At 45.1% G+C, this 144179-nt stretch overlaps 3 protein-coding genes across 5 annotated transcripts in view; 2 read left to right on the forward strand and 1 right to left on the reverse strand.

Moving 5' to 3' along the window:
• Nucleotides 1–7227: 7227 nt before the first annotated feature.
• BAG4 (BAG cochaperone 4) lies at nt 7228–48502 on the reverse strand. 2 transcript variants are annotated; one of them, XM_088480381.1, is made up of 5 exons: nt 48295–48502; nt 11407–11499; nt 11015–11263; nt 9629–9796; nt 7228–8996 (listed from the first exon to the last, which is right to left on the reverse strand). In XM_088480381.1, exons 1-5 carry the CDS (start codon nt 48463–48465, stop codon nt 8544–8546), a joined length of 1134 nt encoding a protein of 377 aa, XP_088336507.1. In that variant the 5' UTR covers nt 48466–48502; the 3' UTR covers nt 7228–8543. The 2 variants fall into 2 exon arrangements, with proteins under 2 accessions (XP_088336507.1, XP_088336506.1); XM_088480380.1 differs by having other exon boundaries at nt 9629–9814; nt 48295–48501.
• Nucleotides 48503–48886: 384 nt separating this feature from the next.
• LSM1 (LSM1 homolog, mRNA degradation associated) lies at nt 48887–70516 on the forward strand. Its single transcript, XM_088480382.1, has 4 exons — nt 48887–49057; nt 53484–53552; nt 67769–67884; nt 70018–70516. The coding sequence occupies exons 1-4, from the start codon at nt 49012–49014 to the stop codon at nt 70186–70188; spliced, it is 402 nt and encodes a 133-aa protein (XP_088336508.1). The 5' UTR covers nt 48887–49011; the 3' UTR covers nt 70189–70516.
• Nucleotides 70517–89808: 19292 nt separating this feature from the next.
• Nucleotides 89809–144179, forward strand: part of LOC148515124 (G protein-coupled receptor kinase 5-like) — a 62763-nt gene continuing 8392 nt past the window's right edge. For both annotated transcript variants that reach the window (XM_088480383.1, XM_088480384.1), the window contains exons 1-10: nt 89809–90614; nt 124218–124313; nt 126739–126851; nt 127008–127085; nt 134878–134978; nt 137191–137283; nt 139505–139568; nt 139834–139974; nt 141578–141768; nt 143095–143132. In XM_088480383.1, coding sequence (XP_088336509.1) covers nt 90563–90614; nt 124218–124313; nt 126739–126851; nt 127008–127085; nt 134878–134978; nt 137191–137283; nt 139505–139568; nt 139834–139974; nt 141578–141768; nt 143095–143132 — 967 coding nt within the window. In that variant the 5' untranslated portion in view covers nt 89809–90562. The remainder of the gene's footprint in view (nt 90615–124217; nt 124314–126738; nt 126852–127007; nt 127086–134877; nt 134979–137190; nt 137284–139504; nt 139569–139833; nt 139975–141577; nt 141769–143094; nt 143133–144179) is intronic.

Here is a 144179-nt window from a genome sequence, read left to right on the forward strand (position 1 = left end):
GGGTAACTTTTGCGCCAATGTAAAATTTGCCCATTTGTTAGCAAGGACTTAGGTGCTTATGGGTCACTGTTTGCCTGTAGGTCAGGTGTATGAAATCCCCTACTCATACACTCGCATGCAAAAATGATATTTGTCTTGTGAGACAAGCAGGCCTCGAAGTGAGCCGGTATATAGCGGTATGTATGCCATACCGCTACTTCAGCCATGTCCCAACTCAGTTGGCGCTGGGAGCTAAAGAACAGCTGCAGCTTAATGTGGAGAGGTGTCCTGCTGGGGACACATCTCCAAGCAGCGATGGCCTGACCGAGCATGACGTGAGGGTCTCGGCACCATGACAGATGCGGCCACAGTACAAACTCTGTGCCGGTCGTGAACCAATCAGGGACCAGCGGCCAATTAACAACTCGAGTAATCTGTGGTGATCATTTTAATTTGGTGCCGGCCATAGCCAAGCACGGCTAGCGGACCGGCAGCCAATCAGAAGCAGCCACGTGGCTGCTAGTCCGTGCCACTATTGGTTCACAGCTGGAACCAAGTCTAAAGCCTGGAAGGAGGATGCTGATCTTCCCGCGGATCTCCACTGCCAGCCGGGGAACGGGAGGAGAAGCCAGACTCTGTCAGCGCTGACTCCGGACATGGAACAGGTACACGGGGTAAGAGAGGGAAGTATTTAGTGTGATGTGCTGGAGGTGGGTGGAGGGGATTTCAACTCAAACTTCCATACCCCCACTTCAATATTCGCACTTCGAGCACTGGCGACAAGCATATTTAAAGTAGAGATAAGAGTTTCGGTTCTTTTCGCTAAACTAGTGCAAGTTTGGATGTATCTTATTGGCTATCCAAAACACAGTATAGCCAATAAGATGCCATTTTTGAGAAACGAACATAACAGAGTAAAACCGAACCGCTTAGCTCTAATTTATAGTAGGAGGGGGTGTTAAAGACTAAAGCAATGTAATAAAACACTAAAAATGGACATGTGTAATAAAGAAAAGCCATAATGTTCCTGCACTTTCTAAACCAGCCTGTATTTTCCACTGTAAAAGTTCAACTAAATAGGAGATACACTGCGGTGCCCTTTGCACATTAGCAGGTGGGTGTACAGATTTCCCCTTTGAGGGGTCCGGCGAGTGAGTGTGTAGCTTGGAACGTGGCTGGTCATGTGACTCATATAGCAGACTAGCTGTGTGTGACTCATGCTGTGGGATCGGGTGTGTCCCTCCTACTTCTACTGTACTTGGCAGGTGTGTGGTATATTACACATTCATAATATAGACACCATAATGATAACAGGTACATTACATAGACCACCAAACTGGCAGTGATCAATATGTAGACAGGTTAAAATGTCAATGTGGACAAAATGTTGACAATGAAAGTATAGACATGGTCATTATGTTCACATGTAAAATCTAGACATGCCTATATTCTGAATGTCCACATTTTGATCATGTCTATATTTTATCACAAGGTAAAAATGTCGCCATTTCTATATGTTTACTGCAGGTTAAACCACTGTGTGCAGTATTTATATTTTGAATGTGAACATTTTGTCCATCTGTCATCCAATCAGAATCCCGACAGAATTAGGTAAGTACCCCCCTAACAGTGACCCACCTCTCCTGCAGCCTAACCATAACCCTCCCCTTCCACAGCCTAACCCTACGTGCCCAAAGCAGTACCTTAGATGGGTTTGGCTGCTTTGCGTGGCTAGACCCAGTGCTGTCGGGCGCGCACATGCAGCACGGACGCCCGAACGGAGCAACATTTGAATGACTCTGTTGGGCGCTGATTAGTGAAGGCGTCCAATAAAAGCATTGAACCGCCCCTTATGACTGTCTATATTGTGGGGGTTAACATTTCGAATATATCACCATGTTGACATTCAAAATCATCGTAAATGCACATACAATAGTTTAACAAGTACTGAAATTATACACCGGCCTGTATATTGTCCACATTTTGACCATGTCATCATTTTAAGTTTTGGTAACTGCACATAGTTTAACCTGCAGTCACATACAGGCAGGTGTACATGCTTTGCTAGTCATTTAATCACAATTATGTAGGGGATTAGCTCAATGGTCGAGGCAATTATTTTATGGTGCGGCACATATCGGTCGGGCGGTTATTTTCACCTTAGGATAAAATATAGACATGATCAAAATGTGGATATTCAGAAAATGTGCAAAGCCCTCTAGCAGGGGGTGACACCGATTCTTATTAGGTGACATTTAGGGAAATATGACTATGGCTGACATGATAGAATTAGTGTTTGTGCATGCTCTTCCCTCTGTAGGCAACCTGTGTCACTCTGACTGCTGAGGAACTACACATGCCAGCATGCCCTGCCACAGTTTTGCGTACCTGTTCTATACTGTGTCTTGCTATGACAATTAGGCACATCAGACACTGTAGCCGACATGACAGGATGAGTTTTTGCACATGTACCTCAGTAGGACACCATCTTGTATATTTGTCCATTAGGAGTGGTCAGCATTATATGTTATAACAGTCTACATTATGCTTGTCGACATTTTGACTTGATATTTATATAATGTCGACATTTTGATTGTACCTGCATTTTCACTGTCGACCTAATGACCATGTCGACCTTTTGTTGTGTAGATTTTATTCATATCAATATTATGTCCCTCAACATTTTGGTGTTGAACTTATAGATTTTCAGTGTCGATATTTTGACTACATCTCCTGGCAGAGACCAGTCTTTGTTAGAGCGTGCATTAGGTAAGAGAACATAGTAAAGCACTGGAGATGATCTCATCACCAACATCACATACAGGTTATTCCAGTTAAGGATATTATCATATTGCACTGTGCTTTGTTCATTAAAGGAGAATTCAGTATGGTGTTGAATATACAGAAAGATTGCCATCTCCGCCCACTAATGGCACATTTGTGCCCCCAAAAGGAGCCCAATGCTTAACAGTGATATGATCTCAATTGTTGGGATCACAATTGGGCATAGCAGATAATCTGTTACAATGACTACTCTATAGCTGGGTACACACGTAAAGATTTTCTGTCCAACCAACCAACTAGTTGATTGGTTGGAATGAAAATCTGGTAATGTATGGGAGTAAATGATGATCAGCAATTTGCTCCTAAATGCCAGAAAACAGATAAAAATGGTCGTCAGACAAGTTTTGATCTAAACAATTTGTTCAAACAACAGTTTTGGTCCATTTTCCGGCGTTTGGGAGCAAATTGCCGATTGTCATTTGCTTTCATCCCTTACCAGATTTTCGTTGCAACCAATCAACTAGTTGGATGGTTGGACAAAAAATCTTTACGTGTGTGTGCAGCTTTAGTTCTCAATGGGACGTGGCCGGTCAGCACAAGCAGCTAGATATTGGGTATATTGGACAGTGAAGCTGGGCATCCACTATACAATTTCTGTCAGATATCTGTCCAATCTGGCTGGTCGGAATGAAAACCTGGTAATGTATGAGCAAATGACCGTCGATCATATGGTTTTAAACACTGAAAAAAGGACACAATAATTGTTCAAATTGGTTACATTTGTCTGAACGGCCATTTTTGGCTATTTTCCAGTGTTTGTGAGCAAATGGACGATTGTCATTTGCTCCCATACATTACCAGGTTTTCATTCCAACCAGCCTGATTGGACAGATATCTGACAGATAATTGTATAGTGGATGCCCAGCTTGAGCCTATCGCTGTACGTTCTGTAACTTGGAGCCAGGATTTATATTCTTTTCCATGCTTAGCTGTGCTTAATCCTCCCCAGGACAGGGGTAACCAATACTCCCCACAGTGCCTTTAGGCGGACATTCATTGATCAGGTTTGTATGACAATATCATCCAGCTGCAACTACTGTCTTCTGACTATTCTGGATAAGTGTTAAGGTTTTACCCGTATTTTAAAAATAGTTCTCCATACATTCACAGGTTACTGTCTGCAGAGCCAATACCCCTCTTTCTTCACGATGTGACTTAAATGCTCTCCGTATAATAATGGATCTCACACAAGCGCGTTACAGCCCTCTGTGCTCTGTTCTCAGTAGCTGTTAATCACCATTGGATGAACAATAAGTATTCAAGTTCTCAACAATTCATAGTAAACAAAACTGCAATAATATTACATCTAATCATATAACAAGCTGTTCAACTATAACCTTATAGGCAACATATTGGGGTTTATGTCATAGAGTCCCAGTCCTGAGGTGATCTCAGCTGCAGATTTAATGCAGCAATAATTTAAAAGGCAAAACCAACCTGGTCGCTACGCTGGAGACAATGAAAGCTTGTACGGAACGTGACATTTTTTGTTAAATAAGAATGAATAATCAATATTGCCACGATTATTTTTAAAATACAAGTACATGGATCACTCTTCTTAATGGATGGATGCTTCTAGCATGAGCCTTTCTAGCCTTTGTGTATGGATCCATCAGTCCGCATAAGACATTTCTGTAGAGCAAGTCTGCTATGCTTTCTCCTGGCTCAGAGACGCCCGCCCTTCCGAACCAGCCAAAAGGACTGAACGATGAGGGAAATGGTGCAACAAAAGATAATCAGGTGCATAACCTTATAGCACTTACATAGTATTAAATACTGATTGTGTGTCCATTAAGGGCTAGGGGGTCTAATGTAGACATGTCTCTTATTTGCACTTCTGTCACAGGCTCACCAAGTAACATATACATCAGACTGTATGCAGGCTGTGGGGATGATTCAGTAGTGGACGGAATAGCATAGCTGCACATAAGTGGTGTCTGACACCCCCAGCTGTATTTGCAATCACAGCACTGTGACCAAAGTCGCAGACTGGGATCAGCATCGCGATCACCGTTGGCAATGGTGGACAATGCCGGCCAGTTGAGTAACCCTCAGCTTATGCAGACTTGTGAGGCCAAAAAATTGCATCCATGGACGCAGAACCTGGCCTTCCATTCCTGCTACACGGGGGGCGACGACCTTATTTCCAGGAATACTGGCCATCCCTGTCCCAAAAATGCGTCTGTCAATCAGGCAGAGGCATAGTTGGGGGCTGCGCGCGATCATGCAGAACGGGTCTTGCGCACGCGCGGATTACCAATAATCAGGAATCTGCGTTCAGCACTGCATGCTCAATCGGCTCGGCTGTCACATCTTACACTATGGCTCCTTGTATCTGGAGACGTGGAGTGCACTAAGGGTAAGTTCATGTAACGATAACCAAGATAGAACGGCTACACCTCTCGTGCTGGTGATGGTGGACTGATACCACGATACACAATGCTGACAATCAGCAGCACTAGCAAGAAGCTTCTCATTGGCTAATTGTGTATTGACCCTTGTAGCCAATCACTAGTGTGACTGCTATATTATATTACGTCACGGCCATCTACTTGCATTACCTAAATGATTTTTCCATTTGGACTATAAGAAAAAGTTTCTCCATGTGATTTTTAAGGCGGAAAACAGATTTTTGCATTTAATTTAATGTGGGAGATGTGAATTTCTCATTTCTTAATAACAGTGACAATACACTGTTCTGTGTACAACACTTCATTAGATTATTATATTGTGTACCATTATATACAAATTTACTGCTAACCCTTCCCTACACTGTTGTGGATTGCAAGTATACCCCACTGGCTACTCCAGACATACACCTGGAGTAAATGCTCGCGATGTCTAGCTGGATGTGTGTCCAATTGAACATACACATGTGTTTCATGTGTACATTTTTCTGCTAACAAGGGATGCGTTTTCTTTTCTACGTGAGCACTTCATGTGGGGTAACACAGTAATGCAAGGTTTGTGTTGATCAGGTTCTGAATAGGTGTACAAGAAATGTGCAGTGTATTTATATAGACCACCACTGTGCATACAGCCTGCACACACTGGAGGAAGCCCTGGCATACAGACTGCGGTACTAGGCAGGAGGTGCCCATCACTAGATTCCACAGTGACCACCAGAGGGGGGTTTGAGAAAGGGAAGAGTTCAATGCAGCATCACATTAGCTGTGACAGCTCGCAACGAAGTCCCTGCGTTCCACTTTCAGGCTTTGGTAGGAAGCTTTGTATTACCTCTTTAAGGGTTACTCCATGTAAAAATAATAAAACAGGATTTTGACCAATTAAAATCATGATGTCCAGTACTAAAACTTGATGGCCTAACTCCTGATCATTGAAGCAAGACTTCTGCCCAAAATCAGGTGTGGAAGACTTCAAATGGCTGTCCCGAATATTAATGCAGACATGTTGTGCTCATCCCACACTCACTAGCATCAGTTGTAACCATGGCAACAAGCTGCGGCCTGGAATGACTGGTGACAGAGCTTTAAGGTGCCCACACACATACCAACTTTCATCCAATTTGGCCGATTTTGACGAATCGTGACGACAGCTCATGTAAAAAATGGCCAAATCGTGAGTTTCTACTCTCACGATGCTCGTCGTACCTCGCATCTTCAGATCTGCTGTGCTATAGGGCAGATTAGCCAATCTGGGATACAATGCACTGGCTGCAAGACAGATCTTAAGTCAGATTGGACATTTTTAACTCCAAATCATGACCACGACTGCCTGGGGAGAGTTCAGGGGAAATCGTGTACATCGGTGGATTGGGAGCAAGTCGGTATATGTGTGTGGGCACCTTCAGACATTCACAGCCAGACAGCCAACTGCAGGAACAGCAGGCTCTGTTTTCCAAAAGCAGATGTTGGCTACAAGAGCTACCTCAAACATCAGGAAATATTCCAGTTTGTTGCAGTATTCATCATGAGTTTAATTAATCAAGATCAGTTTATAATGGCACAAGCCACTAAGACATGACATAATTAGAGAATTACAGTGGATGCATCATTTATTTCTGCTTATTAAAATGAACCTTGCAGATGTTCCGATTGCTACTGTAATACAAAAGTATACAGACTAAGCACCCATGTTATCTCTGTATGGCTTTATTTATGAAACTCAACAAGTGCTTTCATTAGATCTATATATATATATATATATATAAATAAATGTACACAGTAATCTGCAATCCTCAGTGCAAATATAAAACCTTTCGGTTAGACCCAATACAGCTGGATGTGTTGGGCTTCAAGTCCCTCCTGACGCCATGCGGGTACAGTGAGCATCCCCCCCCCCCCCCTACATCAGGGCTTTTTTGCAAACAACAACTTTCGGTTTCCCATTAATTTTTTTCATTTTTAATTCAAAAATCGTTCTACAGTCAGTTTCCTGAGATGAAATAACTCTCTTTTTTTTTTAATTTTAGCTATTATTATCCTGGCAGGATAATCACAACCCTTCTGTAATAATGTTTACGATTGTCTAATTTTCCCCCATGTTCAAACACTTTTAATTAAGAGGTTTCCATACACCGTGGCGTTACACAATCTTCATGAAGCAGTACGTACGTATAGGACCTCGGATTTGAAAAGAAAATACTGTGCATGTCAGGACCGCCAATAATAAAACACAAATTGGCTTATATACAACAGCACCAATGACATCCACCAATGTCTGTTTTTATTCCAGGAACTCCCCTGAAATATATTCAGTTCTGATAAAGCTGTGATTGCAGACGGGGATGTTTTACCAATACAGTAGTCTTACTGGCCATAATCCCATAGAAGGACACTGCAGTCAGCCTGTCCTCAGGCTACGGAACAAATGCACATATCTACAGGTAAGCCAATTTATGTTTTATGTTTAGTGGTTCAATAATCTCCTGCATTTACAATCCAGAGGGTTAAAAAAAAAATTGCAGAGACATCAGAAAGGTTTTCATGGCATGTCTAGTGCTCCCAAATGTCCCAGTTTCCACAGGGACAGTCCCCTCTTTTGCCACTGGGGGGTAGATTTATTAAGGCTTCTAAAAATTTAAAGTGGTGGTATTATCTATAGCAACCAATCAGATTCTGTCTATCATTTTCTGGGATGCAATATAGAAATGATAGCTAGAATCTGACTTGGCAACACATTTAATTTTTAGAAGCTTTAGTAAATCTACCCCATGATCTTTAACTGAAAAATCTTTAGTTTCCCATAGTCCAGAAGCAGCCAAAATAACAGGACAAGCGAGGATTTAGTTTTAGGGTGGAGCTTCTGGTACAAGCACACTTCAGGTCCCATATGGTGAACTGCTAAATAATCCAATGATGCAGTCAGTTGCTTTATCAGAGATCATCTTCAAATGGCTTTAAACAGTTAAAACCTCTTTATTTCCAACCGGTATTGTCTACTTAGAATCCTGGTTACCAGAAAAGTCTCATAGTTCTACATAAAATACACCTCTGATGGACAGGTCCCTGGTAACATTATCTTTCTATGTTCCCCGACGTGCCTGGAATAGTGGTAATCCATTTGTACTGAATGTCCTGCTGTCTTAGCCTCAGAAGACCATACACAGCTCTTTTGGAGATTGGTCTTCATTACTTTCTCTTGTCATCTTCTCTTTTACACCTTTAATCTTTTTTCCATGGCCAGAAACTTCATGGGATCTCGACATTATTTGTTAAATAATGCCCTGACTGGTCTCCCCAGAGCGACCCAGCGAGTAATCACAGTCCTTTCCTCTCCAGTGACTCCAGAATCATCTGCAGTCTCCTGACGGCTTCTTTCCGTGCCTGCCGAATGCCGTCCTGCCCATCGGTTTCTACCGAATCTATTTCTAATAATTCCTTGGTCAACAGCTCTTCTAAACACCGATAACTCATGTCAGTCTTTTTCCCTACAAACTCATCCACCTCTCTTTCTAGTTCCACCACCCTCTCCAGGACCTGGTTGATCTTCACAATGCTAGGGTGGGTGCCAGGGTGGACTTCTTTGGCCCTAGGATCAGGTTCTTGGCTTGGAGCCTCTTTCCTGTTGTACATTTGGGGAGAGGCGCTGTAATGAGGATTAGGCGGAATAGAATTAGGTTTGGCTTCAGGAAGTGGGCCTTGTTGAGAAACATCAGGATGATAGCCCGTGAAAGGCCTTTGATGGTTGTAGTTAGGTGCTTGAGGTGTATCCTAAACAAGAATTAAGAGACAAAAACCAATGAGTCCTTTATTTCACTAACTAGCTGGGGGGTTTTATGCTTAATTTGTCAAGAAACCTAGACTTTTAAAGCAGAATATGAACTACAGGTCTATGTAGTCTGCCCTTTTTGTGTGTTCTTTTAGTCTCTTTTTGGGTATTTAGTTTTTTGTTTTATACTCCAACTCCTATGTAATCATCAGTGTTCATTGTCATTAGCCCCGACAAGCTCCTTGTATCAGTCATACAATTCTTACCTATTCTATTCAGCAACATGCGAGTCTTTCTTCCTTTATGTCGTGTGCACATGTATATCAATACTGCTTTCAGCTAGTCAGGTATTACAGGGACGTGTCCCATTCAGCTCCTCTTACATGTTTTAAGCAAAGAGACAAGTTACTAAGCTCAAATAAATAATGGATGACAATGTGTTAACCTGGACTGGTAATGACTGGACACTATCCGATTCTAGTGTATAGAGTTCAATTACAAAGCAGAGAAAAGTCCTATAGTGTACGTATATCTCTATGCACAGACTGCAATGCTCAGTGTACATATCCCTCTTACACAAGATCACAGGGACAGATGGGATGATCCCTGACCAGACAATCAGACAGACTCGTACCTTTCCATCATAAACAGCAGGTTGCACATCTCCTCCTGGCCACGGTGCTCTGCCACTTGTCATGTAATGACTGCCGTTTGGGTTGTGTGGTGCAGGTGGAGGCGGAGCATTATGCCACTGGTAAGGGTTGGGGCCTCCGTACACATTCCAGCTGTCATCTCTTGGGCTCTGTTGAGGCATTGACTGCTGTGAGAAACCAGACATGGTGGATTGGTATAAATAAGAAGTTCTAGGCCAGAAACCTATAGTAATATGTGAGGCTATTCTTGTCACATTCACGGATAACCCGACCATGTAACCAAAAATTCAAACGTTACATCTATTTATATACAGCGCTAGAGAACCACCATTGTTTAACCTAGACGACCCGTGACTAGGAACTAAGGGGGTCATTCAGACCCGCTCGCGAGCCCCGGCGAGCGACGAGAAATACGTAGCTCGGGGTCTCGCAACAAAGGCGGCGTGCTGTCGATGGTGACTGACAGCACGCCCCCTTTGGTGGGCGTGGCGGCCAGACGGAGGCGTTCCTATGGGAATGCCTACCATCTGAGTACGGCCCCACTGACATCAGTAATGATGTCAGTGGGAGTGATTTTGGCTCTGATAGAGCCAAAATCACTCCTGGGCTTGCGGAAGCGAGACCCTACCGCAGGGTCTCGTCGCAAGCCCGATAGTCTTTGACCATCGTGACCATCATCATGGATGCTCGCATAAGCTGTGGGTGGTAACCCACAGCTATGCGAGCGTCCATGAGGACGCTCCATTTGCAGGTAGGAGGGCCCTGATTCAGAGCGAGCGCTCTGGTCAGAGCGTTCAGCTCTGAATCCAGGCCATAAGATTTGTTTGGCTCCTGTGACTGACAGAATTTGAAAACTTTCAAATACAAAAATTATTTTTTAATACACTATGTGGTGATGCAGGCTAAGCATCTGGACGTTTGTGCCCATGTAGAGTGATCCATATAGCCACACCTAATAATTAAATGTCAACCCATGTACGTTACGTACATGTTTGGTAACCCTATACTGGAGAGAAATAGTAGCCAATATTTCAGTGTAAACATCTGGGAACGTTCAGATGATATATAAAAAAAAGAAAGTGAATTTTATTTGTATTTCATATACTTTTTCCTATACAATGCCCATAAAAGATAATACTCCGACGTAATACTAGAAGAAAGCTCATTCTGGTTTTAATCTAACCCCTTCCAAAAAACTGTTTTATTGTTGGCTCAGCACATTATGTACGGATAAATAATACACAGGCCTGAACACAGAGGCTGAATCAGATGTCACACTTGTGCATCATGTGTGTTTCTCTCACATTAATAGTAATAACTGCAGAAAGTCCCTTGGGCTATACCCAGAAAGAGTATCCTCTACTCACCGGACTCTGGTACTGAGGAAACTGTGGACGCTGTGGAGACATGTTGTGGCCTTGCTGAGGGTATCCCCAATGGGAGGGGCCGTGTGGAGCCCCCGGCTGCATGGATGGCTTGTATGGATCCACTGGGTAAGCAGGTTGTGCAGCAGGAGGGTAGTAGGGATTTGCTGGGTGGAGGCAAGGATAAGCTGGACTCATGGAGGGCTGAGTATAGGGCGCCCCATATGAACCATTCGTATAGGGCTCTATCCCCTGTGAGGAAATGCATCAGGCATTAGTTGCCCCATAGATTTGCAGATATATTATATACACACAGCAATGATAATGCAGTGGGACATATGAGACATGAACCGGTGATGTGCGATTGTGCTATCAGAGAGGATGAATTCACATACCTGCCCACCAACTGAGTAATTGGGGGGATAAGGAGGGCGGGGGAGGCCTGCAGAGGACCAGCCGCTTGGATCATACCCAGGATATGGAGAACTCTAAAACAGATCAGAAAGAAATGGGTGTTTAATATACACATAGTTCCCATCTCTAGGTACAGCCAGCTGAAATTAAAGTGGAGAAAATATAAGACCATAACAATGACGAAGATAGAATGACATTAGTCCCTTTTCCTCCTCTCTCCTGTGTGTGTATTACCATGGGATTGTGGTCTATGGCCCGGATATACACTGATGTGACTGCAGACCATCACTGGAATACAGACTCATCCGCAGGGCAAGTAATTATGTCCCTGCTTCCTAAGGGCTCTATTCACATGAATGTCGATTCCTCATACAAAGATGACTGTGTCCAATGTGTGTCAATGAAAAAACACTTTAACAGTAAGTGAATTATAATTATGTTTCTCTAAACTGCATGCATCAACCATGTAACCAAATGTCAGTGACATTGTCAGAACTGTACAGATGGCTCGTAATTACAATATGGGATGTAGTTATATACAATCCTGGTGCCGGAACGCCGGCTAAGGAGTTATGACAGGCGTGAAAATGCCGGCGCCTGCCATAATCCCGACGCCGGAAAGTGGAACGACGCGGGCCCGATCAAGGTAAGTAGTGGCGCCGTGGGGGGAGGGAGGGGGGCAGGAGGGGGGGTGTTTTGGGGACCCCAGGGGGACTTACTGTTAGGCACCCCCCCTCCCCCCGGTAAGGTTAAGGTTAGGCACTAAGGGGGGGAGGTTAGGGTTAGGCACCACTAAAGGCGGGTTGGGAGGGGGGGCAGGTTAGACTGACTTACCCGCGCTGTCGGCATTCTGTCCTGCCGGGCTCTCCCTGTCGGGATTTGAACCGGCGGCTAAACAGCCGCCAGTAAAACAATCCCATCCCTACAATAGACATTGTCTACAGGTAAAATACAAATGTAAAGAGCTGGCATACATACACAGCAGGTAAAAGCACACCTCACTTATACTCATCTCATTAGGTGGCACTGAAGCTAGTCACTGTTGTGCCGACACAGGATAAGCACCTTGTTACTGGTGTCGGCCCTCACCAGCTCTGAACACATACATCTCTATATGCCTTCTGTACACATTAATTACCACCAGCCTGATATAAAGCAATTTCTAATTGAGACGGTGAGTTCCTTACATCCATCCCATAGCACAGATTGACAGCTATGTTAATTGACAATATAAAAGGAGCATGTTATTCATTCAGTGTAATAAGCCGGCCTCTATGGATCTGACCACCAGTGTGACTGTTCCTAAGGGCAAGCTCAGGGAGGAAAGGAAGGTGGGTCTCTAAGGATGGCAATAGTAGCCGAGACCAAGGAAAAGCTCCAAGTGCAGCGGAAGCCCACTCTAAGGGATGAAGTCAATTCTCTTTACAGAGATGCAGCAACCGGGTTAATTTGCCGGAGCCATTCAATTGACCGCATAGCACCCGGCTGGGAGATGCACCTTACCGCCACTAATGTCCTAGGCTTAGTCCGCTGTAAAATGCATCTCCCTGCTTAAGTGCCGGGCGTGATGCTGTAAGCTCACGCGGTAACACCGCAACTACCCCCGAGGCACTCGTCAGCACGGATTTCTGCTCACAAGATGTGGACAATCCACTCCTCAAACTCCTAGCGCTCAAGTGATGTTAAATATTATATATATATATATATATATATATATATATATTTTTTTTTAAATCAACCTGCAGCAAATTAAAAGAAACGTTGTGTTAGAACTTCTTAGATAGAGAATCCAAAGAAACAATACATCGCTCCTCTGGGTTAATGCAATGAAAATGATATAAAAGTCTGCTCCTTTATAGGAAAACATTGCGGTGCGGATGTGATAAAATATATAATTGTACTGGTGCATATTTTATATTATAGACATTCATAAAAAAAGAAATAAATCACATTGGTAAACTGTAGTTTCTATAGTGATTGATACACTGGCTAGGTACAAATATAGTAGTTTAAAAATATTAGTCTTTTATTCTACAATGTTGCTAATGTTCAAGTTGAGTGCAAGCAGGAATCTGGGTTTACCGCACGGGCTACTGAATAGCTCCAGGCACTTAACTCGGGAGCTACATCCCCTCAAAGAGAACTGAATGCCCCCTAATAATCCAGATTAAAAAAAGCAAACAAAATGGTGTGTATGGGGGGATATAGTATATGGTGTACAGAAAAAAAACGGACCACCCAGCAATAAGACTATAAAAAGGAGATGCTTCCCCAAGACAACACAGACCGAGAAACATCACCAGAAACACAAGAATGTAGAGAACTCATGTACATCAATGGGCAGCAGATATAGGGCGGAATTCAATTGTTTTGCCCCTCTACGCGCCCAACAGTAGCTATTCAATTGTTGATCTTGTCGGGCGCGATCAGCTGCCTGCGCACCATTTCAGCTCGCACCCCGCGGGGGTGGAATTAAACAGCGTAGAATGTTGTTTCAGTATAGTAACAATGTAGCTTTCAAATCATTTCGCTTCTCAAAGTATAGCCCACCAAGTTACTCGCACGCGAAGAATCCACGCTAATTGAATATGTCCGGCGCGGCAATTAGCTGCAGGGTTTGAATATGCCCCTATATGGAGAAAAGTATTTGGCCACACCTGTTAATTATTGAATTGAGGCGTTTCAAGTAGACCGGTTGCCAAAGGCAGTCTCCATTTACAAACACTTGTGATACAAGATTTGTAGTTCTGAAGAGCTCAGTGACTTCAAGTGTGGTACTGTGATAGGATGCGTGGTCCTGTGATAGGATGCGTGGTCCTGTGATAGGATGCGTGGTCCTGTGATAGGATGCGTGGTCCTGTGATAGGATTGAGCCTTTGCAATAAGACGTTCGTGAAATGTCATCCCTGCTGGATATTCCACGCTAAACTGTAAGTGATATTATTAGAAAGTGGAAGAGTTTAGGAACAACAGCCTCTCCGCCTCGAAGCACGTAAAATCACAGAGTGGGGTAATGACTGCTAAGGCGCATGGTGTGTAAAAGTAGCCAACGTTCTGCTGATTCCATAGCTGAAGAGTTCCAAACATCCACTGGCATTAATGTAAGCCCAAAAATTGTGTGGCGGGAGCTTAATGGAATGGGTTTCCATGGCCGAGCAGCTCCATACAAGCCTCACATCACCAAGTCCAATGCCAAGCGTCAGATGGAGTGGTGTAAAGCACAGAGACACTGGACTGTGGAGCAGTGGAAACGTGTTCTGTGGAGTGAATCACGCTTCTCTGTTTGGCAGTCAGATGGGTGAGTTTGGTTTTGGCGGATGCCGGAAGAACGTTACCTGCCTGACTGCATTGTGCCAACTGTGGAGGAACCTGCTTATCATCTTTCAAGCTTACACCCCTTGAGGAAACACTATAGTCGGAGGTTCCCTGAATCTGGTACCACTCAGTCTGAACTTTCCGGATCCCTGGTTTGGGTGAACTATCCTTGATAGATATGCTTTATGCAAAGTGACTTTTTTGTACGTGTTCTTAATACCTATTTTAAATCATAAAGTTGTGATATACCAGCCTAAGTCTTTTTTTGTTTTTGTGCTGGGCTATATTTCGAAATCTTATTAAGTTCATGTCCCGATTCATCTCACCATTGGTTGGAATTGAGACAAGCATAATTATCCTTTCACATGTACGCACATCATTTATTTGAAACTAAAGTGTTTCTCACTATTAGCGCCTATATATATTTTATCCACTAGACGATTTTTGCAAGCGATTGCACGATTACGACATCGTTAACATGCAATCGCTTGCATCGGGCATGTTTTGGTCGGAAGCAACCAGCGATGCGCGTGCACGCTGGTCGCTTCCGACATCTATCATCGCCCGTACATGCTGGTCAACCTGATGGTCCAGTCAGGTTCAGCATGTGCGGGGATGATGGATGTGCCTGGACTGAATGTTCAGTGTAGGCACATCACTAGATTGCAATGTCGTAATCGTGCTCTAGTTTGTATATCTAGTAGTAGTTGGGGGGGGGGGGGAAGAGAATATATATTATATATAAATATAAACACACACGTTTATCTCAGCTGGTGTGAACTCTGGGGACTCCATACCGTTCAGGTGCCGATACTAACATTTAAGCCATGCACTTTAGACTATAATCCATCAGGGGCAGAACTATGGGAGACAATGGAGGCGCCTGCCGCCGTGCTCCAGCTCTGAAGGGGCACCTCCTCCATTGTCCACAACATATTCACCCCACTTAGGGCTGTAACTATGCACCCGGAGTGTACTGTCACGGTCGCCCAACACATGGCACCCCTTCCCAGCACCTAAGAAGCCACCATACACTAGTGGGGAGCTCCATGTCAGACCATCAGCTACTGCCTTCGTCTATCTATAGCCTGTCTGCATGCGAATTGCTACATTACAGTGTCAGTGGTTGTGACGGGGGGGTTATTTATCAGAGGTTCCCATACTCGGTCCTCAAGGCACCCTGACAGTCCAGATTTTAAGGCTATCCGTGCCTGACCACAGGTGACTTACTTGGTACCTCAGTCAATTTAATTTAACCACCTGTGCTCAATCATGGATATCCATGTTTGGGAACCTCTGAGAGACAGACAAACAGGTAATATAATGAATACACTGATAAAGTTATACTGATAAATACACTGATAAAGTTACTTGCCTTGTGACTGCAACAAGGAAAGGTGCTCCCACACTAACAGACTTGTATCCTTACCATGGAGGAGTATTACAGGGAGGTGTCCTAGTCAGCTCCTCTTACATGAGGTAACTGAGGATGAGTAAGTGAATGGCTGGAGCAGTGTGAGCAGCATTACTGTAATAGGCGTGGCTGACGTCATCCTGCTAACAAAGGTTTGTTTTCAGAGCTGGGACAGTTACAGGTTATATGTGAAAAATATGAGATATGGTAAGAACTTACCCTTGTTATCTCTATTTCTACGAAGTCCATAGGGTTCCACAGGATACCTTGGGGTATAGGTGTGACGTCAGTCGCAGGGCACCAAAGAGTTAAGCTTTCAGCCTCCCAGGATGCACTAGGTCCCCCTCCTATACCCCGCCCCCGAGCCAAGGCACCTCAGTTAGTTACCAAGCCATAGGCCGGAGGAGGAGAAGGAAGAGAGAGAACAAAGATCTGGACACATACAAGAATCACATTCTCACCAGAGGGAGACGGAAAACCGGTGACCAGAGCAAAGCCCATCTGCAGCACAGGTGCGACAGGGCGGGAGTCCTGTGGAACCCTATGGACTTCGTAGAAATAGAGATAACAAGGGTAAGTTCTTACCATATCTCATATTTTCTACTTCAGGGTCCATAGGGTATCCACAGGATACCTTGGGGATGTCCCAAAGCAGTATCCTTTAAGGGTGGGGACGCTCCTGTGCAGAAAGGAGAATCCGCCGCCCGAAGGAAGCATCCTGAGAGGCGAAGGTGTCAAACCTGTAATACCTCACGAAGGTATGGACAGAAGACCACGTAGCAGCCTTGCAGATCTGAACTGCCGAGGCACCACGTCGAGCTGCCCACGAAGGACCCACAGACCTAGTGGAATGAGCCTTCAGAGAAGGAGGGACCGGTAGGCCTTCATGAAGATAAGCTTCAGAAATAGCCATACGGATCCAGGCTGCCAAAGTTTGCTTTGAAGCAGGCCAACCCTTTTTACGGAAGCCAAAGAGGACAAACAAAGCGTCCGACTTCCTAAACGAAGAAGTGCGGTCAACATAAGTCCTTAAGGCCCGCACAACATCCAAAGAGGCCTCACCCACGGAAAGACCCGGTGAGTTAAAGGCCGGAACAACTATTTCCTCGTTAATATGAAACTGGGAAACAACTTTGGGAAGAAACTCGGGCCGAGTGCGGAGCACTGCCCTGTTCCCATAAAAAACCAAGAAAGGGGGTCTACAAGAAAGAGCCCCTAACTCAGAAACACGTCTGGCCGAAGCAATGGCCAGAAGGAAAACAGTCTTAGCTGTTAGCCATTTAAGATCCACTGAGCCCAGTGGTTCAAACGGCGGTCCTTGGAGAGCCCTCAGGACCACAGCCAAATCCCAAGGCGCCACAGGTGGAACAAAGGGCGGCTGAATGCGGAGAACACCCTGCATAAAGGTGCGCACATCCGGGATTGTAGCAATCCTACGGTGAAACCAGACAGATAGGGCCGAAACCTGTACCTTCAAAGAAGCAAGGCGAAGCCCATGATCTAGTCCCGCTTGCAGGAAGGCGAGAATCCGAGACAGACGAAACTCCCGCGGTGCATAACCTCTCGGTCGACACCACTGGAAGAACGTATGCCACACGCGATGGTATATCCTCGCGGAAGACGGTTTCCGAGCTCGTAACATGGTCCGCACCACAGAGCTGGAAAACCCCCGGGACCTCAGCATGGCCGTCTCAACAGCCACGCCGTCAAAGACAGCCGAGTCAGGTCCGGGTGAAGGCAAGGACCCTGAGACAGAAGGTCCGGTCGTAGCGGCAACCGCAGAGGAATGTCCACGGACAGACCCTGAAGGTCTGAGAACCAGTGCCGTCTGGGCCACGCGGGAGCTATCAACAGGAGCGTCCCTCCTTCCTGTTTGAATTTCCGGATTACCCGTGGAAGAAGGGAGACCGGAGGGAACAGGTATGCGAACCGGAACGTCCACCGGACGGACAGAGCATCCACCAGAGACGCCCCTTCGTCTCTTGTGCGAGACCCGTACACCGGCAACTTGTTGTTGTGCCGGGACGCCATGAGGTCGATTTCTGGAAGACCCCACCTGTCCACCAGTAGTTGAAAAACGTCCGGGTGCAGGGACCATTCCCCCGGATGAACGTCCTGGCGACTTAGAAAGTCCGCCTCCCAATTGAGCACTCCCGGGATGAAGACCGCTGATATGGCCGGAAGATTGCGCTCCGCCCAAACCAGGATCCGAGAGACCTCTACGAGAGCCGCCCGACTGCGAGTTCCTCCTTGCCTGTTTATGTAGGCCACGGTGGTAGCGTTGTCCGACTGGACCTGCACCGGGCGACCCTGGAGAAACCGCTGTGCCTGCTGGAGAGCATTGAAGACCGCACGGAGTTCCAAGATATTTATTGGAAGCTCCGCTTCTGTCGGCGTCCACCTGCCCTGGAACAAGTGTGGACCCGAAACTGCTCCCCAGCCCCGAAGACTGGCGTCCGTTGTCAACAGGACCCAATTTGGAACCCAGAACGGACGTCCCTTGTTGAGGTGGGTCGTCTGTAACCACCACGTAAGGGACAGGCGAACCTCCTGGGTGAGCACAATCGTCTGGGACTTCAGAGACTGAGTCAGCCCGTTCCACTTGGACAGGATCAGGTGCTGCAGAGGTCTGGAGTGAAACTGGGCGTATTCCACCATGTCGAACACCGACACCATGGAGCCCAGTAACCTCATCGCCGAGTGTAAGGACACCCGGCGGCTGTGCAGACAACTGCGCACCCTTGACTGTAAAGCAGAGATCTTGTCCTCCGTCACGAAGATCCTTTGCTGTCCCGAGTCCAATAAGGCTCCAAGATGCAGAATCCTCCGAGACGGGATTAGAGTGGACTTCTGCCAGTTGATTAGCCAGCCGTGCCGTTGCAGCAGTGCAATGGTCAGGTCCAAGTGGCGTAACAGGAGCTCTGGAGATCCTGCCACCAATAACAGGTCGTCCAAATACGGCAACATGCGGACTCCCTGCAGCCGCAGAGAAGCCGCCATGACCGCCATCACCTTGGTGAAAACACGTGGTGCTGTTGCCAGGCCAAAAGGTAACGCCCGAAACTGGAAGTGGTCGCTGCTGATTGCAAACCTGAGGAACTGTTGATGGCGCCAAAGAATAGGGACATGCAGGTAAGCGTCCTGTATGTCCAATGACACCAAGTAGTCCCCAGGTTCCAGCGCCAGAATGATGGACCGTAGGGTCTCCATCCGAAACTTCGGGACCCGCAAAGACTTGTTGAGTGCTTTGAGGTTGAGAATCGGACGATATGACCCATTGGGTTTCTGTACCAAAAATAGATTTGAATAGAAACCCTGGCCCCTCTGGGAGAATGGAACCGCCACTATAACTCCAGCCTGGAGCATAGTGTGCAATACCTTCCGCAGCTCCGTAGCCTTGTTCCGGTCTGATGGGAGACCCGTGGTGAAGAAGCGAGCCGGGGGTCTGTGCCGGAAGGAGAGGGCGTATCCGTGGGAAACCACCTCCAGAACCCAAGTGTCTGTCGTAGTGGTCGACCAACACTGGGCGAACTGTAGCAGGCGGCCTCCCACCCTGGGATCCCCCAAAGGGAGGCCCGGACCGTCAGGCCGCAGGCTTGTCATCTGGCTTGGGGGCCGGACGTCTGGTACTCCATGCCTGCTTCCGGGGCTTGACCGATTTCTTAGGGCCAGCCTGTCGAGGAAACGACTGTGGTTTGGGCCTGCCCTGGGCCCTAGATGACCGAAAGGACGATGGTCCCGAACCAGAAGGAGCAGCGGCCGACGGGAGACAGGCAGATTTGGCTGCCGCCAGCGTGGCCACAATCTTATCCAGATCCGGACCGAAGAGAACTTCTCCGGTAAACGGCAACGCTTCCAGACCTTTCTTGGAATCTGCGTCCGCCTTCCAGGATCGCAGCCACAAGGTGCGACGAGCAGCTACCGCTGCTGAAGAAATTCTAGACACCAGAGTACTAATGTCTAGAGCCGCCTCGTTGATGTAGGTGGCCGAATCACGGAGATTGCCAATCAACTCCGCCTGATCGGCCGGACAGTCGGATTCAAAAGAAGCCTCTAATGAATCCGCCCAGCGCTCCATCGCTCTGGCAACCCAGCAAATGGCCATAGCCGGCCGTGCTGCCCCCCCTGCAAGGGAATAAGCGGACTTCAGGCAGATTTCTACCTTGCGGTCCGTAGCATCCTTAAGGGAGGACATGGATGGCATCGGCAATGTGGCACTACGGACAAGACGGGTCACGTGAGAATCCACCTGTGGAGGGGATTCCCACTTCGCAAAATAATTATCCGCGAACGGATAAGCCACCGCCAGGCGTCTCTGCGGCTGGTATCTTTTGCCAGGTTGTTTCCACGCCTCCTCTAAATGGTCCACCAACTGACCCGAAAGAGGAAAGACTGTGGCATCGCCCTTCACATCTTTGAAAAAGGCATACTTAGATTTAGCCGCTGGGGGAACTTCGTCCTCAATCACCAAGGCTGTGCGGACCGCCCGAATAAGTCCAGGAATATATACTTTGGACTTAGCATCAGCGTCCTTAGTATGGAGAGGTTCCTGATCGTAAGGATCTAGAATCTCCCCATCATCAGACGTCCCTTCGTCATCCTCATAAGGAGCGGACAGAGACGCCACCGGCCTTTTATGAGACCGCATCACAGACTCCCCTTGCAACACATCCGACAAGTGCTGTACAGAACTCGTCAGGGAGTTAACCCACGCTGGCTCCTGAGAACCCGGGAGCGGGGAAATAGGGAGACTGTGGGGTACCACCAATTGTCGTGGGAACCCCTGCATGGGTGACGACACCACAGACTGCTGGGACAAACCCATCGGAGTAAACGCGGGCTGCGGAGCTAACTGGCCCACTAAAGCTGTTAACGCCTGAGCGAAACAAGCCCAGGGCGGCTCCTGTACCGGTGCTGTAACCGTAATAGGCCGCGCCATGGACAAACACTGCCGGCAAAGGCCCTCCGTACTACCCTCCCCCTCCGCTAACGGTACTTTGCACGTGGTACACTGTAGCCGGAGGGGAAAATCACTTTCAGACATGATGGCACCACGTATGTGACCTCTCTCACCAATTAAGTATTAAATAGGCGAGAGACCACCCTGCAGCACCGCACCGCAAGGGCTTTAGCAGAAAGAACAGGGACAGTAATAAAGCTGACAGTTTAGAGAAGAAAAGATTACAGGCAGCAGCGCTAGCACAGTCACATACAATGCAGAAAAATAACAATTCCTGCACTAACAGCGCTGATCACTCAACTACACAGACACAGGGCCTGGTAGGACACAGCGCTGCATACACAGACCTGACCACAGCGGAGGAGAGGTATGCGGGGGGACCCAGACCACGATGCTTCCTTCCAGCGCTTCCAGCAGCGTTCACCATGCGTTCTGGAGAAGATGGCCGCCGAGGAGCAGAGAGGAGGCTGGCCTGGGGGAGGAGCGCTGCCACAGGACCAGTCGGCAGCATGCAGAGAGGGCTGTGTGCAGCGGGGGAGGCGCCGGCTGTGAGACAGGGAAGGCGCGCTCCCCTGGCATGCATTTAACCCCTGGGACGCCGCAGCGCTACCGCTCTGCTGCGGTCCGCTGTCCCAGGGGGTAGTGGAAGCGCAGGTTGGTCGCCTGGCTCCACGCTGCAGCCAGTCCCCAGGGAGCCCCCTGCCTGGGGACTTAGGACCATGTGATCAGCGGGGACCCACCGCGGGACCCCGCTGCTTACCTCTGTCCCCCTTGAATCCGGCCATGGTCCGGAGCATCTGGGGTCACCGCTAGCTGTGACCCCAGACGCCCACCAGCATCCCCGGATCAGTACCGGCGTTCTGGTACCGGCGGGGTGTAGGGAAGACAGCATGGACGTCAGGACTGACTGTCCATGCTGTTCATCCAGTTGTGCAGCCACAGCTGCATGAAGAATAAGCTTCAGGGGCTCTTCTAGCCCCCACTCCAACAGGTGCACCCGACTCCGGCCGGGCACCAAACTAAACTGAGGTGCCTTGGCTCGGGGGCGGGGTATAGGAGGGGGACCTAGTGCATCCTGGGAGGCTGAAAGCTTAACTCTTTGGTGCCCTGCGACTGACGTCACACCTATACCCCAAGGTATCCTGTGGATACCCTATGGACCCTGAAGTAGAAATAAACATAGCATGACTGTGTGCGACTGTATGCAATACACCAGCCGATATTCATTTTCCATCATCTGCCTCCAGTGTATATATCTCCTTTACACAATGATTTTTTCTCATCTGTATCTCTGTGTATAGAATGCAGTCTATGGTGTATATATCAGACTTACAGAACAGAATAAAGTCCTATTGTATATCTCAGTGTAGTGGTTCCCAAACTAGGTCCTCAAGGCGCCCTAAAGCTGGCCACACATCTAAAGATTATCTGTCCAACCAGCCAACTAGTTGATTGTTTGGAATGAAAATGGGATTTTGGTACCTACCGGTAAATCCTTTTCTCTGATTCCACAGCGGACACTGGAGGTGCTTACGCTGGGGTATAGAGGCGTGGATAGCTGGAGCCGGCACTTTAAATAATTTATAAGTGTGAAGCTCCTCCCCCTCTATGCCCCATCAGCCCTCAGTTTAGAAAATGAAGACCGAGAGGAGATGGAGAACAAGCGGAGTGAAAGGGAGAGAAGAACACACAATAATCAAAACATACAACATACGGAACAAACCGAACAGGCAGGCGAAGAGCGCTGAGGTGGGCGTCCAGTGTCCCCTGTGGAATCAGAGAAAAGGATTTACCGGTAGGTACCAAAATCCCATTTTCTCTTTCATCCACTAGGGGACACTGGAGGTGCTTACGCTGGGGACGTCCCAAAGTTTCCCCCACAGGCGGGAGCGCTCTGCGGCACCTGCAGAAGTAGGCGGCCAAAATGGGATGCCGAAATAGCCAACGTATCAAATTTGTAAAACTTGACAAACGTGTGAACTGAAGACCAAGTGGCCGCACGGCACAATTGTGACGTGGAGGCTCCCCTACCGGCTGCCCATGATGCACCCACAGAACGTGTGGAATGAGCCGAAATGGACGAAGGAGGCCGGCGGTCAGCACTAACATAAGCCTGCTGAATAGTCAACCGGATCCAACGTGCCAAAGTCTGCTTAGACGCTGGCCAACCCCTCCGAACCGCATCATAGAGTACAAAAAAAAAAAAACACGACTCAGACTTACGGAGGGAAGCAGTCCTGTCAACATAGATGTGGAGAGCTCTAACCACATCCGAGGTAGAAGAACCACCAGAGTCCTCCACCAAAGACAGTACCACAATAGGCTGAATAATATGAAAAACTGACAGTACCTTGGGAAACCGTCCGGAGTTCCTCCCTATCAGCATGAAACACAAGGTAAGGTGGCTTATAGGACAGAGCACTCAATTCTGAAACTCTACGAGCCAATGATAGAGCCAGGAGGAGGACCGTCTTCCAAGACAAGTACCTAATATGAACCTCTTCCAAAGGTTCAAACATGGACGACTGAAGAGACAAACACCAAATTCAAGTCCCAGGGCGCTATCAGAGGTACAAAAGGAGGTTGCACACGCAAGACCCCCTGAAGAAACGTCTGCACCTCAGGAATGAGGGCCAATCTCCGTTGAAAGAAAATGGAAAAGGCAGAACCTGCACCTTTAAAGTTCCAAGACGAAGGCCAGAATCCAGACCAGTCTGAAGAAAAAAAAACAGAAACCGGGACAACCGAAAAGTGGAACACCATGAGACATAAGAACGCCAGATGCGATGATAATGCGCAGCCGAAAATGGTTTCCTGGCGCGTAGCATGGCGGGAATAACAGAGTCTGGGATTCCTCTGCGTCTTAGGATATCGGGTTCAAGAGCCACCCCGGTAAACGAAGTTGCGCTAGGTTGGAGTGTATGAAAAGACCCTGCTGTATCAGATCCGGGCGCAGAGGAAAGGGCCATGAATCGTCTGCCAATAGGAACCGAAGGTCCAAGAACCAACTTCTCCGAGGCCAGTTCAGAGCCACGAGAATGACAGAGACTGACTCGTGTTTTAGCCTTTTTAGCAGTCGAGGAAGAAGTGGAATCGGAGGAAAAAAGGTAAACGAAGTCGTAGATCCACGGAACTGTCAGAGCATCTACTGCCTCTGCCTGCGGATCTCGAGTTCTTGACACGTATACCGGGAGCTGACGATTCAATCGTGATGCCATGAGGTCCACCTGAGGACATCCCCATCGACGTATCTGCGCGTTGAATACGTCTGGATGAAGCTTCCATTCCCCGGGATGGACATCCTGGCGGCTTAGGTAATCCGCTTCCCAGTTGTCCACACCAGGGATGAATACCGCCGACAGGATTAGTGACTGGCTCTCGGCCCACCTGAGGACCTGAGTTACTTCTCGCATGGCCATGTGACTCCGAGTCCCTCCTTGGCGGTTGATGTACGCGACGGCCATCGCGTTGTCGGACTGAACTCTTACCAGACGAGTCCTTAGAAACTCTGTTGCTTCTATCAGAGCAATGTAATCGCTCTGAGTTCCAACACATTTATTGGCCACTTTTGTTCTAGAGGGGACCATCGACCCTGAAAGTGATAATCGAGGACTACTGCTCCCCATCCTCGAAGGCTGGCATCCGTTACGATGATCCAGTCCCACACTCCGAATCTTCGGCCCGCTAAAAGATTGTTGGATTGTGTCCAGAGAAGGACCACTCTGGTAACTGGGCTCAGACGGATCTGTCGATGTAGAAGCAGATGAGATGATAGTAGGTCCAGCTGAAACACCCTTGAGTGGAACAGCCCGAACTGTAGTGCCTCGAAAGCAGCTACCATCTTCCCCAGGAGACGCAGACAAAGAAGTATAGACCTTCTTTGGTCTGAGTAACAGCCAAACTAACAACCGGATATCCCGGGCTGTGTCTATTGGAAGAAAGATCCTCTGTGATGCCGTATCTAAGATCATGCCCAGAAGCAGGAGCTTCTGGGAGGGATTGAGATTTGATTTCTTGAAGTTGATTATCCAACCGTGTTGGATTAGAGTCTGATATGTCAGGAAGGCATGACTTGTTAGAAGAGATACCGATTGCGCCTTGAGTAACAGGTCGTCCAAATAAGGGACTACGGGGGTCATTCAGACCCACTCGCAAGCGGCAGTGCGTATGCGCGAGACCCGGACTGCGACAGCCAAGCTGTCGCTCCGGGTCTCGCACCAAAGGGGGCGTGCTGTTGATGGTGACTGACAGCACGCCCCCTTTGGTGGGCGTGCCTGCCAGACGGAGGCTTCCCATGGGAACGCCTACCGTCTGAAGCCGGCCCCACTGACATCACTAGTGATGTCAGTGGGAGTGATTTTGGCTCTGATAGAGCCAAAATCACTCCAGGACTTGTGGCTGGGAAACCCTACCGCAGGGTTTCCGTCGCATGTCCGATGGTCGCGATGGTAAAGACCATCGCGACCATCTTTTTGGACGCTCGTATATGCTGTGGGTGGTCACCCACAGCTATACGAGCATCCAGGAGGACGCTCCATTTTAATGGAGGAGGGCCCTGATTCAGAGCGAGCGCTCTGGTCAGAGCGTCCGGCTCTGAATCAGGCCCCATGTTCACTCCCTATGACCGAAGGCGAGCAATCATGACTGACATGAGTTTGGTGAAGATACGGGGAGCTGAGGATAACCCCAACGGCAATGCCTGAAACTGATAATGATCTTTCAATATGGCGAAACGCAGAAAAGGCTTGGTGTGGTTCCCAGATGGGAACATGGAGATAGGCATCCTTGATATCCATGGATAATAGGAACTCTCCTGGTTCCAAGCTCGCAATAACGGACAGCCGAGACTCCATTTTGAACCGATACATCTTCAGATACCGGTTCAATGACTTGAGGTTCAAGATGGGCCTCACCGATCCATCCTGTTTGGGTACTACAAATAGATTTGAGCAAAACCCCATACCTCGTTGATGTTCTGGAACCGGAACTAGCACAGATGATATTACTAGAGCCCGGATAGCCTCCTGTAGAACCATGGCCTTGTCTGCAGGTATTGGCAGACTTGTAGTAAAGAACCGAGGTGGAGGGGACCTCGAAGTCTAAAAGGTACCCCAGGGAAATTAGTCTGCGGATCCACGGTTCTGGAGAGGTCTGGTTCCAAACCTGTTGAAATCCTTGCAGGCGGGCTCCCACTGTAGGTGGTCCCAGGTGGGACTGAACACCGTCATGCCACCTATTTCTCAGTTGGTCTAGGCTCCTTTCTACGTGCAACCGTGTGTGGGCGACCTCTACCTCTGTCGCCTCTTGCTTGTGAGGGAGCACCACTGGCTCTACCATGAAAGGAATTTGGCGCACGAAAGGAACGAAACAAAGGTCCAGCGTAAGCTCTTCTGGGAGCCAGTGCAGTTAATGGGAGAAAGGAAGACTTACCCCCCGTGGCCAGGAATATTAATTTGTCTAATTCCGGGCCAAACAGCATGTCGCCATTGAATGGTAAACCCTCCACCGCACGCTTGGATTCTGCGTCCGCATGCCAGGCGCATAACCAGAGGGCTCTGCGGCCCGAAATACCAGAAGCGGATATGCGAGCACTAAGCTGACTGATATCTTTTGACGCTTCTCCCAGGTAAACTGCAGACTCACGGCTGTGTTCCCCAAGCAGTAACAAGGGTGGGCCTAAGTTAGGCACCTGCTGCGGTATAAATAGATCTTAGCGTTGTCTCCAATTTATGATCCGAAGGATCCTTTAGTACTGTAGCTCACGGTACTGGGAGCTTAGAGAGACGGAAGACAGAGGCATCTACTGGAGAGGGTGTTTCCCACTTTTCCCTCATGAATGATGGAAAAGGGTAGCTAGACTGAAATCTGCGTGGAAATTGGAACAGTTTATCCGGTTGTTTCCAGGCCACTGATAGCTGCTGTTGAAGATGCAGTGAGAACGGAAAAAAAAAAAAAAACCCGCTGAGCTTTCACTAAATAATTCACACTCCTGGGATGCAGGAATTACATCCTCAGGTATGTTAAGGATTTTTCTGACTGCCAAAATTAGAGATTCCACCCCGGGAGAGGTGGACTCTAACTCTAGAGGGGTCTCATCCTGTAACGCTTCCTCCAATTCCCCTTCGTCAGTCCTTGTAAGGAAGCGGAGGGTGCGGACACAGCTGAACCCATTACCTGTACCAGGGTGTCTAGAGACTTTGTTAGCCCAGCAACCCAGGGAGGCTGAGACTTCCGTGCCTCAGCTAACTCAGACGTTAAATCCGTCATTACTCCTACCATGTTAGATGCCCATGTAGGCGCAGGTGAGGCAGTATTAGCCATAGGTGGATCAATTGCTATACACGCATCACATAACGTGGACCCAGCATGTTACACCTTAAACAGAAACACCCTTTTGAGACGCCTTTGTTCTGTTTGACATGGATACACACAGTCACCACACACAGAGGGACAGAGTACAAACCAAAGTAATGAAAAACAGAAGGCTGGCTTGGGACACAGAGGAGGAGATACACCCCACTCCCTTCCCACAGATCGGATTCCCTGCACCCCCAGTGCATTATGCACAGCCTCTGTACCAGAGCCTTCTGTGCTTATCTGAAATGGGGAGCCAGAGAATCCAGCCTTCTGTATGTCTGCAGCACTCTTCCTGTGTAAGGGAGAGATGCAGGCATTTAACAGTTAAAACAACGGCAGCCACACTGTTATCTACAGCTGCTTGCCGCATATAGTGGAGAGAGGGAATAGAGCCCGCGCTGATTAGGCTCCGCCCCCTTCTACATTCCCTAAGGGCTCAGATTATGGCAGCTATGTGGCCATTACCTCCCCCTCCGCGTGTATCAGCGGGGAGAGGGGAGAAGCAGGAAGCCGGGTGTAGCGCTGTTTCAACAGCGCTATGATAAACAACACAGCGCAGCATGTGCTAGCGCTGGTCAGCGGGGAGAAGCAGGGAGCCGCGTGCACTGAGTACACACAGCTTCCCTGACACAGCAGGACGGGAGCCACGTGGGCAGGAGCCGGGGGATGCGCAGCTTGTTACTCACTGCGTGTCCCCGGAAGTCTCTCTCTCTCGGCAGGTCAGCAGAGTCTTCTCTTCTTCTGTGTGAAGACTTGCTGTGGCGGTAAGGAGCTGTCAGGAGCTCTTTTAGAATGAGCCCTGCGCACTCCTTCCTGGTGTTTGCTAAAACACCAGGGCGCCAGGTACCCGGACCCCACCTTTTAGATAGGTGGCGAAGGGTACCGATAGGAGTGTAAAAGATGCTTTGAAATAAAAAAATTAAATAAAATGAATATATTTGCTGGAGCACAGCATAATGTGACCAGCTCCTAGAGGCACATTTTCTAAACTGAGGGCTGATGGGGCATAGAGGGGGAGGAGCTTCACACTTCTAAATGATTTAAAGTGCCGGCTCCAGCTATCCACGCCTCTATACCCCAGCGTAAGCACCTCCAGTGTCCCCTAGTGGATGAAAGAGAAAATCTGGTAACGTATGAGAGTAAAGGATGATCAGCAATTTGCTCCTAAATGCCAAAAAACAGATGAAAATGGTCGGTCAGACAAGTTTGTTAAATGTTTGATCTAAACGATTTGTTCAAACAACAGTTTTTGTCCATTTTCCGGCATTTGGGAGCAAATTGCTGATTGTCATTTGCTTTCATACCTTACTAGATTTTCATACCAACCAATCAACTAGTTGGCTGGTTGGACAGATAATCTTTAATGTGCGTACACATGTAACAATTTTTTGAACGATTTAACTATAACGACGTCGTTATCATTCAATCATTGAAAAAATCTATCAGTTTCTGCGTTATAAAAATGAACGATTATCGTTTGTGCGTGTTCCCGTTTGTAGTTCATTCTGACTGACCAACTGAACAATTTTCATTAAGGGAAGTTCAAAAAATCGTTCATTACACTTTATAAAATCTGACAGATAATCTGACAGAAAATAGTTCATAAAATCGTTGGTAACAAAAACGTTGTGTGTGTGTGCACCTTTACAGTGCATACACATGGTCAGATTTTTCTTCAGATCTGAACGATAACGATTTAAAAAATTGTTCATATCTGAAGGAATATCTGACATGTTTGAACGATGCGCGTTCCCGATGGTCAGATAACGATATCTGACATGTTTGCAGTTAGTTTTGGACAATTTTAGTCATTTTAATGCAGTCAAAAATCGTTCACAGTTCAAATCATGGTCAAATCGTTCATCGGACCATGTGTATGCACCTTTAGATGTGTGGCCAGCTTAACTGTCCAGGTTTTAAGACTATCCATGATTGACCACAGGTGACTTAATTAGTACCTCATTCATATTAATTAATCCATCTGTGCTCAACCATGGATATCTTTTTTTTTTTTAAACAATTTTTATTGATAGGTTTGCAAATAACATAAATAGTACACATCTGGGTTGTATACAATCATACAATATAGAATGGTCAACAGTTATAAAACACTTGAACATCACAAATATATCCAATCGTAACATCATCAGAGTCAATATATTTAACAATATCTTAGAAGATTCCAAAATGAACATACAATCCAACCCTCAAAACAATCTGAAATTCAAAAGGGAGGAGTGCTATTACTAAGAACCTCCAGGTTATACCAAGAAGTGAACTGAAAACATTTCCTCAAATTTTCTTTCATTACTGGGGATAAATTGTATATGTATGGGAGCCATGTGTCAAAGAACCGTTTGACCTGCTTTTCTTTATGCAATGATGCCTCAGACCAGTCCATAGAAAATAAAAAAGAAATTCTAGGGTGTAATAGTGTTATAGATATAGGATCTGATGAGATCCATTGAGATAAAATTGTCTTTTTAGTGGCTGCTGCCAATTTTGCAAGTAACACACGATTACCTTTGGAGGGGCCATGAACAGTATCCTGGGGGTGAATATCCCAAAAAGCCCAAGTTTTTGTGACTACAAACTTAATCTTAAGTGTATTATTGATAATTTTGAAGATTCATCCACAATGCTTGCACCTGAGGGCAGTCCCATAGACAGTGTATAATATTAGCCTCTGGGGTTCCACACTTATAGCAGTTGGAAGTGGAAGACTCACCGATGAGGAACTTCAATTTTGGTGTAAAATATGCCCTGTGTAGTATTTTCTGATGCATTTCAGTATATGAAATTGAAATTAATTGTTTATTTAGTTTGACATAAGAAGCTAATATGGTTTTCAATGAAAGCTCAGGGAAATCAATGTTCCATTTTAATAATCCCACATTACCGGAATCTATATTAAGTCGCGAACGAGAGTTCGCATATATCTGTGAGGTAGAATAGAGGTTCTCAGGTCTACAGCGCACCATGTTATCCAATCCGCATTCCATGTCCCTCTCACCTAACCCATGCAATATTGATTGTACATAACTTAAGGCTTGTAAAAATGGAAATAAAGGGATTGTAATAGATGGGTGTAAGTCTTGTAATTGAGAACGCATTAGTGGATTCATAGTATCTGCATTTAAAAATTGATAAACATATTTAAGGCCCCTATCATGCCATATCTTAAATATCAGCGATGTTCTGTGAGGACAAAAGGCTGGATTGCCCCAGAGAGGTAAAAATAAAGATGCATATCTAGATATCTTCAATTTAGAACGGACCAATCTCCATGCCATACAAGTAGTATAAAGTAATAAATTATCTTTAACTTCTGTTGGTAGAGATCGTGGAGGTGTATGTAAAAGAGATATTAGATTCCAGTCTGGAATAAAAGCTTGTTCCATAGATCTTATGGTATAATTGTTAGCCCCCCCTATCCAATCAATGGCGATTCTATAATTAGCCGCTAGGGCATAGGATTGGAGACATGGCAAATTGACACCACCTAAATCAGTCATCTGTTGTAATTTGAATAGTGATATTCTGGGACGTTTATCTGCCCATATGAATTTTGTTAGGGCTTTGTTTACCAGTTTCAGGTCGTTCTTTGATGGTATAAGAGGAAGCATTTGGAGAACATAGAGTAGCCTTGGGATACTAATCATTTTATATAGGTGACACCTACCAATATAGAACAAAGGGAGATATCTCCATTTCGTAAAATCTGAAAAAATCTTTTGTAATAATGGTGTGTAATTTGCAACATATAGGTGGGAGGGGTGTGTAGTAATCTTGATTCCAAGATAAGTAATGCAATCAGCAGCCCATCTGAAAGGGAAAGAATCCCCCCAACCCAATTTTGCGTCAGGAAAAAATGCCAGTGCTTCAGTTTTAGTGTAGTTGATTTTAAACCCAGCTACTGATTCAAAGGTATGAAATAAAGAGACCAGAAAAGGCATAGCCACTTTTGGGTTTGCAAAGTACAGCAGAAGATCGTCAGCAAATGCTGAAAATTTTATTTCTATCTGACCAAATTTAATACCCTGCCATCTAGTCTCTTTAATGAAATGTCGAAGGAGGGGGTCGAGGGCCAAATTAAATAAAAGCGGGGATAATGGGCAGCCTTGTCTTGTACCACGAGATAGATAGAACGTGTGTTTAATGAGTTAATAGTCAAAAAGGCAGTTGAATTTTGGTATAGACTGTTAAAGACATGTAAGAAAGCAGGGCCAAAATTTTGGTAATTAAATATTCTAATAAGATGAGACCAAGACACTCTATCAAATGCTTTGTCCGCATCACAGCTAATCACTATATTCCCCCTTTCTTTCAGCTGGTGTGTTTTGATCATGGTAGCCAACAATGTGCGAATGTTATGAACAGAGTGACGGGTTTTTATAAAACCTGTTTGTGCCGGGTGAAGTATTTTGGACAAAATAGGTTGGAGACGTATAGCTAATATTTTTGTGAAAATTTTGAAATCTTGGTTTAATAGAGAGATGGGTCTATAGGATGACACCTGAGTAGGATCTTTGTTTGGTTTTGGCAGCATGATAATTCGAGCTGTGTTAAAACCTGAAGGAGCTGAATTACCTGCAAGAATGGAATTATATAGTGTTGAAAGGTGTGGTACAATGTGTGAGGAGAGAATTTTATAGTAGGCTGCTGAGAATCCATCTGGACCTGGTGTTTTGCCTGTTGGCAATGATTTAATTACTGATTCTATTTCTAAGTCTGTTATAGGAGATAAGATAGCCTCTCTATCGTCATTATTGAGTTTATGAAGACCCGCTTGTCTCAAAAATTCAATTCCCTGTGTAGGTTCATCAGGGGGTGCTTGATATAAAGAATCAAAAAAGGTAAGAAAGGTGTCATTAATCATTTCTGGATTAGTGCTAAGTGACCCAGTAGAAGTTTTTATAGAGGAAATATGTTTGCGGTTAGTAGAGGACTTATTAGATTTGCCAACAATTTACCTGGTCGATTACCCCATCGGAAGTATCTATTTTTCTGATAAGTCAGATTCTTTTGGGCTTGCTCCGTACAAAGAGTATCATATAAGGCCTTAGCTTCCCTGTAGGATTGTCTATTTACCTCAGAGGGATCATTCAATAAATCAGAGTAGGTAGACGTTACAGTAGCACTAGCTTGTTGGAATCTTTGTTGTAATTTTTTCTTTTTAAAAGATACGTAAGCTAATAAATGTCCTCTTAAAACTGGTTTGGACGCCTGCCAGAGAAGATTAATATTCTGATTATGAGCAACATTATCTGTTAAATAATTTTGAAAATGATGAACTAGTTGTTGTTGAAAGTCTTCCGAAGAGGCCAAATAATCTGGGAACCGCCAATTAAAAGAAAAACGTGGAACCTCCAACTTAATAGTAAACCATATGGGTGCATGGTCTGAAATTAATATGTCAGCTAAGGCAGCATTTTCAACCCTATGACATAAGATCCCTGGTATCAACCAATAGTCAAGCCGAGAGAAGGAGTTATGTGGGTGCGAGAAAAAGGAATATTCTCTAGAATCTGGATTTAAATGTCTCCATGGATCAATTAGTTGGAAAGACTCTACAAGCAATGATAAAGTAGACGGCATTCCACGTCTACCTCCGGTCTGTCTAGGCCCACCTGAAACATCCAATGAGGAATCAAATGCTACATTAAAGTCACCTCCTAAAATCAAGGAACCTTCTAGCCAACCTTGTAAAGCTGCATAGATGTCTGAGAAAAAGGAAGCATTAGGGCCGGGAGGGGCGTATATACATGCAAAGGTGAAAATCTCGTTTTCAATATTCACCTTCAAAAAGAGAAACCTTCCCTCTGGGTCTATCCACTCCTCTAATATATTATAATTAATAGAATTAACAAACAAAATAAGCACACCCCGTGTTTTCGTAGTAAAGGATGCACTTTTGTACTCTTGTATCCAATTATCCTTCAAAGTATTAGGGTCATCTAATTTCCAGTGCGTTTCTTGTAAAAAAACCACGTCTGGACGAAATTTCTTAAGATGACGTAGTATCTTTTTCCTTTTAACAGGTGAGTTTAACCCCTCTACATTCCAAGATAAGAATTTAATGGATCTTTTGGTTAGGACATTAGGATTGTCAGTTAGTGGCATAGTAGACATCAACCAACCCCCATTTTGGGAAACATGAAAAAGGAAACTTCTCTATCCGGTTCCCTTACCCTGTCCCAGCGAGCAGAGAAGGGGGCAATCACGGGGAATCCCTGATAATGACCGATAACCTGAGCAATCAAAGCAAACCCAGTGTGGACATAGATAACACAAATACACGTAAAAAACAACCTATCAAAATTTTTACATATTTGAAAAACCCAGTTTGGTAGCCCCTGAGGGCATCCCAACTTAAACCAATAATCAAAAAGATTAGAAGAGCACAACCCTAAGGGTCGGAATACATATGAATGAAAAACATACATATTCAGCAAAAATACGTAACAAAAATACACCACAGCTAAATGTAGCAGTAATAATGACATAATATATAAAGATAACATATAGAAAAGGCAATAGGGATATGTCAAACAGACAATAATGTAATACTTATCAACTCTCCCAATGTTCAGTCATTATCGTCCAGGGTAGAATGAGGAGAGACAGATCCCAGGGACTGAAGAAAATTCTGTGCTGACTTTGGGGAGTCGAAGTAATGTGGCTTTCCAGCGTGAAAGATTCTCAATTTAGCTGGATACAAGAGCGCAAAACGGACGCCTTTAGTAAACAGTTCCTTGCAAACTGTGGAAAATTCTCTTCTTTGTGGAAACCTGAAAAGAGAAATCTTGAAACAATAGCAATTTGAAGTCGTCGTAGTAAACGCCTGTAGATTTGCGGTAAGCCTCCAATATTTTAACTTTGTCAAGATAGTTCAGAAGCTTGAAAATGACAGGTCTCGGACGTTGTTGAGTATTCTGACGATCCGGACCAATGCGATGCGCCCGTTCCACCAAGATGGATGAGGAGGTAGATGATATACCCAGTGTTTCAGGAAGCCATGTAGATACTAGGTGAAGAAGATCTTTTGGTTTCACTGATTCAGGGAGACCTATAAGACGTAAATTGTTTCTTCTGTTACGGTTTTCCATATCTTCAAGTTTGTCATGAAGAGCCGCCACAGTGGAATCATGTGATTGGAGAAGAGACTTTGCCTCATGTAATTCGTCTTCCAATGTAGAGATGCGATCCTCCGCCTCTGTCAGCCATTGGGAATGTTGTGTGAGTTGCACAGTTGCAGCTGTAATTGCCTGTTAGTGGTGCTAATTTTATATCAAGTAAGGGCGAAATGTCTGATATTTCTTTAGCTTTTTGTACAGATTGGGAACTGTATTTATCGGTGTCAAAAGAGCATCAATTGAGTCATCCCTTTTAGAAGACATTGGAGAAGAAGAAGCATCAGATGCTGAGGCTTTGTCCTTATTGCGCCCAGTTTGCGAGCCTCTAGGACCTCTGGGGGTTTTTGCCACATATTTTTCCATTGTAGACACCAAGTGTGGAGAGAAGGGCAAGGGATACTGGCGTGTCTGTTGATTAAAGTGGCGCTCCTTGTTAGGATATATGTAAAATAATACAAGGCGTTGTCTGTAGAAGAGGAACTATGGGCAGGAAGTCAAAATAGGCACCGTCTATTTCCACTGGCCGCATTGAGCACTCTGTCAATATATGAGAAACAGCCGCCAGAAATTACAATAAAATGGCCGCAGCGCAATATGCCACAAGGCCGTGATCCGGGGGTATAGAGAGCAGGGAGCCGGCGTTGATGTGAGCGCCTTGCCTGAGCTTATCCCTGGTTGCTGTCCAGTAAGATTTATTTATTTCTTGGGTCAACAGTGAACAGGGAGCTTCTCTTAAAAAGGGGGCCGCTACGTTTGGCCCGCCCACCGAAAATCTTTGATGATATATTCTGAGGCACTGTTTCTTTAAATCTTGATCTTACATCATGCTGACACAAGAGGGAGCTAGACCCTCATGTATGGAGTGAGCAAAGTTATAGGGTGCAATATGATGTAATAACACTACAGGTGCAATGCAAGAGTAATACAGACCCCTCCTGCAGATTCACCTTCCTTCGGCAGAGAAATAGAAGAGTCACCCAGAGGTCCTCATGTAACACAGCAGTGGCAGCAAGTTAATGGAATAGCGCCAAGCACAGAGCAGCCAGTGACCACTTCACCATGGAAGCCCAGCTAGTAGGTAGGAGAGAGGCCACAGAGCATATATATGCTAAAGAGAGTGGGCAGCCTCCAGCACTCAGCGCTTGCAGGGTAGAGGATAGGGTTTAAAATGGCGTCCTCCTGAGGTTTGCGACTCCGATCACGGGCCTTTCCAGCGGTCTCCTGTTGATACAGGCTGCCTATCCCACCTCTCCAGCCAGACAGCGGGGGTCCCGTTAGGGTATGTTAGTTGTGGCAGCGTCCGGCGGTGATCGGCGATTAGCGCGGCAAACTCGGGCCCGGCGCCAAAATCGAGGCCGCGGCTTCTGGAGGCGGAGTAGGCCGCAAAGGCCCCAGAGGTGTAACTCTGTCCTGGGTGTCAGCCAGGAGGTCAGTGGGACCCCGTGTGGGTAAGATTGTGAAGAGGACCCTCTATAACCATAGGAGTCGGCGGGAACGGGTGATTTTGCAGGGTAATTTAGGGAGCTGCAGCAAAGCACGTCTTCCCTGCTTGCCAGTCAGGCCACGCCAACCATGGATATCTTTAAAACCTGGACTGGGTGCCTTGAAGACCAAGTTTGGGACCACTGATATATAGATGTAATTTATACAATAGGACATACTTAAGTATATAGCAGAGGTTCCCAAACTCCGCCATTACAGTCCACATTTTAAGGATATCCATGCTTGAGCACAGGTGACTTAATTAACAATCTGGACTCAAGCATGGATATCGATAAAACATGGACTGTAATGGTGCAGTTTGGGAACCTGTGGTGTGAAGGATGCAGTATTCAGTGTACAGATTTAATTTATACAATAGGAAAGTGGTTCTCAAACTCTGGGCCTAATTCTGACACGCTCGCAAGCGGGGTCGATGGTAATGCGCGTGCGCAAGCCCTGGAGCGAGTGAGAATTCACTCACTCCGGGGCTCGCTACAAACGGGGCGGCTGTCGATATTGATTGACAGCTCGCATGTTAAGTTTGTTTGTTCGGAGAGCCAAAAAAATAAAGCGTGGGGACAACACTGTACTGAGGGCCTGATTCAGAGATGAACGAAATTCCGTCCATCTAAAATGCAAATGCAGGAAATGGACACCACCTTGCTGCATCTGCGATCCCAGTGCTGCGACTGAAGTGGCAGCCTGACTGGGACCTGCAGCTTGCGATGCCAGGAAAATCTGTGTCCACTGACACAGACCCTGGCCACGTCCCACCCAGGAAACTGGGATGGCACGCTCCTGTTTCCGGGAAAGCTGCCCAGGAACGCCCCCGCTCCACCTCTTAAATGTGCTGCCCTGGGAGGCACTGCGGGTGGACTTGCAGTTGGAGGGCTGCATATGCGCAGTCCTCTAACAATCAGAGTTGTGTGCGCTAACCATCGGGTTAGTGTACATCTCTGAATTAGGCCCTGAGATACAGACCAGAGAAATGTCCTATTGCACAGGTTCTCAAACTCTGTCCTCAGGACCCCAAACAGTACATGTTTTCCAGGTCTCCCCACAGACTCACAAGTGAAATAACAAGAGATATGGTAAGAACTTACCTTTGTTATCTCTGTTTCTACGAAGCCCATAGGGTCCACAGGGTGACCTTGGGGTATAGCTGGATCCTGGATCCTCGGGCACCACGGAGTTAAAGCTTTTAGCTGCTCCCAGGATGCACTTGGGTCCAACCTCCCCTATACCCCGCCCCCGAGCCACAGCCACCTCAGTTGGTAAGCAGCCCAGACCGGAGGAGGAGACGAAACAGAGAGAAGGAAGACTGGAACACATAAGAACCACTCTCACAGAAATGGGAGACGGAAAACCGGTGACCAGTCACAGAGCCCATATGAAGCCAGGTGCGTCAGGGCGTGTGCCCTGTGGACCCTATGGACTTCGTAGAAACAGAGATAACAAAGGTAAGTTCTTACCATATCTCTTGTTTTCTACTTCAGGGTCCATAGGGGTCCACAGGGTGACCTTGGGGATGTCCCAAAGCAGTCCAACTAAGGGCGGGGACGCTCCTGTGCTAATAGGAGAACCCGGCGCCCAAAGGATGCATCCTGAGAGGCAAAGGTGTCAAACGCATAGAACCTCAAAAAGGTCTGAATGGAAGACCAGGTGGCCGCCTTACAGAGCTGAACAGCAGAGGCGCCACGGCTAGCAGCCCAAGAAGGGCCCACGGACCGAGTGGAATGAGCATTAACAGAGGCTGGAACAGGTAAACCCTCCTGCATATAAGCCTCAATAATAACAGAACGAAGCCAACGGGCTAGAGTCTGTTTGTTGGCAGGCCAACCCCTCTTGTGAAAACCAAAGAGGATAAACAAAGAATCAGACTTCCTCACAGAACTAGTCCGGTCCACATACACCTGGAGTGCCCGGACAACGTCTAAGGAAGTCTCCCCAGCCGAAAGATCAGGTGACTGAAAGGCTGGTACAACAATTTCCTGATTAATGTGGAACCTGGAAACCACCTTAGGCAGGAAATCAGGACGAGTGCGAAGCACCGCTCTGTCCTGATCAAAAATCAGAAAAGGGGGACGACAAGAAAGCGCCCCCAAATCTGAAACCCTCCTGGCAGAAGCAATTGCCAAGAGGAAAACTGTTTTAAAAGTTAGCCACTTGAGCTCCACTGACTCCAAGGGCTCAAAAGGAGGACCCTGTAAGGCCCGAAGAACCACCGCCAAATCCCACGGGGCCACAGGTGGCACAAAGGGAGGCTGGATTCTCAAAACACCCTGGAAAAAGGTGTGTACGTCCGGCATAGCAGCGATCCTGCGCTGGAACCACACCGACAGAGCAGACACGTGTACCTTCAGTGAAGAAAGACGTAATCCTAAGTCCAAACCCGACTGAAGGAAAGCCAGAATACGCGAAACCTGGAACACCTGGTGATCATAGTTTCTGGCCTCGCACCACTGAAAGTAAGTGTGCCACACTCTGTGATAGATCCTCGCGGAAGCAGGCTTGCGCGCCCTCAGCATGGTAGTAATAACGGAGCTAGAAAAGCCCCGAGACCTCAGGACGGCTGTCTCAAGAGCCACGCCGTCAAAGATAGTCGACCCAGATCCGGGTGAAGACAGGGCCCCTGAGACAACAGGTCCCGCCGTTGAGGTAGGAGGTACGGAGCGTCGATGGACAGGCTCCGCAGATCGGAGTACCACGGCCTTCTGGGCCACGCTGGGGCCACCAGGATCAGTGTGCCTCCGTCCTGTTTGAACTTGCGCAGGACCCGAGGCAGCAGAGATATCGGAGGGAACAAGTAAGCCAGTTGAAACAGCCATTTCACCGACAGCGCGTCTATCAGACTTGCGCCTGCGTCCCTTGTCCTTGACCCGTACACAGGCAGCTTGTGATTGTGACGGGACGCCATCAGGTCCAGCTCTGGCAGCCCCCACTTGTCCACGAGTAGTTGGAATACCTCTGGATGAAGCGACCATTCCCCGGGATGCACATCGTAACGGCTGAGGAAGTCTGCCTCCCAATTGAGGACTCCTGGGATGAAAACTGCCGAGAGAGCTGGAAGATAGCGCTCCGCCCAAGCCAGGACGCAGGACGCCTCCGACATCGCAGCTCGACTGCGAGTCCCTCCCTGGTGATTGATGTACGCCACCGTGGTGGCGTTGTCTGACTGCACCTGAACGGCCCTTCCGTGAAGAGCGGTGCCGGACGACTGCAGGGCTCTGTATACTGCCCGCAGTTCCAGGATGTTGATGGGAAGAAGCGCTTCCTCCGCCGACCAACGACCCTGAAGTGACACGGAGCCTGTCACCACCCCCCAACCCCGGAGACTGGCATCTGTCGTGAGCAGAACCCATTCCGGGATCCAAAAGGGGCGCCCCTCCAGGAGATGAGCTGTCTGCAGCCACCAGGCTAGGGACAGACGCACCTCCGAGGACAACACCAGCATCTGAGAGCGGATCCTGTGAGGCAATCCGTTCCATTCCGAAAGAATCAGCCCCTGCAGGGGCCTGGAATGGAACTGGGCAAACTCCACCATGTCGAATGCCGACACCATGGACCCCAAAACTCTCATCGCTGAGTGCACCGACACTCTGCCACTGCTCAGACAACTGTGAATCCGCAGCTGTAAGGAGGAGACCTTCTCTGGAGTCAGAAAAATCCGTTGCTGACGAGAGTCCAGCAGGGCCCCCAAATGAACCATCCGTTGTGATGGGATGAGGGAGGATTTCTTCCAGTTGATCAACCAGCCGTGCGCCTGTAGACAAGCAACCGTCAGGTGGAGATGCTGGATCAGTACCTCCGGGTAGCTTGCCAGCAAGAGGAGGTAGTCTAGATACGGTAGCAACCGTATCCCCTGGCTCCGAAGGAGAGCCGCCATGACCTTGGTAAATACCCTTGGTGCCGTGGAGAGACCAAAGGGTAGAGCCCTGAATTGGTAGTGGTTGTGGAGAATAGCAAACAGCAGAAACCGTTGGTGCGATGTTGCTATAGGCACATGGAGGTAGGCGTCCTGGATATCCAGGGAGACCATATAATCCCCCGGTTCCATCGCCAGTATGATGGAACGCAAAGTTTCCATCCTGAATTTGGGAACCCTTTGAAACCTGTTCAGGGACTTCAAATTGAGGATGGGGCGATGAGAGCCATTGGGTTTCTGCACCAGAAACAGCGTAGAGTAATACCCCATCCCACGTTGAGACTGTGGTATGGGTTTAATGACCCCCGCCGTCAGCAAGGCCTCTATGGCTTCCTGAACCTGCAAGGCCTTGGTTTTGTCCTGAGAAGGACTTGTGCAAAAAAACTGGCAAGGCGGCCTGTGCCGAAAAGACAGGGCGTACCCCTGGGAGACCACTTCTCGCACCCAGGCATCCGTGGTGGTATTGTGCCAGCACTGGGCGAATTGAAGAAGTCGGCCTCCCACTCTGGGGTCCCCCAGAGGGAGGCCCGTCCCATCACGCAGAAGGCTTATCTTCTGGCTTGGAAGAAGGGTGCCTAGCACTCCAGGCTTGCTTCTTTGGCTTTGAGGCGGTCTAGGGTGCGGACTGCCTCGGGAAGGACTGACCCTTTGCCTTGCCCTGAACCCGAAAGGAACGAAACGCAGAGCTCCGGACCTTAGCAGGTGTAGTAGCTGAAGGGAGGAAGGCTGACTTGGATTTTGCCAGGGTATCTACTATTTTGTCCAGGTCCGGACCAAATAGTAATTCCCCATTAAAAGGTAAGTCCTCCAAGCCTTTCTTTGAATCCGCGTCTGCTCTCCAAGACCGCAACCACAAGGATCTACGAGCAGACACTGCTGCCGCCGAAACCCTAGAGGTCAACAGGCTAGCATCCAAAGATGCTTCTCCAATGTAGGAGGCGGCATCTCTCACCTGTCCTAACAACGCCCTCTGGACGACTGGAGAGTCATCCGTAAACGTGTCCTCCAAGGCGTTGGCCCACCCCTCAATGGCCTTGGCCACCCAGGAGATGGCCATGGACGGCCGGGCTACAGCCCCTGAGAGAGAATAAATAGACTTTAGACAAGTCTCCACCTTCCTGTCCGTAGGATCCTTCAGCGAGGATATAGACGGCAATGGCAAAGTAGCACTCCTGATGAGGCGTGTTACATGGGAATCGACTGCAGGCGGAGTTTCCCATTTCTTACAATGCGCTTCCGGGAATGGATAATTGGACGCCAAGCGTTTCTGTGGCAGGAAACGCTTACTGGGCGTCTGCCAGGCCACCGCCATGTGATCAGTCAACTGATCAGACAAGGGGAACGCTGTAGAAGTAACCTTAGCTTTTTTAAAACTAGGATACCTTGACTTGGGAGCGGGTGCCTCATCCTCAAACAGAAGAATGGCCCGCACCGCCTTAACCAGAGCCCGCACATTGATGGAAGACTTAGTGTCTACCTCCTGGACTGAGGCATCTGAGGCTGAGTCATCCTGCACCTCACTATCATCCGAGGACCCCTCAGAATCCGAAAGATGCGCAGCCTGTGCCATGACTGAGCGTTTAGACGCCCTGGAGGGCACGTCACTACGCAACATCAACTGAAAAGCCGAAGATGTTGCCGCCAAATCTTGGACAGTGTGGGAAAGCGCATCCACCCAGGGTGGAGGGGCTGTCACAGGAGCCTGAAACGGCACCACAGCCGGCTGTGCCACAGGGGTGGACTGAATATACATTGGCAACCCCGCATAGGGACCAACAGGCTGAGACCCCGGGGGAGTCTGCAATAATTGTGGGACACCCGGGGAATGGGGGATGGCAGGCTGGGGCAACGCCCTAGTAGGGGCGGCAGTCAGGACCGACAGACGGTCCGCGATGGACACCAGCACCTGGGAAAACATCGCCCATGGTGGCTCCTGCGACATGGGAGGTTTAGACGTACCAGGGACCGCCTGGCACCGTCCGCACAGGCCGTCCTGTGACAAATCCTCCCTATCCACTCCTGCAGAACAGCGCCTGCAGGAGAACAATGCCGGAGCCCCGGAGTGCTCAATCTCCTCCTCAGACATGACTTAGGAAGAAAACGTGCGCACTCACCAGTGTGCTGAACAACAACCCACAATATGGCACCGTGTAGCACACAACTGTATGTGACGGACCTCACAAATACGTGATCTATATAGGTGAGGTCAGTAGAAACACCCTTCCCCCGCACACCTGTAGGGCTTGTAGGAGAAGGAAAGGGATAGGTACAGGCTGACAGTAAGTAGAAAAAAGACACAGACAGGCAGCACTAGCAGAAGTCACATACCATGCAGGAAGTTATACTCACTGCACCTTTCCACTACAATCAACCTCCCAGATTCAGTGTCTGGGAGGGCTATAGTGCTGTGTACACTGTCCTTGATCGGGGGAGAGGTACACAGGGGACCGGTCCGCGTGCTCCCTGAGAGTATCCACGCTGCCAGTAAGAAAATGGCCGCTGGAGACCTCAGAGGAGGAGTGGCCCGAGTATCTGCAGCTCAGACTCCGAGCTGAAAGGCGTGCTGAGCTGAGGGGAGGAGCCGCTAGACAGGGAAGGCTTCCTCCCCTGGCTAGCATATTTAACCCCCAAGGTTGTGGCATCCCGCTTGCCGCTTACTTTACCCTGGCTAGCGACCCCGGTCTGTCCCCTAGACCGGGGGCATGGGACTGCATATAAAAAGCATTACCCGCGCACCGCCGCTAATCAGCGGTGCGCGGCTTACCTTAAGCTCCCCGGCGTCTTCCGGCAGCAGTCCCGAGGGAAGCCAGAGTCCGGCTAGTACAGACTCTGGCTCCCCCCGCCGCGATCCCCAGTTCAGTGCTGGCGTCGCAGCGCCAGCAGGGAGAAGGAGCGGCAGCGTGGGCGTCTGTACAGACAGCCCAGCGCTGCCGCTCTGGAGAAAAAAACTCTAGTCAAAAAAATAAATACATTTAACGAAGTTAAAAAAAAAAGCTTTAGGGGGCTGCTCCTGCAGCCCCCCCCTGCAGGGTGACCCGACTCCGGCCGGGCACCATCTTAAACTGAGGTGCCTGTGGCTCGGGGGCGGGGTATAGGGGAGGTTGGACCCAAGTGCATCCTGGGAGCAGCTAAAAGCTTTATCTCCGTGGTGCCCGAGGATCCAGGATCCAGCTATACCCCAAGGTCACCCTGTGGACCCCTATGGACCCTGAAGTAGAAAATTATCTCTACCTGTGGATCTTTTAAAATGTGTCAGTGAGTAATGTATGCACCTGTGCACCTGCTGGGTGACCTGGAAAATGTGAGCTGTGGGGCGGGGGTCCTGAGGACAGAGGGCCTGATGCAGACCCGCTAGCAGGTCTGAAGGGCGTTTTTTTTTGTCTGGCCTCCTGGCCGCTCACTAAGCTGTGACCACCCACAGCTTTTGAGAGCAGCCAGGTGATGATCACGACCATCGGGCTTGCGACGAGACCCTTGTGGTGGGGTCTCTTCTGCCGCAAGCCCCAGTGAGCTTCCGGCTCTAATAGACATGGCCGAATGTTGTGCTGCACTGAAGTTTCATATAGAAACGTCAATGCAACACGACTTATTGGCTGTGTCACAGTGCTGGGCGGTGTCAGAGTGGAGGGCAGAGCAGACCCCTCTCCCAGCATAAAAGGAAGGGTGCGATTGCTCGGCCTCTGTTGCTATAAGCCATACCAGTGTGAGTACTGCAGCCGTCCATATCCGAACCTCCACTGAAAATAAGTAGACCAGTCAAATTTTATGGTACTTGAAAATGGGTGCTAGCATGTTTTAAAGTCTCTAAAGTGAAGTTTTAAAAATCATGAAAAACGCACCTGTTGCCTGCACCTGCGATCCCAAACATACCTGACCCATCATTGCAGACCCCCAAGAACTCTATTTAGCTAGTTTTTATGCTTGTCCCCCCACTTTGTGCTTCTTCGCCCCAAAATTAAAGTACTTTTTTGGGGTGTTCTTATGGTTTTTTCGCCTGATTTTTTGACACATTGTCCTTTGGGGGCTGTACCAAGGGTTCTGAGTGGTTTCTCCACCTTTGCTCCCCAAAATAAAAGTGTGCCCTTCTTTTCTCCTGCTATTCAGAGGCGAATCGTTTTTGCCTATTACATTGCATTGACTTTCCGTGTGGGCGAAAACTGTCTGCAATTGGATTTGGAGATAAGTTCCGACCACGTGAAAAGTCGCGATCCGCGATACTTTACAGTGGAAAATGGCTTTCGCTTCTAATTGAATACGGCCCATAGTTTGCTATTGTTAGACTCTGCCTAGGTGTCCGCTCTGCTCAAAATCCTGGCGCCCAAAATCTATTAAATCGCCCCCATACAATTAAAAGTGTTTATGGAAAAAGAAAAGCTTGGTGCTAGCAGAGTCTCTTATGCCGGGTACACACTAGACGATAGATCATCCAATCCAGCAGATCGGGCCGACATATCGGGCGCTTCGTCTAGTGTGTACCCACTATGCGCGTCCCTCTGGTCAACATCTGGGTTGTTCCATCGGTTGTGCATACACAAACGACGGAGCGAACCAGCTGCCAACGCTAGCATGGTCAATGGTGCTGGTGAACGACATTGTGCAGTGTGTACTGACCGCCCAATATATTGTTCATTGGCACCATCGTCCATCGGATCAGGCGGTCGGCAAGTGTGTACCCACCTTTAGCATAAAAGAATGGCTTATTTGATTTTGGGTCAAGTAGATCCAGCTTAGACTGTTATTTATAAAGGCTTAAGCTGCCCATCCACTAGACAATTCTGACAGGCGATTGCATGATAACGACGTCGTTATCAGGCAATCGCTTGCAAATCGTCCGCAAATCGGTCACTTTAAAGTCGGAAACAATCAGCGATGCGCGCGCCCACTGGTCATTTCCGACATCTATCATCGGGCAAACATGCTGGTCAACCTGACTATAACGTCAGGGTCAGCATGTTGCCAGATGATTGATGAGCCTGCAGTGAACGACTGTTCGTTCAGTGTAGGCTTATCACAGACATAGAAACGACAGCACGATTAAAATGTCGTAATCGTGCTGTCGTTTCTACGGTCGGCTAGTGGATGGGCAGCTTTAGGACGGTATTAAGTTGTTATAGTGCACCCGATCTACAGTGACGGAAGATCGCGGGGGGCTATTCAATTGTTGATGATTTTCTCGCTGATCGCACCCATAGTGGTCGGGTTTAGCCGCATAAAACGGCTACACCCGACAAAAGTGCTGGGCGTGATCGCGAAAAGTGCAGTTTGGTCACTTTTCACCCATTTCAGCTGAAATGGTGCGCCGGCAGCTGATCGCACCTGACAGGAGCAACAATTGAATAGCCCCTGTCGGACGTGTAGGGGGCGAAACAATTGAATACCGCCCATAGTTCCTGAAAAGAACAGAGAAAGCCAAGTCGTCCTAGCACAGTAATTAAGACAAAATTTATTATCACAATGGTATATAAACTTTTACATATAAAGAGAAGAAAAGCTCATCTGCTGTCTCAGCAACAGATCTCTGTTAGCAACATCCTCCACGGTCTGAGTTACGGAGGTCAGGACCAAGGAGGTAGTGCGGTCAAAAGATTACTGACCAGATGTCAATATTTCCACTTAATCGACTTGAATTTACACCCGTATGTTCTGGGTCTAAAACAGTCTATTAAAGACTCCACTGATGCCCTTAAATCTCTTAAATGATGACTGGTGAGAAAGCTACAATTGGGTAACCATAGATGAGCAGGCCCTGTATAGTTCTATACCTCACAACAAGGCCTCGCTGCTGTAAATAACCAAATCTTACAGATGTAATAAGTTTATTTTAGCACACAACTATATTAGGTTTCTTAATAAATTGCCTCCTATAGCTCTTCCTTAATTTGAGCTAGGCTGATACTATCTAAGCTATAGACAGCACTATCAGTTTATGAGAGAACTAAGCTTCTGAATGCAGCAGTAGCAACAGCCCAGGAGAGAGGGAACAGCACACACAGCTGCAGCTCAGATAGTAATGGTGCATACACACGGGACAATCGCCAGCAATAACGATATCGCTGAACGATCTCCCTGCACCTTCCCGGTGTGCTGGATGATCGATAACGATCATCCAGCACACCACCAACCCACCAAGGATGGGCCAGCAACCCACGATCAAGGGTCCCTTTGTAACCTGGTCGATATCGACCAGGTTGGCCTGCATGCACGGCCGACAGTCGATATCGTTATCGTCCACATGTGCCCGCGCATCACTGGTCATTTGTGGGTTGGAAGGCACCAAAAAAAATGCACGATATGATCGATATAGTTATCATTCATATTGTACCGTGTGTACGCACCTCAACAGTAAATACTTTGCTCCAGGACATAGATCACACAAGTTTAGTTCTCTAGCCATCACAGCTTGTACAATTCAGGAAATAAGACGTGAGCTGCCTAGACATTACCAATAAATCACAAAGCACACAGAAAGAGTACCAATAACAGCACACCTAAGGGTAAAAATACTAATATTCGAGTTTGGTCGAGATGACAGTCTCGGGTGAGATTAGAGCAAACTCACAGAGAAATTGAAGTTTCAAACACTCACCCTCTTGAGCTTCGAGTTTGCCAGAAACATACACAGATCAGTGTGATTTGTTTATGTTTCTGCCTGGGTACTTAATGTATAGTGTCTCTATTTTTTTTTTTTTTTAAATGACGGAAATCCCCCCCCCCCCCCCCCAAAAGCCATAACCAGCCCTGGACTGGTCAGCCAGTCCTGGTTCCAAAAATTACGGGGAACAAAACGAGTAGTGTTCCCCCGTAATTTAGAAACCAGCACCTGGCTACAAAGCCAGTGCTGGTTTTAAATATAGGGGTGAAAAAATGCGTAGGAGTCCCCCTATATTTACCCAAACCGACCGTGGTGTAATGCCACAGCCAGGAGACCCTATTACCGGGTCTCCATGGCCAAAGCATTCTCACCCCAAGCCGTGTATCTCAGGCATTACACATTGTCAACTGTACACATGTGTAAATATGCTATATTGTGTGTTCAATACACCTGGCCCAAAACAAGATATCACGGTTCTGTGAGCAGGGGTGACAAGAACCCTATGGATGGCTCTCCATTTGGTATGTGTACTACCACTGCACAGTATGGTTTGAATGTTTTTTTCCTGAGGTGATTATAGAGATTTGCAATCTGTAGCACAAGCCAGCAGTTTCATCAACAATGGTCAGCTGAAAAAATGCAGGGATGGATATCAGTCAGCTTGTAGTGCGTAATCCACTCATCATACCTGGCAATACGCATTGTGCAGGATCAGTGGTGCCAATAGTAGAGGAGAAAGGTGTTATTGCTTAGATGAATTCTCCTTCGCCATCTTTGAGGCAAATTAAACACATGTGACATCAAGCAAAGAGACTTTACAGCCCCATATGCTTGTTTCCAATTGTGAATGGTTCCATTAGGCCTGTTCTGTTGTGGGTGCATTTTCCTGGCTTGCTTTAGGTGCAGGGGATACCTTAGAAGACAAGATCACTACTAATCACTAATTGTACTAAGCGACCATCTTCAGCCCACGTTCCAGCATTTCTTTCTCCGATGAGACGGGATTACTATGCCCCCCAGCCACATAACACGTGGTCCACCAGTGGCTTAATGAACATGACACGGATGTTATCCATATACTAGGTCGTATCATCATGACCTTCTCAGTCACCAGATCTGAACCATATTCAGCATTTACTGGAGATTGTGCGACAGAATTTATACCGACCAACAACCAGCCATTATAGAGGTGACCTTTTTTTGGAGTAATGGTCCTGAATTGCAAGACCCAATGGTTGCCCAAGAACCTGCTAAAGGTCATTATTATTATTTTATTTGTATAGCACCACAAGGGATCACCAGCCGTATAAGGGGATAAAACTGACTGCAGGACACAGAAGTGCAGACTCATTATACTGCCATTTCCATTTTATTCTTGTTCACCACCAATATGATCAGCAGATTCCCCGTATGGCCATACCCCAGCACAGCAGGCAAGTCATGGACCAGTGAATAGAGAAATATTATATATATATATATATATATATATATATATATATATATATATATATATATAATATATATATGACGTGTAGAAGCACCACTTTATAATGGTGCCAGAAATCCAAGATTACATATGACATCTATAATAAATGGCAGCAGCTGCTGCATTACTCCTTATAATAAGGTTTTACAAATGAGCGCTGCGGGACGACATCTGCAATCACTGACAAGGGACTGAGTAGTACCTGTGCTCCGACGGCTCTCCCCATCTCCCCGCCTCCGGCCCAGCTTCTTCCAGCCTCCTGAGGGTAATACCCATGGCCCCAGCCACTCGATTCCTCCCCTGCCTGCTGGGACGCCGCCTCCCCGCCGGTGTAGTAGCCGCTGCCATCTCCGGGTCTGTGCGCAGCCGACATGAGACTAGCGGTAGGCAGCAGCCGCGAAAACACACACGTCAAGTGCGCAAGCGCGACGAAGCATGGCAACCGACAGCCAGCCAATCGCAGAAGCCGGGGATGACGGCTATCCAATAAGGTGCACGAGTGTGAATATCGCCACGCCCACTAAAGTTTCATGCAACCAATAAAACAGGCGTCGTTCCTTTTGCACAAGTAATGACCTCACATGCCCTTACAGTGACTCCGTCCAATCAGGAGTTATATTACATGCGCATGCTCCTTACGAACAAATCGCTTCGTGACCACGCCCCAGTTATGGGCAATCTACCAATAAGAATCAATCAGATTCCGAGAGCACAGCAATGGCTGACAGGTCCGTAGCCACGCCCCCGCAGCACGGCCGGCCTGTCAATGGGAATGATGGCGTCACTGCCGCTTATATGACGGCTGCAAGAAGCTGCCGCGCCGCCGGAAGCTGGCCTTCAAAGATGGCGGGATTTCCGGTTACTGTGTCTGCGTGGGGTGCGGCGTGAGGAATTGCCCCGCAGCGGGGCGGTAGACAACATGAATTACATGCCGGGGACCGCCAGCCTCATAGAGGATATAGACAGTCAGTATGGCCCTGCCTGTCCTCCCTACATGTACTGTAGCCTGTCATTACCTGCCCCTGTCCCCCCTACATGTACTGTAGCCTGTCATTACCTGCCCCTGTTCCCCCTACATGTACTGTAGCCTGTCATTACCTGCCCCTGTCCCCCCTACATGTACTGTAGCCTGTCATTACCTGCCCCTGTCCCCCCTACATGTACTGTAGCCTGTCATTACCTGCCCCTGTCCTTCCTTACATGTACTGTAGCCTGTCATTACCTGCCCCTGTCCTCCTACATGTCTGTAGCCTGTCATTACCTGCACCTGTACTTGTATATATTCTGTATCATGTTAGCATCTGTCCTCATACATGTAATATGTAGCATCTTATTACATTTTTTCCTACCACATAATCTATAGACAGTCAATATGGCCCTGTCTAGAGAATAAGGATTCGTATGTTAGACTGTTGTTTGTAGACTACAGCTCTGCTTTTAACACCGTTGTCCCGTCTTTACTTATTGCTAAATTGTTAGCAATTGGTTTAGACGAGTCTATTTGCAATTGATTACTGGACTTTCTGTCTGACCGTTCGCAGTGGGTTAGGCTGGGAGATCAGTTTTCATCTCTAATTGTGAATACAGGAGTACCACAGGGTTGTGTTCTTAGTCCCTTCCTTTATTCCTTGTATACATCAGACTGTTTCTAGTTCTGAATCTAATCTGATCTTAAAATTTGCTGACGATACTACAGTTGTAGGTCTGATTACTAACGAGGATGAGGACGGCTATAGGGCAGAGGTAGATCGACTTATTAGATAGAGGTAGATCGACTTATTACATGGGGGTAAGGACAATAAGTTGCTGTTAAACAGTAAAAAAAACTAAAGAGGTGGTAGTTGATTTTAGGAGGTCAAGGAGAAATGTTCCCCGTCCTTTAATTCTGAATGGCGTTGAAGTAGAGAGCGTGGGTGATTTTACGTTTCTTGGTATTACATTTTTGGAGGACCTGTCGTGGTCGCATGTTTCTTTAGTGGTAGGAAAGGCTCAGCAACGCCTGTATTTCCTTAGGAAATTAAAAGGAAGTGGATTATCTAGGCCGTTGCTGGTAAATTTTTACCGGGGTATAATTGAGAGCCTTTTAACTTATTAGTTTACTGTTTGGTATGGGAACTCCACATGTTTGGAGCAGAGATCGCTGTCTAGAGTGATTAGGGCAGCTGAAAGAATTATTGGTCAGTCCTTACCTAGGCTAGAGGACACTTATGTTACAAGGTGTGTTTCTAAAGCTAATAAGATGGTTGCCGATCATAACCATCCATGCCACTCTCTGTTCTCTCTTTTGCCTTCTGGAAAGCATTTTAGATGTCTCAGGTGTTGTGCTAGTAGGATGCGGAATAGTTTTTTCCCTGCTGCTATAGTTAATTTAAATATTTTTAAGGGTGTTATGTAATTGTTGACTGTGAGTATCTTGCATTTTACTTTCGCTGATGCATTTTATGTGGATGTGACAATAAATTTGATTTGATTATAGCATTTTATCTGCACCTGTCCTCATACATGTTTGTATCATTAGCATTCCCGCTAGGCTGTTCTAGCGGGGCGCGGCGCCCTGCCCTCCTTCTGGAAGGCAAAAAACGCCCTGCCCTCCAGAAGGAGGGAAAAAAGCGCCCTGCCCTAACAGCCTGCGGGAGCCGTCTTCACCCGCGGGTCGCAGTGTCCCGCGGGTGAAGAAATGTGCGGTGACTCGGTCACCGCCGGAGAATAGATGCCTGGCATCTATTCTCCCTGTCTGCAGGGCTTGGGGGCTGCCCGGCGTGTCCGTAAGTTCCGGGCACGCCCCCAAGAGTGACGAAAAGGGGACACGTCTTATAGACACGCCCCCTTTTTGATGACCACGCCCCCCTCTCTGGCGTCCTGCCTCACGCCGGAGCTAGAGTGAACACTATATCATGTCAGCATCTGTCCTTGTAGCATGTTATCCACACCTGTCCTTACACGTCTGTAGCATGTCCGTACCTTTCCTCATGGGCAGCACAGACAGTGTAATGGTTAGCGTTACTGCCTCACAGGACTGAGGTCGTGGGTTCGATTCCCACCACGGCCCTAACGGTGTGGAGTTTGTATATTCTCCCTGTGCTTGCGTGGGTTTCCTCCGGGTACTCCGGTTTCCTCCCACACTCCAAAAATATACTGGTAGGTTAATTGGCTCCAAAGCATAAAATTAACCCTAGTGTGTATGTGTGAGAGTATGTGGTAGGGAATATAGATTGTAAGCTCCACTGGGGCAGGGACTGATGCGATTGGTAAGATATTCTCTGTAAAGCGCTGCGGAATATGTGTGCGCTATATAACTAACTGGTAATAATAACTGGTAATGTGCTTGCAGTATATCTTTAACCTCTCCTGTGTGTTGGCAGTGTGTTATTTTGCGCACCTGTTCTCATGTGTTTGTAGTATAAGCTCATTTGTCACTCAACTGTTGGTGATTATTTTTACCCATTTCTCCAGTGGGATGTGGAGACAAATGCTTTATCTTATAGTTTTGAATGCTGCCTGCACTAACCCTTATTTATCACTTGGTGGGCCTTGAACACAGCTTACTGTTGCATCCTGGTTGCAGTCAGAGCTGGATGCTTGCGAGACGTGAAGGCAATCTAGGTGGGAAGGATAGTAAGTTGCTACCGAAAGGTGATGTAATGTAGAGCGTGATTCATAAACTGATTGTGTACATTCTGGCCATATATGTATGTGGTGGAACAGTAGTATTCTTCAGGCTTTGGCGTATAGTTGTGTGGTAGAAGGATGGTAATGGTCCTCTTACAACCACATTTACAAATGTGATCAATATGATTTTAGTTGGGTGCTGTGAATAAGATACTAAATGCTCATATTGTAGCCTAAGACGAGCTGAAGAATGTTGGAGAAGGGGCTGCTCAGTGATGGAGACTATACTTCTATTTATTACCTAATGTGATGCTTTGGGAGAGTTGTACGTTTAGAGATGGTAAGCGCCATAAATGAGGTGCTGCGCATCTTGGTGTATAGGGTCTCGTACATTTCTTGCCTGTTTCCCCAATCCAACCGGAACCGCCAATCTGCTGGTTGGATATGTCGATCCGTTGGGGAGTCTGTGAAATTGTTCATGTTAATTCCTGATTTGCTGCTCACGATCATAATTTGGCAATGATTGGCTAATCGGTGAAAACCAACATGTTGGATTTAACAGATTCCTTGACCCCAGGATCTGGGAATTGGCCCATAACGTCGCTTATGTCTAAGAATAGCGTTGTTGGAGCACAGAAGATGTGCAGCAGTGTTTTTACTAATCTGTTCAATGATCAGCGTGAGGAAAGTTGGCCTGATTGCATATATGGTGGGAGCTGATGTTGTTGGGGTGACTATGCAGCAGAAGAGAAGCAGAGTTACAGGGTTTCCCAGCAGCTTTGAGCAGCGGTGGAGGGTGCAGTACTTGGGAGTGTGAAAGTGGGAGTGTAAGGGGAGTGTGAAATTCTGTTTGTCCCCAGTTGAATTATGAACACTTTTCGGCTGCATAGTGATCCAGTGAACCATGCCAAAATCTGCCAGCTAAACTCTACACTTCTCCCATTTGTCATGCAGGGACATTATCCATAAGTTGTAACAACTGGGATTTCACTGTGGTATTCTTGCAGTTGTGTAACAAGTGGATGTGATGTGTCAGAGATTAACTTTGAGGGTTGTGAATTGTCTTCAAGGGAATATATATATTAGTCTTCAAGGTGTGTGTATATATGTATGTATGTATATATACATATATATATATATGTGTATATATATATATATGTGTATATATATATATATGTGTATATATATATATATATATATATATATATATATATGTATGTGTGTATATATATATATATATATATATATATATATATATATATATATATATATAGCGCGTTCCCGCTAGGCTGTTTTTAGCGGAGCGCGGCGCCCTGCCCTCTTTCTGGAAGGCAAAAAGCACCCTGCCCTAACAGCCTGCAGGAACTGTCTTCACCCGCGGGTCGCAGTGTCCCGCGGGTGAAGAAATGTGCGGTGACCCGGTTACCGCTGGAGAATAGACGCCGGGCGCATGCGCCCGGCGTCTATTCTCCCTGTCTGCAGGGCTTGGGGGCTGCCCGGCGTGTCCGTAAGTGCTGGGCACGCCCCCAAGAGTGACGAAAAGGGGATGTGTCTTATAGACACGCCCCCTTTTCGATGACTACGCCCCCTTCACGATGTGCCCTCTCTAGCTCCGGTGCCCTGCTTCGCGCCGGAGCTAGAGTGAACACTAAAAAAAAATTATATATATTTTATTATATTTTTTTTTTTCTATTTCTATGATGCACATGTCAGCCTGTTAATGGTTTAATTGCACCAAGCTTTCTAATTAACAAGCTGTGTTTTTTCATTTTGTTTTTAAAGAAAAACATTTGGTCCTACTCAGAGATGGAAGAACTCTCATTGGATATTTGAGAAGCATTGACCAGTTTGGTGAGTAATCTGATTTTAATGGTTGACATTTGTTAGGAAGGTGATGGGTTGTCCAGTCATGAGATGTCCAGATGTAGGTCATTCAATTTATCTCTCTGTAGGTGCTGTGGAATATGTGCTCGCTATATAAATAACTGATAATAAATCACAGTCCTTCCAGGTAAATGCTCATTACGTGATCATATACAGATGTGTCCTCATACAGCAGCGTGACTGAGATGCTACCCAAGGAGTAGCGCAACTTCTCTTTCTGTACATATTGTGTGCAGTGAAACACCAATCGCAGTGTTCTAGAGACGCTGGGCTGCAGCTTTATGCGCTAATGAAGCACAAACTGAACTTGGCGTGAGAAAAAGCAGTGGTCACTGCATCGTAGCACTTCGTATATTATCCTTTATTTATATAGTGCCACAAGGGTTCCACAGCGCCTTACACAGTACATAAACAAAGTACAGAGCAAGAAAACGGTGACATACAGTACAAGACAAGTACATGGCATATAAACATTGCTGCAACAGTAGCTGGGTGTCAAGAGTTAGGTGCTGTTGTAAGGAGTATAGTGTAGATAATATAAGTAAAGGAAGAAAAATCACATGAGGGTAGAGGGCCCTGCTCGTGAGAGCTTACATTCTAAAGGGGAGGGGCAGACAGACAGGGGTGACACAGATGGGGTGGACAGAGGGTTAGGATGACAGATGGGTGGATTCCTATTTTACAGTATGTGAGGAAGTAATTTGGAGTAAGATTGACACCACTCACATTCTACTTTACGTGACAGTATTTGTAGGCGTCTGTGGAAAGCCATGGTGGTTATTTCAGTTTACTTGAAGATTGATGGGTAGCTGAAGCCACTTCATCAGGGGCTATTTAAAGAGTTTGGGTAAGGTGTGGACCAGCAGTCTCAGGTAAATGTAGAAATTTGTGTAGTAGTTGTTGTAAAGAGATGTTCAGATGTAAAATAATAAGTTGAGATCGTGTGTGGATTACATAAGGCACATTTATTGATTTGGATGGTGATGGGAGACACGTGATGTGTATGAGGCATGCAGGATACTTATTCCATAGTAAATGAGCTGTGTGTGTGGCCTGAATTTGGTGATATGTCACCAGCTAATAAAATCAGCAGGATAGAAAAGTAGATATAGTTGTAGATGGTGTGTAAAAGTTTTTTATAGTGACAGTGAGGTTGTAATAGTCAATGTATGATAAAAAGAAAGCTCATGAGTTTTTAGAGGTGAGCGAATCAAAAGGGCTGCAATGAGCACAGAGAGGTGAGATGCAGAGAGAGTAAGCTGGCCACACATCTAAAGATTATCTGTCCAACCAGCCAATTTGGTGGAATGAAAATCTGGTAAGGTATGAAAGCAAATGACAATCAGCAATTTGCTCCCAATCGCCGGAAAATGGACAAAAACTTGTTTGAACAAATTGTTTAGATCAACAATTTAACAAACTTGTCTGACGACCATTTTCATCTGTTTTCTGGCATTTAGGAGCAAATTGCTGATCATCAGTTACTCCCATTCCTTACCAGATTTTCATTCCAACCAATCAACTAGTTGGCTGGTTGGACAGATAATCTTTAGATGTGTGGCCAGCTTTAAGGATGTGTTGGCCTTAGAGAAAATAAAAAAGATTGTTTCGATGAAAAGAAATCTGTAGTACATGGTGAGATTTAGGTAAGTTGCTTTTAGACAAATTTTAAAGAAATCTGTTTTTAAATCTGAAATTACCCTAGAAGTTGGTCAATGTTTGGTCAACTGTTTAACTGTTATTTTAACACACTTTGTGCATTTAACACTTGGTACTTTTAACCCCAGCTGCCAAACCAGCCACAGCTGCCCCTACTGAATATAAAGGAATGGTATCCTTGATTAAGACAGGCTGCATCTGAGTCAAATGGTCTGCTGATCAAAGGAGATAACTTGCTCTGAGTTGGAGCAAAAACCAGGCCTGATATATACCATAAACAATGCTTCACTGAACAATATAGACTATACAGATAATCTCTTGCATAGATTTGTTTTTTTAAGTCACATACATTTAAAACTACACATAATTGCATGAAGGTCTAGATGCACAGTAAAGATGCAGTGAGTAGAATGAGAGATTGTCGCACATGATTGCGTGAATATGGATTCGGACTCATTTGCATGCAGGTGTACAAATGTCGCACATCACATTGGCCCTCTGCTCTAGTTTTGTCATTTCCAGTTGATATATTTGAATAGAGTGCCTGTTTTGTATGAGAGGTGCTGCTGACCTGGTGAGGTGAGGGGGTGGCTCTTGGCGTGACTGAAGCCATGGTGTATGAGGACACATAGGTACACCAGGGGTATTCAACAAGTGGCACTCAAGCTGCTGTGGAACTACACATCCCAGCATGCCCAGCCACAGTTTTGCTATTAGGGCATGCTAAATCGATTTGCACGGCATGCTGGGATGGTTAGTTTTACAGCAGCTGGTGAGCTGCATTTTGAATACCCACGATATACACGTTGGTACTGTACACTTGGCCAGTAATACCACTTTTATACCAAAGTCCCTGACCTGGGATTTGTAACACGTTTCCAACCTGGATCAGATCCCTTTTACACCGCGGTGCCACATCGGAGCTGTGTCTGCAGTGACCCGGCTCCACTGGCACAGGAAAGCAGCACTCTTCCCCTCTCCCTCCCTCTTACCTCACTCTCTGCAGTGGTCCCGAGGCAGTGAGGGTAGGTGGAGAGCGCTGGTCGGGCCAGCTGGGCCGCCCTTGGTTTCAGTGGACGCTTTGAGATGATACCATCTCCAAGCGCCACTGAAGCCGGCCAATCGTGCAGTTTACACTGCAGGGTGACATGGAAACGACCCTTGGCCAACCCTGCAAGCTACCTGAGTTGGATCCATTTACACTGACAAAAATCCAGGGTTGATGTGTGTATCATGTGCATCAAGCTGGGATTTTTAAATCTGTTTAAAAGGAGTATAGGAGTGCTGTAATAGCAGCAGCCTGGCAAATTAGCGACAATGGCTAATACATTGAGATAATGTACATGAGAGGAGAGTACACCTGTCATGCAAATTGAACCAATCTTTGCATTGTGTAAATTATTTTAGCAAATATGCTGTTTACAATATATTTACATTTATCTGCTGGCTTCTGTGATTTACTGGCCCGCAGCACCCTTACTCTGTCACAAGATGGCAGCGTTGTGCAAAGCTCTCGTTACATGTTTTATGTGTTGATACCTGGAACAATATCTGGTTCTTTCCCTGCAGGGCCTCTGAGAGGCAGGTATTCGTTTTCCTAATGGGAACGGTTTTCCAAAACTTTATTTTACTGCTGTCTTGATTGTAAGATGTGAATAATGTAGTTGGCAAAAGATCATTTTGCTACAATGCATGTGATAACATAAGTAACTTTTCATGTGTTGTCTATCACCAGCTACCTCTCTGATTACACCCTCATTGATCCTCCACTACACTGAAACTGTCCTGGCCATAGTCACCATTTGCGCTCTGCCAAACCCAGGGGCCATTTATCCCTGCTGGACCTCTGTGTCCTTATTGTGGAGAACTCTCTCCTATTGCACACCCTTCAGACCATTGGCCTCTCTGATACCATCCTTACACCGTCCTGTTTTCCTCCTACCTCGACGACCGCTGTTTGTTCCCACCTTTCTGTGGCCATCCCGCAAGGTTCTGTCATTGGCACTGTAATTTATTTCTATACTTATCCTTCCTGGGGGAACTTGTCAGTACCTTCAGTATCCCCTCTATGCCAAAGTCATCCAACTCTGCCTCTCATCTTCTGAGCTCTCCCTCTTGGGTGTCCAGTTGCTTCACCGTCATCTCCTTCTGGATGTCCATGCGCTTTCTCAATCTCCACATGGCCAAAATTGAACTCCTTGTCTTCCCTCCATCTAGAATCTCCTTCTCTCTAAACCTTTCTATCACTGTCCACACCCAGAGGAAGGCCACTGATTGGCAGATTCATGTTGGAACTCATGAGTCACGTAACTCGAATATGACTTTAACTGAAGACTCACACACTCTTGCATCAGCTGAATTGCCAAATTCTAGGTTCATCCAGGCACACACAATCTGACCTACAAGCCACGTGGATGCGCTCCCTGTCTCATCGGCTTGCCAATATTTAGACTCCGATTCCCCCGACAGACACGGAAACCTGAGGGAATACCCAGCACCACCAGAACACTAGGCTACCAAGACACCAGTCACTGTGGGAGGACACAGCGGTGATCTGAATCTCCCACAGACATATGGACTATATAGGTGCTTGTTCTTCAGATGTCCTCCACTCCCTGGATTCCATAAGGTGAGAAGCAGGACACAAGCAGGTTAAACCTTAAAGGACGCTGGGGACTTAACCTTCCTCAGGATATTATCGCATTGCTGTCACCACCATGTGTGCAGTACAAGGGCAAGCAGCAAGTGTCTTTATCCAAAGACTGTACAAAAGACAGCTGCTACAACAACAAGCACTCGACCTATTGACTCAATTAGTATAGGAGAAATCACTAGAGTTGCTGGGCTAATACTGCAGTAACCGGTGAGTATACGCGTGGGACGCCACTTATACATATAACTCGCACCCAAGTATACATCCCTCAATAGAGGTGTGCAATAGCATACCATTATTAGGGGAACGGGTAGTGAATGACTGAAATCAACACCATATGGAAAGATTTCCCCTAAAAAAATAACTTTACCCCCACCACCTCCCCTGGTAAGGACGTGATTGGGGATTGGATTTGCCCCCTTATATATCACCATAACAATTGTGCAGAAATGGTTTGAAACTATCTTCACCATCCCTAAATTGTTTGATAAACACCTTTATAATGTAGACAGATCGGGGGCGTGGCCTGGAAGCCGAGGAGGAAAGCTGCATGGAGTCGGGGCTCCGTTACGACTGAGCCTGCTGATCCAGTCCCTCCGGCCGTGCGCGGTGCTTCTTGGCTCTCCTACCGCCACAAGCCATCTCTGCCCCCAAGGCGGGTGTTCCCATTGCCTAGCGGGATCCTGGTTCCCGGACTCGGGCTGCCGGACCTCGCGGCCTACTGCAGACGCGGTGCGTGGTGTTGGATTCCGGCCCTCGCCTCCCGGCTCCTGCATCGCGCCTGGTCCACTGCCAAACCCCGCGACGCTGGCTCACAGACAGTCAGCGGGTGGGTGCGAGCAGCAAGGGGAACACACGGGGACGCCGCTGGACGGGTCCCCGCGACCGCATATCATAATTGCAGAAGGCAGACGCTGGCTCCTTTCAAGGTCCTTTTACAGACGGCGCCATTTTGCAGACACTGCATATACAGGAGACAAGGTACTGTGTGTTACCAGTTAAAGCCCTATACTGGAGAACGTACAGCTGCTTATAAACAGAAGTCTTGCAACTCTATACTTCTTTTGAATCCCCAGCTATAGCTGATGATAAATTTGGCAATATTTATGTACATATCCTTTACTCTGGGGAATAGTTACAGTGCCAGCTTCTACCACCAGATGGTGCTCCAGCCCTATTTTTCAAGTTACTTCACAATTATTTGAAATGTAAAGGATCTCCTGTCTGTGATCACAGCCATTTCTAAGCAACACACTCCTCAGTATTATCATAACCTGGTGAAAATTAAGACCAATCTCTACATGGATAAGTTCATGGCTCCACAGCCCACCCCCAAGGCAAATCGAGCCAGGGGTAGTAGCAAACGTACAGATCAACCTACAGACCCTGTGGAAAACATGCCACACACACATAGTTCCGAACCCGCTACTACCCATAACACAATGGGCCCGGTTCCTGCTCCTCTCTCATATGCAGAGATAGTTAGAGCCATTAAAGAAACAGTGGAACCACTACTGCAAAACCAAGCGGATAAATTCATGGGGGCACTGGCGGATATTAAGACGCAAATGTCCTCTGTCTCACAACAAGTGCGTGAAAATGAAAACAGGATCGGAGTCAACTTTCATGAACTTTCGGAACTAAAACAACAAGTTGCTACCATGTCGACCACACAACAACAATTACTATCCAAGGTAGACGATCTGGAAAATAGGTCCAGACGCAACAACCTGCGACTTCTGGGTCTTAAGGAAACGATTAAAGGCAACGATCTCACTAAATTTCTTCAAACCGATCTCCCTGAGCTACTCGGCATCTCGGCTGAACTGAATAATTTTGAGATAGAACGAGCACATAGATTAGGTCCTTTTCGCGATTCTAACATCTCACGCCCTAGAGCTGTTATCTTCAAGTGCTTAAATTTTCGTCACAAGGATCTGATATGGTCAACTGCTCGACAGAAGGGCCCTCTTCAGTGGGATGGCCAACGTATCCTCTTGTTCCAGGACTACTCCGCGGAGGTTGCCAGAGCACGCAGAAATATGTCCCCTGTCTGCTCTCAGCTCATCCAATCAGGGACTCGCTTCGCGCTCTTATTCCCAGCTAGACTTCGCATTTTCTCACCTCAAGGCCCTAAAGATTTCACAGAAGTTGCTGACGCCCAGGCTTTCCTTAACGAAGTAAAAGAGTCCTCGGACCCCTCCACGATGGACCATAATGATTGATTACGGGAAGATGTCCCATACCTATTTTGATGCCTTTACCAGGTTTTACCCTTTTCTTCAAAAATATGTTTATAGTCTGATTTAGGATTATAATTACATATATACTTGTGACGTTGCTTTATAGTTATTATTAAGACTATTGTCTTTTTTTTTTTTCCTTTTCAATAGGCTGAGATCAATGACTATAGTTTTGGTTATATGTTTGCATTTGATTCGCAATCTATGCATATCAGCGTCTTTCTTTATTTTCTTTTTATGTCTATGTCCATTTGTTTATTTGTTTCTTTATACTGTATGAATCACGAAGCTCATGCCCTTCATAGCTTATTTATGACTTATACTAGAGCCGACATTCATATTATTATGAACCTACCTAACACCAACCGGTATTATGGGGAGTATATTAACATTTATACTACACTTTTTTACTATTTGCATTACCTAATTTCCACACCTTGTGATGCATTCCCACCTTAGGTTTTGCACCTGGAATGTCAGGGGGATTCACTCACCAGTGAAAAGAAAGCGCATATTGACATATCTTAATAAGCTTAAATCCGATATCACTTATTTACAGGAGACTCATTTAACTCCCACAGAACACGCCAAGCTAAACACACTGCACCACCAGGTACTGGCGTCATCATCATTTGGTTCTAAGTCACGTGGAGTGGTAATCCTAATACGCAAGGGTATTCAATTCGATATTCACTCCTCTGATGTGGACCAAGAGGGCCGATACATTCTTATGGATGTTACGCTAGACGGCACTAGATATTGTTTGTGTAATGTCTATGGTCCCAATATATATGATAAATCTTTTTTCTTAGGATTGATTAACAAATTATATTCTTTTGCAGATTCTAAGATTATATTAGGGGGTGATTTCAATCTGGTCGCTTCCCCAACCTTAGATAGGAAAACTTTCTCTCATTCCTCCCCCAAACAACCAAAAATAGGTTTAAATTATATAGCCACAGAATTGAATTTATTAGATGTGTGGAGAATGAGACACCCCACTGATCTGGAATACACGTACTACTCAGCCACTCATAACGCCTTTTCTAGGCTTGATTATCTTTACTTATCTAACTCAATATCCCCAATGATTATCGATACATCGATTGAAACTATAGCTATTTCGGATCATGCGCCGGTGTGGGTGGATGTACAGGGGAAATTCCTTTTGGGTTCATACTCCCAATGGCGATTTCCGGCAAAATTAGCCTCATCCCTTAAATTTAAGTCAATGCTAGAGTCTGCTTGGGCCAATTACGAAATGAACAACCAAATACATAAAGATAACCCAGGTTTATATTGGCAAACTGCTAAGGCGGTGATTAGGGGGGAAATTATCTCCTTTATGACAAAATATAAGGCTGAACAGGACGCCACTTATAGATCTGCACAGACGGCCTTAACATCCGCATTTCAAGCTCTAAGAGCTTCATCCTCACCGGTGACTAGAGCCGCATATGGTGAGTGCAGGTTACACTTTGATCAAATCCTCACTCAAATGGATGATAAATATGTATACTCAGGTAAATTACATTTCTTTCGATACGGCAACAAACCTAGCCGACTCCTATCAAACATGCTGAGAGGTACCAAGCCACATAATAATATTGCAGCTCTCAAAGATGAAAGCTCTGCCATACAATTCAATGGCAAAGATATCGCGAATATCTTTTTCCGTTACTACCAAAACCTCTATTCCCAAGACCCAATAGATATCACTAAAAAGGAGGCTTTTTGGGAATCACACACCCTGCCACAGATTTCATCTGCACAGGCTGATATATTGATTGGCAAAATTACACATGAAGAGGTAGATCAGGCTGTTAAATCTCTCAAGACGTTCAAGGCCCCAGGCCCAGATGGTCTGAGTGGGGAGTTTTTCAAAATATTACGTCCCCAAATCACAGAGACTTTAACTAATGTATTTAACTCCATAATGGATAGTAAAATAATCCCTCACTATTTTAATTCGGCCATTATAAAAGTTCTGCCGAAGTCAGGCAGAGACCCCCTTTTGCCTTCATCATATAGACCCATTTCTCTACTTAACGTAGACTATAAATTATTGACAAAAATTTTAGCAGAGCGGTTGAAGTTGATTCTCCCGTCTATCATACACCCGGATCAAACCGGGTTTATTTGTGGCAGAAATTCTGTCACAAACATTAGGAAAGTCCTTACGGTGCTGCAGTCTCTGCATATGGGCGAGACGGGTGATCCCAGGTTCTTGTTGTCTTTAGACGCAGAAAAAGCGTTTGATCTGGTAACCTGGGATCACCTGTTTGAATCTCTGCGTCGGTTTGGTATGCCCGCCCTTTTTGTTGAGATCATACGATCCTTATATACTTCTCCCCTTACTCAGATTCTCACTAATAGATATTTATCACCTGTATTCTGTACACAGAGAGGGACGAGACAGGGTTGCCCGCTTTCTCCACTTTTGTTTGCAATTGCGCTAGAACCATTGGCAATAGCAATAAGACAGGAAACGGAGGTAAAGGGTATTACTATCAGAAACCAAACATGTAAATTGTCTTTATTTGCAGACGATATGATGCTTTTTATATCTGACCCCCTACGATCCATCCCTACACTTCTGGATCTAATTACCACATTTGGATCATTTGCAGGTTATCGCATCAATGTGAGTAAATCTGAGTTGCTCCCCATTGATGCAGCTACTTTTTTAGCTACACATCCCCACATAGCCTCTCTTTTCACAATTGCAACACATAAATTAAAATACTTAGGTATATTTATACCAGCTCAATTATCCTCTCTATATGCTTTTAATTTCTCTCCATTGCTAAATAGATTAAACTCCCAACTCCAGATTTGGAAAGATCTTAAACTCTCTCTACTCGGACGAGTAACTGTAATAAAGAGTGTGGTGTTCCCGAAACTAGCCTATCTTTTACAAACTTTACCCATTACTTTAACAAGAGTGGATGTACTGAAGTTTACGCAGATCTTTTTTAAATTCATTTGGCAGTACAAGAAACCCAGAATGCCGCGTTCCCGAGCTTACCTATTGAAAAAAAATGGAGGGCTGAGCATCCCAAGCATCTCTGCATTTGCAAAAGCTGCCATATTCCGATATATAACTGATTGGTTATTACATACCGATCACTATACTAATCCTGACTTGGAGGAAGCATTATTTCACCCATATGCCCCAGCAGCCTTGTTACACACCCCTAAAATACACATTCCTAAGATATTTCGTTCTAATATTTTATTCTGGGACACTTACACTACGTGGTTGAAGGTTAATACACATTTGGGGAAAAATCCTTTTTCATCCCCGTACATCCCCTTATGGGGTAATCCCTGTTTTCCCCCTTCACTTGACATTCCTCTTTTTAAAATGTGGAATCAAAAGGGAATCATGTCCATCAAAGATGTATTTGATCCGGGTGGCAATTTGCTCTCCTTTGTACAATTACAGGATAAATATGACATCCCTCGTACACAATTTTTTATGTTTCTACAAGTACGTCATTTCATTCAATCCTTAGATAATCCTTTATGGATCTCAATTAACACAGATACAATGGGTCGCATTCTACTCTTATGTCGCTCAACCAAATTCAGAATAGCTCATTTATATAAATACCTGATTGAAATTCCTATACATGCTTGGGCACCAGTTGCGGAAGCTTGGCACACAGAGATACCCGAATTATGTGACTTGGAGCCATTTGTTGCGAATCTGGATTGTGTTTTACCCTGCCTTAAGTCAGCGAGACTTCAAGAAATTCATCTTAGAATTTTAAATCGTACATATATGTCCCCGGCCCAACGGAGACATTTTGTGCCACTGGAGGAGGGAAATTGTGTGAAATGTGACTGCTCTAATGCCTCTCTCTCGCATAACCTCTGGTACTGCAGAAAGATCCATAGATTTTGGAATAAAATTTTGTGTTATCTAAATAATACGATACATCTTAAATTGTCCAAAAATGCGGCAGCTCTTATTTTCGCAGAATTTTCAATATGGGAGTCTGAGTCCTCCTTGGGCCCATGGAAACCTGCTCTGAGAGTCATGGTTACAGTAGCTAAACAACTTATCCTTAATTACTGGATCTCAAAATCAGCACCTACACTAATGGAATGGAAAACTGCGCTGCTGGAGGTAATTTATGCGGAGAGACGTATGGCTATCTTTAACATCGAAAGAGGGGTACGGATTTTTTCCAAAAAATGGGAACCATACATACAATGTCTACCGGTCCAGATTCAGAATAACATATGGAAAGTCTTTGATCACACGGAATGGTTTATGCTAAGAAATATCACTTAAAATGCCCCTATTTGTGCTATTTATATGTAGCTCTCTGTGAATCCCCCCAGACAAGGTATCTCTCACCTTCTGTCAGTGATTCCCCCTCTATTTCTATTTCACCTTTCTTTCTTCTTCTGTTTCTTTTATCATTTTATTCTAACTCTCCCCCCCTTTTTTCTAATATAATTCTGCATTGATGTAGATTATATTGACGCAACGATTGACTGATATACCGAAGTTGATGTGATAATTGGTTAACTCAAAATTCAATTGCTGCTTACACTGGCTCTATAAGTTGCATAGTTTGAGTGACATTGATTGTATATTTACTTGCATTTCTATACGGTGTACTATATTGATTTTTTTTATACAGTATTTGTAATTTTGTAATTTTCTACATTATATTATATTCAAGTACTTTGTTTCTTTGTACTTTGACATAATTTCAATCTATATTTGTACTATTTTCCAAAAAAAAAAAAAAAAAAGTTTGAAAAGATTAACAGTAGTTTGTATATTGTTTGTTCCAAGAAACAGACTAGTCGTTTATCAGACAATTTTATTTTCTCTAATTCTTGGATTGTGCAATGTATAACTGTTTTATTGCTGTTCAATAAAAAAAGATATTTAAAAAAAAAATAATGTAGACAGATCCATTTCTACTGTCTTTATTCACACACATTTCAAGGCAATCTATCTTAGTGCACCCCCCGCCCCCATTCCACTTTTTTATCCCTGTCAAGAACACCACTATTACCTCTGTTCCACAAATCCACCGCCTGGGTTTCATTCTTAACTATTCTCTCTCCTTCGTCTCCCACATTCAATCTCTTGCCCTGTCCTGTCACTTCCAGCTCTGCAACATTGCTCGCATCAGACCCTTCCCCTCCCAGGATGCCACCAAAACTATTGTCCTCCCACTGATCATTTCCTGTCTTGACTACTGCAGCCTCCTCCTGCTCACATCTTGCCCCTCTCCAATCTGTTCTCAACACTTTAGCCAGACTTCACATCTTCTCCCGCTGCTCCACACCAGCCTCCCCTTTCTCTGCACTGGCTCCCCTTCCCTTACACAATCCTCACTCGCTTACAAGGCCCTCTCCAACTCCACTACTCCCTACATACTCCCTCCCGTCCTCTCTAGTCAGCCAATGACCACTGCCTTTTCTCTTCTGTGATCACTACCTTCTCTTCCCAAATCCAAGATTTCTCCAGTGCTTTCGCTCCGTCAGACTATCCCCCAGGCCCCATAGCTTCGAACTGGTGCTGAATACCCACCTGTTCATAAGCCCATCAGTCCACCACGTACTTCGCCTTGCCCTCTTGCACCTTCCATCCCTCACACTCTTGCTCCTGCCCTCAGCTACCCCTACAGCCCATCAGTTTTTCCCGTTAGATTGTAAGCTCTTATGAGGAGGACTCTCCTGTTTTCACTACCTACTTCTCTTGCACACAAGCTACATTCCACACCTCCTCCATGGACTCTCTGCCTCCGGACTCCAGCACTGCGTAGTTTTGCACCTCTTTCTGTTGCGCCCACGCTAATGTGTGCACGTTACACTGAATTTTCTTCTTGCTATGTTGAGTAGTTACTGCTCTGCTGTATTGTACTGTTCTACCTTGTACGGTCTTATTGTCACCCTCTATGGCACACTTGCGGCACCCTATATAGACTAATAATAAATACATTGCTGTTCATCACTGTGAGGCAGTGGTGCACCTACATCCTAGAAATCTGACTTGTGGTAAGTTAGCTTGTTGGTGTGAGTAACCGGCTGCTATGCACACAGCCCTTCTCTCCGTTTCTAATGATTCACTGAACAAATAGCATTTCTCTATTCAGTTCTTGGTCTCCTTTTGTCCATGCAGATTGGTTTCTGTTTGACACATTCACATGGCAGGTGAAGGACACTCTGAAGTGAAATAAATGCCTTTGAATAGAGAGCAGTTTGTCCTTACAATGACTGGCTGCAGGCGAGCTAAACCACTCATTATTTCTTGTGATAGGACAAAGGTTTACCGTGAAATAAGGCGGAACTCTGCTTTGTCCTCTATAGTACTGCTCCCGTTACCTATCCTCCCCTGATGTGCGGCTTTTTCTGCTTCAATTCAAAGCACCAGGAATTAACCCAAGTGTCTTTATTCCTTCTGCCTATTTCAGGTACAGCCAGGATCCCTTAATGCTGGCTGTTACTGTAATCAGGGCATTTGGTCACTGCTGTGGTATGGGGTGCCCCAGCTTAGATTATTGCTTGGTCTCCGGGTGTGCCTTTTTGTAATGGTAATACCAGTTGGGTTTGGTCACTCTGGTGCCGGTCTTGCATAGGTTGTCGGTTGAGGGCCTGATTTATAGGTGGGGGTCAGACGTCAGTTGATGATATTGGTGGTAAACACTGAATAAAGTGGCACCTCCTACATAGTTTTACTTGAAATGTGCTCACATGAAATAAATAGATCTTATTCAAATGCCTGTAGGAAAATTCTTGTTCTTTGCTGAAAGTTAAATATTTGTTATGCAAATGTCTGATTCTCATTTATATAGGTAAATATTGTAACTCACAGCAATAGAGGGACCTGCCTGCTTGTAGCTAATATTACTAATGTCATGCACTTTTCAAGTGTTAGAAATAATCCATTAGGTTTCCCCAACAAAAGAACAGGTAGTATGATGGTAAATCCGGTAGCCTGTGTCTGCGTGCCCTATGGATTTGGTCAGTTCTGTGTGCAGAATGTATGGCATAAGCTGCATACACACACAACGATTTTTTGAACGATATTGTTTAACGATAATCGTTTGAAACAATCGTTCACTTTCTCAGTCAAACGATGAACGATTATTGTTCATGCGCGTTCACGTTTGTAGTTCAGTCAAACTTGTCAACTCAACGATTTTCATTAAGTTAATATGCAAAAATCGTTTGTAGTTCATAAAAATCGTTCATTACATTTAAATGAACATAGTAAATGAACAACTTTAGTAATCGATTTTAGTTCATTTTTTCAAGATAGAAAATCGTTTACTAAAATCGTTCATTAACTCAGTCGTGTGTGTGTGTGTGTGTATGCAGCTTTACACTTACCTGCTCTGGGGAGGGGATCATGGGGAACGGGGGAAGATCCAGAAGCATCAGAAATGTTGTATGATAATGTGTGAGCCATAAAGGGATGTATAGATGCCCTTTAGTTGTTCCTGGGCAGATTATAAAGCTGATGCATAGACCAGGCTAGCATTTACAGGGCAATTATAGCTTTTCTTGTATGACTATGGTGCGGTTATTAGAAAATTGACGGAAAACAAATCAGAATGACCTGTTACCGTATTCTCCTCCTCTTGCGCCCCCAGCTAACCTTGTGCTGCACCAGACTGTGGAAAGGATACACGTTGGGAAGAAATATGGGGATATCCCCAGGGGGATATTTGTGGTCAGAGGAGAGAATGTGGTCCTGCTTGGAGAGATTGTGAGTAGACCTATGACCTCTATCACATTGATAAGAATAGTGATGTGTTTCTCCCCACACCATGAGACATGCTATAGTGTGACCGCAAACCAAACACAAATTTAAAGATCCCCCAATAACAGGTAATCCTGATGGGGACTAGTAGGAAGTAGCCGATGACCACTATATGCACTGCCGGGGCTCCATTTATGTTTGTCCAATTTGTCATGTTGGTGACCAAAGACTTCACAATATATACTGTAGGTCATTGTGCCTTCTGCTATGTTGTCTGAGATATTCCTGTGGGCTTGGAAACCACTGACTTCGGATGCACTTTAGGTCACAGGCTACAGCCAAGGGTACTGCATTTCTAGTATTGGATGCCCTAATCAGATGAGCTTCCACATCTGCTGCTGTCAAAACTGCTTCACTGGGACCTACAGTATGTAGTTCTTAAGCTGGGTACACACTTAAAGGATCGGTCATCAGACTGACTCGCTGTCTGTGCGGCTGATTTGTACACTATATACACACTTGCCAATCCGCCTCTCGATATGTCTGACCTGACATCACAACTGGGCGGGCATTTATATTTGCCCAGCCAGTCGTGATGTCCATGATGGTGGACCCTGCAGCCAGTGTATGGGCTTGTAGGCCTGTTGCCTGTATAGATAGATCGCCATTGGCTGTGCTGCAGGGCTGACCTAATATGTCTGTAAACGACTTTGTTCAGACACCCGTACACCCACCGATGCACTCATAATATATTGTACGTCGATTAAACAATATATCGACAAGTGTACCCAGCTTTACACTTGGCCAAAAAGAGGCTTTCTCTTCCTCATAAACGCACACCACACCTGAGGGCTCACACACACCCTCCAGAGTTATAATTTTGATGATAGTACTCTCCTCAACTGATTGTGTGCAGAGACCACACCCAGGAGCAATAGACTGCATTGATAGGTAAACAGAAGGCCTTCATAGCACTGTTAACCCTATTCTACAAGACAGCATGCTCCCTTAAGCTGCATACACACTAGGTTGATGAGTCTGCCATCCCGCCAACCTATCTGACGATTGGTAAGTGCATACGTACTTGCCAATTGTCCGACCGCTGTGCCAGGCTTGACGTCCCAACTGTGCAGGCATTTACGTTTTTGAGTTGTCACTCATCAACGTGACATCCGTACACCTCAGAGGACCGATAGATCTTCAGCCATCTACTGTGCTGCAGCGCTGTTCCAATTATATCTGAATGTCGTCGTTTACAGATGTATCGATGTACCAACCAATGTATTATAGATATATCGGCAGTTCAATGGAACGGCCAATATATCAGTGTGTACCCAGCTTTACAGGTCACCTAAACTTTGCTCATTGTGATCCCATCTCCTTTATATTCACATACTGCCTTGCATACCAGATGCAAAGACTTGGTATGGGGTATAGTTGCTTAAGAACTGGTTTTTAGAAGGGAAGATGTTGCCCATAGCAACCAATCGGCTTCTACTTAACATGTATCCAGCACCTTCCAGGTTAGAATGGTTAGAATCTGGTTACTATGGGCAACATCTCCACTTCTAAAACCCCGCACTTTAGTAAATATACCCCCTAGTATGGAAAGCTGCAGGATAAAGCTGGGAGTCCGACTTAGAGTGCAATCTCCACAAGACTTGATGTGGTTGCTCCTGGCAGCCATTAAGGAAATGGCCTATAAGACAGACATTAGTAAATGAGCCCTTCAGAGCACCCAACATGCCCTGAGCCATAGAAACTGTTAACCAGTAGATTTTCTATATAGGGCAATGGAGGGAAGTGTCTGCATGTTGGACACACAAATTCCCTATAACTATAGCTACCAATGTTGATAAATCCCTTTTTATTCTGGTTAATAAAATAGAAATTTAAGATTGATCAACTAGTTCAGCAACATTAATTTCTAAGCACAAATAGCTTTTCATGCTGACGTATGTTGGTGTTGTGAGAGCTGAGTAATGCTGACACCAGCCCCCTGCAAGAGGCATTGTGTCTGCAAAAGGCCCCATGCCAGCTAAGACTTGTACAGAGAAGATCTGGGTTACATTTGCACTTGTGTATAGCCAAACTGTCGGCCTTATCCTTGTCCTGTCTCTGCTTAATGTTCCCCAACAGGACCTGGAGAAGGAGAGTGACACGCCATTACTTCAGGTTTCCATCGAGGAGATCCTGGAGGAGCAGAGAGTAGAGCAGGACAACAAACAGGAGGCTGAGAAAGTGAAGGTCCAAGCGCTAAAGGAGCGAGGCCTGTCTATCCCCAGAGCGGACACCCTGGATGAATACTGAACTTCTTAGCGGAAAGTGCCTCCAGATGTCTCCAGGCGGTTATAGATGTCCTGGGTGGATTATTTTTCTTTCTCGTTTTTGTTCTCCCCATCTGGACTTGTCTGTTGCGGCCGCACTGTACATTAATCATGGCTTCAGTTTGTGAAATGGTGTAGGTTTGCGCATAGTGATGACGCCTTGCCGATAGCACTTATGTTCAGGGGTCACTGGGTTTGAGGAAGAAGCCCCAAGGAACAGTTTTATTTTGGTCTGCTTTTATTTTCTCATTGATGTGCTGCTTCTGTTTGTTATGATGTAATACAATCACACTAAACACATTTGATCTATAGCAGTGCTTTTTGAGTGTTTAAGTGAGTGGGGTTATCCATTTCGTAGTCTGGATTACTATTCATGAGCATGCGTAAGTGCCTCGGGTATCTGGTACTGTTCTCAGCACAATGGCTGCCTGCACGGTATACGGGTGACTGGTGAACTTTAACCTACTGAGCTGTTCACAACGGTGTACATCGTACTAATTGTCCATTAATGCTGGCGTATGCGTACTTTGTTTTCCTTATGTATTTACACTTCCATTATATACTGTACATTCTCGTAACTCCCCACACTTCCATGCTAATTTACACCTCTATTACAGTGTAGTACAGAGCACAGTGCCGTCATACTGTGTGACTGGTGTATGCCTATCCATTAACATCTTGGTCCAGTAACGATTGTTTGTAGCCAGGCCTGCCGTCTGAGGGGCCCAGTACAAATACAGCAGACTGATGCCCTCTAACACCCAGCTGTTCCCCTGGATTTCCCCACTTTCCCCCCAGACCTTTATGCATGTGTGCGCTCACTAGTCTAGGCGCTATGCCGCTACTGCTCACTTGATAATGAGGTAAAATAAATGTTTCAAGTGATCTATTGTCAACTGTGCAGCTTCCCTCATTGATGGACGGCAGCTGATCGTCATAAATACCAGTTGTTGTTTTTTATTATTATTTATTTATTTTATTTTTTTACTATATACAGATATAATTAAAACCTTTATTATATCCCCTGGTGTAGAGCAGGAAAAGCTCCTCCTACTATGAGTGTGGGTTTGTGTAAGAGCTATAGTGACATGAGCCCACCTACTTTGCACAGATCAGTCCGCTTCGGGGTCTCTAAGCTGGTTCACCATTTATAGGAAACTCTAGGATGCGGCCTCACATGACTCACCTGTCCTCATACACACTACATGTCCCAAGGGCCCCCCACTTCTATGAAGGAAAAGTTTGTAACCTAAGTTGGTGAGTCCTTTTCAAACATGGTGAGACAATATTTGGCATTTCGGAAGATGAATGGTTAGATCCTGAATGTATAAGGATATGTAGATTCTCCCCTCTCTGCATCACAGATAAGTCTTTCTTTAATTTCTGGTATTAATCCAGTTATGTGCACAATTCACTTTTACTTGGAGGCACTGCACCTAGAAGGTGCCTTTTCTTCTACCCCTCCCCCTCCTCTCCCATTTTATATATGGCAATGCCTTGATTCTTAAGTAGACTTCCCCATACCAATCCGTCCCCTAGCTGGCAGCGGTCACTGGCAAATGTGCTCATATCGCTTGTGGTAAGGAAAGGATCAGTGCTGTCTGTGTATGATGATGGAGCTGCATGCTCTGCTCTTGTCATTTCCATATTTGGTTCAAGCTGACTGGGAAAGAGGGACATGTAGTGTAACCAGGCTGTGCTACTGGTATCTTCCACTACAGAGCGCTATGGACAAGGCTATGGCCCTGCAATGTTGCTGGATGATGACTTCTGGTCCTCAGGCCTATCTAGCCCTACGGTCATGGTATGACGTCTAATGCTGGCCAGGACTGGTCTTAGATCACCATGTGCAGAATATCTTGGATGCCTAACTGCTGTGTTATTGGAATATGTCGGCAACATTACTGACATTCATGTAATAAAATCTGGAATGTATGTATTTAGGAATGGGAGGGGGGGAAGGGAGAGGGAAAGAGTTCATAACATATTTTTTTAAAGTATTTTGACACTTTGTGAGCTTAAATTAGAAAAGTATGTTTGAGATTGATTGGCTGCCTGTATCTTTACTGCAATCGAATACCATCCGTGTGTTGGTAAGACCAGTTTTACTATGTTTGTGTGCTATATATAGCTGTGCCTGAAGGTTTGTTATGTGTACATCTGATTACAGGCTGGAATGTGGCACTGTAATAAGGACTGGCTCAGCTGGTTCAACAGGGACTGTGCTTGTCCTATTGTAGGAAATGAGCATGGTCGCCAGCTTAGACTTTGCACAAGGAGTTTATGTAGCCAGGCCTCTGCTGCTCTCATGTTCAGGTGTTGATCTAGTCACACATTGTATTGCTTGGGAATGGTTCCCTGGCCTGTCTGGGATTGGATGACGCCAGTCACATGAACATATATGGCAAATGATGAGCTCTCGCAGTGGAGTTCACTGACGTCTGTGGAGCACAATGTGTTGCACTTATAGACCGCAGTCACCTACATGGGGCTATGGGGTCATCGTATGAAGATGAGTAGGTGTGGGGATATTTAAGTGGTGTCTGGTGTTGCCTCCACTTACAATGATGACCTGCCATTAGGAACTCTAATAAACACATGCATTGACACCCAGCATTCTGATTGCTTTGCTCCCTCTTCCGGATAATGGCCTATAACTGCTTTACTCCATTGTAAATGTGTCCAGCATCTCATTCTATGAGACATTGTACATATACATTTCAATCGTATATAAAATCTATTTATTTTAGTTATTCTGCATGAGCCACAAGACTCCTATCACTAAACTGGCAGTTTTATTACAGCAAAATACACTTTTTAAATGTGGTTATTAATAAGACCATACAAGAGAACAGCAAGCCTTCCTTTGTGACCGACCTCTATCCTTGCCATGCCTGTGTAGAAGAGACCAGCCAAAGTGTGCATGGGACTTGTTTATTGTGTTTGGGTTTTTGTGTCAAGAGGTTGCAGCACATTGCCTAACAGTAACACCCTAGGAGTTAGTTCAAGGCTATTTATTTAGTAATTACAACACTGTAGCAGATCATATTACCTTCTAAGAATCCTCTGCATGCTTAGAAATGTAGTGTTTGTTTTTCTGTTTGTTTTACTAAACTATATACTATTTTTTTTAACACAGTGGATATACTTTACAGATGATACGTTAGTTAAAGCATTAACACATTAACTATGTAGCTTTATTTACTGTAGGTACACCTCAATCCAAACACTAATATACAGTACGTTGCAAAAGTATTCACCCCCTTTGGAATTTTTCATGTTTTCTTGCCTCACAACCTGGTATTAAAATGGATTGAAGGTGTGCATCATTTCATTCACAGAATATGCCTACAACTGTGAAGTTGTGTTTTTTTTTTTTTGTATATTGTGAATCAAACATTTAGGACACCATAACCGAAAACTTCAGCATGCATAACTATTCACCGCCCCTAAAGTCAGTACTTTGTCGAGCCACCTTTTGCGGCAATTACAGCTGCAAGTCGCTTTGGATAAGTCTCTATGAGCTTGCCACATCTTGCCCTTGGGATTTTTGCCCATTCCTCAAGGCAAAACTGCTCCAGCTCCATCATGTTGGATGGTTTCCGCTTGTGAACAGTGATCTTCAAATCTGACCACAGATTCTCAATTGGATTGAGATCTGGGCTTTGACTAGGCCATTCCAACACTTATATGTTTCCCCTTAAACCACTGGAGTGTTGCTTTAGCAGTATGCTTCGGGTCATTGTCCTGCTGGAAGGTGAACCTCCGTTCCAGTCTCAAATCACAGGCAGACTGAAACAGGTGTTGCTCAAGAATATCCCTGTATTTAGCACCATCCATCTCTCCCTCGAATCAGTTTCCCAGTCCCTGCTGCTGAAAAACATCCCCACAGCATGATGCTGCCACCACCATGTTCCACTGTGGGGATGATGTTCTTGGGGTGATGGGATGTGTTGGGTTTGCGCCAGACATAGCGCTTTCCTTGGTGGCCGAAAAGTTACATTTTAGTCTCATCTGACCAGAGCACCTTCCTCCATACATTTGGGGAGTCGCCCACATGCCTTTTGGCAAACTCAAATCGTGTCTTTTTATTTTTATCACTAAGTAATGGCTTTTTTCTGGCCACTCTTCCATAAAGCCCAGCTCTAAGGAGTGTACGGCTTATTGTGGTCACATGCACAGATACACCAGTCTCTGCTGTGGAACTCTTGTGTGTGTATATATGCCACGTTACTAGTCTTTCTGAGTATCATCAGTGTGTATTAGTGCCTGCTCTCAGGTACTCACAATTGATACGTTTTTGTACCACTAAAATGCCCGTTCTCTACCGTGTGTTCCCCTCTCCTGTTATAAGTGGTCATGTCCTATTCCACACATGCATTGGGTATAACCTAGCCAGGTTGTGCATTCTGTGCTATACGAACTTGTGTGATGTCACTTGTTCCTGATTGGTTTAGCCCTCACAGCTACTGTCCCATCATTGTGATAGTAACACATTAATATAATGTAATCTCCATTTATATCAGTGTATATTAGCATTCGGTATTAATGGGGCTCTGAGGTACATCCTTCTCATGGCTATTGGTGCAGCATGTGTAACATCTGCTGCCAGTGAGATTGGGGGCCAGGACTCAGGAGCCCTCTAGACAAAGGTGACAAAAAAAAGAAGCAGCTTTTGATGTTTGGTGAATGACTATTGCTGGATTTCCACTGTGATCAATTCATCATCTCTCTTTAGGTAGGTGTGAAAATATCATACTGTTGATATAAATATAAAACTGTTATTTACTCACTAACATGCAAAACCGCCTGCTGATATACTTCTGGTTGCGGAGTGTGTGTGAGTGACTTTTACATCAGATGGGAATTTAGAACATTGTGACTTTCTAAACAGGAAATTGTTCTTAATTTATTTTAAGAGTGGGTGTGACAAGAATGGGACAACAGGCGTGTGTAATAATGTACAGTATAGCATACCCCTCAGTGCATTCAGAACTACAAAGAGAAACATACACAGGGGCTTATGCAGAGTTGAATATACAGTATGTTCATTTACGGAGTGTACTGTGTCTTCTTTCTGCACATGCTCAGTAACCAAGTGTCTGTAACCATGGGCGATGCAGCTGTGTGCAATTCAGCTGCATGTCAGGGCTTCTAAACAATCCTCAACAGGTCATGGTTTCACAGATTTCTGTCTGCAAACATGGATTAATTGCTAACCCATCAAAATAGATTAGCTCACTGTGCCCAATATTTAAAGGGCATTGCTTTTACTAGGATAACATGGCTAGTAAAAGCTTTGCCCTTTTAAATTTTGGGCATAAACACCATTGGAAAAGCTCCGGGTTCTCTTAATTTTTTTTTTTTTTTTTTTTACCCCCTATGGCAGTGATTCCTAACCTCAGTCCTCAAGGCACACTAATGGTCCTGGTTTTAGGACCATTAGTGTGCTTGAGCATAGATGGTTAAATAAAAAAAAATTAAATAATTAAGTCACCTGTGTGCAAGTATGGCTATCCTTAAAACCTGGACTGTTAGACCCCTTTTACAGCAACCTAAGTATCCTGGGTTGATTCACAGCAACCTGGGATTTTTGTCAGTGTAAATGGATATGGGGTCCAACTCTGGTAGTTTGCAGGGTTGGCCATGGGTCATTCCTATGCCACCCTGTAGTGTAAACGGCATGATGACCGGCTTCAGTGGTACTTGGAGATGACATAATCTCCAAGCGTCCACTGCAGTACCGGAAGAGCCGGGTCACTGCAGACTGGCTCCGGTGTGAACTGCGCCGTCTGGAGTATCCTGGCTCGGCGCCGCAGTCTGAAAGGGGTTAGTTCCGCGTCTGATTCAGCTTGGAACCCTGTTCTAACGCCTCGGTCAGACCCGGAACTTTGGTATAAAAGAGGTATTAGTGTACCTTTAGGACCGTGGTTGGGAACCCCTGAGCTACAGTGTATTTTTCTCCATGGTCCAAATTAGTGAGAAATTTCCTTGTGCGTAATTGAAAAAAGAAAAGTGATGCTCTCTGTTACAGGTAACAAGATAGTTCCCAATACGCACATAGTATTGTACACCTGCCAACTGAGTATATACAAATCAAGCACACTCCTCATTGGAGAAAAAAAAAAAAGTATACTTCATGACTTCCACTATGCAAAAAGCAATAGTATAATGTAAGGAACTATTACATACTGTGATTCCATTAATTAGTTCAATATTAAAACTAATGGCGGCCACACACTGTAATTATATGTCTGATCAGCCAATATATCTGCAGATTGAGCCAATAACTACACTGTTTAAGGCTGTCCCCAAGCACCAGATATCGGTCTGTTGGGCATAGCATGCTCGACACATGCGAGAATTGCAGCTCGGATCTGACATTGGCTATACTCACCAACAGACCAAACCATTATCTGACTATGACAGTGGGTCTGATTCAGTAAGGATCGCTATTGCAACAGCGATTACGCCCGCAGTCTCACTGCGAAGATATGCTAGTGATTGCAATCGCAATACTGTCGCAGCCTAACATAAGGACGTCCCCTTTACCTTAAACACATCTGTAAAACTTAGCAAGACTGCCAAACCATCGGTAACATTGAGTATATTCGCAGCCTCACGCACACTTGCACAAGGTCTGACTTTACTCAGTAATTGCTAACCTCATCACATGCAGTGAAATCCCACGTATATGGCTTCGCAGTGGCTAATTTATGCACGCCCCTGAAAAGGCATTCAAACGCCCTGGCACGCCTGCATTTCATCAACCACCACACTCCCCCGTCCCCCCCTCCCCCCCAAATGGTACATCCTGTCAATCATTCTGCAATGGGTCTGCGTAGTCACTGCGATTGCAGTAGAGTGTTTGCACACTGCAATGCATGCGCACAATGCACCAACAGTTGGTGCCGATCACTCCAACTTTATTATATCTCCCCCATGGTCTTGGTGTGAGCCCCTTGTATCCAGGTTCAGCGGAACCAAGGTCAGCTGGCAAGGCAAAAGATCAAACATTCACTGGTATTCTCAAACCATCAGAAGTGGAGTCAAGGGAATGAGGTTGTAGCCCAGCCCGTTAGTGTTGCATTAGGGAGTGGTTTTGAGTAGGGATGGACGTCAGAAGGCAATGGTTAGCACCCATTGATGTTCCCAATCAGATGGAAGTACTTTTATAATCAAATTGGATGTTTTGCTTTCCGATGCCCATTCAATGGTTGACAGCTTGTATGCAGCCTTGGACACCCCAAAGTGGTGTCTGTAGCTCAGCGTATATGTACATGAACACATAGTAACCATCGATGGTTCAGCAACCATTTGATGCTGGGATTCTGATGACCATCCTTAGTTTTTGGTAGTCAAACTCTTTGCTGGTCAGCACAGTTCATTGGTGTTTAAGGTTAACCTTGGCTAATTAAGTCTGTGCTGCTGAAGGGTATATGGGATGGAGATGACATTGGACCACTTCCACCAGCACTGGACCCATGTTGACAGTGACAGCTTCCAGAATCAGTGCTTGTCCAGTACATGTTTGATTCAGGTCCCGGATGCCTGATACTAAAGGACTGAGGGCCTGATTCAGACCCGGTCGCAAGCGCTGAGCTCATGCGCGGGACCCGGATAGCGACGGGCAATCCGTGGCTCCGGGTCTCGTACCAAAGGGGGCGTGCTGTTGATGTGAGTGACAGCACGCCCCCTTTGGTGGGCGGGCCGGGGGAGTGGCTGCCAAAACGGAGGTGTTCCCATGTGAACGCCTCCGTTTGGGGCTGGCCCCACTGACATCACGAGTTATGTCAGTGGGAGAGATTTCTGTTAGAGCCGAAATCTCTCTGGGGCTTGTGGCAACGAGACCCTACCACAAAGGTCTCGTCGCAAGCCCGATGGTCGCAATGGTCTTGACCATCGCAACCATCTTCCTGGCCGCTCGCTATAGCTGTGAATGGTCACCACAGCTATGCGAGCGGCCAGGAGGCCGTTCTAAAAAAACAAAAAAGACCGGCCCTGATTCAGAGCGAGCGCTCTGTCAGAGCGACCGACTCTGAATCAGGGCCTGAGTACAATGCTAGTTGCATGATTCCGTACTGCATATTCCCAGGAGATGGGACTCGTGCATGTACGTCCAACAGTTTTGCACTATTCTGCCACTTGTTCCTGGATGGATGGGTCAGGTCCATTCCAATGCACGTGCAATTGCAAACGGATGCAGATCAAGGAAATAGATGCATATACAGTATGCCTGGGAAATAATTTTTTGGGGGTGGTCAGTGAACAGGTACAAATATCGGGCGATGATGATGAAAGCACTATGATTGCCTGTTTGCAAACGCTCAGTTGATGCTGATTGGTGCTTTCTCTGGCATTTGGTCATAGATTATACTTTTGTGAGCATCTTGTATGTGAAATGGGGAGTTGTTCTGCTGTATTGGACAGATTTTTATAGTTTGATGCCTAATAGAGAATACATTACTTAAACCTAAAGGAAATTGTTCACAGCAAGGGCACAAGTGTAATGTAAGTGCCTGTGCCATGCGCCTGGCATAAACTTAATACATATGCTACTATTGGAATGCATCTCTGGCTGTGGGTGGAAATACATAATTTTTTGCCTACAAATTGTTCAGTTGGAAATTACACTGATTTTGTGGCTACTGCATCACCCAACAGGTCTTCATAATGGAGACTTATGTAGGTTACACACTTAAATGACAAATTGTTAGACCCAGCCGCCTGATCTAATGATTTGGCAAGGTATACATACACGCTTACCAATCGGCTGTTTGATCTGTTTGGCCAGCTGTGATATCATTATGGTTGGCATATGGATTGGTCAGTCGTGTGTACACACAAGCAGATGTCAAAGAGGGGATGTAGTTATGTTACCGGCGGCTGGAATGCAGGCCGCCGGTAATGAAGGTAAGCGGGGACGGGTTAGCGTTAGTTGTGGGGGGAGGGTTAGTGTTAGGCACCCCCCGTAAAGGCATAGGTTTAGGGTGCTGGAAGGGGGGGGGGGGTAGGCACAATCAGGGAGAGGTTAGGGTTAGGAGGGGAGACGGGAGGGTTAGGGTACATGCCAGCCCCAGTCGGGATGTAGAGCCTTCAGTCTTCTAGCGTCTGTATTTCATCCAGCGTCTAATCAGCCGATGGCATTTCATACCGATTCTGTGAAAGACATGTCCAGATATATTGCATTGGCTGTGCAGCATGGCCAATGCAGTATATTTGTGAAAGACGTTCACAGATATATTGCGTGTACACACTGCCAGATGGACTGAACAATATATAATTTGTCACGGTCAGATTTGTCAGATGAATGATTTGACCTATGAATGATTTTTGACTGCATTAAAATGAATGGAATCGTTCAAATCTGACTGCAAAACACATCAAATGTCAGATATCGTTATCTGACCATCGGGAATGCGCATCGTTCATCGTTCAGACATGTCAGATTATAGGTGCGTACACACTGGGCGATTTAAAGTGGACGACTTCACGATAATGATATCGTTCAGTCGTTCACTTTATCATCCATTTTTTTAACCTAAATGATGAACAATAACGATGAACGATGCGTGTTCCTACAGGTCGTTCGTCTTTATCATTCATCGGGCAAACATGCAGGCCAACGTTACGATATTGTCAGGTTGCTGCATGTTGGGGAATGGGGGAGAGAGCCCGGCGCTGAACGATATCGTTAATGATATCGTTCAGCGGGTGTGCTCAATGTCATGAACGACATTGAGCACACCCTGCCAGGGACACACTAGACGATATCGCTCAGGGAGCATATCATCTAGTGTGTACGCATAGTCAGATTTTCCTTCAGATATGAATGATTTAACACATTTTTAAATAGTTATCATTCAGATCTGAAGAAAAATCTGACCGTGTGTATACACCATAAGAAAGCTATATAGTACCAGCATCAGAAGAAAATTTATGGAGCTGTTGCCCCTAGCAACTAATCAGCATCTAGCTAGCATTTTTAGACTGTACTTGATATGATAGCTAGAAGCTGATTGGTTGCTTGTTCATTCTTTAGAAGGTTTGATACATTTCTCTAAATACCCAATTTTTAATTGGGGTTGCCATGGAAATCCAGTGATGCCTTTACCCTACCCTGCGCTTTCCTTTAGCTCTGCGTTGATGGATCATTTCTGAGCTATATCTAAATGGTTATGTCAGCTAGTATTGGATCACTTTTACTAGTGATCTGTTGCTGCACAAATGCAGGGGGGCGGGGTCTCAGGGCATGGCGCATGTCTCCCTTTATGGTGCATACACACAGGACGATCTGTTCAGCAAACAATATCGCTGAGCGATCGCCCTTGTATTTCCTGGTGTGTTGGATGAATTATATAGTTCATCCACACACACAAGACATGCATGGCAGACCAACGATATCGTTATCATCCATGCGGGAACGCGCATCGTGGGTCGTTCATTGGTTGCATAAAAATTAATGCTATGAGATATTTAACGATGAACGTTATCGTTCATATCGTCGTACCGTGTGTACGCAGCTTTACTCTGGTAACCCGCCCCCCTATATAAAAGTTGTAAATTTTTTTTTTATTTTTTTTTTAAGTCACCCGTTCTCTGTAAAGGACACGTTTTGCACAGTGCACGTTTTCCATGTCTCCTCACAGTATCACAGATGAAATAATTAGCTCCACCTGTGGATCTTTTAAAATGTGTCAAGACCTGACCTGTGTGGGGTCCTGAGGACCGAGTTTGAGAACCTCTGCACTAGTGTTACATATAAAGCATATAAAAACAAGCACACACGGATGAATGTTATGCAGAATTTGTCTGGCCTTAAGGTGTCCATACATCTGCCCGGTATTTCCGCGATCCTGCAACGCGATGGGAAATGCCGATCTGCCGGGTGGAAACGCCGGCCCACATTGATGGTCAGCAATCTGTCGCAGGATCGCTGAAATATTACATACTATATGTTAAATGTCCCCGATTTGATGATTTTTTTGATCGCGATCGTCAAGTTGGGAAAATCCAACATGTTGGATTTCTGCGATGCCGGGTTGCGGGATCGCGGCAATCCATCCATGGGGCCCATTACACCCATCCAGAAGATTTATTCGCTCCCAATATACACCTAAATGTTTAACTTTGTTTTGGGCCCCTGTAAGTGTACATTGTGTATCCTACTTGGGGTACATATCTGGGGTTGCTCTAGTAACTTAAAAGTAGCTTTGAGAAGAATCGGTAAAAAAAAGTTTTTTTTTTTTTTTTTTTTTTAGTGTTTTAATTTTCTGTCTATTTTTTTCCTAGGCAAATCCCATGAAATAAAATGATTGCCGTATGCTACCAAACACAAAGCTATAGTTTTTTTCTGCAAGAAAATTATAAAAAAATTAGCCAAAACAAAACAATTACTCTGGTCAGGAAGGGGCTAAAACCTTATGGTCATTAAGTTGGTAGATAATGCAATTTCCTGTTATAGTCTACTGTATAGAATTTTCCTTGCTTAGCCTACCATAAAGGATACACCATGACAGAGATTCCGAAACTCTGCCATTACAGTCCAGGTTTTAAGGATACACTATGGTATAGTCAATTGGGAATAATATATTCCCTATGGTGGACTACATAGGGGGCGATTCAATTCAACGCAAATTGAATAGCTCCCGGCGCTATTCAATTCAGGGCGCTGTGTGGTCAGAGAATGCCGGTTATTGCCCTTAACACTCTTGTTAAGGCGGGGTAACTGGCATTCTCTGAGCAAAGGGCTGGGCGTGCGCCTGTTACCGCCTCTCTATGTAGAAAAACAGCCGCACACCCGGCACTTTGGTCGGATTTCTCTTCGCATCCCCAGGGGAGTGCGAGAAGAAATCCTTAGCATGCCCAAACAGCGCGGTGTATTTAATAGCTGCGGGAGTCCCTCCCGACGCTATGCAATAGCGCATTGAATTCCCCACATAGAGAATAATATATCCTCTACAGTAGACTATATAGGGATAACTATACTGAATGGCATAATACATAAATAAATATACAGTTATAATAACAGTCTACTGCAGCGTTTCCCAAACTCTGCCATTACAGTCTGGGTTTTATAGATATCTGTGACTGAGCACAGGTGACTTAATTAGTACTTCAGTCAATTTTATTTAACCATCTAGACTCAAGCATGGACTGTAAAGCTGGCCACACTTCTAAAGATTATCTGTCCAACTAGTTGATTGGTTGGAATGAAAATCTGGTAAAGTATGAAAGCAAATGACAATCAGCAATTTGCTCCCAAATGCCGGAAAATGGACAAAAACTTTTGTTTGAACAAATTGTTTAGATCAAACATTTAACAAACTTGTCTGACCGACCGAAGGGAAGAGGAAAAGAGAAAAGAAAGCAACTAGTTCTGGTCTGGTGCACTAACAGGCTTACACATATGTAAATCTTATCTCCTCAGGAAAATTAATTAAAATGTAACTTTTATTAGGTATTAATAAAATATGATGTGTCCAATGTAGTCAAATAAAGGCGAAATATAAAATGAAATAAAGTAAAGTAAGAAAAAGTAGGATATATTGAAAATAAGTAATTAAAACACCTCCTGTGTCTGCCGGATATAAATGACCATGATTTTTATACACTGCATATGGATGGCACAATCGTGATGGGATGCATAGATCTGCGATATATAAAATATCTCTATGAATATAAGTGCACAAGCCTCACCATATATCTTAAATAGTATTACTCATTTATCCTAAATGGATGGTTATATTAAATTCAGCCCAAGTTTCTAGATATTGTAGAAAATATTCTCACAAGGTACTTAGTGTCCTGTGTATATTTAAATAGATACAATGTTTTCATGTGAATCGACACCAAGTATCTAGTTTGTCGTGTGAGGACTGATAGATACATTTGGATATATAGTTGTTGTGATTCTCATATATCATGACACTATCTGAGCCAGATACGGTGATAAGGGGTTAACATCTGTGAGGGTAACCGCACAGAAATCCCCCACACTTATGCACCCCTCAAACACTGGATAATGATCTCTTAATGAAGCACATAAATATCTATACATATAAATATATTGAGCAGATATAAGAGCGACTGTGATTCTCTGCCTAATATTATTCCTCAATATATTTATATGTATAGATATTTATGTGCTTCATTAAGAGATCATTATCCAGTGTTTGAGGGGTGCATAAGTGTGGGGGATTTCTGTGCGGTTACCCTCACAGATGTTAACCCCTTATCACCGTATCTGGCTCAGATAGTGTCATGATATATGAGAATCACAACAACTATATATCCAAATGTATCTATCAGTCCTCACACGACAAACTAGATACTTGGTGTCGATTCACATGAAAACATTGTATCTATTTAAATATACACAGGACACTAAGTACCTTGTGAGAATATTTTCTACAATATCTAGAAACTTGGGCTGAATTTAATATAACCATCCATTTAGGATAAATGAGTAATACTATTTAAGATATATGGTGAGGCTTGTGCACTTATATTCATAGAGATATTTTATATATCGCAGATCTATGCATCCCATCACGATTGTGCCATCCATATGCAGTGTATAAAAATCATGGTCATTTATATCCGGCAGACACAGGAGGTGTTTTAATTACTTATTTTCAATATATCCTACTTTTTCTTACTTTACTTTATTTCATTTTATATTTCGCCTTTATTTGACAACATTGGACACATCATATTTTATTAATACCTAATAAAAGTTACATTTTAATTAATTTTCCTGAGGAGATAAGATTTACATATGTGTAAGCCTGTTAGTGCACCAGACCAGAAATAGTTGCTTTCTTTTCCCTTTTCTCTTTTCCTCTTCCCTTCTGTTGTGAAATATATATTACTGAAACAACTAAGTCTGGGGGCACCTCCGGAAATTAGAAATATTTAATAACTATTGGAGTTATATAGGCTTAAAAGCTATATTATATTATATACATATTAAGAATATCCAACACCTCAGGTTTAAGATCACTATCACGTAATCAGTGTGGGACCACTTTCGATGTAAAAAATTGTCTGACCGACCATTTTCATCTGTTTTTTGGCATTTAGGAGCAAATTGCTGATCATCAGTTACTCCCATACGTTACAGATTTTCATTCCATCCAATCAACTAGTTGGTTGGACAGATAATCTTTAGATATGTGGCCAGCTTAATAGTGGACTTTGGAAAACTCTGATCTGCTGTATAGAATACATTATTCCCTATATAATATACACTATATGGACAAAAGTATTTAGCCACACCTGTTAATTATTGAATTGAGGTGTTTGAGCCAGGCCCGTTGCCACTGGTGTATAAAATCAAGCACCTAGCCATGGCAGTCTCCATTTGCAAACATTTGTGATACAAAATGTGTCGTTCTGAAGAGCTCAGTGACTTCCAGCGTGGTCCTGTGATAGGATGCCACCTTTGCAATAAGATGGTTTGTGAAATTTCATCAATGCTGGATATTTCATGGTCAACTGTAAGTGATATTATTAGAAAGTGGAAGCATTTAGGAACAACAGCAACTCAGCCACGAAGTGGAAGACCACGTAAAATCTCAGAGTGGGGTCAACGACTGTTAATGCGCATGTTGTGTAAAACGCTCTGCTGATTCCATAGCTGAAGGGTTCCAAACTTCCACTGCCATTTTTGTAAGCACAAAAACTGTGTGGCGGAAGCTTAATGGAATGGGTTTCCATGGCTGAGCAGCTGCATGCAAGCCTTACATCACCATGTCCAATGCCAAGCGTCAGATGGAGTGGTGTAAAGCACACCGACACTGGACTGTGGAGCAGTGGAAACGTGTTCTGTGGAGTGACGAATCACACTTCTCTGTTTGGCAGTCAGATGGGTGAGTCTGGGTTGGCAGATGCCGGAAGAATGTAACCTGCCTGACTTGTGCCAACTGTGAAGTTTGGTGGTGGAGGGGGGATAATGTATGGGGCTGTTTTTCAGGGTTTGGGCTAGGACCCTTATCTCCAGTGAAGGGCAATTGTAATGCTTCAGCATACCAAGACATTTTGGACAATGCTATGCTTCCAACATTGTGGAAGCAAGGGGAAGGCCCTTTTCTATTCCAACATGACTGTGCCCCAGTGCACAAAGCAAGGACTTTACAGACATGGTTTGACGAGTCTGGTGTGGAAGAACTTAACTGGCCCGCACAGAGCCCTGACCTCAACCCCATCGGGCACCTTTGGGAAGAACTGGAACGGAGATTGTGAGCCCGGCCTTCTCATCCAACATCATTGTCTGACCTCATAAATGCTCTACAGAATGAGTGGGCACAAATTCTTGCAGAAACACTCCAAAATATTGTGGAAAGCCTTCCAAGAAGAATGGAAGCTGTTATATGTGCAAAAAGGGGGACCACCTCTATATTATAGTATATGTATTTGAATACAGTGTCATTACAGTCCCTTTTGGTGTAATGGTCAGGCTTCCAAATAATTTTGTCCATATAGTGTACCATAAAACAGTGTTTCTGTGGAATACTAAGATTCTGCAAGATTAAACTGCGGAATGGCAGAAATTATTGGTGGTCCTCAATTTGCATGTACAAATTAAAATTCATCTGGCAAGATTCAACATGACCCATAATGTCTTCTCACCAAATGCGACGTGGAAAGTTCCATGCTTCGTCACAACCTCGCTGCCTGTCAGAGGTCACTGTAGTGAATATGACTTTTTCTATGCTTGTTGTAAACCCTTTGTCATGGATAAATGGCTAATAAGCCATCGTTTGAAGTGGAATTTAGAAGAGGATACGCCCCGGTCTTAGAGAAGAAATTCAGGAGGTTACAGACAGCAGTAATAATACTGAAACTTGTAGCCAAGCTGTGGAGGGGGATGGGATATTGACATGGGTGGTGGAACGGGGCGGCTTGCCTCCCTCCCCCCCCCCCCGAAAAAAAAAAACAACAACACATTTTAAAGGAGCAGCGGACGTGGACTGTCAGGGCCTGTTATTTATAGCAATAGACTGCACAGCCCCTGCACTGCACGGAGGAGGAGGAGGTGTAATGTGCGATCTTTAAGTTAGAACACCGCAGTGAAGAGGCTGTGCAGCCTATTAGTATAGAGCACAGTCCACGGCTGCCGCTTAGGTAAGAGGTAGGGGAGGGGGGGTGCCGCCGGAATGATTTTATGTTGCCCCCATATGGACAGATAGTAGTTCCTCAGTAAGTTCTGTAGCTGCTTTAGGGCATATTAAAAAAGATTAAGAACCACTGCTGTAGTAGAGGCTACATTGGGCCTGATTCAGAGCCGGACGCTATTTGCGGATGGTCGTTCAGGAAAAGGGGGTGGCTATTCAAATGAACTGTTCGCTCTTTGCGGTCTGTTTACGCCTCCATGTCTGAACGAGCGAACAAATCTTGTGGTCGTTTTTTGGATAACTACGCCCCCTGGCCGTTCGCATCCTACGTCATGTCCGCTATTTATTAGATTAATCGAGTACATCGACCAGCGTATGAACTGCTCGCTATTCTTGTGGTTGCTTTTTCCTACCACAATCTTGCGAGCAGTTCTGACTATAAAATAACCCAGTGACGTGGTCAATGACGCTGCTGTATTAATTATGCACACCCATAAAACGCCCGTTTGACCTTTAAGCACGCCTGCATTCTGATCTCCATTCCCCGTTTTCAAGCACCTTCCCCTGTTACCACCCACATACGCCTCATCCTGTCACTCAAAGTAGCAGGCATTCGCTATATAGCGAACAAACGTTTTCGGACGCACTGACTGGTTTGCGCATGCGTATTATGATCCGTACGCATGTGCAGAAGTGCGAACATCGCTCGGAACGAGCGTACTGCCGCTTACGAGCGGCTCTGAATCAGGCCCATTATCCCCTATGTAGCCCACTGTAAGGGTTGCATAATCACCTGTACGTGTTACTATAAGTGATTCATTATTCCCTATGTAGACCACCATAGACAATATATTATCACCTATGTAGTACAGAATAAAATAAGCATTCCCTATTGTGTACAGTAGGGGAGGCATTTAATTCTGGGTGTGGTATAGAAGATCAACGGTGTTTAAATAGACACTCAATAGATCCACAACAGATGGTAGACAGACAAAAAGTCAACAGGTACAAATGGTCGACACACAAATAGGGTCAACAGTGCAAATGGTCAATATATAATACCATTTGCACTGTTGACCCTAGAAAAAAGGTCTAAATATAGTAAATGATAAATGATACTGTATTTAGCATATCACTGTGCAACATGACTCATGAAGACAACGGCGACTGATGTTTCATCTCTGCGCCTGTGTCAGAGACGCACTGTGCATGTGTCCCAATGTTAAATGCTGGGGGAGGCAGATCACAATTGCATGAAGGATTTTCCTGGAAGGTAATGGGGGTGGCAGGCGTGCCGCTGACGGCAACTGTGTCTAACAAGATTGTAGCTCTGATGCAGGACGTGATGTTTAGACGGGGAAGTTCCTCCTGCTATAGGGCAGCTACAAGCTTTGATCTTGAGACGATGGTGCGTCTAAAGTCACAGCGAGGCGGTGCTTGTGGGTTTTTCACGCATGCCCAAATATCGACACTGAGTCTACCTCTGATTCAGGCCCAAGATGACTTTTTGTCCATGAAAGATGACGTATTGCCTCGTTCTGAGATCCAAACTTGCTGGGACGGTCTGAGCCAAAACCAAACCACTCATCTCAATTGTCAGTTTCACATATTTAATATGACAGTATGTGAGAAATAAATACATAAGGTGCATACACACAACAATTTTTTGAACGATTATTGATAACTATATCGTTCACTTATTGAGTTAAAACGATGAAAGATCATCGTTCATGCGTGTTCACGTTTGTAGTTCAGTCAGACTGACCAACTCAACGATTTTCAGTATGGTAATATGCAAAAATTGTTCATTACATTTAGTAAATGAAAGATTTTAGTAAACTATTTTCGTTCATTTTTCCCTTGGAAAAAATGAACGAAAATCGTTTACTAAAATCGTTCATTTACTAAATCGTTGTGTGTGTATGCACCTATACAATTGTATTCTTGGATATATATTTATATTATTTTAATCTTCTTTATAGTACATATATTGATTTTACATATAGTGGTGCCTAAACATTTGATCTAATAGCAGATATATTCATGACAAATGTGTTGCTTTGTGTGAAAATAATGCAAATGGCCTGTAAAGGGATACCCAGGTTGGAAATGATTGAGAACCACTGTACTAATAGGTTCAGTAAGGCAGTTCCACACTCCCTATAGGCCTGATTCTGAGGCTCCTTTGGACCTGCGCCGACCGATGTTTTCTAAACATTGGGGAACCACTATTGATGGTGTGGCATCAGTGTTGCACCATCGATGTATAAACCAAATGCCATCGACTATCGATGGTTATAAGTCATCAATGGCCATCTTTATTTACGTGTGTACATCCATGAGGCCGAATGTGCAAGGACTGAGACAGCCACTTTTAGCTCCTGTTCATACTGTAATACTGGTTGGTGTGTCCTTATGACCCACAATCAGATTTTCCACCAGCCCTATAGCAAGTGCAGTTTCTGACCCTGACCTCCTATCCTGGTGGTTGTGATCATAGCCGCCTGCATTGACACCCCTGTGACAATCCCACAATACGCCCACTGAAAGGACCAATTATCTGTGCATTGCAAGACAGTGGCCACTGCCCAGGAATGCCCATCACTATTCTGCCACACTACTGATACTGTCTGTCCCGATTCCAACAGCACATATTGTGCATCCAATCTGTGTAACGCAGGCGTCGTAGGAGTTTGCAGACATTTTATTGCACAGTGTCAAATAATCGCTCACATATGTGAACATCGCCATTGCCTACAACTCAGAATCAGGCCCTATGTCCATAATATGTCGCCATAACAACGCCGTGGCCAGGATACCGACCTGGGTGTAAAGCTGCTAAGAGCATTTTGACGGTGTGGGTGTTACGGCTTTCTGCATGACGGTGGCATGGTTAAGGTTATTTTAACACCCGCACGGTTAAAATACTCTAAGTAGCAGTATACACCTATGCTGGCATCCCGGAGCTGGCATTGTCATGTCGCCATACTCACTGTGGACATAGTGTTTGTTGACCTAGTGACCACATCCCGTACCTGATAGCTGGCATTGTATCCTGCCCTATAATAATGTCCCTAATACTGAGAACACATAGGGGCATGATTCCCTGGGGAATGTATGAGACCTTCCCTATGAGCATCCTGTAGTCTGGGAGGTGCACTCAGGCAATAGCCTTTTCAGATACCTTCAGCTGCTGTGGAACTACAAGTCCCAGCATCATCGCCCTGGCAGCGTGACAGCACTCTCTGATGTACCAAGTCTTGGAGAGAGATAAAGTGCCAATGCCAACCAGTCAGCACCTGTCACGTTACAGGCTGTGTATGAGAAATGACAGCAGCTGATTGGCTCTCTATCTCCACTCGTCTTCTCTTTCTCTCTCTCTCCAAGATTGAATACATCTCCCCCTCTATATTCCCTCGCCGGCGCACCCTCAGCGGACTACATTTCCCATCACCCCCCTCCGGCGTGACGTCAGGCAGCAGGCCCCGCCCGGTGTGGGCCGCTCAGCAGCAGTAGCAGCGCTATCCTCCTCCAGTCCCATGTTACTTCCTGCTGCCCCGGGGATCCGCAGGCGTGGGGGGGCCCCAGCAGTGCCAGTACAGTCCCGGAGCCGGAGCATCACTGGAGAGGAGTCCCGACCTTCGCACACAGCCCTGTGACCGCCGCGAATACCCCCCCCTGCTGCTGCTGCTGCTGCTGGCTATGGGGCTCCTTCCAACGCCTCCACATAAGTTATTTCCCCGGGATCTGTGCAGCCAGAGGGCCTGTCCCTGAGCCATCGCCCCCTGTTACCCCGGCAGCCTGGTGCCCCCCCCTCTGCCATGTACAACCCAGCAGCCAGAGACTGGCCAGCATGATGAGAGAACCACAGTCCATGTGACACACTGGCCCATTGCTGTCTCCCATTCATGCCCTCGGTCTGTCTGCTTTTTATACTAAATATACATATATATATATTTTATTGCAAACATTACTGACAGTAAGAAACTTGGAACAGATCCATCTGTTTATCTCAGGAGAACCTCTCTCTATATATATCCCAATTTTTGGAGCCTATTCCATACATTTTCTTTTAATTCCTGCGGCCATTGCACCAGCTCATGCGAATAAATTGGAACCATAAAACTCACTTTTCATGCCCGCTGCTCCTGGCATTATCTGGGATATAACACTATTCCCAATGAGAATCGCCCCGTATGGTGAATGATTCTCCCGACAAGCGTCTAATTCCGGGAAACAATGGAGCTAGAGAATATTGTGGCCAATACTGTCCTGCTAAAAGCCAGGGAAGGTAAGAACGTGTCCTGGACACTTTTATTCATGTTATTGTGACTGTTGTGTCTGGAATATTGTTGGGAATCTTATCATGTAAATAGGACTTTATTCCCATTCCCTCAAATAATTATTTACTGTACATGGTTTTATCCCTAGTGTCTAATCATACATCTTAATTAAAAAAAATTTAAATACGGCTTTCTGTACACACGTGGTTTTCAGTGAATAAGAGGAAACCCTACTGAAATTTGGATGTATGGTGTGTTAGCCTTGGACCATCTGATGAAGAACCAGCTGACTGGACGGGCACTGTGCCCTATGTACTCATTACCGAATAATTGTTTTTTACGTTATAGCTTTAATAATGTGTTCAATCATTTATATGGCTTGTAAAGACTTCATTGTGAAAGAAAGTTTTGGTGCATACACATGGTCAGATATGTCAGATGAACGATTTAACGATTTTTACCAACAATTTGAATTATTTTACAAACGATTGAATGATTTCAGACTGTATTAAAATGAATGAATTCGACCAAATATGATTGCAAACACATCAGATGTCAGATATCGTTATCTGACAATCGGGAACGTGCGTCGTTCATCGTTGCGGTCACACGTCAGATTTTCTTTCAGATATGAACGATTGAACGATTTTTAAAATCGTTATCGTTCAAATCTGACAGAAAATCTGACCGTGTGTATGCACCATTAGTATTTAGGAATTTGTATGAGATTATATTGATGTATATTTAACTTTTTTGCACTGCTTCTTTTGGCCTCTGTTTTTAAAGAGATCATATATTACATATTGCTGTACAATGAGACCTAACATTGCAGCCACTTTACATATCATAATAAAATATCTATATAACAACATGATTATGTGAGGGCAGCCAGGCCTATTAATGGAAAGCAATGATGGTAGATTCCCCAGATAAGTTTAAAGGGAAACTCTGCTTTTATGGAGATCTGCAGTCCAAGGTCGGATACACACTTGGCCGATAACGGCACGATTTGGCTTATCAGCAAAACAAATAGTGCATATTGGCTAGTGTGTACGCACTATTGCGCGCTCCCTCGGGTCCTATGCAACGTCTTCTGGTCAGCCGTGCTGCACAGCCAACCAGAAGATATAGCATGCGATTAGGTGCCAATCGTGTAGTGTGGATGGCCAGACGATATGTCTGTTTGATTTAGCCAATTTTGACATCATATGTTACCAGGGATCGTACGGGAGCATCGATAAATCATATACGATATAGCACAGTGTATATGCTCAATATCGGATGTTCTGGCCTCAAGGGAAATTGGATGTAAAATCGGTCCATTTACAAGTCGTTGAGATGTGAACCCACCCTTAGGGTTACATCTGCAAAACAAAACCTAGGGTAGGTACACACTTGCATGATATCGGCCTGATTTGGACAAATTGGAACAACAGATCGGGCATATTGTGCAGTGTGGATGCCCGACTGCGCACTCCCGTGGGTCGGATGCGATACTGTGTAGTTGGCTGTGCTGCTCAGCCAATAACACAATATCGCATACGAGGCAGTACATATTATTGAAGGACGGTACAGTGATTGTTCTGTCATTCATTAAATCTTTTAAGAGTGTACCTGCAATCTCCTTTTGGAGCGAGGCAAAGGGAAATCCCCCCTCCATTGGCACGATTGTCGGTCGTACAAGTGTGTAGCCAACCTTAAGGCAGAGGTTTCCAAACTCCACCTTTGCAGTTCAGGTTTCAAGGATATCCATGCTTGAGCCCAGATGGATTAATCAAATTTACTACTGAGGTGCTAATTAAGTCACCTGTGCTCAAGCATGAATATCCTTAAAACCTGGACTGGAATTGCGGAGTTTGGGAACCTCTGACCTAACGATTTATTTTGCAAATGTAACCCCCAACCTTCCCTATAGTTATGTTCTATATACTGTGCAAGACTTATGTTCCTGAAGTTGCTGCCATCTATCTGGGTCAGCCGCAGCGTCACAAGCTAGACCTTGTTAGGTATGAACAGAGTTGTGCAAATCTCCGTTTGTGCTGCTCCATTCAAACTCAATGACGATACCTGGTTCTTGATGCATTGCACAGGTTTTCTACTATATATAATGATCATAGAGAAGTTATGGGTGATATTTAACTTATAAGGAAATTAATTCCATAAACGTAAAGTTAGCTTTTAAAAGGGAATAGGATGTTTTGGTTTTTTTTTAATTTTAGAAGGGGATGGTAGCACATTACACTGTTTTATCATGTTAATCGGATTGCCTAGAGGCAAGTTGATAGCATCCTTGTTTAGGGCTTTTGTGTTGGCTGCTTCTGGTTCATAACCCCTTTTCCACCAAACTTTTTTTAACCTGGGTTATTTCCACGATAACCCAAGTGGAGATTTGGTGTGAAAGGGTCTGAGAAAAATGACCCGGACCATGTTACCCGGGAATCCGACCCTGGTAAGTAATGGTGCAGTGTGAACAGTGCGACCTGGATCACGGTAAAACCTGCTTATTGGAGCTAAAAGGTGCGCTCAGAGATTGTCATCTTCAGGGATCCGACTTGACTGGATTGCAGGGTTGAGCACGGGTCATTCCTGTGTCACCCGACAGTGTAAACGGCGTGACCCAGGGCACGATGACCCGGGTCGCGCCGCATGCCGCCCAATTGGCCGGCTTCAGTGGCGCTTGGAGATGACACCTCCAAGCATCCACTGGCGGGCCGATCAGAACGGAGCAGCGCACCCCACCCGCCTCCGTGCCTCCGGACCGCTTCGGAGTAAGGTAAGGGGGTCGCGGAGGGGAAGGGTAAGAAGATATGCTCACCTGCGCCGGAGAGCCGGGTCAGTGTTGGACCCGGCTCTGGTGTGAATGGTGCGGGTCGGCGCCGCAGTGTAAAAGGGGGTCTGTCCCTGGTCTGATCCGGGTTGGAAACTTATTCCAATCCCTGGTCAGACTCGGGACTTTGATGTCAAGGGGTATAAAAGGGGTTTGACATGGGTTGGAAATGGCATTTTGGTGGAAAACGGGTATAAATAACACGTTTAGCGTCTTAGAAAGGTGTGGGGGACCTCATACATTTCCTTATTTCTAAATATATTTATGCTGGGTACACACTAGACGATTTTATAAACTATTTGACCCTTTTCCGACGCATCGGAACAACAAATTGTTCATTTCGTCCTGCTGGGTCCCGTCGCTAGTGACCTCGCGCTGGTTACACATCGTTTAGTGTGCACCCAGCTTAAGGTTTCATCTGGCTGCAGTGAGAGCTTGGCCACATACATACTTTAGTCTTAATATACATCTCATCCTTTTGTAAACGTTTATCTTTCATGTGTAAATGGGAATTGTGCAGGTAAGAGCAGGCATACAGTATGCGTGCACAAGGTGTGATGCAATAATCCTGGCAGGTCAAATGCTGTTTTATGTTACACTTAAAGGTAAATGTCTTCCTTCTGCTTTCATCCCATCTCTCTGATTTCATGTCTGTTCATAGAGAGCCCAGTGTCTGACATTGAGAGACTGCAAGGCTTGAACCTGCCCTGCTGCTATAGTGAGGGAAGGATCCTGGGACCTACACTGCTGCTATAGTAAGGGAAGGAGCCTGGGACCCACACTGCTGCTATAGTGAGGGAAGGAGCCTGGGACCCACACTGCTGCTATAGTGAGGGAAGGAGCCTGGGACCCACACTGCTGCTATAGTGAGGGAAGGAGCCTGGGACCCACACTGCTGCTATAGTGAGGGAAGGAGCCTGGGACCCACACTGCTGCTATAGTGAGGGAAGGAGCCTGGGACCCACACTGCTGCTATAGTGAGGGAAGGAGCCTGGGACCCACACTGCTGCTATAGTGAGGGAAGGAGCCTGGGACCCACACTGCTGCTATAGTGAGGGAAGGAGCCTGGGACCCACACTGCTGCTATAGTGAGGGAAGGAGCCTGGGACCCACACTGCTGGTATAGTGAGGGAAGGAGTCTGGGACCCACACTGCTGCTATAGTGAGGGAAGGTGCCTGGGACCAACACTGCTGGTATACGAGGGAAAGAGCCTGGGACCCACACTGCTGCTATAGTGAGGGAAGGTGCCTGGGACCCACACTGCTGGTATAGTGAGGGAAGGAGCCTGGGACCCACACTGCTGGTATAGTGAGGGAAGGAGCCTGGGACCCGCACTGCTGGTATAGTGAGGGAGATGGAGCCTGGGACCCACACTGCTGGTATAGTGAGAGAGATGGAGACTGGGACCCACACTGCTGGTATAGAGAGAGCTGCTGACTGGAACCATCACTGCTGATATGGGGGTTTATGTATCAAGCAGTGAATAGTGTGGAGAAGTGTGCCAGTGGAGTAGTTGCCCATAGCAACCAATCAGCTCCTACCTATTATTTTCTAGACTGTACTTGATAAATGCGACTTCAAAGCTGGTTGGTTGCTATGGGCAACTTCTTCACTGGTCCACCTCTCCACGCTTTTCCCAGCTTGATACATAAACCCCACAGAGAAGGATGGTGATTAGGAACCACAGTGCTGGAATGGTGAGTGGTGTTTCCCCTTGGTTAGTTTCTACTTCCAACCAATGAGAGACTGTGGATTTACGTCAGACGGTCAGTTGCTGCTGCATACTAGGCTGTCTGTGCATTCAGTTGTCGGTCATCTATGGACCAGTTACAGAGCGCCCTTTTGGAATTATTTTCTTTCCTAAGCCGGTTCTTATGCTGGCCACAGAAGCTGTGCTATCACCAACACTGTTGGACAATTGGCCCAATATGGCAGCATGTGTGGCCACAACGAGACTGCTGAGCTTTATAATGAACTTGTGGAAATGGGTAGGATGGGGGGGAAATGGGTAGGATGGGGGGAAAATGTGGTGTTATGCTCATCCTCTGGCCCCACTAATGGGCTGCAGTAACCCACAGGTGATGCAAACAAATGATCCAAATGCTAGATATGGAGGATTAGGATCAGGAAATGCTGCTACTTGTAGTTCTGCAACAGCTGGGTAGCCACATGTTGCCTACTTGGTGCATAGTGGGGAAGTGGTGCATAGTCTTCTCTGGTATTGCAGCCAGACACTGCAAGCTCCCAGCAGTAATATACAATATATCCCATGTATCACACCACTATTACACACAAATAACCTAACCTCTTCTACGTAAGTAATAAAACTCTGTCCGCATGCTGCCTACTCAGAGAGTACTACAGATAATACTTGTGTTATGTCTTCTGTCTGTCTGTCTGTAAAACGGGATGCAGTCAGGAAGCCGACGGTCGCAATGCCAACCGCCGGCTTCCCAGGTGTCAAATCCCGGCAAGGTACTAATGACAGAAATCCCGACGCCTGTCATTAGACCTACGCCGGGAGCCCGGCATCTGGAAAGAAGGTAAGCCGCTGTAAAACTGCTATGAAAAGACCGTGTTTAAATGCTATTCAGTGTTTTTTTTTCCCCAATTTAGTATTTGAAACTTTCTTTTAGAGGATGCCTAAAACTTATTCTGTGTTTTTGAAGCTTTTACTAAACCTTCAGTGTCAAAAAGACCTAATAATTATAATAATAATAATTGTTATTATTAACACAACTACAATTCTGATATATATATATATATATATATATATATATATATATATATATATATATATATATACTGTTGTATTGAAACCAACAGAGTGTAACGAGCCTTGCTTGGTCCTGAGAGGTTTTTTTTTTTTTCCCTATTTCTTGCAAATAGGTGGAACTTTTAGAAGATGTAGACTGGGATCACCTTGTACTGTACATGTAGGTTCAGTCTATAGAGTATATTTAGGCCAGTTTGCAGTGTGTTTACACCAGGAGCTTTAGAAGACTCATTTGGTTGGCTGTCACTAAATTGTCCTTCAATCTCTGGGTTTGTCCCAAAATGACAGCTGCTTCCAGTCAGTGGTTGCTTGAACCTAATCTGATGTTAGTCTGATCTAGAGGGAGCTCAGATGACTGATGGCCCACACTCAAGTGTGCATGGCCATGACCTATCACATTGCTGAGAGGATGGATGGGGCCTAATAAGACCTATCTGGCTCACTGGCCAGTGCCACCTCCACTCGATGTATTCAAAAGATGTTCTCTGGACCTTCGAGTCTGGAGGGTTGTGCTTGGCGTAAGAAAGCATTTCTAATGTGATCATACATTTGTGTAATGCCCCTTTTCCAATAACCCGGGTCGTGGCTTACTGGAAAAGGCTCCCAAAAAAATAACCCAGATCCAGTGACCTGGGAATCCAACCTGGGTTGGCGCTTCGGTATGAAAAGGGTCTGTCCCAGTTTGGAAGCGTGTGTGGAAAAGGGGTATTACTGTTCAGTAAGGCCAATGCACGAGTACAGTCTCCTGCCCTTTTCTAGAGACCAGGTCTCAGTGGACATAGAGCCATACGTTAAAGGTCCATGATTTCTCATTTATGTTTCTATGGCTGGGACAGTGGGTGGCTCTGTTTATTTCCGCTCTACTGAACTTGTGATATGTTTGATGCCGTCAAAAGTTATTTTTAGACATCAGTGTTACTTTGACTGTCTCTAATCTGTGGAGATAAGATTGCTGGAATCCCTTGTATAAACAGGCACCTCGTTATACCTCCAGCCTCTCAGTGTTTCCTTTCATTGTGGTGACAATATATACAGTGTTCTGGGTAAGGTTATTGTGTGACTCTCCAGCTTCAGTGTATTCACAACTCACAGAATGCATCGTCATCCAATGGGAGATTGTATTTCCAGAGCTGCGCATTTTACCAGCCCATTATATAGACTTTCATTTATTTTGTCAATCCAGATTAAGCCCTCCCTTCCTCAATGACAGTGCTGGTCAAGCTCAATTGCTTACTCCCAGCGTTTATGGAAACCATTAGACGTGTGTGTGCCTTTCTCTGTGGTTGTCCTTCCTCTATGATCAAATTAGAAGTGGAAAGGGAGCTGTAGGGATATCTTTAATTGTTCCCTGTGAGCATAGGTCTAAGTCAGTGGTTATGGAACAGGGGTAAATTACCCCACATGGGGTAAAAATTAAATTCCTGGGGGTAATGGACGGACAGCCGGGCATGCATATAATATAGAATGATTCATATGCATACCTGGCTGTGCCGCAGGGAGGCTCTAAGCTGGACGCCCGCTGAGATATTACCAGCGGGCGCCCGGCTCCTTCCCTGCAGCGCCGCGTTAGCCGGAGGCTGGAGTTCTTTTCTGAACTCCAGCTTCCGGCTCTCTCCATGCGCACTATGGGAGAGACATCATGACGTCTCTTCCATAGTTCCGAGGAGCAGCCGGGCGGACAGGATGGCGGCGGATGCAGGAGCGGGGATTAAGGTGTTTGTTTTTTTTTGTTTGTTTGTTTCTTTGTTTTTTTGTACAAGCGGCTCAACAGGGGCATTATATGGGGGCACTACTACAGGGGCATTATATGGGGGCACTACTACAGGGGAACTACTACAGGGGCATTATATGGGGGCACTACTGTATGATTTCCTTCCTTTCAAATCAAGGGGGTAACGTCGGCGTATCTAAATATATTTTGGGGTAAAAGGTAAAAAAAAGTTCCCTGACCCTTGGTCTAAGTGGTATTCTATGTCTGTATAACAGCAATCTGCTCACTGGTGTAGCAAGAATGAAATAATGAGTAGTAGCAATAATGAAAATGATCATATATTAATTTGAGTTGGGAACTACTTTCTCAACTCATTTACATGCACTTGATTCTTTATGTAACTGATTGATGTGCCCTGTAGAGAGCTTATTAGAAAATGAGAGATTCAGATAATAATTGTCCAGTATTCACAGTATTGATATTCTGCAAAGTCCTTACACTACATGCATCTAGATCCTTACCTCCCTGCAGATTGGGGCCAGGATTCTGTGCTGCGCTGCCCACTGTATTCAGTCCGGAGTTGCAACCACCACTAGTATTCCCGCTAGACTGTTTTAGCTGGGCACCACACCCTGCCCAATTTTAAAACGCTAAAATGTGCCCTGCTCTTATAGCGATGCCCCACTGAAACACCGGGCCGGGTTCCATTCCCTTACCGTGGGCCGCAATGTCCCACACAGGGGAATAGTTGCGGTCAAACAATCACCATTGGTTGAATAGATGCCAGGCATGCGTACGGCAAAGAGGACTTTGGGGCTGCCCAGCATCGTCGTTAGTGCTGGGCACGCCCCCTACAGTGATGAAAATGGGGTGCATCTTAAGGACACCCCCCCACCCCCCTTTTCAAGTTCCACACCTTTTCGGCACACGCAATATTGCTCTTTTTACCCACAGTCGCACTGCTCCAGCACTACATCATCATTAGTATCGCCACTTGCACCTGTTTTATGATGGGTGCCAGAGATCGTCTCAGAATAACCCGGAAATCTAGCTACACGCCCACAACACTCCCATGAGACAGATCTCTTCTGTGCCTCTGTAGCGTTGTCTCCCTGATGCACACATTTAATCCACAGAGATACGTCCGACTGAGAATCGTCTGGAGATGCACAAAAATATGTAAATTCACCTCTGTGCATGCACAATATGCTAAACCTCGCTATTTGCGGCCATATATGGAGCTGCGCCAACGCAGGCCCTTAGTGTGCAATGCACCATGAGCTAGAACAGTTAAAGTGTGTCCTTATTACTTGTGGTTTTCCAATTATCTAGGAATTTGTAAAAGTCGTTTATTCTGACCCATCCTGAAATATGCTATTAATAACACAAAACATATTTGCGGTTGATGTGTGATGTGGAATAATCATTTATAAATATTATATGAGGTTTGTCTTTCTGTGCTGGCTGTGGATGGGTTTTTATGTAACGACTAGAAAGCCTTTTTGCACAGAGGGCCCCTAGAAATAGCACCTGGCTCCCAGCTGAGACAGACTGTAAACCAGTAGGGAAGTGTAGGAGACGCCCCTTTGGTAGGGATGTTGAACGATATGCAGTTATGCGGCCGCCGGTCTCAATACCGACAGTGGAATCCTGGCAAGGGATTTAACATAGGCATCAAAATACCGACACCTATGTTAATCCTGATGACGAGGACACCAACCCGAACGAAGGTAAGTCCGGGGCGCCGTTGGCGATAGCCGCGGGGGAGGGGACAGTTAGTATTAGGGGCTCTAGCAGGGTTAGCGTTAGGTTTGGGGGGATGGAGTGATTAGGGTTAGGCACCCCTAAGGGGTAGGGTTAGGCACCACCGGGGGGGGGGGTTAGGTTTAGGGTGCGGGCAGGGGGGGTTAGGTTTAGGCACCCTGGGGGGGGGGGAGAGGGCATGGCTGGGTAACTTACCTGACACTGTCGGGATTTGAACCGCCGGCATTTCTTTCCCATTCCGTGTTGGACATTGATAGCAAATTCATTTATCTTCTTCACATGGAATCTGACAGCAGAAAAGAGCTCACATTTCACTGTCTTTAGTAATGTTATTGTAGTTGTGACTTCAGATGGAGATAGAAAATATTTGCTGTGTAAAGAACAGCCGCCATTACAGAAGTCGTTCGGGGTAATGGCGCTGGTTCTGAGTCTGATTTGTCCTATTTGGCTCATGGCACACCGAACCTTGGACCAATTTATTCACACTTGGTAATCTAGATGGTAGGTGTCCAAAAACCAAATGTATGATTCTTATGGCCCTGATTCTACATTCTCCGGATCAGCATTCAAAAACGCCAATCCATGGACATCGATGATCGGCGATCTGTCTACTGATCAGGGAAAAACGCCATGTTAAAAATCCCTGACTCGAGGATTTCCAACATGCTGCATTTCTCCGACCCCAGTGTTGGCAGAACAGGGAATTGGGGTAATACATCACAACATTACCAGGTTGTAAGTCTGTGGTTGTTCTGCAGTTGGAGTCCATTTGCTTGTGTACAATTTCTTATTGCCTTAGGGCCTCTGGTGTTTTTTATTTGTAGAATGGCGGGCTAATGAAATGAACAGTCACATAAGGTTATGTTGAATTATTTTATGTCATGTTGTTTAGATGTTTCTAAATTATTAAACGAAGGATAATGTTTTGATGAGTTGAAAATATACCCTGTTATGTGAAGTAGAACATAACAGGGTATATTTTACCCATTTTTTAATTGTTTTTGTTTATTATATACAGCACCTGGTGCGCTATGTGTTAGGAAAAACCCGCAAAACTGTCCCCCATGACCCCGTTTGCCTAGGAGATGGAGAAAGCTTAGTGTGCGCTGTTACATGCCAAGTGTCCTAAATGCAGCCCAGCAAAGGAAATGGGAAGGAGTGTGTGTGTGTGTGTGTGTGTGTGTGCGCGCGCGCTCTGCGTGACGCTCTCTGATGACTGTGCGTCCTCTGTGACTCGCTGTCTTACATCGTGCACAGGGCTCTCTCTCCCTCTCCCTCTCGTAGAAACTGACACAGGTGATTTTAAGGTCCAGGGTTGGAGTGGCCCACACTCCACAGGGATACAGAGGAAATCCCGGGGTGGGGCCCTCGGCCTGGGGGCCCCTTCCCCTCTTCTAGGTTACCTGGTGAAGCAGAACCACTGATGAACATGGGTGCTTGGTTTGTGTCTATTGAAATTAAAATGATCTGAGAACTTGGATAATAGAAGCTTTTTTTTATTTTTTTTACAGTAGTATTTGGCCTTTACTAGCTATAATGCAGGTTTCATCACAGGCTGGTGTGTATGGGGTCCTCAATCACACCTGCAGTGCAATAATGTGGCATATATAATAAATAGGATCCATCATGTGTTTTGTTTTACATATGTTACATTATACTGTTCTCCTAGGACTAAACTGCATTGCTGTTATTAATCTGGTACATTATACTTCATGCACTATATGTACGTTGGCTACAGGCTATGCCCTCTAATGGTTAACCAATCCAGACCCTGTAATCATGGGCCCCTGTCACTGTAAGCACCCGGTGGGCCCTTCATGTCCCAGTCTGACACTGTTAGGGTCTCCCTTGGTGTGTGTGCGCCGGTCACAGTCTCTTCAAGAAGCTTTGGCCAGCAGCCAGCGCTCACCTCTTCACCTCTCCATCTACTTACAGGTATTTCAGCTAAGTGAAAGAAACCTGAAGGAGACGTTCGCTGGTTTATGGTTGTGAGCTAAGTTCAGAGTTGCCCACTGTAGGATTTCTATAGGCTTTTTCAGCTGATCAGAGTGGAACTAGCCCTAAAAACTGTCTGGACAGGCTGTAGTAGAGTCCAGGAGCTGTTCTGTACAGTGTAAGGTGGTGGTGGATGGGGGGAATCCCACATCTCTGCAATGTGCCAATGCGATGTTCGGCTGCACACATCAATGTAGAATAAGTAGCCCATAGTTGCAAATTTTGTGTGATGTTGGTGGCTGCAAAGTGCCGATGTTCTGACCATTTTGTCAGCACTTTGAGGCCAACGTTTGGAAACGTGCATCTATTGACCTGTAAAGTAATGATCCCTGCCAGGGGACGTCAGTAACTTTCAAGGCACATTAGCATCTGTCCAGACCTGGGATTACCTTAGTCTGCCCAGTATTAAACCATTTATTCATTATCATGAATTATTGCTCATTCTCTGGTTGCTGCCAACTTTCTAATACTACAGATGTAGGTAGACTGTTTGTGGTAGATTCTGTGCCATCTGGCCCCAATACTGCATGATAAGTCCCTGTAAAATCACTACTATCTAATCTGGTCTGTTTGTGTGTTTCTGTTTCGTGGGTCTGAGATCTGTTACAAAGGAAAATAAATTGATTCATGGGAATACAGCTCAGAGAAACCAGTGTAGCATCCAGTTGTCCTTTTTTCATTCTACTGCCATCGTGTCGACCATGGAGACCAAGTGTTTGAAAAATTACAGTTAGGAGCTGATTGGCTGGTACTCTATCTCCGTCCACTTTATCTCCATCCAAGGCTTAGTAAATACACCCCTGTGTTTGCAAAATGACAGGAGCTGATTGATTGGTACTTTATCTCTCTAAGGCTTAGTACATAGACTCCCAATTTCTATGGGGAGATGTATCAGTTTGTTGGATAGAGATAAAGTACCCACCAATCAGCTTCTAACTGTCATTTTACAGGTGTTTGAGAAGACCATTAAGATTTTTTTGAAAACAATGGGCTCGATTCTATTCAGCGCGATGTAAATAGCTCCGGGAGTGAGCTCCCGGAGCTATTCAATACACCGCGCTGACAAGTCCGACTAATGATTTCTTCTCTCATCCCTCCGGGGATGAGAGAAGAAATCCGACAAAAGTCCCGGCGCGAGGCTGTTTTCTGCCCTTAGCGCCGGGAAAACAGCCTCGCGCCGGGAAGTTAGGTCGGGGAATGCCCGTTATCGCACCTAAACACCCTGTTTAAGGCGCGATAACGAGCCTTCCCCGACCTAACAGCGCGATGAATTGAATAGCTCCGGGAGCTATCTCCCGGCGCTATTTACATCGCGCTGAATTGAATCGTGCCCATTGCTTTTAATTTTTATTAAAGGCTGGCAATAGTATGATCCGTACAACAAGACCTTAATACAGGTAAACGCCTTGACAGAGGAAAAGTATAACAAACATAAATTAAAGTAGCACAGCACAATACCTGAGTATTATATACACACACAGTAAATTTTGTTGGGGGTGTAACAACCGTCTAATGAAAGGGTGGGAAAACAACGATATGTAAATAAAAATTCTGAAATAATACTATCAAGAAAAGAGGAGAGGGAGAAAAAGGACAAAAAAAAGTGAGAAGGGGGAAAAGAGTTAACGAAGACCAGAAAGAGGTAAAGAATGAGATTGGAACCACGGGTATCAAACCCAGGTAGCCACAGAATTGTTTTGTAAACTCGAAATGTACTTCATAGATGCTACAAAGTGAATACAGGCCCTGAGGGCTGCCAATGAGGGTGCTGCCAGAGATTTCCAATTATTGGCTATAAGTGACTTTGCTGCATTGCAAATATGTACTATTAGCTTACCCTGATGTTTCCAAGCTGACCAGATAGGAGCATTCAGGAGCACCCCCGATGCATTACGCGACATAGACAAACGGCTCACACTGGAGATCAGGTCCCACACCTGGTCCCAATAGGGGCAAGACCACCATGTGTGATAAAACGTACCCATCTCCCCGCATTGGAACTGGGTGATGATGGAAATATAGCATTAAGTTTAGACGTCACTAAGTACTATCTAGTACAGTGGTTCTCAAACTCTGTCCTCAGGACCCCACACAGTTTGTTTTGCAGGTCACCCAGCAGGTGCACAGGTGCAGTCATTACTCACTGACACATTTTAAAAGATCCGCAAGTGGAGCTAATTATTTCTCTTGTGATTCTCTGAAGAGACCTGGAAAACATGCACTGTTTGGGGTCCTGAGGACCGAGTTTGAGAACTTGTGATCTAGTATATACTTTATAGCACGTTTCTCGCATGGCAACGCTAATGGAAGCTTTGGCGGTTCCTGAGCTAATGGTGGACCATCAATCATCCTCAATTGGAACGGGTAAGTCAGCCTCTTAAGCCAAATCATAGGGTTCCCGATTAGGTGTAACTGGGGCTAAAATGGAGTTATTTAACACCTAGATATTACTCTTTCGTTCAGCTGAATATACGTACAGACGTTCAAACAGAGTGGACTGAGAGTTAACAAAGCTAATAATTTGCAGGTATTGCTAATAACACGAGGAAGGGATAGAGACTGAAGATAGTCAAACGAGGTGGAAGCAAATCTACCCTTCACGTGTTGAAATCTGTCAATCTGCAGATCCTGCCAAAAATGAGCTCATGGTTGCATTACATCCTGGAAGGATTCCAAATTGGAAACGTGGGAGGGGTGCGGTGCTAATTTGGGTATCGCACAAAGTTTATCCCATATCATCAGGTTGTATTGAATAGTCGCGACAAGGTAAGCAGAGGCTGGTCTGAGAGGCTTAGCAGGCCACATGATCCATCTCATCAGCCCGTCCGCCCCGGAACATGGCATTTTCAAGATCCGCCCATTTCTTAAATCCCAAGTCCGAGTGCTATGATAGGACATGGTTGATTTGGGCCATATAGTAACATGATTGCAGTAGAGGGAGACCGAGGCTGCCCTCAGATATTGGCTTAGCAAAGATAGATCTACGAATACGAGGTCTACTAACCACGCAGATAAATTGGTTACAATGAGACTGCATGGAGCCCAGAGTCATTTGCTAAAGATTGGAACATTGGAGCATAATTAGCTTGGTATAAGCGAGAGTAGGATTTGGTAATATAAAGTCAGGTGTATAAATATTGGGACATTACCCTTCTTGGCATGCTAATACTCCTTTTGTGTGGGCTAGAAAAAGTTTTGTGTATTTGGGGGTTCAGATCACCAAAAATCCTGCATCTCTCTATCTTATGAATATCACTAGAGCCCTAACAGAACTCCGCAGAGAATTGGGAGGGTGGGGTCGTCTCCAGCTCTCTTACTTGGGAAGGGCTAGTCTGCTAAAAATGGTGTCCTTTCCTAGGATAATGTATCTCCTGCAGTCCCTTCCTCTCCTGTTGTCTTTAGAAGATACCAAGAAGATAAACACAGAGTTTGTCAATTTTATTTGGAATAAGGGGCGTCGCAGAATAGGTCTTGTTCGTTTACAACAATTGAAATCAAATGGAGGAATACATTTCCCTAATGTTACGCAATATAACCATGCGGCCATTTTACGTCACCTCCGTTATTGGTTACATGGCATTGACATATATACTAACTCTGATGTGGAGGGGGGCTTTCTCCCTGATTGTAACTTGGTATCTTTTTTACACATGTTAGACCACGATATCCCTCCTAACTTGAAAGAAAAGCCTCTCCTATGGAGCACACGGAAATTGTGGTGTGTATTGAGACACAAATCAAATTTACATGCTAATAGATCAATTTTTAATTCTTTTGTTCTTAACCCTGAGTTTCAACGGGGTTAGGCTGGCCAGCCCTTTACCTTATGGGCGTCAAATGGAATTGGATCAGTGGGATGTCTATTGGACTATAATACGAAAAGGCCTCTCACATTCCAACAGGCGGTGGGGAAATATGGTTTTCTCTCATCTTTCCCATTTGCATATTATCAAGCCCAACATTACGTTGGTGAAATTATTAAAATTTTCTCTACGAAAGATTGGTCCAATTCTTTAGACCCCTTTTTGTCCAATCCTCCGCCCATATCTAAGGCCATTTCTATCCATTACAATTTTCTTAGAGTACAGCTTGATTATGAGTGTATACAAACAGGGCTGCCTCGCTGGCTGTCATTTTCCAGAATTGTCAATAGATGATTTACTTAAAGCATTAGAAACATCTTGTCATCTCATACCAGCTAGCTCCTACAAAGAATTATTTTTAAATATATTCCATAGGACATATATAAGCCCCCACAGAGGTTTTTTGATGGGGTCTTCCTCTTCGCACAGATGTTATAGATGCCAGGAAGAAAATGCAGATATATTTCACTGTCTCTGGGCATGCCCCTTAGTAAGAATCTTCTGGTTGAGTGTCAGAAAGTTTGTAACTGACCACCTAGTGAACTATTTACCCTTTAATGCGGAGTTTGGCATATTACCAACAGATCAAAGGGTATCTAGGGGAGGGCGGAAACTTCTTTTGGCAATTAGTGCTGCAGCACGGAAAACGATTCTTCAGATGTGGATTCAGCCGACTACCCCTCCTTTATCTCTGTTTCAAGAGAGATTGTTCTATCTTTTCAGGATGGACTGGATAGAGGCATCCTTGGAGAGGGAGGCCAGGGTTGGTAGGTTTTTTGAGATGTGGGAGAGTTATGTGACCACTCTGCCACTGAATACAAGGCAATTGCTTCACAAGTGCTTTTCTCCTACATCATGGTTCGAACTCAGAATGGTGGATAACGACCCGCCGATATTGTTTTAGAGGGGAGGGGCCATTATCCGCATGACGGCAAGACTCAATTACTGAAATCTGATAGATAATTTTTCAGTTTCTATAATATCAGAGATATGTTATGGTATAATGTTGGAATTTAGTATGGTATCAAAACTATGTTATGTGTTGTACAGCGATATCTGTTATGTATATTTGTGCAAAACCACAATATGTTGTTATTTTTGTGCTAAAGAGTCATCATAAAAATATTTTCGATAAAAAGAAAAGAAAATATTGGGACATTGACAGAATTTTCATATTTTGGCCTCTATTCACCCCCACAATGGCTTTGAACTGAAACAAACAAGATGTGCTTTAACTGCAGACTTTCAGATTTCATTTGAGGGTAATTACATCCAAATCAGGTGAACGGTGTAGGAATTACAACTGTTTCTATATGTGCCTCCCACTTTTTAAGGGGCCAAAAGTAATGGGACAAACTAAACAACCCTAAATCTAACTTTCACTTTTGAATACTTTGAGCAAATCCTTTGCAGGCAATTACAGCCTGAAGTCTGGAACGCATAGACATCACCAGATGCTGGGTTTCATCCCTGGTGATGCTCTGCCAGGCCTCTACTGCAAATGTCTTCAGTTCCTGCTTGTTCTTGGGGCATTTTCCCTTCAGTTTAGTCTTCATCAAGTGAAATGCATGCTCAATCGGATTCAGGTCAGGGGATTGACTTGGCCATTGCATATCATTCCACTTTTTAGCCTTAAACTCTTTGGTTGCTTTTGCAGTATGCTTCGGGTCATTGTCCATCTGCACTGTGAAGCGCCATCCAATTAGTTCTAAAGCATTTGACTGAATATGAGCATATAATATTGCCCGAAACACTTCAGAATTCATTCTGCTGCTTTTGCCAGCAGTCACATCATCAATAAATACAAGGGAACCAGTTCCATTGGCAGCCATACATGCCCACGCCATGACACTATCACCACCATGCTTCACTGATGAGGTGGTATGTTTTTGATCATGAGCAGTTCCTTTTCTTCTCCATACTCTTCTCTTCCCATCACTCTGGTACAAGTTGATCTTTGTCTCATCTGTCAATAGGATGTTGTTCCAGAACTGTAATGGCTTTTTTAGATGTTGTTTGGCAAACTCTAATCTGGTCTTCCTGTTTTTGTGGCTCACCAATGGCTTACATCTTGTGGTGAACCCTCTATATTCACTCTTGTGAAGTCTTCTCTTGATTGTTGACTTTGACACATATACACCTACCTCCTGGAGAGTGCTCTTGATTTGGCCAACTGTTGTGAAGGGGTTTTCTTCACCAGGGAAATAATTCTTCTGTCATCCTCCACAGTTGTTTTCCGTGGTCTTCCGGGTCTTTTGGTGTTGCTGAGCTCTCCGGTGCGTTCTTTATTTTTTAAGAATATTCCAAACAGTTGATTTGGCCACACCTAATGTTTTTGCTATCTCTCTGATGGGTTTGTTTTGATTTGATGGCTTGCTTCACTGATAGTGACAGCTCTTTGGATCTCATATTGAGAGTCGACAGCAACTGATTCCAAATGCAAATGTCACACCTAGAATCAACTCCAGACCTTTTACGTGCTTAATTGATAATGAAATAACGAGGGAATAGCCCACACCTGTCCATGAAATAGCTTTTGAGTTGATTGTCCCATTACTTTTGGCCCCTTAAAAAGTGGGAGGCACATATAGAAACCGTTGTAATTCCTACACCGTTCACCTGATTTGGATGTAATTACCCTCAAATGAAATCTGAAAGTCTGCAGTTAAAGCACATCTTGTTTGTTTCATTTCAAAGCCAATTGTGGTGGTGAATAGAGGCCAAAATATGAAAATTCTGTCAATGTCCCAATATTTATGCACCTGACTGTAGATACCTAGATCAGGGGTTCCCAAACTCTGTCCTCAAGACACCCTAATAATAGTCCAGGTTTTAAGCATAACTGTTTGACCACAGGTGACTTAATTAGTATCTAAGTCAATTTGATTTAACCACCTATGCTCAACCATGGATATCGCTAAAACCTGAACTGTTGGGGTGCCTTGAGTACTATGCTTGGGAACCTCTGACCTAGATATTAATGGCAGAGGGGCGCCAAGTAAAATTAAATTAAGTAGTGATTACCGAAAGGGTATGTGGAGGAGCACAAAGGGACAGTGCTTTAGTGTTCATTCTAGCACCCTGCATCTGTCACAACACGTGCAGTTCCTCTTTTCTGCCTAGGGTGTTGCTCTGGTGCTGCTAGCTCACTCAGCTGATGCAACAAACTGCTAAGATACAGACCTAAGTGTGCTAAAAGCCCCAGAGCAGAGAGCGAAACCCCAGGTAGTAAAGAGCAACTTCACGGGTTGTGCGAAGGGTGCTAGCACTAGTGCTTCTGACTTAGAACTCTTAATTTTGTTTCCTGAAAGGGAGTCATAGGTCTCTATTTCAGAGAGTAGATTGGGTGAGAAGGATATCATCAGTTTGTACACTCTTCATTGATAATTTTTTATGCAGTAACAATGTAGAGGTAACTGCCAATCACTTGCAGATAGAAAAGGCACTACAAGGCTTTTGGAAAATGATTGGTCATAGTGTTAATTCTAGGTCTGGCGCCTTTCCGTGAAAAGGGCACTATCGCCTGCGTGGCTGAAAAGGGGGCATGGCCACAAGGAAAGGGGGTGTATCCTTAAGATGCGCCCCCTTTTGGGCACTTTTGAAGGCGTGCCCACCACTTACATGCTTGGCTGCCCCCAAGCTCTCCCCTCACTGTGAATAGATGCCACGGCATCTATTTACCGGCGGTGATCGCTACTCCGCAATTCCCCCTCCTCCCCCGGGACACTGTGGCTCGTTGGTGAGGATGGCACCCGTCACGCTGTGTCAGCAGGGTGCCAGCAGATAGAGCAGGGCACATTTTGCGATTTTTAAAATCTGGCAGGATGTGGCGCCCTGCTAAAACAGCCTAGCGGAAAGACTAGGTGAAATCTCATTACAATGGGTAACAACTCCACTTTTCCTTTTTAAAAGTTTCAGTAAATCTGCCCCTGATCCTTACAAATGGAAATCTAGCCCAGAGAAAATCCTATCAATATCTATGAGCCCCAGAGAGAGCTTATGGATGTGGCTAGAAATGACAGTTGTCTCCTGGGAGGATGGACGCTGACCATCGGTTTTGGCTGGTGCATTGAATACTTTCACTCTTCTGGTGCCCAGAAATGTTGTAAGAACCCCCCAGCGGAAGAGGAGGGTCCTGCTGAGCTTCAAGGATTTTGCTTAATTGAGCAAATGGAGAGACCTGCCTAAAATGCAAATGTGGGGAAATGGGTGTTTTTTTTCCAAAGTAATTAACATAATATCCTACACTAAAAATGGCAAATGTTGATATTCCACAAATGTACAAGAAAATATTTTTATAAGGTAGAAATGAATCCTAAAAATGTTATTTTAAATGTGTGCATTGTGTATGGACATATATACGCTGAGGTAAAATGCAGAAAGTGCTTAGTCAGTATCGGTCTCTGTGGGGGCGATTCCATTTAATGCGAATTGAATAGCGCTGGGAGCGATCTCATGGAGCTTTTCAATTCAGTGCGCTGTTTGGGCGGGCTAAGGATTTTTTCCTTGCACCTCCCTGGGGATTCGAGGAGAAATCCAACCAAAGTTTTCCAGCTTAGCGTGGCGATAACAGCCGCGCGCCCGGCACTTTGGTCAGAGAATGCCGGTTAACGCACCTTAACACCCTTGTTAAGGCGCATTATCCGGCATTCTCCGACCAAACAGCGCACTGAATTGAAAAGCTTCGGGAGATCGCTCCTTTCGCTATTCAATTCGCATTGAATTCTATCACCCCTAATTGTGTGCGTTGTGTATGGACCGATATATACACGCTGAGGTAAAACGCAGAAAGTGTTTAGTCGGTAGCGGTTTCTGTAAATGTGTGCATTGTGTATGGACAGATATATACACTGAGGTAAAACGCAGAAAGTGCTAATGGGGGTTATCCACTAAGCGATTTAAGCAAGCGATTGCACGATAACTATGTCGTTATCGTGCAATCACTTGCAAATCGCGCATGCATGGTGGATGTTTTGGACGGAAGCGACCCGCGATGCGTGTGCCCGTGGGTCGCATCCGACTTTGCCCGTACATGCAGGTCAACCTGACGATCTCGTCAGGTTCTGCATGTGCGGGGATGAGGGATGTGCCGGGACTGAACGAGTGAACGTTCAGTCTAGGCACATCACTAGCTATACAAACTACAGCACGATTGCAATGTCGTAATCGTGCTGTCGTTTGTATATCGCTAAGTGGATACCCCCCTTTAGTCAGTAGTGGTCTCTGTAATTGTGTATGGACGTACATTGCCTTGCTAAAGTATTCACCCCCCTTGGCTTTTTGCCTTTTTTTGTTACATTACAACCTATAATTAATTTTTATTTTATTTTTTATCTAAATTTTATGTGATGATGGATCTGCACAAAATAGTCTAATTTGGTGAAGTGAAATGAGAAAAATATATTTAGAATCTTTATAAATATAATTCTGAAAATTGGCATGTGCATATGTAATCACCCCCTTTGCTGTGAAGTCTCTCAAAAGTTCTTGTGCAACCAATTACCTTCAGAAGTCACATAATTAGTGAAATGAAGTCCACCTGTGTGATATCTAAGTGTCACATGATCTGTCAGTATAAACACACCTTTTCTGAAAGGCCCCAGAGGCTGCAACATAACTAATGCTGGCCATACACGCTACAATTATCGGGGCGATCCGCCTGACATCGGCGGATCGGCCCGATAATTGTAGCGTGTGTGCGGGCGACCGAGGGTTAAATATTGCTCGGTCGGGCATGCAGGATTGTCCAGCATGCCAATCCGATGCGATATTTACCCGGTAACTGTCGGCCGCATCGGGCAGTGTATGCCCAGCGCGGCCGACAGACAGACATTTCCTGTGTTCCTTCCTACGAAAGGAACAGGGAAATGTGTCCTCCCCCGGGGGCGGAGCGTGGATGTCGGGCTATACACTGTGAGATTTCTCTCAGTGTATGCCGGCGACATCTGCGGCTGGCAGCCGGCCAGATAAAATGTCTGTCGGTCTGACAGACATTTTATCTGGCTGTGTATGCCCAGCATTAGTAATACCCCTTTTACACCGGAGCTAAAACCTGGGTTTTTGAAGGGTTAACCCGGGCAGCTCCCTGGTGTAAAAGGGGAGAGAGTTGGATCGCCGGGTCGAGTGACCCGGCAATCCAATCCAGGTAGCTAGCAGGGTTTAACACGGGCGTAGCCCGTGAAACCCTGCTGTGAGAACAGCGCACTCCGGGTCACGATGACCTGGAGTGCGCTGCTAGCCGGCCGATTGGTCCGGCTTCAGTGGCGCTTGAAGATGACGTCATCTCCAAGCGACCACTTTCACTCGCAAAAGCTGGGTCTATGCAGACCTGACTGCGGTGTGAGCGGCGCTGACTTGGGAATAGCCCGAGTCGGCGCCGGCAGAATTCCGGGTCTGATCCGGATAGGAACTTTGTTCTAACTCCGGGTCAGACCCGGAATTTAGGTGGAAAAGGGGTATAAGAGGCATCACACCATGAAGACCAAGGAGCTCTCCAAACAAGTCTCCAACAAAGTTGTTGAGAAGTACAATTCTGGGTTTGGTTATAAAAAAAAAATATCCAAATCTTTGATAATCCCCCCCCACCCCCTGGGAGCACCATCAAATCCATCATCATCAAATGGAAAGAACATGGTACCACAAAAACCTGCCAAGACAGGGCCGCCCAACAAAACTCACAGACCGGGCAAGGAGGGCATTAATCAGAGAGGCATCACAGAGATCAAAGGTAACCCTGAAGGAGCTGCAGAGTTCCACAGCATGTGACCACAATAAGCCATACACTTCATAGAGCTGGGCTTTATGGAAGAGTGGCCAGAAAAAAGCCATTACTTAGTGATAAAAATAAGAAGACATGATTTGAGTTTGCCAAAAGGCATGTGGGAGACTCACCAAATGTATGGAGGAAGGTGCTCTGGTCAGATGAGACTAAAATTGAACTTCTTGGCCACCAAGGAAAGCGCTATGTCTGGCGCAAACTCAACACATCCCATCACCCCAAGAACATCATCCCCACAGTGAAACATGGTGGTGGCAGCATCATGCTGTGGGGATGTTTTTCAGCAGCAGGGACTGGGAAACTGATTTGAGGGAGAGATGGATGGTGCTAAATACAGGGATATTCTTGAGCAAAACCTGTTTCAGTCTGCCTGTGATTTGAGACTGGGACGGAGGTTCACCTTCCAGCAGGACAATGACCAGAAGCATACTGCTAAAGCAACACTCGAGTGGTTTAAGGGGAAACATACAAGTGTTGGAATGGCCTAGTCAAAGCCCAGATCTCAATCCAATTGAGAATCTGTGGTCAGACTTGAAGTTTGCTGTTCACAAGCGGAAACCATCCAACATGAAGGAGCTGAAGCAGTTTTGCCTTGAGGAATGGGCAAAAATCCCAGGGGCAAGATGTGGCAAGCTCATAGAGACTTATCCAAAGCGACTTGCAGCTGTAATTGATGCAAAAGGTGGCTCGACAAAGTACTGACTTTAGGGGGGTGAATAGTTATGCACGCTGAAGTTTTCTGTTGTCCTAAATGTTTGATTCACAATAGAAAAAAAACCACAACTTCACAGTTGTAGGCATATTCTGTGAATGAAATGATGCACACCTTCAAACAATCCATTTTAATTCCAGGTTGTGAGGCAACAAAACATGAAAAATGCAAAGGGGGTGAATACTTTCGCAAGGCACTGTATATATGCTGAGGTAAAACACAAAGTGCTTAGTCAGTATTGGTCTCTGTAATTGTGTGCATTGTGTATGGACAGATATATACACTGAGGTAAAACGCAGAAAGTGCTTAGTCAGTAGTGGTGTCTCCAATTGTGTATGAACGTATATACGCTGATGTAAAACGCAGAAAGTCCTTAGTCAGTATCGGTCTCTGTAAATGTGTGCATTGTGTATGGATGTGTGTGTGTGTGTGTGTGTGTGTGTGTATATATATATATATATATATATATATATATATATATATATATATATATATATATATATATATATATATATGTGTATTAAGTGCTTTTCCTCTCTGTTAGGCATGGTAACTATGCATAATATACATGTCTGTTTCATGGGGGCAGAAGTATCTGCGTGCTAATCAAACATAATTGCACAAAGCTTTACTATCTCTTTGCTTGTGTTATTTTATCTGACATTTTAGGGGTAACTCCGGTTACAGTTCAGATTTTACCCAACAGCGCCACCACCTCCCATCTAGCAGGACTGCAGTGGTCATTCCAGCGACTTGGCATTAATGATCAGGTGTGATGAGAATACTATAGCCTGAACAATCCACAATTAGTATTTTTTTTTTTTTCTGATAGCTGAAATGATCTAGAGAACATCCAGTTTCCTGTATACACACTACACAAGTCTTGTTCTTATATGAACTATACATTTCTTGCGGTGATGGTTTTTACATGCAGACTGAGAGATGACATCTATACACAGTGCATTTGCTGCACAACATCGTCTAGAATTGATCTGTGAACAGCTGTCTGCTCCGCTCGCTGTGTACACACTGTGCAGTTATCAGACCAACTAGTGGAGAATTGTCCTTTTGGACCGATAATTGCACAGTATGAACCTATCATAACGCAGGTGCTGATTGGACAGAGCCACAGTATATGGCTCCCCATCATGAAGTTGCTAGCACTAGGGGTAAGAAGCATTGCAGAAATGGTTGGGGTGAGGAGTCACTCCGATGTGTAGGGAAGACTGGAGGATTACACATTTGAAAGTGTGACTGTTGCCTCCTGATTAAATAGTAACAAGATGTTTCAACTGATGTAGCTGCTTGTTGCGCCTCCATAATATACAGTATTTTATTTATATGTAGGTGTCAAGGCTTTACATGCGATTTAAACGTGATGATCACCATCCTCATGCTGAGAGTGGTGTTAGTTTAGCTGGTGTGCTGAAAAATGACGGATCTGTAATAGGGCTTTGTACAGACATTGCTCAAAATTCTCTTTGGATTTGAGACTTTGAATATATTTAAATCCTTTTCAAACACTGCTTCACATTTTTGCCTACTGCATACAGGACAGTGTAATAATTGGTGCTTTCTAGGCTATTCCAGGATTCACAAAAACAATATTTGTAGAAGTACAATGCTTCCGGGCCCCAGGATGGCTTGCACCCTCCTCGTTGATATGCTGAGGGATGAGCACGCACACCTAGGCAGGTATCTTTAAGCACAAGGAGTCCTTTTTTTAATAACGGAATCCACCTAAAGGGTTACAATCAGCCAATCATGTGGCAGCAACTTGGTGTATACAAGCATGCAGACATGTTCAAGAGGTTCAGTTGTTCAGAGCAAACACCAGAATGGGAAAGGAGTGTTATCTGAGTGAGTTTGACCATAGACTGGTGGTGCAAGATAGGGTGGTTTGAGTATCTCTGAAACTCCTGATCTGGAATTTCCGGAATCACAGTCTCTAGAGTTTATAGAGAATTGGACACAAAACAAATAACATCCACTCAGCTTCGGTTTTGTGGGGGAAAGTGCCTTGTTAATAAGAGGAACAGCCAGACTGGTTTACTTTGAGGTAGGTGGCAGTAGAAAAGAGTGTTCGTGTCATGCAGAAAAGAGTCTATGAATGCACAGCACGTCACCACACCAGGCTTTACTCCTGTTAGCCAAGAACAGGAAACAGCCTACACTGGAAACAGACTCGCCAAAGCTGCCCAGTGGAAGACTGGAAAAGTGTTGCCTGGTCGGCTGAATCTTCATTGGTACAAGCAAATTCTAGAGACAGAATTTGGTCTTGTATCATTGGTTCAGGCTGGTGGTGTAATGGTGAATGTGTTCTTGGCACATATTAGGCCCCTTAATAACAATTGAGCAATGTTTAAATACCACAGACTTCCAGAGTATTATTGCACACCATGTACAATACATTATGGCCACAGTCTGCCCACATGGCTATTACTAGGATAAGACCTTGTCGCAAAGCGCACGTCCTCTCAAGCTGGTTCAAAGAATGTCAAGCTCACTGTATGGGGTGGGGGGTATTTCATTGTTTAGCACTGCTGCAGCTCCCGTCTAAAGTGACCGGGAGCAATTCAGTTATGCTGATAGTGTGAGTGCTGCGAGCGCACACTATTTCTGCTCACACCCTCCCAGCTGATATCCATGCAAAGTCGGGTGTTTTTTGGCGTCCAACTGCAGAGCGCATTGTTGTTTACACAATTGTAGCTGCTTTACACGTCTCATTCTGGTGCATTTGGGTGTGACATGCGTGATAAGTAATGGGTTCCCACTGTACTCGCTCCCGTTGAAAAAACAATTATTGCCCATTAGGCCCCCATTACTTATGGGTGCCCCAAAAACAATTGAAGTCATCATCATTTTATATGGCACCACAAGTGTTCCGCAGCACCTTACAAGGTACATAACCAAAAAGTGACTTACAGTAAAATACAATACAATGAAGGACAAGGATAATATACATTGATACATAGGTGGCCATAACACCCAATTAAGCAACAAAGCATAGGCACCAAGTGTTAGGTGCCCTAGTGGTGAGTAAGAGGTAGATGAACATAAAGTAAGGAGAAGCATAAGAGGGTAGAGGGCCCTGCTCACAAGAGCTTACATTCCTAAGGGGAGGGGCAGACAGACGAGCATGATACACATGGGGCAGACAGGGAGGAGGGAGCATGTAGCAGCGGGTTAGGATGAGAGCTGGAAAGCATTGATGAAGTATTGGGTCTGGAGAGCCCGTTTGAAGGATTGTAGAGAGTTGGAGAGTCTGATGGGGAGAGGGAGAGAGTTCCACAGGTGGGGAGCACAGTCTCCTCTTCATGTGTAGACCCAGTGGCCTCAGTGATGTCATGTCACTATTGTTACGAATTTTCAAGTAGTGACAGGCTTCAACATTACAACATGATTCTGAATTCTATGACATGTTGCACCTCTGTGACATTGTATAACCACTATTACATGTTGTCTCTGCACCATGCTATATCCTCTCATTCACATTGTGGTATCCTGTTACCCAAACAAATCATGTGTGCTATTTTCTAACCACTAATATACATTCTGGCAATTTTTGTCCGAACAACATGCTGACCCCCCACCACCCCAAATCCTCAGTGCCATGGTATAGCCTGCAATATACTTTGTGGTGTCCTGACACCTCCCTCATCCTCTGTATGTGTGGTACACTCTGTAACATACATAGTGGTATGCTGACCCCCCGTCTTCCTCTGTACCATGGTATAATCTGTAACATACATAGCGGTATGCTTCTACCCCCGTCCTCCTCAGTGGCATTGTATAATCTGCAATACACATTGCGGTATGTGCCATGTTATTATGCCATGTGGCGAGTCTCTCCTGACCGCTGTGTTATGTCCTGCTCCTCACTGTGCTGCTGACTTTGGCACATCCCCAGATTTGTGTCATGAACTCTGACTTCATTCCAGAAGGAAACGTTTGTGTTACGATAACACAATCAGACTTTTTACCGACTGTTGAATTTGATTCCTTTAATATTTGCTTTCAGTAGACCAATTACATAAAAACAAACAATATCCCTGTAACCTGTGCCAAGATTACCATTACATGTGCCATAAACATACAAAACCTGGGCTGCTGCCTTTCCTTAGCGTGTTACCCTGACCTTTGAGCAGTGCTCTGGGAGCCACGTTCTAGTAAGGTGTTCATAAAAAATTGGGCAGAAGTGGAAGACAGCATGTTAAGGGTTAAACAAAGCAGCCTGTCACGTGAGCGATGGGAACATTACAGTTAGCATGAATATAGTGGCCTTACATTGTGTTAGCGTGTTTTGTACACAGCCATCCTGCGCCTGACACCTCAGGACACTGCCATCTGACCTGCTGCTGATTAACACCAGACGTGACCGTGAAATTAGTGTTGGCTTCTCCCAGCTGTGCTTCGACCAGTCTGACCACTTTAAACGTACAGTATTGGGTCACATTCTGATTGGCTACTGACTATCATTACTTTGTAGGAATTGTGCGCTGAAGAATAATCTGGTATCTGCTGCTCTGGTCATATTGCCATCCCACGTCCTGCCCTCTAGATCATTTACTCTTTCGTATATTTATGATGTGAATGACATCACGAGCTCCTCTAAGCTTATTTTACAAACCCCAGCTACATGATTTTTATTTTTCCTGAGCCAATGAGCTTAGGCTTGATAAAAAAAAAAGCACAATGAGCTGAATTAATTTTCTTTCTTTCTCTACCAGTTGCCTGTGCACCAGTTTTTTTAGAACCATTCCCTGAGGTTAGTGCGCAAATGACCATACGCTGACAGTGGAGAAATACGCTGTTGCAGAGGAAATGACACATGCAGAAATTATGATTGATTGGCATATCTTAATTACCAATATGCTTTGATTACCTGGCACTCCAATGCTTGGTCTCACACAGAGACGTGGCAGACATTTTAACTTAAACCAGTATTTGAGAATAATTCAATCTCATAAATATTGGTTCAGCCCACAATAATGGCCACCACTGCTGAGTGGGCGAGTAGTTAAAAAAAGTGTTGCTTCCTCATATGCAGATTATTGCACAAAATATAATTTATATTGGGGGCAATTCAATTCAGTGCAATGTTGAATAGCCTCAAGTAGTAGGTCCCAGAGCCATTCAACTGACCGCACTGTTAGGGCGACTAAAGGATTTCTTCTCGCACCCTCCTGAGGTGCGAGCAGAAATTCGACTAAAGTGCCTGCCGCAATGTTGTTTTCAGGCTCAGCACGGCAATAACAGCCTTGCGACCGGCACATTAATCAGAAAATGCCGGTTGGTGCAACTGAACACCCAGCTTTAGTCACGCTAACCGGCATTCTCCGATTGAGTGGTCTATGTACTAAGCATCGTTAGGAGACAGAGTGAAAAGAGATAAGGTGGGAGCTGATTGGCTGGCACCTTATCACTTTTCACTCTGTCTCCTAACACTGCTTAGTAAATAGACTCCTAAGGTGCTTTACTCTGACTTCACAGCGTGCTGAATTGAATAGCTCCGGGAACTCCTTCCCGGCGCTATTAACACTGCACCGAGTTGAATCGCCCCCATTAAAAGAGATGCAGAGAAATAGCTAATATTGTTGTGCATGTTGCCATATGTAGCACTCTCTAACATTCACTTATTCTGCTGCACAGGCAGATCCTTGGTTTCTTTTGTCCTCAGTCATTCTTGTCCTTATCTTCCTTTCCCCTGTAATATTCCTGTGGTTGGCTGATGGCGGTGCGACCAGTAGAGATGCCCGTGCCATCGCACTACAGTGGGTCAAAGGTCTCATCCCAGGTTAGTAAATTTTCTATTCTGTACTAGAAAGAAACATTGAATATTTTCAAGTGTCCTGTCAAACATGGATGTGTAACCATAATTGGTTATTTCGATATAGCTCCAATATAACCTGTACTGCTGTTTTTATGTTAATTCATGACTGTCCCTACCACAGTGCAGCATACAATTCCCAACACAGGTACATGTATGCACATACACACTACGGCAGTGATGGGCAGTCAGATGAACTTCAGGGGCGACATGGGTGGCCTTCAAAGGCCACGCATTACACTTATTCTCTGTTATAAATTGAAACAATACATTAAATCGAAGAGATACCTATCTACAATAACATATAAGCAGGCGTTTTATACAAGGGTTACATGCTCTAACAGCCAGATCTGACAATAAAGCAGGAAGGGCCGCCTGTTGTCCCATCAATGCTCTAACAGGGTTGTCAACCACCATTTAACTCACTTGGAAACCAACAAACTCAGGGCCTGATTCAGAGCTAAACGCTCTGACCAGAGTGCTCGCTCTGAATCAGGGCCCTCCTACCTTTTTTTTGGAGCGTCCTCATGGACGTTCGCATAGCTGTGGGTTACCACCCACAGCTATAGCGAGCGTCCATGATGATGGTCGCGATGGTCTTGACCATCGGGCTTGCGACGGAGACCCTGCGGTAGGGTCTAGCTGCCGCAAGCCCTGGAGTGATTTTGGCTCTATCAGAGCCAAAATCACTCCCACTGACATCACTAGTGATGTCAGTGGGGCCGGATTCAGACAGTAGGCGTTCCCATGGGAACGCCTCCGTCTGGCAGGCACGCCCACCAAAGGAGGCGTGCTGTCAATCAACATCGACAGCACGCCCCCTTTGGTGCGAGACCCGGAGCGATGGAGAGCCCTTCGCTCGCCGGGTCTCGCGCATGCGCACGACGGTGCTCCCTCCGTCGTGCGCATGCGCAGTGGGGGAACATCGACCCGCTTGCGAGCGTACTGCCGCTCATGAGCGGGTCTGAATGACCCCCTCAGTTCCACGCCCCTTCCAGAATCCACTCATTGATGAGCGTCCAGCAACTATAGAATCTTATGGTTTGCGATTGCGGAACTGCAACACACACAGAGTAGAGCCGACCTGACCATGCGACTGACGACCCCATATAGCAGGATGCGTCAGGGGCTGACATGTCGGGCACCAGAACGTCTAGTGTGTACCGACCGCCCGATATGTCGCCTGTCGGCGGGGGTGTCGCAGGTAGAACTGCTATGAACACACATAATCGTATGTATACTTTCTTTATTATAGTATAAGTAGTGTTTATGAAGAAAATTAAATCCATTTCCTCCTTTAATTCTGAAAAAGTGCCCTACACAGATTCTTCTTCTTATCTCCAATGTGAGCGCCAGTCTGCTGTCCTCATAAATCTATATCCAGCATGGTTCCTCAAGATAACAAAAACAGATCACAGCTGACTTGTGCCAAACCTTCATGGACTTCTTGTACAGGGTTGTGCCTATTATAAGGCCAAGTGGGGTAGGTAAACTGTAAGGGGTATATTTATTAAATATATCAAATACTGCAACAAATCTCTAAATTTACATATTCTACTTTTGGTAGTAGATAGAATAGTGATTAATGTAGCAATATTTGCCTTATTATAGAGGTTCCCACAGGTGGTTAAATGAAATTGACTTGGGTACTAATTAAGTCACTTGTGGTCAAGCATGGATATCCTTAAAACCTGGACTGTTAGGGTGCCTTGTGGACCGAGTTTGGGAACGTCTGCCTTATTGTTAATGCAACTTATTACTAATGTTTGATGTATGTGTGGCGAGAGTAGGCAGCCAGGCCCACATCTGCTATAGTCAGGGAAGGGGTTTTTTGGGTGGGGGAATACTGTCAATGAACTCAGATGACTATATGCAACTGGGGGCAACTTTTATTTTTATCATACACAATTGAGTTTGTCCTTTTAGTAGAGGTGGCCCTACAGTAAGGTCTGGATGCTTTGTTAGATCTGGTGACACCAGGTAATATTACCAATATGCAGTAATATGATCATTTCCTACTTTGGGACAATCCCCCTGGGGGAGATCCTGGGGTGGAGCCCATGCTGCAGGAAAGAGAAGTGGCATCTGGAAAGTGGCGAGTCTCCGAGCAAGCTTACTATGTAAGCTTCATCTTGCTGCTTTGAAAGTGATGACGGCATCGGCCTCAGCTATTCTGTCAAGTAATTATTTTTCACAAGTAAAGGGATATTATTGGGGTGCAAAGAGAAGCTCCAAAATGCATATCTCATCTTTACAGAGGAAGGAGAGAATAAGTTTACCTGTGTAATAGCCATTGCTCTGTTCCTTGGTGCTCTCCACATCAAGTAAACAGTGTGAGCAGCTGTTTTATTATTAATGTAATGTGTAATTGCACTAGGAGGCTCCTTATGTATATTAATGCTGCTCTTCATATCCTGTAAGTGTCAAGAATGAAAGGAGTCTTTATCATTCGAAAAGTGCGCCGCTAATCTGTGTAGGAAAACCTGACATGCTCTGTATTGTAGTTCTCCAATGGCTGCCTCTATAGATTATAACTTGTAACTTACCTGGCTCACTAGAAAACCATTACTATTTTACAGTGTGTACTCCGTTCACAGTTAATGAATATGCTAATGTCACTCACCACTAAGACATGGGGTTATAAGTGCCTCATACCTCAGTGTTGTCATTTGTTGTTAAATTTGATGTGGAGAATCCTGGCAAGGGCACAATTGGGATTCTCAGTCATGTATAATAGAGTCCTCTTTCTGTAGTGTAGAGCATATTGTACCATTATTTTATGTACAAAGATCAGCTGCACCTCTTCCTCTTAGAGGACGTTACTAAAGCTGTGTACACATTAGATGATGTGCAAATGATGCAATATAGTCAACGATTTCTCTTGAACTCCCGTACAAATGATATAGTGCACACGGTGCGATCAGATATCGCTGACTGATTGTCCTGCACCTTCCCGGTGTGCTGGATGATCGTTATCGTTCATCCATCGCACCACCGACGGGCCAGCGACTCGCGATCAACGATCGAGGGTCCCTATGTAAGCTGGTCGATATCGACCAGGTTGACCTGCATGCATGGACTATAGTCAATATCGTTAACGTCCATATGTGCCCGCGCATCACTAGTCGTTTGAGGGTTGGTAGGCACCAAAAAATGAACAATGACGATATGGTCGTTATCGAACATATCACGCATTTTTATCCTACCGTGTGTACGCACCATTACAAACAACGGAACAATATATTGTGCATCGTTCGGCGATTAGATCGTTAACTATATAATGTTAACATATCGCCTTGTCGTCCGGTAGAATCAACACACTGCATGATGTGGTAAAAATCGGTAACGACGTCCTCTGATCGAGCAGCATGTAGGGCCGACCAAAAGACGCAACTAATGACTCACTGGAGCGAGCGATAGTGCATACACAATGCCCAATTTGAGCAATTTGTCCTGACCCATTGGAAATCGTCAAATCATCCAAAATATCGTGTTTTAGCTTAAGAGCATAAAACTGTTGTTCAAAAACAATCCCTGTGGTAAGAGTAGAGTGACATGTCAGTTATTCCAAAAGGAACTGTCTGAAACAAACTTTCAAGAGATCCCTCGCTGCTGATCTAAAGCAGTAAGGATCAGAGATTCTCCCAAAGCTGTTTTTTTTTTTTTTTTTTTTTTATAAATCAACAAACATTACAGTAATCCGCATTGCATTATTACTATGTCTGGGTTAATGAAGTGATTACTCTTTATAGTATTAAACATAATGCAAAAACGTAGTAATGACTTAATTACAAGTTATAAATCTCTGTAGTCCGTCTGTTCAGAGATTGCAATATTTTATTGTGTAACTGCTGACTTGTGTACAGAGAGATGTTTGGGAGTTGATCATTAATGACATCAATTAACCGTAATGTCTTTCATCTACATATTAAATTTGCCGTCCCTGTAGCGTTGTCCCTGTAGCGTTGTCCCTGTAGCATAGTCCTACACGTTGCATCTCTAGGGATCAGTGAGCCATCTATGTACCACTCCAAGCTTTACCTAAGATTTGCAACATATAACAGTGTAAGTGCTGGTGTGTATACTACAGTGCTGTCTGCAGCTCCACCCCAAGGAGAAATTTGCCTGGAAGTCCTGCAAGTTATGGGATGCATAGCTATGAAGATAGCTGCACAAATACATATACAACAAGCACTGTATTACTATATCATTATTGGCTATATTTATCCTAGTCTGTATATATGTACCCTGAGAGGTTTGGTGTGCCATGTAACCACCAGTCGGGAAAGCTGCACCATTGCTCCGCCTATGACGATGCAGGAGATGAATCTAGAGGTGCGTCTGTACATGCATTAACATATGATCCCTGGCAAGCCCATTATTTATTCTGGAAGTCTACACACAAGTGCTACAGGCAGAGCCATGACTAGACTTTTTGGTGCCCTGTGAGGAGATAGGGGAGGCCAGGAGGTGCTGGGGAAATGATAATAAATAGAAAGTTATCAGGCCCTAACAGCGCCCCCTGCCCTGCGGGGCCATGGCACAGCTCGCACAACCCTAGTTACGGCCCTGGCTACAGGTGCAACAGCTGTTAGTACAGATGGTCTTTAAATGGGTTCTACACTTTTCTAAATCACGTCAAACCCCAGATATAGCACTTTGATGCCAGGATGCTTAGATGGTGTAAGCTAGCAGCACGTGCAGGTATTGCTTTGCGCAGCGAGTGTGACGATAGCTGCAATTACTTAGGGGTCCAATTTAATAACAAGTGATATTCTTTTATCACTCGTTGCCAATGTTAAATGGATCCAACCAATCACCTTCTAACTGTCATGTGTTTAAAATATGACAGAAGCTGATTGGCTGGAGCACCATTTAAGATTGGTAACGAGTGTTAACAAGACTATCACTCGTTATTAAATACGCCCCATAGTCAATTCTATCCAATTCCACAGTTAATTGTATAGGGAAAGATAACTGTGCCAGGGAGAAGTAAGCTGATGGTTTCAGCCGCTGTTCTAGGACTCGGTGACGCATTCTGTTACTGACATACGAGTACACTGATGTTTATATACTGTTTACACTTATTTTAGCATTGCACTTTATGCATAGTTTATATAGTAATTATCTGAACAGATGCATAGCATTGATCACAGCGCTAAATACTGCCCTGATAAATAAGAACAGCTCCACCCCAACAGTCTTCCACACAGGTAAGTAATCATACAGAAAGTTGGCTGCCATAGACTGGCTGGGCATGCTGGAAGTTGTAGTGTCATTGTAGCTAGAGGACTGTATGCTGCTAATGGAGGAGTTTGTATGTTTTATGTTCTTTTTTTCGCCCTGGATTTCAGGTGGAGGAGGCAAACGGAAAGGGAGGAGTAAAAAATGGAAGGAAATCCTGAAGTTTCCACACATCAGCCAGTGCGAGGAGCTGCGCAGGCAGCTGGGTGAGTCAGCACAGGGTTAGTTCAATGTATAAAAAAAATTGAATATATATATATATATATATATATATATATATATATAATATATATATATATATATATTAATGTGTTTTATTAAGAGGGACCTGGAAAAGGAGGAATGAACCTTATTTAATGTAGTTGTATTGCCGTTATGTGATGGGGTGGTACAAAGAGGGCGCAGTGTACAAGACAGGCCTATAAATGATATAAAGGGTTTCTGCCTATTATGAATGCAGACGTTTACACTGAACAGGCCACGGCTATTTGACCCTATGGCTTTGGTCCTGACCCCAACACCTCAGCCTCGGTCTTCAAGAGGCGCAGAGAACAGAGATCTTAGACCACCCCTGTTTTACTGAATAATAAAACTTTAACATTCTATGAGCACCTTATACTCATGTCTGCCCCACGGAAAGCGTTGCCCAACTACATGGTCTTCTTTCTGTGGCTCTGTTTAATAACTTTGCTTGAAACTTATTCTATTGACTATGGGGCAGATTCAATTAGCTGCAGGATTTACCCCGCGACTAATTGCCGGCATAAATTTCTGCGGCACGGGGAAAAGCTATTCAGTGAAAAAGCCTTTTTCCTGCGCTATCAAAATCGGGACTCATGCGCGGTAACACACTGATTCCGCGTAAACAATGTGTTTTTTCCCTCGCTCGCAAGGCCGATTTGGTCGTTTTGATGTGGCTTTTACCTCGCACCTACATGAGGTGAGAGGTAAAGTCCGACTGCGGGGACTGGCGGACTCCCGCGTAAGCAATCCCCGCTAATTGAATAGGTCCAGAGCGGCAGTTAGCTTTGGGGTAAATCCTGCAGCTAATTGAATCTGCCCCAATATCTCTGCATGGTGTCAGTCTATATCCTTGTGTGGGATTTCTAGTTAACTTAATGACAAAAATGTCTCCATTAACCCTACTGCGTGGCACCTCTCAGACCTCATTCTGCTGTAATGTCTGCCATGTTGAATAGAGCCCAATACAGCCATATGTCTATCCATGGACTTATTAGGTGCAATAATCTAATAGGTGTCATGTTGCGGTTCTCTTCAGCTCTTAGTAAATGAGAGAAGTGTATATCCATTGTAGAGCAGAAAGGACGATATTGTCATCCCCATGTGCCAGTGAGCCCCTTCTCAGATTTTTGTCCTCTGGGAGGCCGAGCATCATATTTTTCCTGGGAATCTTTGGTTGAATCTTTGGAGATTATCCTATTTTCCCCTCCCGCTGCCAGGAATCTGAACTCTTATTAGACTTTTCTTGATCTTGTTGCGTTTTGTGTTTCAAAAAGTCCTGGCACATAGCCCAGGCTCTATAGATAGAATAGCTTTTAGTAAGTATGTTTTAACAAGTAAATCTTTAAGGTTCTATTTCTGTGCTTTCAATTTTGTCTGCGTCTTAACTGTGCCCCTTTCAGATGACTGTTACTGTTCCTTTTCCTTAGTTGGTCATTGTCTTAAGCTGCAACAAAAAAAATCAAATTAGATGGTTTATTTCATTATTTCAGGTTAAATTAGTCACAAATTGCTGCCATTGTTGGGCCCAAAATTACAGACCGGACATTGAAACTGGTGGAACTTACAGATGGGCCAAGATCTGAGTTTCTCAGGTCATCTATAATTGTGCCACATAGGATCCGGACACTGATGCTAAATGGACTTATCTGTCCAACTTGACCACACCTGTTGGGCACAGGCCCCAGCACTTGAGTAGATTGGTTAGGTCTTCATGTTTTCAGTTCAGATATAGGCTCTTCGTATCAATGCTACAGGTGTTGGCATTTGCTTTTGTGCATCTAGGCTCACAAGTATAAATGTTTCATTTATTTTGTGCACACTTAGAAGACGGCCATATTCCTTGGCTTTTGGTTTAGCTCTGGTCATCGGCTGCCATTTTGTATAACCCTCATGACCTTTAGGTGGTGTCACACTTGCGTGTCTGAACAGTGGAATATCATGGAGTTGAGCAGTATTGTCACCGGTCATACAGTGGATGTGGCTAGTGCCAGGTGTGTTAGGTCAGTGGTGTGTATAGGCCTCTGTGGTGAAGGTCTGTCTCAGCAACTGAGCAATCAACTAAATAAGATATAGTTTCCTTCCTTATGCTCAACCCCTGCAGCGTCCCTGCTCCTCCATTGATAAGTACCCTCATAGTAGCCCAGTAGAAGTCAGACTTGGCTGTGGCATGTACCAACCTTACATTTTCACCCGTATTAGCTGTCGGAGGCCAACGCAAATTATATATTTAATTTTTTTTTTCAGGTTACAAGAACCAAGTTACATGTAGTGTAATATTGTACAGATGTATTTTGTTTGGAGAACCCTGAAGTAATCCTACTGTAATAATGCTTCCTCTCTAAATACGGTTTGCCTTTTCTTCCTTCTGTATTTGGCTCGTTCTCACAGATCGGGACTACACCAGCCTCTGCGAGAAGCAGCCCATCGGACGCCTCCTCTTCCGCCAGTTCTGTGAAACAAGGGACCATCTTTTTAAATGCATCCTTCTCCTGGACGCAGTGGTAAGGAAATGGGGCTGATGGTACAGTGTTATTCTACATTGTTACACTGTGCAGTATATAGAGCTAGCACTTGTATTCAGTGTATATAGTGACTGCTCCGTGTCGTGATACTGTGCATCATGTTCACACAGCCCCGGTTTGTGTCCCTTTTATTAGACAAACTATGAAGTGTCCCCAGATGAGAAGAGGAAAGAGGCCGGAGAGGAGATCATTAAAAAGTTCTTTACCTCAACGGTGAGTAATTGTATTGCTGTATAATGAGTTTAATTGATTTTTTTCTTTACCAGTCCTACCTTGTGCAATGTGTGGGTTTACCTGTAGGTGTCGCCAGTGAAGCAGGACAGCACCAGTAAATGAACATCTCTACCAATCAGGATTCAGTTTCCTCTCTTTATTTTTTTTCATCATCAATGGTTTTTATTAGAATATAAATCCGTGAACCACGGAGGGGAAGGGATATAGAAAGGGGGCAAGGGGGGAGGGAACAATCTCAATATCTCAATCTCAATATCAATATATCCAACAATACATTTGATAAAGAATTAAAAAAAAAAAAAAAAGAAAACAATGGCAAATAAATTACAGACCTCAAATTCAAATAGCAGCAAAAACAATGACATAAAAATTAAATATAAGAAAGAAAAAACCCAGAGACTGGAAAATAAGGGTTCAGTTTCCTCTTGACCTGCTGTGAGGAAATCTGGACAGAGGACTCTGCTAGAATAATGTGTAGATTTGCATTTATGTATGTGATTGCTTAGGGCTGAGCTGCAGAGGGCTTCTCCTATGTGCTACTCTCTCTGCTCCAAGGTGAGGTGGCTGCTGGGCCTTGGCCTGTAAGTGCTGGGCCTCTGTAGGGTAACTGTTCGCTGTGCCTCTCCTCTTCTGGTGCAGAATGCCATAAACGGGTGGCAATCCTTGGAGCTTAGAGACAGGCAACACTCAAGGACAGTCTACAGAGGCTGCCTTAAAAAAAGTGTCAACCCAGAACTCCATTTACAAAAAGGAAGCCAAGGATTCTAGTAGTGTCCGTCCATAGGTGAGAGCACGGGATGTACCAGGTTTCCTCAGACATGGCAATCATGCCTGTAATTCCGCTGAGCTGGGGAGACTCTAACGTCCATAGATCTGAATGACTCTTAACTTTGTGTTCCCATTTCAACTGCCCCTCAATGTCCTGCTTATGGGGTAAATGTTCCAATATTCGGCAGCTTCTTGCACCTTTACACACATCCTGGTGGTGGTTGTGGCACATTAAATGTTACAAAGAATCAAATACTTTATTTGGAAAATATCTCCATAAAGATTAAGGAGTCTATGTACTAAGCCTTGGAGAGAGATAAAGTGGATAGGGCTAATGTATCAGCTCCTTACTGTCATTTTTCAAACACAGCCTGTAACATGGCATTTAGGAGCTTTATCTTCATCCACTTTATCTCTCTCCAAGACCGAGGGGGTCTATGTACTAAACCTTAGAGAGAAATAAAGTGGATGGAGATAAAGTACCAACCAATCGGCTCCTAACCATCACTTTACAGGCTGTGTTTGTAAAAAGACAAGTTCTGATTGGTTGGTACTTCATCTCTACCCACTTTATTTCTCTCCAAGGCTTAGGGCCTGATTCAGAGCCGCTCGCACGATGTATATGCAAATTGCGTAGGCAGTGCTATCGCACAGCAATGCATTAGCACACCCAGTATTTCTTAGACACCGATAACCTAGTGTATGCAGACACCCACCAGCCTGTTTTAAGATGCCCACTTGTGCACGTCATGTCCAGGAAGTGTATGCAACCATCGGTACATCAGGAAACATCGGATGCTATCGCAGCGCTTGAGGTTGACCATGCCCTGCCGCAAGCACTGCGAGCACTTCAGTGTAAAAACAAGCCAGGTGATGTGTACTATGATGCTGTCTTATAATTATACACACCTCTAAAACGCTGTGGAGATGCTCAGGCACGCCTGCGTTTGCACCTCCACTCCCCCGTTTTTAATGGCCAGCCCCTGATACCACCTACCAATGGCTTCTCCTGTCACTCACTCTACTGGGCTGTCTATGCACAGCGAGCGAATGCATTGTGAGCTTTCGCTAAGGTATTCGCATACGCACTGTGATGCATGCGCACATGCATACCATCGGCAGCAGCGAGAGTATGCATCTTAGCGAGCGGGTCTGAATGATCTACTTAGTACGTAGACCCTGACAATAAGTCTAAGAGCACATAACACCAGTAACTACAGCCTTATAGGATCATGGATGGCTGATCAACTGTGAGCGAAGCTGTCTGCTAACATCTAAAAGTAGGATATTTCTAGGAGCAATAATAGACCATGGTCAGTTCTGCTTTCCAAACACTAGTCCAACAAATTATCCCTCAATGTGTGAATGGCTGGTGCTTCTAGGAATGTTTTTCTCACCAGTTCAGGCCTTCTATGGGCCCAGTTTCATTTAAGAGAAATGTGATCTTAGAGTGAAACCAAATGGTGTCTTATTTTCCCTCAGGGGTCGCAGAATATGCGCTATAGCGCGTTTCTACACGTTACAGCAAACTGGGGACCCAATTTTAAAAACTGGTTGGGTCCTGTAGGACCTGCTGTCGCTGTGTGTCCTGCAGTGGCCAATCATCGCGTGGTGCCTCCCCCCAGCCAATCACCGCACAACGTCACCCCTGCTAGTCTCCTTCTTTTGCGGCGCATCCTTCGGGCAGAAGTATAGGCCAGCGTTGCATGCAGGAGGCAGGGAGGGTGGATACTGCATGGGACAGGAGGGAGCTGCAACAGTAACTCGGCTGGGGGCTCCCAGCAAAAGCAAGGAGGTAACCACTACCCCATGTGCTGTCTATCCTTACCCCCTCCATACCCTCAGTTCTGCCCCAGCTGCTATCCTAACCCCAGTATTGCCTGCTCCTAACGCCATCCTTGACCCCCAGTACTGCCCTAGTTATCTACCCTTACCCCTCCCTACACCCAGTATTGCCTGCTTCTAACCTTTTCCTTGCCCCAGTACTGCCCTAGCTGCTAATAACTCTTTTCCCCTCTATGCTTCCCATACAGTCCCAGCTGCTATCTACACTTGTCCCCTCTCTACCCCCAGTGCTGCCCCAGCTGATATCCTTACCCAGCACTGCCCCCCCCCAGTACTGCCCTAGCTGCTATCTACCCTGGTCCCCTCCCTACACCAAGCACTGCCTGTCCCTAACCACCAACTTGCCCGCAGTACTGCCCCAGCTGCTGTCTATCCTCGCTCCCCCCCCCCCAAGTACTGCGCCAGCTGCTAAATACCATTGCCCCTCTCTACCCCAGCACTGCCTGCCCCTAGCCCCCTCCTTGCACCCCAAAGCAGTGTCGCAACAACTATCTGCACTTACCCCACCCTTCCCCCAGCCTTGCTTGCCCTTACTCCCCTATAGCTGCAGCTCTACCCCAATTTCTCTCTGCCTTTACCCCCAGCTCTTCCTCCAACCCCCTCTACCCCAACTGCTATATACGCCTCCAGCACTGTCCCAACTTGTGCCTGCCCTCAACTCCCATAATATGTGACGGGACCCAGAAAAAGTGGTGTAGGACCCTATTTTTTTAAAGTGAGGTGTCCCTGGGACCCATCATTTTTTTCGCTCAGCGTGATCACTGTTCCCTTCTGGAAATTAAAGCCGTCTATTACAGGGCACACGTTTCCAGGAACAGATTTGTCAAAGGCACCTTGAAATGCTATTAGACGGCAGAACAGTAGCTTCCTTCCACAACCACCAGGGGGCACAAATAGCTGAGCCATGACAATGGCCAGAACAGATTTTTTTTTCTTCAGTTTCTGCAATACATGTGGCCAGAGAAGGATGTGTGTCTGTAGATTTCATAAGCAAGATCAGAATATAGCTGGAAGAATGGGAACTACGTTAGGAAGCATTCCCCTTATTATTTAATAACTACGGAGAGCCACAGATAAACATAAGTGCTACAAAGGAAAAGTCAAAAAGGCTACTCTGCCAAGCAGCAGAAAGCATGTATTCACTACGGACTTATAAGCGTGGAGTACACAATGCCTTCATTACCCTAGTGTCATTACTAGGGAAGATGAAGTAGGAGATGTCTGAGGTCCTAGCAGTACTACCCTCCTGGCCAGGTTTTCATGGTCAGGTCATTAAGCTTGGCTTGGAAGAATCTTAGCTTGTTGCTAAACAGGCTGGTCCTGTGACAGGGAATCAGTATGATTTACCGAAGCAAGACCACGAAGCCTATGTACGAGCGGTGAGGAAGGCCAAAACCTACAGTGTTAGCCTGCAAAAGTAGCCCAAATCCGACAGCGGCTGCCCGACATGGGTGAAAATCCCGATCGTCCCTAGGTAAGTATTTACCAACCTAACCTCCCCCCTAACCCTCCTTAGGGGTGCCTAACCCTAACCTTCCTACCAGTGCCTAACCCTAATCCCCCCTCTAAGTGCCTAAACCTAAGTCCCCCGAGAGGGGTGCCTAAGCCCCCCCCCCCCCCCCCCCCGGGGTTGCCTAACCCTCCCTCCCCCTAGCCTAACCCTAACCTCCCTGGGGGGTGCCAAACACTAAGTCCCCCCCCGGGAGCCCTAAATATCCTCGATTGGGATGCCGGTAAAATGACAGGCGTCGGTCTCCCGGCGTAGGTAAAATGACAGGCGTCGGGATCTTGACGTCTGTCATTTACCCTTTCCGGGATTAGACAGTCGGGAAGCTGGTGTCCGGATTTCGTCCGCCGGCTTCCCAACTGTTTCCCTTCAGCCAAGCAACAGCAATACATGCCTTATTGGAAGTATGCCTGGCAAAGGAGTTCATAGTTTTCTTCCTAAAAGCAGTCAAGCGTATCAGACCATGTGTGAAACCCTTTGTAGCTTCTGGAGACCTAAACCTAGTCCTTGGAGACTAAACAGGCGAGCCCTATGAATATAAATGGCCTACTCAGAAAGTTCTCTTCCTGGAACCTGCTACATCTCCCAGAAGAATTGGAGGATCTGTATGCACTGTGGTTCCAGAAGTCCTCTTGTAGGTGATCCTATGAACCAACCCCCATTGTTTGCCCAAAATTATTTCTATGTTCCATACTGATATCAACTGGCCCTTACTTTGCGTTGACCAATTTTAAGCATTCCAGAGGTAGAGGCCTTGCACATGCTGGATCTAGTAAGAACCCTTTAAATATATTTAAACAGAACTAGAGGAACTAAACCAATAGTTTTGCCATGGAAACTTCAAAATGTTAAACCCCAAATAAGGGGACCATGGCAGGGTGGCTGATATACTGTACTGCCAGGAAATACAAGGCAAAAGGGAAGGATGCCCACTTCACCTGAGCGATAGGCTTGGTCGTGTCCAAGAAAGCTGAAACCATGACAGAAGACCCATGCAAAGCAGCAGAATGGAACTCCCTACACCGGAGGTTCCCAAACACGGTCCTCAAGGCACCTCAACAGTTCAGGTTTTATAGATATCCATGGTTGAGCAAAGGTGGTTAAATCAAATTGAATTAGGTGCTAAGTAAGTCACTTGCGGTCAAGTATGGCTATCCTTAAAACCTGGACTGTTAGGGTGCCTTGAGAACTGAGTTTGGGAATCTCTGCCTTATACACCTCACCCCAAACAATGCATGCTGGATCCACCCGTTACATTCCAGATGTACACGCTACACGCCAGATGTACCAAACTACAGAGCCAGAGTTGAATTACAGGGGAGGCCAATTAAGATATACACATACAGGTGTGGTTTAACAGTACGGAAACGAGGTATGGTCACTACTTTGCATAGGTGGGGGCGTGGTTTGGTGAGATCACGGATGGGGACGTGGTTTGGTGAGATCATGGGTGGGGTTCACATTTAAGATTTAGCTTTTTTTAGAATTTTTTCCTGTGGATTTTCTCAAACAACATACTGACAGTAATAGATTTCCCATGCTCACACCAACAGTATATCCATGGTTAATAAGTAATCCCTTCTACTGTATATCATATACCGTGTTCACTGACATGCCTGTGGGCTTTACAGCCCATGAACCTGCGTCTTTCCCAGTGATCAGCAGACGCCGCTCATAACATTGTAACTGGTAAATAGTCCACGCGTTGTAGATTTCACACAGGGTATAGCCGGCATTTACCCCAAAGTACTCCATGTCCCAAATATAAAACATGTGCAGTCATTGTGCTTAATTCCCATACAGGATACACGTAGATAAAGCTATTGGAGGCCATCAATATTTCCCAGTAAAAGAATAAGCAGTAGTTCTGTGGTTGTACCACAAAGTATGAAACTGATAGAATTAATAGTAATATTGGACAGTGCATGCTGCTATACAGGTTGTATAAATGCAGTTATTCACTTCTATTTTGGCATGCAGGGAAAACATTGTCTCTCCATGTTGTGCGCACATACTTTATTTTACATTGCCATTTACAGTAGAGTTTAATTATGTCCATATTCTGTTACATGGGCATTTCCCAGCAGTTTCGTTGGTGTACAGCTTTGGCTGGTGTACACTGTCCAAATACATACAGGAGCAGTATGTCTGCTGCAAAGTGCTTCTCCATGAAGATTGTATGTAGCACTGTGTCCTAGGGTCCTTCTTCCTCTGACATTGACAGCTTATGGTAGGGGGCAATCTTCCTCCTTTGGCCAGAGACTACTCTGTGATGTTTTGGAAAGGTCCCATATCCCCTTGGATTGTGGTACAGTTCTGGCTGGTGTGGTGATCACACTGACCTGGGGACCACAATGTGGAGGAAGATTAAGTCACTTAGATTTCTCATTGGCAGCATCATTCCATCTTTAATTCCTAGGATGGGTAACGTAGCATTGATTGTGTCACCTCTGGTGAATGGTTGTTTTATGTATATAAATGTTAATAGATTTAATGCATTTTCGAGTTCTCCTATAGGTCTTTGTCTATTCCTCCCAGATTAATGATCTTCAAGAGGTCTTGGTCAAACTAGGCTCCATATCTCTAATTTTATTGCCCATTCTTCCATGGTGCAGTAGATTGTGCTGACGTCTCGTCCATCTTCATAGCTCTATATGGGCTTCTTGATGGAGGTGACTGTATATGTATCATTGCATTTTCTTCCGTGGGGTGACTACCAACAGGACAACCTTTATTTTACTAGTGCCACTCATGCTATTCCCTGGCTTATTCTCTCTTTCCTTGTGTTCCTAAAAACTGAGAGAATCCTGGAATCCGCTTCGCACAGAACTGGGTGACCAAGTCTATACACAGTACAGGAGCCCCAATAACTACTAACGCTGTATTTGGGTGGAAATGTTGCATTGAACTGTGCATGTATTTATCAGTTACCAAAGCCATCCTGCAGTCACGCACATGCCACTTCCCTGCCCATATTATCTGGGCACCTTTGGCCTACTTTTCTGGCGCCATATGGTGTGGGCTGAATTTGGAGAGGTAAAGCAAATTCCTCATCTGTTTAGAATTGGCAGCTCTTCAAGCCCTAATCTAAATGAACATGTAGAATAAAAGGATGTTCACAAATATTTTGTTCTGGATCTGAAAGTTTATAATGACTAATATTAGGCACCCATTTCCTACCACAGTGTTTTGAAATGCCTTGAATACTTTCTTAAAAGTATATTTGAAAAATAATTGTATATTTCAAAGTCTGAAGTACTTGTTTGTGGTTTGAAGTAGGGATGTGCAGGTTCGGATAGGTTCGAATTTGCACGCCGAGTTCGGATTTTTCCCTCCAAAAAACGGGACTCAGAAAGAGGCAAAACGCCATCTTGCATGGACAAACATCATCATTCCTGGACTTTTGTGCTATTAATGCTATTAGGCCATGGTAATGCTGTGTCAGGGCATGCTGGGATGTGGAGTTCCACAGCAATTGGAAGGGCCGCGTGTTGAATATCCCTGACCTAGACTTATTTCTTCTTCTCCTCATGGTGAAATGCAGACATAAAGGATTTTCTCTTCAGGCTGCAGATTGCAATGTTCATTTGTAATGTGTTTCTTATAATATTGTCTTTCGTTCTTCCCCTAATCTTGTCACTGCCTCTCCAGTCTCCAGACTATGTGCCGGAGATCCCCGAAACGCAAATGGAAGAATGTATATTGAGCTTTGAAAAGAACCCTAGTAAGGAGGTCTTCAGCAATTGTATTAGGTAAGAGCCAGGTTGGGTGCATTCTAAGGGGTATATTTACTAAAATGCTGGTTTTTAGAAGTGGAGTTGATGCCCATAGCAACCAGTCAGATTATAGCTATTATCTGCAAGAAGGTGCTAGATAAATAAGTAGAATCTGATTGGTTGCTATGGACAACATATCCACTTCTAAAAAATACATACTTTAGTAAATATACCCCTAAATGTCAGTTTTAAAATGCTCTGTTAATATGGAAGATGAGTTCTCCTAAACCCCCCTATTGTTCAGATGGGATGTAGTCGGCATCTCGGTGTGCGGGATGCCAATGTCCAAAATACCGGCACCAGTATCCCGACTGCCGGCATCCCGAACGTAAGTATCGAAGTATTAGGGGGAGGTTAGGGTTAGGTAGCAGGATTAGGGTTACGCATTAGGGATAGGATTAGGGTTTGGCACCGGGTAGGGAGTGTTAGGATTAGGGTGCCAGGAGGTTAGGGTTAGGCGCTAGGGGGAGAAGTTATGTTTAGGCACCGGGGAGGGAAAGGTTAGGTTTAGGCACCGGGGAGGGAGGGTTAGGGTAGGGGTTAGAAAAATACTTACCTATCTTCCCTATGGGTGTCGGGATGCCGCTGTCTGTATTCTGACTAGCGACATCCCGACAGCCGGGATTTCATACCCAACCCGTTCAGGCCACGTGCTACGAGTATGACTGAAACATGCAATTTCACGATCTGCTGGTGTGCTCATATTGGCCGAGGTGGTGTATTAGAATAAGTAGATATTTTAATCGGCTGTTCTAGAGGTAAAATAAGAGGTGGTCAAGGTCTCTGTTGCTTTGAGATTTCATTGAAAAGTTAATTATGAAAGTTCTGTTTATACCATGCAGCCGTTGGAATAAGCCCCTATTCTAGGCCTCTTGTCACCAATGGGGGTCAACATATAAAGGTGCACGCTACTTCTCGGCATTTGGGAGAGCCTTTGAAGCACACGGCTTGTCCAATGCTGCGTTTGCATTGCAGGGTGGCCATTTTGTGCATTGTATTTCAACTCCCAATGTAAGCAGCCATTTTGTGTACTTAACCAATATTTATTAGAATCTAGACTATAAATTGTCTAAAGACCAGTGGAACACAGTTATGAGACAGATGCACTTAAAGACATTAATATTATTAGTTTGCTTTGGCCAGTTTTGTTGGTCTGACTTGATTTAGGAGCCACCAAATTGAAATATGAGCTGGTCCCATATGAAACTGCTTCTACCAATGACAACGATCTATGTACAACACTGGCAGCATTAACCCTTGTGACTGACACTTTAGTACTGTAGTTTTCGCAAAGGTGATTCCTTATCACTTGCATGAAACCTATGTCCGTATCTTTAGCATCTACAGCGATCTCTATTAGATTACGGTGTACCCTATGATTTTTGTTGTAGAGATGCTCTGGGTCAAATGTAATAGGTCCCAATTTGACAAAGCTGATGATTTTGCCATGGGATTTAAAGCAGCAGGTGTCTAATATGCAATATTGCCGCTTCAAATTATTTTGGGCAAAATCGCAGAAAAATCATCACTTTTGCCAAACTGAGACCTATTGCATTTGGTCCCCTGCATTTTCTACACTGATCACCTTTCCTCTAATGACCCTAGTTTTTGAGTACATGCATACACTCTAATTGTTTGTTATGAATTAATTACATCCAGTTAAATCCTCCCCCCTAGTGTTTATCAAATCTTGGAGTGAGAGAAAGTACTAACCAATCTGCTTCCAACTATCATGTTACTGGCTATGTTAGAAAAAATGTCAGTAGCTGATTGGTTTGATAAATCTTAGCGTTAGACTTGTGCCTTTTGTAATGCCCATATAATAAAAACGATTAGAGCTTTCTTTAAGCACCATAACCAAGAAAATATATTTTTAACAGATGGGAAGAGCTAAACACATGCAGAGTACGAACATCTCAAACGTGGCAGCGCCATGCTGTGCAAAGTCAGCACAAACCTCACACCTGGGAACTATCAGCCACACTGCACACTACTGTCATCTGTCGGCCATTTTGGCCACCTTTATTGTCTTTTGATTTGGATACAGACAGGAAGCCTGTTGTGCATAACACAAATGTTTCCCCCATCAAAGTTTTGATAATATTTTTTCCTTAAAATTTTTAATGGTGTTCATAGCTCTTTTATATAAAGCAATTACTTTACGGTTGATGTTTGTCTGTGCCCGCAGCCTCCTCCATGAGTTCCTGCGAGGGTCTCCGTTCAGGGAGTACCAGGACAGTATGTACTTTGACCGCTTCCTGCAATGGAGAAGTCTTGAAAGGTGAGGAGAAATTTGTAAAAATTTTGTGTGTAGCTTTAAAGGGAGTTTCCTCCTCCAGATTAATTTATTGGCCCTATGCACGTTTTTTATTGACTACATTGCTATTTAATTTTAGCTGCGTAACAATGTTTTATAGTAGCAGGCCAGGCTGTTTGTGTGGGTGACACAGTAAATATATACAATGTGCTTATCTATACAGTTGTCATTATATAAGTAGACCATAAATAATAATATATACCAGTGGGACCTTAAGGAGATCCAACCTCATTCCTCATTCTTGGTTTAGAATAAAAAAGAATAAAATAAATTTTTGGCTGAGTCTATTACAATGATATGTATTATGAGGTTGTTATGTGAGGAAAGATTAATTTGGCTGCGGTTATATCAGTCCCGTTGAGCTGTACATGTAGTGGTCACTGTATGTTGCAGACCAGGCGGTACAGGGCTTGTTATGGCTGAGCCATATTAGCCCTATTCAGTTTCCTGGAATCACATATTACATAAGCTGGATGGAGGTTTCCTAAACATATATTTTAGTCCTGAGAGCTTTGTTTTTGTGTGAAGCCGGTTACTGGAAAAGGGCTGATGCAGCATTGGCAGCAAGGTGAGTAAAAAGGTACACAAAAACAGTGTCAATATACAGAGCGGTACGCCTCCGCAGCCCCAGCTTATACACGTTAATGACTAGTCCTCATCAGCTTGGATCTGCACCTGTCCGAAAAAGATACACCTCCTAACAGGCGCATATGTGCATATTTGCTGGTCTGCATGAGCCACATTTATGTGAACACATCGTCCCTGAACCATCCTCCCCAGCTCTCTGGCCGTAAGGGTCAATGTGTGCAAAATACATTCTACTCCGTAATTGTGCATTTGCGTGTGTTCTGGGTATGCAAAGTGTGATCTAAGCAAGATATGCTACATATACGAGTTATGGCTATTCTATAACGAGACTGATGCTATAATTTATGTCCCTTCTATGTACGCCCCTTCTGCATCCACTCACCGCTGCATTCTAATTTTCCATTGGTCAAAGCCGTGCTGGAGCTCATTATCTGTCAGCTGTCTCAACAGCTCCATTATTTTGCATCAGTTACTGTGGTAAAGAAGAAAACATGTTCCCATAAGTACAGATGTGACTTTAAGGAAAAGAAAGAAGTCACACAGTGGTAGGACTGGCAAGTATGGAGGGTGTTCTAACACTGCAATCTGTTTCGGCCAAAAAACGCTTCACAGAGAGAGCTGTGTGTGCTGGTGCATTGTACTGATGGAGGATGAAACCATTTTTCCTCAAGTCTTGCCTCTTTCTTCAAATTCTTTCCCGCAAGGTTGATATTACATTTTTGTAGTAATGTTGATTCATCATTCGGAGTCGACTGTCAATTCAAACCGTTTTCTACATTTTTTCCACATTTACATTTGCTTTTGTGCAAGGCCATCCGGAGTGTTCATCTTCGATATCCTAACGACCGTCACTTAGGGGTCTATTTACTAAGCAGAGTTAGGAGACAGAGTGAAAAGTGATAAGGTGCCAGCCAATCAGCTCCCAACTGTCACTTTTCAAACACAGCCTGTGAGATGACAGTTAGGAGCTGATAGGCTGGCACCTTAACACTTTTCACTCTGTCTCCTAATACTGCTTAGTAAATAGACCCCTAAATCTTTTGTGTTACTCAAACGCACGTGACATACAGTCTGCCCTGTAAGCCTCGGTTAGCATATGCAAAGATTCGGTAGACGTCTTCTTCAATCAAACAAAAATTTTAGTTCAACACTGTGCTCTGCTTTTGAACCAAGCATTTTTGCGAACACTCTGTGACCGCAAACTATCTGTGCGAGAGGAGTGAAACTTCCATACCATTTTGGAATAGTCCAAGATCAATGTTCCCCCTACTCCCTTTTTAAATCGCGTTGTATGGTTTATTACTTTTACAAGTACAGTCTTGTTATTTATTTAATAGCCACCTCATACTGGTGGTGTCATCAGTCTGCGTCACCCACTCACTTATGAACCTGCTAAAAAGTAACTCTAGTGTAACTTGTGATTATTCTTTGGGAGGCTGGATGCCAGGGGAGGCTGGATGCCAGGGGAGGCTGGGTCCCAGGGGAGGTAGGATCCCAGTCCTTAAAGACTGACTAAAATATTATTATTCTGGAAAACACTGTGTATGTAAATAGGGGCAGCTTTATAGTTTTTATAGATTGTTTTTCTATTTTGCAGGCAGGCTGTAACGAAGGACACTTTCAGACAATACAGGGTGCTAGGGAAAGGAGGATTCGGGGAGGTAAATCCTATTCTGCGGCTTCTTTTCCTGTGTGAGATCACTTCATTGCCTTCCTGATACCCCTGTCCAAGTTACTTCTCCCACTGATGTATGTTACATCTCTCTCTCTACGCCATGTTACTCCTCCCAGCAGTCTCTAGGTATACTCAGGGACGCACACAAGGGTATATCCTGCACATCCTCTTCCTGCACCATGTGTGGTTCCTCCCTCTGCTTCCTGTCACTGTGTCCCTGCTGTATACTAAGGCTGTTCTCTCCTATCCAGGTGTGTGCCTGCCAGGTCCGTTCTACAGGGAAGATGTACGCATGTAAAAAACTAGAGAAGAAGAGGATCAAGAAGAGGAAAGGGGAAGCTATGGCTTTAAATGAGAAGCAGATCCTGGAAAAAGTGAACAGCCGCTTTGTGGTACTGACCCTCTGTATAAGTCATTGTATAGTACATGTGTGTGATAGTAGAGTGTGTGTGTAATGGGCAACTCATTAATTTATCATTGAAGACAACCTGATTCTACACAATTTTTTTACATACCAACATTGTTCCTTATGCGTTAGGTAGTAAGCTGGCAGAGCAGCTTCCTCATTGACCCCAGTAAAGAGCAATTAGTAGAACACTCTCTGCGTGCTGTGCCAACTACAGAGCCTGCTGCTTCTATCCCTAGCAGCTGCGTGGGGGTTTCCAGGAAGTGCATGCTGTAAGATTGTGAGCACGCGTTTCATGGAGGCAGGCCTGAGGAAGTGGTGAGCACGCGTTTCATGGAGGCAGGCCTGAGGCAGTGGTGAGCACGCGTTTCATGGAGGCAGGCCTGAGGCAGTGGTGAGCACGCGTTTCATGGAGTCAGGCCTGAGACAGTGGTGAGCACGCGTTTCATGGAGGCAGGCCTGAGGCAGTGGTGAGCACGCATTTCATGGAGGCAGGCCTGAGGCAGTGGTGAGCACGCATTTCATGGAGGCAGGCCTGAGGCAGTGGTGAGCACGCGTTTCGTGGAGGCAGGCCTGAGGCAGTGGTGAGCACGTGTTTCGTGGAGGCAGGCCTGAGGCAGTGGTGAGCACGCGTTTCGTGGAGGCAGGCCTGAGGCAGTGGTGAGCACGCGTTTCGTGGAGGCAGGCCTGAGGCAGTGGTGAGCACGCGTTTCATGGAGGCAGGCCTGAGGCAGTGGTGAGCACGCGTTTCATGGAGGCAGGCCTGAGGAAGTAGACTCTTCACAAAACGCGTTGCAAATGTCAGAATGAGATTATTAACATTTATTTTATGTTTTCTGTATGTTGCATCTTCTATCTATGCTATTTCATTTTTTGGTGATACTGTGAAGCTATTTTTTAACTCCTCATTATAATTGTGAGAAGCCCTTCCCTAGGATATTTATTGATTGAATTCTGATTGTCTAACATTGTTTTATCACCAATAAAAAGATGTATTATCAGTACTGGATGGACTGTCTAATATGGTAGCTCATTTAAGGTACAAATGAGTAAAGATTTGGTCCTCTGGTTTTACTACAATAAAATATAACATTTACAAATTGGACATACTGTACTTTAAGGTTGTTCTTCCATTTACTGTCTGTTAGTACTGGAGCATACTACCCTTTCTTGCAAATAGACTTTGGGGCTTTGTTGGGAGGCGCTGTTTCTCTAAGCAGCAAACAGGGATAGCCCCTTTAGGCACCAGACGACTATTCCTTTGCTTACAGATTGGGAGCACGCTGTACTAGATTCTCCATATCTGATGCACAGGATATGGAGAAACCAGAATTTTTTCCTTTATAATTTATTTTCTTACTAGCGCAATTCCACCCATCCGAGCGACCTTCCCAACCGCATGCGTTATGTAGGTGTTTACATAAACCAACTGCGTCTTCAGCCTTCTCCTCGTGACCCAATCATGTGATTTGGTTTTGCCTGTTTGTGAATATTTCATGTATAAAGGAAGGTTGCTGAGTTAATAGCACCCATCTCTGATACCCAGTGACAATGGCTCTTTATACACAGATGTTGTGTTTTTTCTTCAGGTGAGTTTGGCGTACGCGTATGAAACTAAAGACGCTCTGTGTCTGGTGCTCACCATTATGAACGGAGGAGACCTCAAGTTCCACATCTACAATATGGGCAACCCTGGCTTCGAGGAAGAGCGTGTGGTCTTCTATGCTGCTGAAATCTGCTGTGGGCTGGAACATCTTCACCAAGAGGGCATAGTGTACAGGTGAGCGGCAGGTAAAGGGGGGGCTGGACTGATGCACTGTTCCATTGTATTAACCAGTTTTGTTTTTCATTATTTTTTTTATTAGTTGGGTGGTGATTTTGATTTCCCCAGTTTAAAATTGAAGCTCCCACTTGTAATAGCTTAAAGTAAACCCATCAGTTATATTTGCTTTTATAAAAACATAATATCAAAAGCAGACATATGGCTGAATTTACTAACACAGGGATAATAATGCTAAATTTATCTTTCATTATCTCAACGACAGTTTAAAATGCATTTTGATTGCTGCAATGGGTTGGACGATGGGGGTGGGTTGAAATGTTAGAATGTTGTGTTTTCCTAACAGGAACGCACAGTGCTCTGAGGTTCTATGTGATCAGGGAATGTCATTCAGTCCCCATAGTGTCCACGCTACTGTGTCACTATGGGATCTTCTGAGGTCCACACTGATCTTACAGGGAAAACCCTGTATTCTTATAGGCTCATCTGAGCCCAGCCTGAGAGATTATGAATGGAGTTACAGAAACAGGGTAGGTACAATACATTTGTCCAGCTGGCCTTCAATTACAGTAATTATCCTTTCAGTTAAATTCTCACTAAAGCTGGGTACACATTAAACGATGTGTGTACCCAGCGACAGACCGCACTGGTAACGGGCCAGCATATCGGGCGGGCGGTACACATTACATGATCGGTGCCCCATATGTCGGCACCAGCCGTAACCCGCTGCATAGGGGTCGTCAGTCACATTGTCAGATTGAGCAGAATATAGGGCCGACCTGACCATGAAACTGACGACAAAACGGGAGCGAGCATCAGCCGACATAGTGCGTACACATTAGGTGATTTCGACGCTATGTCAGGCCGATCCGTCAGTGCAGGCAAAATATCGTCTAATTTGTATTCGCCTTTAGAATAGACGGTCAGATAGACAGACAGCCCTGCCTTCCCGGATTTCGGTGGTGAGGAATCCCTACACAGGGCTGTTTAGTGTGCATGGAATGTAATAGCAGCTTTGTGCTTTTAATGAGCGCTTGCTGCATACAGACACTGGAGGCAGCTATTATGTGCACTGACTTAATATTGTAGAAGGAAATCTGCCAAATCACCTAGATGTCAGTAGTGACCACGTAGGATGCATTTCCTTAAATACTGGTTTAGCAATATTGTACAGTGCTCCTTCTATATCGCCTCCTGTTATATCACATCCCCTCGTATCACAAGATCTTGTTTCTAAGCAACAGTCTATGTAATGTCTAACTTCTATACTGCTGTGTTTATAATATATAATCATTTAACATGTTTTGTGTGTTTGTTTTCATTTAGGGATTTGAAACCAGAAAATATTCTTTTAGATGATGACGGTAAGTGATGTACAATGGGGGTGTATATAATTGTGGGGGTGGGCTTTTGGGTTTCAGTAGAATGTTGATACATTCCTTAAACTGCACGGAAATAAATGTTTTCTGTAATTTCCTATTGGATTTAGTACTGCATTGTGCTGATCTGTACTAATGTTTTGGGTCATTTAAAGCACCTGTTGTTAAATGGTTTCAAACTTACTTGGGAGTCCCCATTTCTTGTTAATATCTGAACATCTGTTATACAAATGGATTTATTCACAATATAAACTCCCGTAAATCCTGTTGGTATAATAAGAAATAATTCTACAGCCATTCTGGTTAAGGTTCCTATAGCTGCGACGTTTCATATACAATAGACATTTGTTTTGTGAGTATAAGCTGTACTGTGGCTGGTCACGTCAGGTGTATATAAATGTATGACTGCCGCGCTGATTGTATTTAAGCAGCTCAATAAATTAATATTGGACTTATTCGGGTAAATGAGCGCTAATATATCATAAATATATTAATGTGGCACCTGTGCAAAAATATGGTTAAAATAAGCATATGTTTATAGCTCTTTTTTGAACAATGATTATTGGATTCCAAATAGAGACTCTGTCACTCTGTCCTATCGCTGAGGATCCTAACTTTCCCTACCTTTCCAGGCTCCGTCGTCTTGATGGCACAGTCCGGGCTGGCAGGGAAAGTGTCGGCGCTGCAAGAGCTGTCCTCAGCTGTGCTTCCACGTGTGTTCACGTGCCGCCGACTGCGGGCGCGGGTGATGACGTCACGCGGGTAGTAGCGGGCAGGGTGAACGGCCGTGGAGCCGGGATGTCCAGTGTTCAATTGGGTTACAGCCAAAGTGCCTGGAGGCACGAAACGCGTTTGAGAATTCCGACGTGTGGCCAGAACACGGCGCTGGAATCCCGACATCAGTTGAGATGCCAATGCCGTAATCCCGACAACTGTCATCCCGAACCGGAGTATAGCGGGCCTGGTTAGCTGATAGCCGTGCGGGGAAGGCGGGGTTTTAGGCACCACGGGGAGGTTAGGGCTAGGCTGTGG

Source organism: Taudactylus pleione, unplaced genomic scaffold, assembly GCF_031769625.1.
Source record: "Taudactylus pleione unplaced genomic scaffold, aTauple2 ptg000253l, whole genome shotgun sequence".
Classification (NCBI taxonomy): Eukaryota; Metazoa; Chordata; class Amphibia; order Anura; family Myobatrachidae; genus Taudactylus; species Taudactylus pleione.

Excerpts from the sequence above, each read along its gene's own strand:
- BAG4 (XM_088480380.1), bottom strand. The coding sequence starts at position 48,465 with ATGTCGGCTGCGCACAGACCCGGAGATGGCAGCGGCTACTACACCGGC. Across the intron at positions 11,264-11,406 it reads ATTACTCAGTTGGTGGGCAG|GGGATAGAGCCCTATACGAA; the intron begins GTATGTGAATTC and ends ATTTCCTCACAG. Across the intron at positions 8,997-9,628 it reads CTGCTGTTTATGATGGAAAG|GATACACCTCAAGCACCTAA; the intron begins GTACGAGTCTGT and ends ATTCTTGTTTAG.
- LSM1 (XM_088480382.1), top strand. The coding sequence starts at position 49,012 with ATGAATTACATGCCGGGGACCGCCAGCCTCATAGAGGATATAGACA. Across the intron at positions 49,058-53,483 it reads CCTCATAGAGGATATAGACA|AAAAACATTTGGTCCTACTC; the intron begins GTCAGTATGGCC and ends TTGTTTTTAAAG. Across the intron at positions 53,553-67,768 it reads GAGAAGCATTGACCAGTTTG|CTAACCTTGTGCTGCACCAG; the intron begins GTGAGTAATCTG and ends TTGCGCCCCCAG.